The 144,179-nt window shown below is 39.9% G+C and overlaps 3 protein-coding genes across 6 annotated transcripts; 1 reads left to right on the top strand and 2 right to left on the bottom strand.

Moving 5' to 3' along the window:
* Nucleotides 1-26,158: 26,158 nt before the first annotated feature.
* On the bottom strand, nucleotides 26,159-87,659 carry RNF144A (ring finger protein 144A). Of its 4 annotated transcripts, none has more exons than XM_027455203.3 (9): nucleotides 87,433-87,659; nucleotides 72,114-72,203; nucleotides 51,480-51,625; nucleotides 37,891-37,995; nucleotides 37,630-37,690; nucleotides 36,430-36,637; nucleotides 34,596-34,743; nucleotides 33,280-33,369; nucleotides 26,159-30,770 (listed from the first exon to the last, which is right to left on the bottom strand). In XM_027455203.3, the coding sequence occupies exons 3-9, from the start codon at nucleotides 51,612-51,614 to the stop codon at nucleotides 30,639-30,641; spliced, it is 879 nt and encodes a 292-aa protein (XP_027311004.1). In that variant the 5' UTR covers nucleotides 51,615-51,625; nucleotides 72,114-72,203; nucleotides 87,433-87,659; the 3' UTR covers nucleotides 26,159-30,638. The 4 variants fall into 4 exon arrangements, with proteins under 4 accessions (XP_027311004.1, XP_038032697.1, XP_027311005.1 ...); XM_038176769.2 differs by lacking the exon at nucleotides 87,433-87,659 and adding an exon at nucleotides 74,277-74,389; XM_027455204.3 differs by lacking the exon at nucleotides 72,114-72,203.
* A 4,336-nt stretch (nucleotides 87,660-91,995) lies between these two features.
* Nucleotides 91,996-97,206, bottom strand: RSAD2 (radical S-adenosyl methionine domain containing 2). Its single transcript, NM_001310801.1, is given in 6 exon segments — nucleotides 91,996-92,160; nucleotides 92,673-92,705; nucleotides 94,696-94,845; nucleotides 95,821-96,050; nucleotides 96,495-96,656; nucleotides 96,849-97,206. Coding segments are annotated over 6 exon segments (1,098 nt in total).
* A 5,872-nt stretch (nucleotides 97,207-103,078) lies between these two features.
* Nucleotides 103,079-109,561, top strand: CMPK2 (cytidine/uridine monophosphate kinase 2). Its single transcript, XM_005018575.5, has 5 exons — nucleotides 103,079-103,288; nucleotides 103,424-103,538; nucleotides 104,313-104,514; nucleotides 106,186-106,419; nucleotides 108,188-109,561. The coding sequence occupies exons 1-5, from the start codon at nucleotides 103,100-103,102 to the stop codon at nucleotides 108,306-108,308; spliced, it is 861 nt and encodes a 286-aa protein (XP_005018632.2). The 5' UTR covers nucleotides 103,079-103,099; the 3' UTR covers nucleotides 108,309-109,561.
* Nucleotides 109,562-144,179: the final 34,618 nt, after the last annotated feature.

Raw genomic sequence — 144,179 nt, 5'->3', positions numbered from 1 at the left:
TTTGTAGAAGTTTTACCTTTGGTTTTAGTGGTTTGGATTACGTCCTTTAGACTCTTCCCTACATATTTGATTTTTCAGGAATGATACAGATAAAGATTAATCTTTTTTGTTGCTTCAGTTCCATTGTCAGCTGCTGGAAATATTATCCATTTTAAGAAAAACAAATGTAGAGAAAAGACTATGAGAAACAGTCATGACATTGGGAATACAGTCTGCTCTGGAATGGTGTAAGATCTGTGATGGATGTAACTACTTCTCTGAGAAACTTTCATGTCACTTGCAGGTGAGACTTAACTGTAAAGTGTGCAGTTATTCCAAAGGAACTGAGCTATCTCTGAGCCTAGAGTTAAAGAGTTATTTTTAGATATCCTCAGTTCAGTCTATAGCACATCTCAAAAGCTTTGAAACTAGAGTAGAGCTTGGAAGACAAGCTGGGTTGCTGACAGATTCATATTCTGGAATATGTTATGAATTTAGTCATTTCAGGAGAGAAAACAACATAAATAACTGTACCTTTTCCTTATCTGTCAGGTAGAGCATTCTTTCATCAGCAGGAGCTGACTGAAAGTATACCCACGAGCACTTCTGCTTGAAATCTTTGTGCATAAGTCAAAAATCCTTTTCATCTCTGTGAAGAAAAGTAGAGAGCTACATTCAGTTTTAAATACAAGTAAAATCAAAAAAAAAAAAAAAAAGGAGGGGGGCGCAGGAGAAAAATAGACACAACAGGAATGCACTTCCTTTAACCTCTGTTTACTTGATTTTATCTCATAAACTATAATGAAAAATGTATATTTTAGGCCCCTAAAAATGAAGTGTTTACGAACAATGTATGTGTGATAGACAAATGCATCCTTAAAGTTGCATCCTTAAAGCAACCTTTTAAAAAAAGGTTGTTTTAGGTGAAAAGCAAATAAATGCAGAAAGCATCCTTTTTGCATATTATCAAATAAGTATAAATTAAGTTTCAGTTCTAACTGTCGTGGAACTGTCTTACCTCTCTCCTTTTTTAATAAACACATTAATCCTGAAATTTTATCCTTGCTAAGGGTAATTTTCATCTTTCTGACACATGTTAGGAAGAATTAGTATTTCAGAAAGAGCTTCATTGATTTTATTTATGTACACCAAGAAAAAAAAAAAAAGTTAAAATAATTGTTAGAAAAAGCACGGAGGAAACATTTTTATGTGTTTATAGAATCTATTATTATATTAAAATTATTTCTGACACCTAACTGTCCTGTTCCCTTTACATTTATATACTATCTGAGGAGGGAAATCACAAATAAAAATAAGTCTTCATCAGTCCCTATATTTAGTTTCTTTTTAAATTTAATGTAAAGCATGGGAAAATACTATAGGTCTTTACATGTTTTTTATTGCTGAACAATTATTAATTCTATCTAATGACAAATTAACATTCAGGAACTAATAAAAAAAGGAAAACCTGTTAGATAAAATATAGAGGATAATTATTATATATCTTTAATTATTACTGTGTACATGTTTTGTTTTGTGTGTTGAAAGCTTAAAGAAACTGTTTTTAGGAGTCTTTCCAAGGGAAAGATTCTCATATGGCTTTCCTATGAATTTAGATAGGGCTTAGTCTAGGATTAATCAGGCAATGACTATAATCATCCAGCTTCTACCACGTCAGGTGAACAGTTATCCTTTTTTAATTCATTTTAACTGAGAAAGTCTTGTTTTTTGAGGGTGGGAAGTACTACAATGGGATGCTAGTTCAGTTAAATGTTTTCTTCCTTTGGAAAGGTAGAAAACAGACCCCTTGTTCTCCCTGGCAAGGCTTTTCAGTGCAAATAATCAACAGTATAAACAAAATAAGAGAGCTAATTATGCTTATAGGGAGCAATTTTTATTTTTTTGCTTGGTGGTTTTTGTTTGTTTGTTTGTTTTTTACTTATAGGGTCATCAAAATAGAAAAGACTACAGATTAGTTAATTTGAATGAATAAACTAATATCACTTTGCAATGTAAAAAAGATCTGGATATTTTACATTATTTTTGCTCTATTTCAGTGGCATTGCAGAGGAAAGTATGAAGATGATACAATCTCCATAATATAACTGCTTGATAAAATTCTGTATACCAAAAACTGAGCAAGATAGGTATTAGGGAGTATTTCAGCAACAGCATGGAGCAGCAAGGAAGCCAGTCCACACATCTCTCAGACAATGAATGGGAAAAATCAGTGGTTGTAGAAATCTGTTGAGTGTATTTAAGGCAGATATCTGCTTCCAGGTGTCTAGTGTGATGGACCCAAAATTAAGCCAAAATGCTGAGCAAATAAGAAGTGCTGGGAACCTTTATCCACAGAAACACGCACTCACATAATCATAGGATTGTTGAGGCTGGAAGGCACCTCAGGAGATCATCTAGTTCAAAACCCTGCTCAAAGCATTGTCATCTAGAGCAGGTTGCTCACGGCTGTGTCAGGGCTGTGCCCTGCCAGGTTTGAAATATCTCCAGGAATGGAGACACTACAATTTCTCTGAGCAATCTTACTGTGTTCAACTACCCTCACATAAATATATATATATATATAAATAAATAAAATAAATAAAATATATATATTTTTGGTTCCGATGTTTAAACAGAATTTCCTGTATTACAGTTTGTGACCATTGCTTCTTGCCCTGTCACTGAACACAACTGAGAAAAGTCTATCTCCAGTTTCTGATCATGTATTTATACACATTGACAAAATTTCCCCCAAGGGTTTTCTTCTCCAGGCTGAATCAGCCTTTCCTCATAAGTCAGGTGCTCCACTCTCTTCATCATCTTTGTGGTCCTTCACTGGATCTGCTCCAGTATATGCATGTCTCTCATATTGGAGAGCCCAGAACTGGACCCAGCAGTCCAGATGTGGCTCAGCAGGCCTGAACAGAGAGGAAGGATCACTTCCCTTGACCTGCTGGCAATGTGGCCCTAATGCAGACCAGGATGTTTTTGACCTTAGCTGTGAGGGCACGTTGCTGGCTTATGGTCAACTCAGTGCCTGACAGAACTCCCAGGGCTTTCTCTCCAAAGTTGCTTTGCAGCCAGCTGGCCTCCAGTGTGTTCTGGTGGATGGGGTCATTCCTCCCCAGGTGCAGGACTTGGCATTTCCCTTTGTTGAACTTTGTAAGCTGGAGCATTTCTACAGCCAGTTGAGGTTCCTCTGAACTTCAGCATAAGCATCTGGTATATTAGCTACTCCTCCCAATTTTGTAGCCACATGGATACAAGCTGACACTGCAGATTTATATGCAGTATTGGCAGTTCTCCTCAATGCACATGCAAACATGCATACTATTTACTAGATTATATAGAACAAATGCAAATATATATATATATATGTATATATATAAAATATGTATATAAGTTTGCAGACAGCTAGTCCTGTCCCCCCCCCCCCCCCCCCCCACAAAAATCATCAGCCTATGCTGAGCAAAGCCACAGGGACAGAACACACCAACACTCCTCTGGTCTTATCAGTTCTTCATGAAGCCTGTAGATTGCTGTATGTTGTGTCAAGGTTCAATGAAACAAGCACATACTGTTTGACAGCCAGATGATCCAAATACACCTATCTTGACAGTAAACTGTAGGAAAGATGGTATTAAGATTCTTCTTTGCCTCTACCCTGTGCAGTGGGAAGGCAAATCCCTTTTTAAAAAAATTTTGCACTTCAAATATTGTGCAAGTGATTAGGGTAAGATATAAACAAAATTCAGAAGAAAATCATACTTTGTGAAAATTGTATTTAAATGGTGATTAAAGGTGACATGGGTTTCTTGAATATACCCTAACTGAACATTCCACTGAACACTAAATCTTGAAAAATGTTGTATTTAATATCCTAAGTAAAAGGGTTTGAATGATTTAGCCATAGTAGACTGTTAAACCTGGGTTTATATAGATGCAAGTGGATGATTAGATTGAAATAGATTTAGAGATGATATTTAGACAAATTGGACAGAAAATGTGTAGATGGGTAGACACAGTGCAGAGATGGAGAGATGAAAAGATAGATACAGCAGATAGTTAGATTCTCATGAAATAGACTTTCCGTGTTTGGTGTGCAGCTGCATAGCACCTGCCTGACATTTACAGCAGATAGCTTTTATTCATTTCATGGGATATTCATCAAAATGTGGTTGAGAGATGGAGAAAATTCCAAGTATGTGTCATCACTTTACTGGCTTGCGCAGCTGTTTCCTAAAGCACACAATGATGTTGTGTTGTTAAGGAAATACACTGTCACCCTGCTGAACAAATAAAGCATTTAGTTTTATTGAGTAACATTACAATAATGATGGGAGATAATAGACTAAAAATACTGCTTATTCAGTGAGTATGGACAAGAACTTTACTGTCCATGAAAGAATTTCTTCATATACAGAAAATAAAAATTGTTTGATTTATTTAGCTAATATTAATAGTTAAGCTACCTTTTCAATAATATTGGTGTGAAATACTTACTGACATAAGCATTGATCAAGGATAAGAACCAGCAGCATCCTTAATAGAAGATCTCATCAGAAATACCAGAGTTCAAACTACTGGAACCAGGTAGAGGACTGTAGCTATAGATTCTAACAGATAGCAAACATTTATGCTGGGAAATGCATACACTAAGATAGAGTGTTTTGTTGTTTTTGCTGTTAGGACATTGAATTCATTAACTTCTGATCATGCCAAAGGGTCATGCCACCCTTTCACAGAGATAAACCTGGCCTGATTTTATATCTCTTTTTATAAGTTACTAAATATTTCTCAAAACCTGATACATTTAGAAAGCTTTATTTAACATATTTATGATTTTGATATTTCAGCTAAATAGTCTAAGCCACACCACCACGGGATTATACTGTTAATTTTATGGGACCATTTTGCACAAGAAAATCCAGCCCAATGCCACAATATTTTCTTCCTTTTTAATTTTATTTATTTGGATTTTTCAATTGTTGCTGAAGGAAAAGAACACTGTAGTATTTTACTCAGAGGGGCAGCTGGGACCCATTTGCTTGTAGTGGCTTCATTCCTAATAATTCATCATGTATTTCCTTATGCTTAAACACAGATTTAAGCATAAGCATAAAACCTCAAAAAATACTCAAGGAAAGGGTACAGAGTTTAAATGGCTTGTATGTGAAACTGTGTGTTGATCCAAAGTGGTTCAAAATCAGTTACTTAGCTAGCAACTTGAGGGAGGTGATTCTCCCCCTCTATTCCACTCTCATAAGGCTCACCTGGAGTAATGTGTTCAGCTCTGGTTCCCCAGCATAAGACATGTACCTGTTAGAGCAGGTACAGAGGAGCTCCACAAGGATGATGAGAGGGCACCTCTCCTATGAATACAGGCTGAGAAAGGTGTGTTTTTTTTTTGTTGTTTTGTTTTGTTTTGTTTTTGTTTTTGTTTTTCAGCCTAAGAAGAGAAGGCTCTGGGGAGACTTTATAGAATCCTTAAAGGGGGTGCCTAAAGGAATGATAGTGAGAGACTCTATCATGGAGTGTAGTCACAAGGAGAAATGGTTTTAAACTAAAAGAGGGGAGATTTAGATTAGGTATTAGGAAGAAATTCTTCACTTACAGGGTAGTGAGGCACTGAAACAGGTTGCCCAGAGAAGCTGTGGATGCCCCTTTTGGGAGAGTCACTGCTCTTTTGGGAGAGTCACTGGAGAATACTTTGTACCCTTCACTGCCCCGTGCTGGCTCAGTGACATTCTGCACAATATAATGACAAATCCTGTCCTTCAGAAAAGCACACCCATAAGGGCATTTTTGAAACACACACAGCCTACAACACAGCTGTGGGAGGAAAGCAAAGGTAACACCTTACCAGCCCAGGATTACTCAGCTAACCAATATGAGCTCCCCTTGCATGGCCAATGTGCAAAGGCAGAATACCAGAAACCTGTTATGTGCTGTACCTGCCCAACTGGAACAAAGGGCATTAACAGTGCTGGGAAGGAAGGAGAGAGAAAAAGAGAAAGGCTTCTACAAGAAAGAGATAAGGAAAAAGTAGTGTGCAATAGATTTACAATGTTTACTTATTTATTGTAAAATAAAATAAATGAAAAATAATCTCCAAAGCTGCTGCAGAGGGCTGAATGCTAAACTACTGATGTAAGTCCTTAAGACGATCTCTGCAATCACAGCCACGGTGACATGCAGTTGCTGAACCCGTCCAGGCCATCTGTGATGGCAGCTGAAGAAGGGAATTGAGATGCACTGTTGCAATTTATGGAGAAAGCTTCAGAGACCCCTGAGAGCCCTCACTGTTCTCAAGGCAGCCTTAACCACTGCAACCACAAGCTTTTCTAACTTGAGCACCCGGTAGCATCCTCTCAGTAAAAAGATAGCGGATTCAGTTCATAATGCAAACTGTCCATTGAAGCCTCCTGCAGCTAAGTGAGGAACTCACAAGGGCTGGAACATTTTAGGCTTTGTCCTTCAGAACAAAGTTGTTAAACTATGACCTCATGGTGCCTCTGTCATTACCGTGGCCTAGATCCAAAGGCAATTGAAGTCGACTCCTATTGACTTCAGTGGGCTTTGGAACAAGCCCTCTTCCACTTCAGCACAAGGCTATTTTTAATGAATCAAGACAGCCTCATCAGAATCCGTTTTGGCCTTTAAAAATGGAGTGTACTGTTGCACTGGAACTGAAAGTCTCATCATGATGCTTGGCTATGATATCAGGATGGAAGGGGAGATAAAAGCCCTTTTCTTGCATCAAGCTGCTCCTGCTGGAGCTGCCTTTTTCTCATTTCTTATTGCTGAAATAGCAGTACTATTGTTCCTTTTTATTGGTCTTATCTTTTGGGATTTGAAAATCGCTTCCAAGGGAGAGGAGTGCAACTTGCATGCGCACACGCACACAACACACCTGTCTTGTGTGCTCATTGCCATCTATATTTCTGCAGAGATATTTTATCTTCATTGTCTACAAGTCAGGGGTTCCCTAAGCAAAACAAATTTTTTACTTATTTATAACCCAAGATAGATTTCCCAGAAGTATCTACTATCATATTGCTCCTCACAAACACTATTTCCATCATATTGCTCTGCAAAAACACTTTTTCCATTCCTTAAACATTTAGCAGAACAACTTCCATACTAGATTTTGTGCTCAAGGGAGACCTCTTGACTTTATTGCTTTTATATTTCCTAGTGTGTTGTCCTGTCTGAAAAGATCAAATGATTTCATTGTAACATAAAGAGGAGATATTGATTGGAAAAAAAAAAAAAAAAAAAAAAAAAAGGAGATAGTTCAAAAACAAAATAACTTCATTTTTCAACTATTCTTCTGTTACATTTTGTGTTTGAGGCTATAATATGCTGCATTTCATCCAATAATTAATGATAGATATTGCAAAACTTCTTGATATTTCAAAACCTGTGTAACTTATTAGCTTGTTTTGTTTTATAATAGTCATTTGATAAGAAATGCATTGCTGCAAATCAGAATGAGAACACATTTCAACATATTGCAATTTCTTATTCAAAATTAATTACAATTTTCAGCTGGCTCTGAGCTGTGATAGGAGTAGAGGCTAAGAAGACCTGTATTTAAAGCAGAAAGGTCATTATCTTGGTTGATATTAATAGAACTCCTAGGAGGAAATATTCTGAACTTTCACTGAGCTCTTTGGATGGAAGTCCCTACAGAAGTGGAAAGTGTTGTTATTAAAAAGAACAACAGTGGTTTCAGGGCCTGAGCCAAAACGAGCCAGGATATGGAAAGAACCCAATCCAAAGCCCACTGGAGTCAATCAAAGCCTTTCCGTTGCTTGCTGTGGAGCTTGATTCAAATTGTGAATTTCTCATGGTGACATCTGTGCGTCCTTCATTGATGGATGTGGCGAAACAGCACTGGAGACGATCACAGATAGATGCCATTGCTGCAAAATGACAATTTCCTGGCTTTGTACAACATTTCTTCAGTTTTTCATGCCATTCTTTGAATGTCATCATTCATCTGTTTCCCATGGCTCCTTTCTGTTTCCTACTTTAATTTCTCTCTCTCTCTCTTTCTCTCTCAAGCAATAACATATACAATCAGATGTGAAACATTATTTTGGAATGTGACCACTCAGACTTTATACTCTGTTTTACTCTAGTGTTTTGTTGTTTCCTTGTAACCATTGAGATTGCTTTTTTTTTTTTTTTTCATTTTTATTTTTTTTTTCATTCTGCACAGTAAAATAAAGGTAAGAAGGGTGGAAACTGTAGTATTGTTTTTGTGACAGCTCAAGGAATAATGCCTCACCTCTTTTCTCATATGAAATTAAATTATGTGTCACCTCTTTTCCTGCCACTCCTCCATATTTAAATTCTGCTGCTATCTTATGTTAGAAATAGTCAGGGAAAATGAAAGTGCAGCTGCCTCTCTGCTTTTCACCTCACAGGAAAACACATTAATACAATTTTGTTCCATTGCTTTAGGAGCAGGGGAGAGTTAAGGTCCAGCTGGGGTCCTCCAAACATGTACAATAGAGTGTGAGATCAGTCTGTGCAAGGTTTTCATGAGTATTTCTGAGCCTGACTACTGGTCCTCAGTGCAAGTATTGTTCTGCATTATAATTGTCCAGCTCATAACTAGCCCGAAGGGACTAAGAAATAATACAGTACACACCTGGAAAAAAATAACTTGTCAATATGTCCCTGGGGGTGTTATCTGCCCTGGGAATGTTATCTGTGCTTTGATCTACACAAAGTAGGAGCAGGAAGAATGTATTTTTGGGTGGTGTGAATGTGTAGGCTTAGAAAGGGTCTCTAGAATCCAGAAACACCATGGTATGTTAGGCTTTTGAGAGATGGTTTTATTCCACTAAAACAATAAAAAGAGAAAGAAAGTAAAGCTTTAGTCTATGGACTTCCCGAGTAAGTCTGACTTGGCAAACAGCACTGACTGCTTTTTCTTTCCCTTCATAAAAAGCTTTTCTCGAGTACAGTAGCCACTATCTGCAAAGACAGCAAGTCTTGTTTCCAAGCATAGATGTATTTCATTCTGCCTCAAATCTAGTTGATCTGGCACAGCTGGAATCCAAAACTGTCCCACTGTTTGGTTATCAAAAAGGCAATAAGGTTATTGAATGTGTGTGCATCAGATCTTACTTTTTGAGCAAATAAACTTGTCCTCTGTTGCAGATTTGATGCAAGCCTTTGAAACAAAGTTTTTCCTTACCTGCCTTTTTAACTCAATAGCCTTTTCTCACTGTCTTTTTATTTCCTGAGTACTTTTCACTCCTAGGCATTTGCTGAGACTTTTTTTTTTTCCCAAATATTTTGTTCTCACTATCTTTTCTCAAAGCAGAGCCCCCGGCAAAGGCAATGAAACAGATCCTGCAAGCCTTGCCCAGAGAGGCCCTGCACATCTACCTTACTTCTGCAGTTCCTTAGGGCATCTAGCCAGGGTAGCTGTGGAGGAGAAGGGTGCAGATGGGCTCTCTATCCTTTTATTCTTGCTGCCTTTGCAGTGGGACATTAGAGGTGCAAGAAAATGCCTTTTCCATTTAAGTGAGACTCTATCTCCTTTGTTCACAAATAGCCACTTAACTATGTGAATACACACGCTGTTAATAATGTGAGACAGCTCTGTCACTGACTCAGACTGCTTGCTGCATATGCCACCTTGAGTATATGTCTCCAGGGTAGCCTTCCCGAGTTATAAAACAGCAGTGGGGCAATGATGACTCACCTAAGCGTCTGCAGCAGTTAGTTTGAACACATCTCCGAATTTTCCTGAAGTTTTTGGATGGGATGCTAATTGAATGGCTATCGATAACAGAAAGTCTCATTGCAGATTTAGAATTTATATCATCATGGAATCATAGAATAGCTTCAGCTGGAAGGGACCCACCAAGATCATTGAGTTCAGCTCCTCAGTCTGCACAGCACTACCCCAAAATCAGACCCTGTCTGACAGCATAGTCCAAACACTTTTTGAACTCTGGAAAGCTCGGTGCCATGACCATTGCCCTGATGAGCCTGTCCCAGTGCCTGACCACCCAGCCTGACCCTCCCCTGTCTCCCATGCTGTTCCCTCGGGTCCTGTTGCTGTCCCCAGAGAGCAGAGCTCAGCGCCTGCCCCTCAACTCCCCTCGTGAGAGAGCTGCAGGCTGCCATGAGGCCTCTCCTCAGTCTCCTGTGCTCTGGGCCGAACAATCCAAGTGATTTCAGCTGCTCCTCATACGTCTTGCCCTTCGGACCCTTCACCATCTTATAACCCTCCTTTGGACACTCTCTAGCAGCTTTATGTCCTTCCTATATTGTGGTGCCCCAAACTGCACACAACACTCAAGGTGACTGCAGCAGTGTAGAGCAGGGTGGGAAAAATCTCCTTCCCTCAACCAGCTAGCAATGCCATGCCTGATGCACTCCAGGGTACAGTTGACCCTTTTGGCTGTCAGGTCACATTGTTGACTCAGATTCAACTTGCTGTTAACCAGAACCCCCAGATCCTTTTCCACGAGGCTGCTTTCCAACCTCTTATTCCCCAGTGTGTACATATGTCCACAGTTACCCCATTCCAGGTGCAGAATCTGTCACTTGCTCTTGTTGAACTTCATGAGGTTTGTGATTGCCCAGCCCTCTAATTTGTCAAGATCTCTCTGCAAGGCCTCTCTACTCTCAGACAACAGAGTTCAGAAAGGGTTCATGAGATCCCAGTCCATCACCCTTGCTAAGTCCATCACCTTGCTTTTGTCATATAGCCAACATAGCACCCTGTGTAGCTGGGATTACAGGCCACAGCCCATCCAGCAGCCAGGAACTGGGGCATCCTCCAGAGATGTGTTCATTTATTGAACTCAGTTCTGGTGCAGAGGGTTGCAATAACCTTCCTCAACTGCAACATATACTTAAGCAGCCTGGTAGGCAGAAAATTGCAGAATCCCCAAATCACTCATGTGACTCAAAAATAAGCATTATTTATTTTCATTCTCAGAACTGTGTCACTTTGGGTTAGAGACGGATTTAAACTTCAAAATAGCAACAACAACAACAGAAAGAAAAAGGAATAGGTGTTTCAACCTAGGCCATGCTACTCCAGAATTTAGGCATTTTCAGGTTTAGGCATTTTCAAACAAAAGTGAATCTAAGTGAATCGAAGATGTGAGTATGAGCCTTGAATTTAGACAAAATATATTAGAGAGGTAAGGTTTGCCAAAAAATATGTTAATGAAAACAATAAGAGAATTTAGTTTGACTTGCATTTTTTTTTAAACTCCCTGTTCGTTAACAAAATGAAGGCTATTTAGGCCCATTAAGTTGCTCAGACACAGATAAATACTTGTGTTAAGCCAGTCCTAGAAAGTCATACCATATAAATAATTATTATTTAGCATTTTTTTGAATAAAAAAATATATCAAAGCATTCATCCTTCATGGGGATTTTTGATTGTAATACACCCATCTACTTTTTAAATTATGAGTTACTCTAAAAAGAAAGATTAATCGGAAACAATAAAACAAAGGGTACTATAGACCACTTATGAATACTCAATGTGAAAACATATGGGTTATGACATCAATGATGTGTGGTTACGCGGGAAAAGAAACAGCAACTAGAAGAGAATGGAAAGAAGGAGTATTGTGATATTCCTAAATGATATTAATTTAAGTTGTAAATGTCCTGAACTGGACCTTCTTACGTGCAGTCTACTTGTGGATATATGAAATGGTGAACTGGTAAAATCTACGCCTGTATACCTAATGGGTATAAACAACAATAAATAGGAGTTACAAAGATGGCAAAGATGAGTTAAGGCAAGTTTGCTGCACAGCGAGCTTCAGACTGCTTCTAATCAGAGTTGAGAATATAAGACACAAAGGCTCAAGCATTTGCCATTTTTACTCTTAATCAAACTCACTTTGTGTTTCAACTGTATGAACTCTGTTTCCACTTTCTCCAGTATTGGGTACTTCCCTCAGGAATTCAGCTGCTGAAATGCAGTGTGTGCCAGACTCCATTTTCATATTCACAGAAGTTTTCTAGACTTTTATTATTGTTGATTTTGTTGTTGTTGTTATTACTTTTATTATTATTATTTCACAGGAAAAAAAAAAAAAAAAAAAAAGATAAACACTTGAAAACAAGTTTATCCTGTCAGCTTAGAAACCAGAATGAGAACTAATCTCTATAATAAATTATCAGGAGCCCTCTAACTAGTCCCAACAGAAGCAAACAAGCAAATAAATATATAATCTCATCAACTTTAAGCATACGATATTTATTCATCTCAGACTACAATTTTACAGTAACGTCACTGTTCCATCCACTGGCTGCTGCGTTTCAGTCTTTGCATTTTTTTCTCCCACTTTCACTGGACCTGGGGACACATTGCACTAAATTACAGTTTTAACCACAATAATGTCCTGTTAAATCAGCATGCAGAAAAAGATCACAGAGGGGTTCCACAAGCGCTGTCATCAGTGTCAGGGAAGGGAAAAAGCAACTGACTTTTTGAGTAAACATCCATATCAGCCTGCAGTCCATCTGGCTTAGGCTACTGGGAAACCAGCCTGAAGCTCCTTCATAAGCAGTGGACTGAAGCAGTGAGAAGTACATCCCATCTCATGCCTTTTAGACACTTAATTTAGAGACAAGTCTAAATCTCACCTCACTTGTAAAGTAAGCCTGCTCTGGAGGTACTATTTCTTTCCATTGGATGTAATTGAATGTAACTTTACTGTCTATTTGTCTGATTAGTAGACATCCAGTTTGGATGAGATAAAATAGGAAGAAAATCAGGGGGGAGAAGATCAGTTTCAAGCTCCTCAGCACAGCTGTGCAAAAAGAACAAATGAATGACTTCTGAGCAGTGGAAATGAAATAAACCAAACATAAATGTTGTGAGTCTTTCTGTGTGTAAGAGGGAGAGAAAAAAAAAAATCAAGAAATAAGGCTCTCTTGAAAAACTCAGTTAGTTTTAGACACCTTTTTCATTGTCACTATATGCATCCCAGTGTCAAGACTGGTGTGGGTTGGGAACTTACTGTGTTACTGAAAGGTATTGTTATTTGACCAGTGTTAGAATCCTCACTGCTGTTTTGTGCATTATTTTTTTTCTGTCTCTGAAATTTCTCCAAGATATTTAAGGACTTGTCTGCTTGTCAAGTGATTTTGATGTCCTATGAGAAGACATTTTGTGATTGACTTTTTGGTCTATATCGCTAATTAGTTTTTGCTTCTAAAACTTAACATAACAAAATAGAAAACAAATAAGGGAAAGTCAGGGTTAGAGATTTCAGAAAAATGATATGCAGCCATACGTTATTGGAAAGACATCAAGACCATATCAGTGGGGACAGAAGTGGCTGGGACTGCCCAACCTCCTACAAGAGGCAGCAGTTCCTAGCCCTGTCTGCTGATGGCTTTGAACCTCCCATCAGTGGCACATTGTCTGACTGAGAAGCAGCACCTTTGGCTCCTGTTAACTTCATACCAGCATGCTTAACCTCTAATTTGGGGAAACAAAAATAGTGACTAGCATGACATCTTTGAAAGGACGCCAGTGCCTTATTTCAGAACACCTTCTGTCAAAGTTAGGCTCTTCTCTATTTCCAAATTCATGTAATTCAATTTTATCCCCTGTGGTTGAGAATAGTTTACCAAGGGCATCTTTGGAACTGCTTCATCATTCTTTACCACTTTATAACTCTTAATGAATGTTAAGCAATGATATATCAAAATTACAAGATCACACGGCCTGGTTCTTAAACTTGCCCTGTCTCCAAATGCAAAGTGCCCCATCTTCATAGACCCTGACTCCAGCACTGAATGAAGTCAGAACTATTTGGGTTCAGCTGAGCAGGAATACTGCTGTCACTGAGGGAAAATGTCCTGCTGTCAGTCCTTATTTCAGCAAGTTTGCACAGTGGGTGCAAAGTAACCTTGATATGCACTTTTCTACACAGACGGTTTATCAAACACATTAAGAATAGTATTTTACACAGGTGTATGAAATACCATATGTATGGCTTTTCACATAAACATTTTACACCTGTTTGATTTGCATTTGGTGCTTCTTTTTCCTTTCACTTGTATTTGCATGCATGCTTTTTTTTTTTTTAATTATACTGATGTTTGTGGATTTTTATTATTTTATTTTATTTTATATTTATTTTATTTTATTTTATTTTATTTTATTTTATTTTATTTTATTTTATTTTATTTTATTTTATTTATTTTATTTTATTTTATTTTATTTTATTTTATTTTATTTTATTTTATTTTATTTTATTATTTTATTTTTTAAATAAATACAATGTCCTCTTGTACTCTACAGGGTACCTCTCCCCTAGCTCTTTGTCTCACCTTTTGTCCTTGCTTCTTTTATGAATCCAACTTGTCAAGTTTTTAGCTGATATTGGATTGCTCATACCCAAGAAGATACAGGGTAACTACTGCTTTTCCTCTCTTGTTTGACTGTGAATTAAACATACAGACTCTCTTCAGCTGCCTGTGTAGTCTCACTATTTTTGCTAACTGTGACCAGGTTTTTCAGAATTGCAGATGTGGCAGTTTAGGAGCATGCTCCTGGCAGAGAGGGCTTATTGGTGCATGTCACTGCTCTCAATCACTGCTTGCTGGCCATTCCATATGGAAAAAAAATGGGTCTAATTGTTTTCATGCAATAAAAAAAAAAAAAAAAGTCACTGGAAACAGTATCCAAAATAAATGACAATACTCATTTGTGGAACTATCTGAAAACACTCTAGAGCAATTCAGATGCTAGAAACCTTCCTCTATCATCTGTGGCTATAAATAGTGCTGACTACGGGCAGTACGGGTAGAAAACATACTAGGTTGCTTCCTTGTCTTTTGCTTGCTCTCCTTTAGCATCCCAGGTTTCTTCAGAAAGCCAATGTTACAGAATCTATCCAGACTATGAAGGCAATTATGATTTTATTATTATTATTTTTTTTTTTTCCCCAGCATCCTTAGACTATCCACAAGGTCGGGTACAGAAAAAAATTCAGAATGGCTTCATTCTCCATCTTGGGGATGTATCTACACTTGTTAAATATTCCATTGAAGAGCTGGGTGAGTAACTTTCCTTCTTCAAAAACACATCTATCACAGTCTTTATTTGTCTCTTTTTGTTCCACAAGGAATTGGGAAAGGTGGACTTCTCCCATACATCTGGTAAGTAGACCAGCTCTCTAGCACTCTGCCTGGAGGACATGCACTAATATGCTTTTCAGTGCTTGTTGCTACTTTTCCCACATGTTCTTAGTCAATTGTTGCAAACGTAGCTGTTGTTCTAACGTACGACGTAGTCACATTGTCCAGAAAATAGTTGTGCAATACCACTGATCCCTAATGCCAGTTTAGTGTATCATGTCTTGCATGGCATTATCTTCTGGAAATTCTGCTGTCATCAGAACATCTTGTGCAATGTCTTCTAGAATTTCTGTTGAGACCAAATAAGAGTGGAGAGACTTAGGGTTAAAGTGCCCTTCACATAACACACACTACATGCAAAGGCTTGAATGATAGTGATGTTTACAAGTCTTCAGAACTGCCTGGTGACTAACTCGTGAAGTATTATCAATTTAGTACAGTCTTCTCTTGCTACCTTCATTTAGTCAATAAATAAATGTGAAGTAGCACCTGGATATAGCTGCCTTTTTTTTTTTTTTTTTTTTTTTTTCCCCTAAGTAGCTATGCATCTTGCCATTAAATAAGGTTCAGTTGCTAATTTTACTTATTAATAACCCTTAGCTCACAAATTATTAGAATACTTCATGGCTGATTTGAACATCTCACTGCAGTTTTGATTTATGTCAAAAATCTGGTACAAAACTATGGTACACAGTAGCTCAGGCTTTCCTGTCATGTCCATCAAAATGGAAGGTAGATCCCCCCAAAGCTGCTTATACACAGATAATAGAAACAGGTAGAGAATGGAATCTCATACAGATTATGTGTTTGAATTACTCAAGGACTTTCTTGATGTACTCTTTGGCCTCAGCAACACTGCTGAGTTATATACAGTGTTATGAAATCCCCTTTCTCTGTTGGGGCTCATTGTCTCCTGATTATTAAAACTGTCTGTAAAGCTCACGATTTAGGATATTTTTATCATCCTGTTAATTTGATGTCCCATTGTATCCAAATCTATAGATATTCTGACCTGGTTACATAAGTCAGGTCCTAAAAGGAGCTACTTCTCTTGGAAGATACTGAAGTAGGACTAGGTAATTAGTTAGGGTATAGACAAAGTGAATCCTGCCCAAATTTGCCTGTGTGAGCTTTTACCTCATTGGAATGAGAACACAATCTTAGTGTTCTGGGCCTAGCTCAAAATCAAAGCTAAAAGTGATATTTCAAACATATAATATAATGAATTTGAGTTCAAAAATTCAAAGTTTACAGAATTCAGATTAAAATGTGTGCCTACTTAACAAATAAATAAATAAACAAATAAATAAAACTCAGCAGACACCATGTCCAACAGTTTCAAAATCAAATTTGTGTAAACAAGACTGTGCAAGACTGTTTTTTTTCCATGTAGTGCTAATCTATCTTGAAACTAAGCTAGAACACACAAGCCACTTCCACCAACCCCCCCCAAAAAAAAACAAACAAACAAGCAAAAAAGAGAAAAGGAGAGAAAACTACCCAACAACGAGCTGTCTGTAGATTGTACTTTGCAGTGGGCACATTGAAGTAATTTTCATACAATACTTAAAAATCAAACAACAGGTTGACTGGCTACAAAATAATACTATCTAAAGCTTTCCAGAGAAAGCTTCATTGAATATTTAACAGAATCTTTATGGCTTGTCTGCAACAGAAAAGTCTACACAGAAGTCAGGTTGCTACTTTACTCCCAAACTTTGCTCATCCACTTCAGCTAGAGGTAAGAAAGACACTATAAGTAAGGCTTTCATGTCCAACATTTTAAAGCTAACCAGTTACAGTGACAATGTAGGTCAAAGAACTGCATCAAAATAACATGACCCCTGGAATTAAACCCTTATTGTATCCATATTTTAAAGTATTAGACATTCAGGGGGATTTTTTTGCTAAGTATTTCAACACCCAGGATCATTCCATGCCATCAATACACACAAGCCTGCATCCACAAACCACATGAACTGCAATCTGAGGACAATGTGGGGGGAAAATAAATAAATGCATAAATAAAAATGCTCTTGAAGTAAGTACACACAGATTAAATTTAGCTACATTGTGCAGCAAAACAGTTTGATTTTCTCCTTTGTTCCCAGTCCTGGAGAGAATAAAGAGGAGAGTGACACCCCTCCTTGCCTGGCTTCTGTCATGACGGTAGGTCATCCAGCCACCATGCTTTCAAGCTGAATCAAGACTCAGAGAGGCAGAAGCAAGGAGGTACCTGATTTTGAGCTTTGGCAAAATATTCAGAGAAACATCCTGGTGAATAACAAATGCTGAGTAAATTACATTAATGTATTTTGAAGGAATGCCACTTTAGTGTTTATACTCTATGTGTGTGTTCTCGTGCATGCTTCTTAGAGTATCACCCTAATAATTTTTTAAACTGCCACACCAAATCTAACCAAATTTGTCTATGGAATAGCAGTCTGAAAGAGATGAATGTCCTACAGGTGAAGGCTCTGAGGAAGAGAGATCTATTAATGCTTCTAAGGCAAGAGGGCTGTTAGTTCAGAGGATCTAGCCATGAGGCACAAGGACACTGAGTTGTGAGTTTCAATTGTTCTGCTGCTTACAGAGTACCTTATTAACTAATCACTATAACTCGATCTGTATTCCCATGGCAGGTCCGATGGAGGCAGGTTGTGCAGCAGCTCATCCAGTGAGTTTTGGATGTTCCCCATGACAGCAAGTTCACAGCCTGTCTGGGAAACCTGCTCCATGTGCTTGTACTCCACAGCATCACGCTTAGTATCTGAGGGGCTTGATTTAAGATTTATTTACAAAGTCTGCTTTTGGAGGTTGTGCTGAATCTCAGATCTTTCAGTTTTAGATTTTATTTATTTATTTATTTTTTTTATTCAAACACATCATTCTGCTCTTCATACGGAAGAAGATATAGATGCTCATGGTTCAAAAAAAAAATAGGTGGACATAAAAAAAAAATACACATTTCTCATGATTTTTGGGAAGCTATCTCATAAATGAGCCACTCATTCACTACATAAGGCTTATTTCTATGTTACGCAGAACAGAGGCTGTGAAATCTGCTTGAGGGAAATCTCAGCCTTTGCAAGCTCTCATGGCAGCTGTTGTCCCTTCACAAGATGCACGGTATGTCTGCAGATAAAAGTGCAAAATAGCCTTACTGGTACAGATCTGCAGAGCTGGCTTTCTAGGCGTAAGAATGCTACCTAATGGTTAAAAATCTAAATCTAGTCCTTTACATTGGAAAATGTATGCGATATATGACTCTTAGCAATGCAGAACAGAAGAGATAAGTTGGGACATTGTATATGAATGAGCAAGTGAAACACCTGTTAGGCTGGAAAACCTCATTGAATTTTCATTGAGTTCTTTGTGTACCATCAAAGTTTGTTTAAGGCTAAAGCATCACCATATCAAGGCAGGTACAGAATATTTCTCAGATGAAACAAATTCTCATATCTGATTACTAAGCCCATAAATCAAATATTTTTAGAGAAATTGTTAACATTCGTTGAGCTGTTCCTATTATCAAGAGCAAGCTTTGTTTTACCCACAGGGTTTGCTAAAGTTTAACAAGATCTGTTTCCCTTGATCATTTACTACATTTTTTCTGCTTTTCTTTTTGAATCTTGTTTTGTCTCATACCTTCATATTAAATCAAAGTCATAATTTTTATTTACAGCTTGCTACATGTTCAAGTTAGTGACCACAAGATTTATTCACCAGAGAAAGAAAAGTCCATAGTAGCGAAGAATGTCATTGATATTATTTTGGCAGAAATAAATCACAAGGCCAGGCTAAAACCAACATCTATTATGAGTAGAGACCATCTTGCCCGGATTATAATTAATTTTGAATTCTTCCTGTTGCCATGACACCAGGCATGAAAAGAAATAAGCCAGGCATTGTGCACCGCTCAAGAGCTTGTAAGAATTTTGTTTCTTCTTATGTTTAAAATAGCAAGAAAATTCCATGATAGTGAAACAAAAGTAAGCAGTAGCACCAGACAGGTTTTTCCTCCATACAGTGGGAGAGGAGAGGAGGAGGCCAGATATCTTTTGAAATCTTTCTCATTTAAGGAAATAATAATAATGACTCAGAGATGTTTGCTTAGCTTGCCTGATCCTCCTCCTGGCAAACCAAGTGATTATCACCTTTTCTAATTATTGTAGACTACCCTCGCTTAATATTCCTCTGCAGCCACCCACTCCCAGCCGCCTCAGGAGCAGCAATCAGCCAGAGTGCAGCATGCAACCCACACACCCAGCACACAAACCTTGTACTGAGTCTTCAGTAGCTCTTCAGAGATGCTAGGAGAGATTAAGTTCTTCAGGGTGAAAATGCTTGTTTTATATAAAGGACAAATAGGACACACTAAAGAGCAAGGGAGATTTTCTCGGACCTCATGTTTTATGGACTTGAAAGAGATTATGTTAATTTTATTGTAAATAGAAAACATTTTCCTCCTGCTAACAAGATGCTGATCACCCCTTGTTTCCAGGGGGTTTTATAGTTCACAGTGTTTCACACGTGGATGATGAAGTCTCAGAAACATAAAACCCTCTAAGACACTTCTACTGAAGCATCATTAGTGGTTTTATTGGAAAATCCTATGTAACACAGCCTCCCAACTGAGGCCGATAACAACTGTTACTTGAAGCAAGACACCAGCAACACCAAAGCTACCTCCAGGGGAGTGCTGCCAACCATGTATTTGGAGATTATCACCCATGAGCACAGATGACCACAGGCATTTCTACTGAGTGCTCCCCAGCGCTGGGATCTGCAGGGAAGGGGCAGGCAGGCAGCTTCCAGATGCTTTGCTAGCACTGGATAGCAGCTGCAGTTTCTCTGAATTCTGTATTCGAGCTGGAGTAAGGAAAGCCATAGTCCATCCAGCCAAAAGAAGTGTTATAATCTTATTGAATTGTGCTGACAAGTTGCGCATTTGAGGTTGCCATCAAAAGCTTTAAAGACCATAAGTACTAAGTGTCCTGAAGGGTTGTTAAGGTATCCTGTGATTTAAAGCAGACATAGCTGGAACCTCAGGAATTTCTCCATTTTCTTTGCCTCTCAGCCAGGGCCTCTGGCCAAGCCCTGTGGCTCAGAGGAGGTTTTTCAGGCCATAATGGTAGCAGCTAGCAAAGGGAGATGGTTGCACCCAAGAGCTGTTTGGGTTTAAAGGGAGCCCTGGGTTGTCTCTAGAAGGACCAAGGATACTGCTTGAAGGTACTGAAGGTTTTTGCATTCATTTTTGGTTTTTGCATTCATTTTGTTTCCACAGACGATTGGCAGAGGAAATGTCTGGGTTAACAGGTTTGGTTTTAGTCCAGAGGAGAAGCAGACTCAGAGGCTTGCCTCTCACATTTTAACCCAGTCGCAACAACCTCCCCCCCTCATCAACCCCCGCTTCCCTCATCAAGTCCTAGCTGTAAAGAGATGCAAGAGATGCCATTGTTTTCCAGCAGAGCCTGCAGTGCTGCACATGCTCAGATCATACAGGAAAGGACAAAAGCTGCTTGTAAGGGTAAGCTAAGTACCAAACTTTCTGTCACCTATTAGCTAGAGGTGACAGATGGAAAGGTGCCTTTTCCCAATGCCTCTCCCTTCCTCTGCTCAGGGTCTCTTAGCTTTCTGTTTCCTACTGTGGGAAGCAGTGAGACGGCCCCTGTAGACATGCATCTTCCAAGGGCTGTTTTTCAACACACAATGCTGCTCTGCACCCAGAAAGCACACCCTGCTTCCAGGAAGTCAGTGACAGCTGCAAGCAGCACCAAAAGGCTGGAGTTGTCCAGTGTTTGAGAAGGTCCTCAGCCTGTGATCACCCAACCAGTGCTGAAGGCTGTGGAAATCTGTTGAACCCCATGCAATGACATGGTGGGAGCAAAATGCTATCAGTCTGGTTAAACACTCTAAGCTACACCAATCCTCCAACTGAACTGCTTTCCATAAGATATCTGTGAGGTCTTGCAAAGGAAAAATGGATACAGCTGAAAACCATGCTCCAAACAGATCACAAACAGGCTAGAACTGGCATGAACTTCCCAGGAATACCTGTAAGTTTAGTAGGAAGATAATGGCAGCCAGGACACCACATTCATCTATTCTCTGTCAGGGTTTGTGATAGTGTTGGCAGGATCCCAAAGCACACCTCCAGGCCACAACAAATGCAAGAAACTAACTTTTCACTTCATTTTACTCAGATATTTGTTAGGTGGGGAAGAAGACACACAAACATTTGGCCATCTATAAATAAAGCAAGCTAAAGGCAGAAGGACTTGCAGCAAACACCCATTGTAGCTCGTCTCCTTTGCCAAACATGTTGACTGCTGAACGGATGGTTGGAGTTATTGTTTGGACAGTTGCATTGTTTCTGCTGAACATCTGTATTGAGGAACACAGATACGACAGCAGGCGTGGGTAGGAAGGGAGAAGAGAATAATTTGGCTCAGTTACAACATCCGTCAATTATAAAATATAAAGAAGATGCAATGTTACTAGCCAATGTATAACGTTTGGAACCAACTAATTTTTAGTGTTCCCCCCCCCCCCCCCTCGTTTTCTCAGTGTGACAAATTGTTACTCTCTGAACATGGCATTTTGAAAGAAACTTCTGGTTTACACCTCTTATTTTAGATTTATGGATTGAAACCTCCCTGTGCTTAGATCTGTTTCCTGAAAGTTCAAATACTTAGGCTTTTTAACTTTCAGAGAAGGTTTATATACGCTCAGAGAAGAGGAGCAATAACATATGTTAATATCTAGAGACTAGAGCAGCCCCAGCAGAGTGTGCAGGCCCAACACAACATTGTTATTTTTAGCCATGATATCATCACAATTAACTCTGTGCAGGTTTTGAAACATAGACTTTAAAGTCGTGAGATAAAAATCTTGTTCATATGGATTTCTGTGCAGTACTCTCAGACTGCAATTCCTTCTTGCCTGCAATGGTGTTCAGAGACTGCACCCTGCTGGCTCGCAGCAGCGCGAGGGCTTGAAATACTCTTTTGGTGTGCTTTTCAAAATGTACTAAAGAGAAGCCTATTCGTATTCCAGATCAGGTATCCCTCATTCCCACAACAGAAGTTACACAATACACCAGTGAAATGAGTACGCTAATTATTACTGAGGCATGAATATGAGGAAATAAATGCTGCATCATCATTTTCTAGCATGCCAATTTTAAGATGAAATTTTGCACAATCTTTATGTATTTCTTCTGCAGGTAATTCCACAGAATATGAGACCTAAGGCTTTTTGAGGCAGCATTTCTGCCACCCACCAAACCCAAAACACCATCTCAAGAGAGTGAAAATGAAAAATAAGATGTGTGCTTGTTTTTAATCATTCTCAAGAATAAAACAGAGCAGTGCAGATTTCAGGAACATCTGAGCCCACTGACTCTAATTTAGTCTGTTATGAGTAGGTCAGTCCCCCATAATCTGCCAAATTAATGTGTTATGTTCACTCTCTTTTAACGATGTGCAACTTTTTTCCTTTAGTCCACAGCTGAGATCAGTCTCATATCCTGTCACACAAAACACATTGTGACAATTGAAGCAAGTCACTGACAGAGAAAACCCTGCCAGATAAACACAGCTCCCTCTTGCACATGCTCTCTCTCACAGGAAGGTGAATAAGAATACGAAGAAGTGCCCATTGCTCACCTCAAATGAAAATGCAAATGCACTAAAGGTAACAGGAAGAATAATCCGTTTTAATGTGCTTTGAGAATCCAATTCATATCACGCATGGAGTACCACTTGTAGGTATTTATTTTTATTTTTCCAACTACTCGAGGGGAAAAAGACAGTGTTTTGAAGGAGGAAATGATTAAATTCTGTTTCTAATACACTTTCTTCCACTTAAAAGTGCCAAAAATATCCCAGAGCCTTTATCAGTCTATTTAATATGGGTAACCTGCATTGCTCCAGGAACAGATTTCTTGTTTTACAAATTTATGCAGGAGAATTTCTCCTTCCTGGAGACGTAGATATGCTACACTAACTAGAAGACACATTTGACATTTAAGAACATGCTGTGCATAAAAATAAAGTACCACACATTGTCTAGACACACATATTTACATTCAGAATTTAGAAAACAGCACCGAGTTAGGACATCTAAAGTTTACTCCCAGAGGCTCACTTCTTCGGGAATGAGGTTTAAATTTAGCGTTCATGTACTGACTATAGCAATCATTTCAATTTTCCCTTAAAAAAAAAAAAAAAAAAAAAAAAGACATCCGCCATCTATTCACCGTCTATTCAGTCTCTCTAGTGCATTTCTGTTGTTTGCATGTGTGACTTGGTCTGTATGATTTCTACCATCTAAACATTTTGTATATATGCCATATCTGAATTACAGCCATCACGCACACATTCATCTGGGAATGCCATATGGGAGCACAATGACCTGGTTCTAATTTGTAAGAGTAAATTCTGCCCAGATACCTGAAATGAGCACTTGCAGTAAGGCTCTCTAAGAGTGAAAGGTGCTTCACTCAGTTTTAACCACATGAATTTTATGTGCAATTCCTACAGTTACATCTCTACATGTACCATTTTAACCGTGACAAGTTTTAGTGCTGTGGCATTCAATTGTCTAAATCATTCAGTTCCTAGAAGGCAGCTATTGGTATGATTTTGACCGAAACTCTCCTACCCAAGCCCAGGTACTGCTCAGGAGTTTCTGTGGGGCTGAAGCCATTCCTAACAGAGATTCTTACTATGGATGTGGGTTACCGCAAGCCAGCTGGCTTCAGGGTGATAGCACAAACATGGAAACTCTATTTACTAAAACACGTGGAGGTTAGAAGTTTGCCATTTAAAAATCCAATCTAAATGCTCTAATTTTAGACAGCTGAGGCCCTGACATCTCTAACACCACATACAGTTTCTACAGTGCTTGTTTCTCTGATTATGGACCTTTTGTACAGAAACCCATTCACATAGCTGAAGGCATGGGTCAGAAAATCCTGATATGGCAAGGTAAGCTGAACCTTGCAGAGAGACTGAGGAAATGCCCGAGAGGCTGAACATTACCAAATTGAAAGAAAATTGCAAGTGACTGAAAACTAACTCTCCCCTCTACAAGAAAATTGCAAAGCAAAACAAACTCTAATTGGAAGCAAGGCTGTGGGAACAGAGGAAGAAAGTAGAAAGCCTGCTTTGTTAATAATACGTGCTCCTAGAATAGATCAAAAAGCCCTGGCATCTACAGACTGCTTTCTGCCCAGTTAATTGAACAAAATATCTCAACTGAAAAATCATTACACTCAATAAAAAGGGAAGAACGGAGTAAGTGAGTAGCAGCTATTAAGTGCCCTTGGTTTTCCTTAAATTATCAGGGCACACATGTATAGTAGCTATGCACACCATTATTATTATTTTGTAAGAAATTGTAACTTAAAAAAAATAAAATACAAAATAAAAATATAAAAAATAAAAAATGGGACAAGGTGTTTCTTAGCAAGTGAGAAAGAAACTAGGGGGACCAAAGTAATGACTCCATCCTAAACTGCAGTTCAGGCAGAACATGAAGTGCCTGACAATGGAACCAAGAACACAAGGACAAATTCCCACTGTTACAGGGTTAAGTACGCTCTGTTGTTCATGGATCTGATGGATGGACGACTTGGTGGGTAAGGGATTGCCTGGATGGTTGCATTCAAAGACTTGCATCAATAGCTCCAAGCCCAAGTGGAGAACAGTAACAAGTGGTGATCCTCAGGGGTCAGTACTGGGACAAGCACTTCTTAACATCTTTGTCAATGACGTGGACAGTGGGATCGAGCACACCCTCAGCAAGTTTGCCAGTGACACCAAGCTGTGTGATCAACATGCTAAAGGGAAGGGATGGCATCCAGAGGGACGTGGATGGGCTTGAGAGGTGGGCCTGTGTGAACCTCTTAAAGTTCTACAAGGCCAAGTGCAAGGTGGTTTGGTCCAGAACATCTGGGCCAGAATCCTAAGCACAAATACAGGCTGGACAGAGAATGGATTGAGAGCAGCCCTGATGAGAAGGCCCTGGGGATGCTGGTTGATGAGAAGCTCAATATGAGCAGTCAATGTGCACCTGCAATCCAGAAAGCCAACCATATTCAGGGCTGTGTCAAAAGCAGCATGGCCAACAGGTCAAGGGAGGTAGGTGATTCTTCCCCTCGTGAGACTCCACCTGGAATACTGCCTTCAGCTCTGGGGCCCCCAGCACAAGAAGGATGTTGACTTATTAGAATGACTCCAGAGGAGGGCCACAAAGATGATTAAGGGGATACAGCACCTCTCTTATGAAGACAGGCTGAGGGAGTTGGGATTGCTCAGCCTGGAGAACAGAAGGCTCCAGGGAAACCTAAGGTGCTTCTAGCACCTTATAGAGGCTTTCCAGTACCTAAAGGGGGTCTACAGGAAAGCTGTGGAGGGACACTTTGTCAGGGAGTGTAGTGATAGGACAAGGAGTAATGGCTTTAAACTTAAAGAGGGTATAAAAGAGGGTAGATTTAGATTAGGTATAAGGAAGAAACTCTTTACTCTGAGGGTGGTAAGGCACTGCCACGGGTTGCCCAGAGAAGCTGTGGATTCCCCATCCCTGTAAGTTTTGAAGGCCAAGCTGGTTGGGGCTTTGAACAACCTGGTCTAGTGGCCTAGTCCCTGCCCATGGCAGGGGAGTTGGAATTAGATGACCTTTAAGGTCCCTTCCAACCCGAACTATTTTGTGATTCTATGAAATCCACTCAGGTATAGCCTATACCAACTCCCTGCAACAGGAGCTGGACCAAAGAAAGACCTGGCTGTTGGTTAAGTTAGCTCGAGAGATATCCAGATTCATTCTCTTGGCTAATGTGTGCAACTATGTGTCAGAAACCTCAGTTTTCCCAGAGGTGAGGTAGGAGGTCTCCCAGGCTGTGCTTGCTCTGAAGGAAGGAGAGGCAGATAAGCATAAACAGTCCTACCATAATAAAAACACTTTTCTTTAGGGGACATCAGTGAAAAGTCACTATGAAGAATCACAGGAGACACATTCATTTAAAATATCTATTCAAATTACAAATTAAACTCTTCAATATGATTCAAAGTACAAAACACAACATTAAAAGGCATTCAACAGCTCTTTTATACATCACAGTGTTAGTGGCACAAAATGTACTTACATTTCAATACATCAACAGAACTATTTTTACACTGGTCGAATACATTATTTATACATATGCATGACTCCTTCATGCTTACCCTATGTGTGTTTAAAATACATCCATGATAAAATGATCAAGAAAGGTTCAGTTTTGTACCACGTACCTGTACCTAATGTTCCTGGAATTCTTATAAGAGAGATACACAAATCAAAGCAATAATGAAGACCACAGGGCTCTAAACACAAACAGCATGCCTTACTTAGTATAAGTGCATTAGCAATTAAGCACTGATGCAGGCTTTTTTTGATGTTCTTAATATTACTATCATCAACAACCACCATATTCTACCTGTTTCCTTCAGGACTGCAGATTATATGTGAAATGTCCAAAATAAACCTGCACAAAGCTTTATGCATGCTGCACCTTACTGGGATGAAAACTGCCTGTATTAAATATATTTATCCCTCTACAGTAAAAGGACTACAGATGAAATTCATAAAACTTCATTTCTATTTTCCTGTCCATAACAATGTTAAATTGAAAGCTCTTCATCTTTTTCTGATTTATGAATATTTTTGTTTTTTCCATAAACAAAGGAGCTTTTCTCTAGTTTTGATTGTGTTTCCTGCATGTCAGGACATCAATTGTAAGTTGAGAGCTATACCATTCAGTACTTATTTGGGATTTTGTCTAATTCATAAGCCAGAGTATTTGAGGAAAGATCACGCTGCTTGGTATGTGGAGGAAAAGCATCCCAAATTCTTGGCATGCTAAGGTCAGTAGTAGGAGGTTTTAGAATGAAAGCCAAGGTGAATAAAATTGAAATATTAACATAAAGCTGCTGTAAGCATTTAAATATAGTCTTTCATCAGAGAATCTTGAAGGGTCTCAAAACCAATGAATTAGTCCTCACAACCCTCCTGTGAGGTAGGTGAACATTGGTCCATCCATTTAAAGGATGACTACACCGAGAGAAAAAGAGATAAATGACCTGCCCAATGTCACGTAGGGAAGACCCAATGCTACTGCTATTGAAGTCAGTGAGGGCTGTGCTGCTGATCCCTCTTCTGAACTGACTTCAGCTCAACTAATGGCAAGTCTGGGAGATTAAAAGTTTCTGGAGTCTGGACCCCACACCCAGTCCCATGCTCACTAGACAAGACGCTATTTCACCCCAACGGAACGTGCAAATGATGTACTGTCACAAACTACATTAAAAACAGCATTTAAGACAATGCAAACAAACTAAACAATAGCATATAGCTATAAAAATGCAACAAAAATCATGCAGTAAATCTTATTTTTCAGGTGTAAATCTAAAAAGACAAAGCTGTTGTAACAGTTTCAGCTGAAAAGCAAACAAACATTCACTTCTCCATGTCAGGGGGTTTAAATGTCAGAGTTTATAATAATGTATTTACAATTCAACTTCAGGGTATTAAATGTCACACTGTCAACAAAAGCTGTAACATAAAAACACCCCAAACTCAATGCATCACTGACAGAAGTATGCTACTTTGGAAACAAAACAATAAAAAAAAAAAATCCCCGAGAACACAGACGGAATGATATTTAGCATACCTGAAAAGTCTAGGTATTTGGTAAATATATGTAGGCATATAGTCTATCCCAACAGACAGGATATGATGAATCAAAAGATAGATCATAAAAATCTCCAGCAATTCAAGTATGTTGAGATCAGAGACAGAGAGATGCTAACAGAAATACAGTTTTCTGATTACACATTATGTTAACTGCAAGCATCAATTGTATACAACTTTAAATGTCCACATTTTTGTCTTTCCCTTTTTAAAATCTGGAAATGCATTATTTCTGACATTGATTATCAACTGGCCACACAATACCGTGGAAATCTTCAGCCTTGCTATATTGCCACAGAGAGGCTGTCTCTAAGAAAGGCACAGTAGAAAACAAACCTCAAAACAGGACACTCCAGGTACTGCTAGCAGCCTGCTGCACCTCAGCTATCATCCCAGTAAACCTGGTCATTAGAGCCACTGCCACATACAAGGAAATTCCTTCCTGCTCCCAACTAGAGAACATTAACAACCTAGGAAATCTTATGTCCCTTTGCCCCTTTCTTTTTCTGCATTTAAACAGAATTACAGGACCAAGGATGAAAGACTGTAACTCAAGTTTTCCCACCCTGTCACACTAGCTTACTTGCAGGAAGCTGTCCTTCACAGAAAGGCATTTGTTTCATTGCTTTTGCAACGGATGGAAGCTGGGACTCAGGGCAGCCCACGCTTACACAATACTTTGCAACCAATAACCAAATGCATTACCAAGACTTTCCTACAGATATTTTGGAACAGCTATGCGATTTTTAATAACGAAGACATACTCAAAATACTATGATAACAAAAAGTAGATGTTACAAGTAAAGATTTGAACCACTGCCATAAACAATCTGAACACATCCCAAGGAGTTCAGACTTGCTGATAACATGCTATCCTTTTTCCTTCACAATATAATGGCTGAACTCATTAAAATCGAGCCAAATAAGTGCATTGCAGGTGATGTCCAGCTCCTGCAGCTACGATCTGTGCTTAGATATACTTCAAATTTGGATACCATTAAACTTGGAAGAAAGGGAGAAGAAATTCAAGTGTAGTTTCATAAAAAGACAGTGGCCTGTTTCAGAATTACACCCTACAGTCTTTTTATTTAACAGATGGACAGTGTAAAATAAAAGATAATGAAAAAAAAGTAGTAATTTCCTTATGCTTAAGATATGAAAACAAATTCCCAGCCTGTAACAGCAGCCAGAAACAGTTGCATTTAAAGGTCTTAATGCATTTTCAGTGCAAAGTTATCCTGGCTTCAATGTATTCATCAACCTCAGTACCTTGATAACGCACAGAAATAAATGGTGATAAAAATGCAGTCAAACTTCCGTCTACATGCCATTCAGAAGGTTTTCCTCCGGTATTAAACACAGACATACACATTGATTCAGGTGCTTCGTATTTTGTGGAGAGATGTTACTAGTCAAATTTCTGCCAGCTTTAAAATCAGAGCAAAATGACTTCCAACAAAATATTACTAAAGAGAAACTACAATGATTAACAGTATGTTGACTAGCACACTTTACTACCCTGGAGAAACACAGCACTGAATTCTGCAAAACTATCATATCAAGTCTGATTACTTGTCAAATGAAAACTTGTTTCATCACAGTATTGTTATTAACAGCATACACCATATATTAACTCTGAAAATGGCCTAAGTAGTTTAAATGTTAAGTACAATGTCCACAAATATTCCAGGCATTTTTTATTATTAACTACAATGATGATCTTGATGTATTTTTATACTTAGAAGGAAAGAATCACTGATAACCCAAGCATCTTCTAAATAGTAAAATTAATCCTGTATTTTTAAATAAGTGCCCTAAAGACATAAGCAAGCTATTCTGAACTTCCAAAATATTTCAATAGCGCAGCTATTTACACATTTGGTTTAAATAGGGTTATATATATATATATATAAAAAGATTAAGATACCTGGATTAGAAGTTATGTAGCCCTGTAAGTGTAGCAGAACCCTAAACAACAGCAAAAAACAACAATTCAGAGAAACTAGTGGTCCAGCAGTAATCAATACCATCAATGCATTTTTAAAAGAACCTTGATTAGATAGCAGGTTTGTGTCACCACTTAACCTAACAGATTCTTCAATTTGTTTTAAAAATGTACTTTCAATCAAATTTCTAGTAAGACTTCAAAAAATTCCTGGAAGGCAACAGGACCAACTTTGTCCCTCTGTCCCTCCTTAAACTTCAAGAAAGGCATAGGATGGCCTATATGCACCTTATTGACTTTGTTATACTTGGAAAAATATGCATTAAAAAACATGGTGTGATGGCATTAACAAAAACATGAGTAATAAACATGGTAAAGTCAAACAAAACTGACTAACTGATTTAAAAGACAGGCAACTTAAAATACATACAGGAATAAGACACTGAATTTTGAAGCAAACAAATATGCAGAAAGTTTAGATTGGTGTGCATTTTTAGCTTGTGTTGCTGATGTCATTCAGCACAGTTCCCAGTCCACCAAGAGGGCTAGAGAAACCTTTTGTATTACTTTTAGCAGTATCACTTTTTCATTTCAGATAGCTATCTGGGTCCATGGTCTCCCTGAAGCACCAAACTTGCCTTCCATTACCCTCCTTGTCTATTATCATTTGATCTATGCAACAGTTCCTGGAACCAAGACTGTGAGTCAACAAAAAGCAGAACGGGGCAAGTAAGGCTACAGCAACATAAGTGCAAGAGGGAAACATCAACAGCAATAATAAAATCAAAACGTCTGTTGTGATGAGTCCAGTCTTCTCTCGGTCTAGGTAGGTAGAGGGTCATCATCTCCTTTATTACATTTGCACTTGCAGCACAGAACAAATGGTGTAGCAAGTAGAAGGAAAGGGGAGGCCACCAAAAGCAGAAGACCAAATCCTGCAAAAATTCCTACCACCTGAAAGAGAAAGGAATAGAACTGTTAGAGAAAACACTTGTCTAGATCCTGCTGAAATCAGCACATCATCAGTGTCCTTCAAAAGGATCTCAGCAACTGCCACTGGCCTCACCAGAGCCAGGACTTCCCTCTGTGCACATGCTACAGTCAACTGCCAAAATCAGCAAGCATGAGTGAGATTGGTGTGGAGATGTTCCTGTTTCATTGCTCTAATCAGAACCGTGCTGTACAACTCAGTTCCATCATAAAACATAAGGCAGATAGCTATTGCCATTTTGAGTTTTGTTGTATCTGGAACAACTAATGAAAACAGTTTACTAGGTACTTCTTTCTTGATCAAACCTAAATATTAAATATCAGGATCAAGACTACAAGACAGACTCTCACTTCAAGTGCTTTCCTTTCTGCTGGAGAAAGCTCCAAAAAGCAGCTGCCCATGTTCTGGCATTGTTCACAGAGAACCCACGAAGATTCCCACAATCTTCTTCCCACCAACAAAAACAGAAGCTTGGGAATCTCAGCCAGAGATTAAAAAAACCTATGGACTAAAGGAAAACTTTGCATATAGCATTTTTATTTTATTTTATTTATTTTATTTTACATTCAGCCTTGAGCTAATCCTGCTGTTTAAGGGGATATGACTAACTCTATCTAAAAGCATTTGTTTTTTCACCTACATTTATTGATCACCTTCCTCCCAGGAGGGGCAGAGGACCTCAGATCTACCCATCCTGATAATGTGCCAAACTGTTAGTTTCTACAGGGTTTACTTTGGAAAATTGTTCACAAAAATTCAAGTTGAGTGTCATTGCCTGAAGAAGTTTTCCCGTTTGCCATAGACAGCTGTAATAGTAATTTCATAATAATATGTCTGCAAATTATTTGAAAAAATCACTTAGATTTATTCACATAAGAGTGTCTGTGAATAATTTTTAATAATGGATGCAGGAGTGGAATGCTAATCTGCCAGCAAAACCTCACAACAGAAGGCAAAATGAAATTAGAGCACAGCACTCATTAAGAATTCTTCTAGCCAGTGCTAGATATACCGCTTCAACTAGCTGGCAAATGTGTAATTTGCCTTGGAATAGAAGGAATGATTTACGAGTACTTTTGTCCGCCACGGACCATTTCTCTTTATGATTACCACGTATTTCTTCTTTTGCAATTCCACTAGGCGAGGATTTTTGGAGCGAGGACCTGACATGAAGCGCTGGCTGCAGGAGATGGCGCTGTGGGACAGCAGTCACAGCGAAGAGGGGAGCTCTTGCATTTAGACTGCCTCAGTTACGCCAAATTTTTGCTTTTAGCTTTTCTCTGTCTAGGGATAAAGAGGTCAAACTTCCTTGCCCTAACAATTTTATCTCTTGCCAAGAACAATTTCTTTTCCAGCTTCAGTGGCATGCATTACTCATTCTTCTTTTGGAGGTGCTGACAATCTGATGCAACTTCCACTTACTAATCTCTGCATTCATTTGCTATAGACATAAAATGAAGCTGAATTCTCATCTCCTTTACAAACTGAGAGCTGTAACTGTCCTCATGCTACTTTCTGGAGACAGTACGCTCTTATATACCAATTCAGTGGGCTGGACTGGCAACTGCTAACATTTATAAAATGCCTATTTACACCTTCAATTTCAACTTCAAAACGGCACTAAAGACTTAACTAGGTTTCACTTTACTTTTTTGTTTGTTTGTTTTGTGGTTTTCTTGTTGTTTGTTTGCTTTAACAGTAGGTTATTTGCTGAGTGTTACTCATTTTCCACTTGGTTTAGTTGTTTCTAAAGAAGCTGCAGCTCTGTGCAGCATCAAGCCACTCCTTCTGGCCCAAACAAATATAAATAATACGTATCTATTATATAAAATAATATTGTACATATGTTTTTAATCCACAAACAACAAACCAAAGGCTAATCTCAACTTGCCTTGCATAAGTACTCAAAAATTTAACTTAGGAAAATGAATGTAATGTTGAATTGGCTTTAGTAGGTTTAGCAGAATTACACCCTTGTTGGAAGAGAATTATCACTTTCTTTCTCAACAATGACCAGAATATCATGCATTCTGTCTTTCAAACATATTTGTATCAACTACTGTGGCCAAGAACTGATTCCAAAATCAGATGAATCCCTTCATATTACAGGTACTTTGTAATTCATATTACAAAGAAAGCTTACGTACCCATACACTTTCTACCACACTATTGCCTAAGCCAAGCAACACCCAGCCCACAGCAGAGGCATCCAGGGGTGTATGTAGAGAGACAGGGCTACGATCCTTCTAATTTCATTTCATTTTACCTGTTTGTCCAGACCCACATGAGTGAGTCTTCTCACTCCAAAACTTTTTGTCCAAGCTACGGTCCTCTTTAAACCTGCTATAGACATTAGCTACCATTCAGCACAAAACTTTACTCATTGTTAAAATGAGTAAGGCAAAGGAAGGCATTATCACAGTATTGTTTCTCTGTCAACTCACACAGAGCTTTTAGAGATCTGAGCTTTACCTGTGTTCTGTGCCAGATAACAGACGCCCTGGAGTGTCCCAGCTTATTTCGACAAGGTCCTTTGTCATAATGTATGAGGAGAAAGTCATCCTACAAAATATTAAATGGAAAGGTAGACAATAAAGAGAAGTAAAAACAACCAGGAGAACAAAACATTGGTAAAGTGGATATGGCCAGATCCAACCTTCCCAAGTGCTTTGTTTACAGTTAAGTGTCTTCACAAACAGGTTTGTTTAGGAAGTGTTATATGTCTGTAAGGAATCTCTTCTCTCAAAGGCTCTGAACGTGAATATTTAAATGGTAGCACGGAGGTGAGCAAGAGGGTCCAAGAAGATAAACTGCCCACAGCATATACTACAGACACAAATAGAAAGAGCAAAGGATAATATTTCTATCACAGGCTTTCCAAACTTGGTTCGTTTTATTAGTTGAAAAATATAAGTATGGTTAATATAGATTTTTGAGAAATCATTCCCCAATCTGTCCTGCCATCCTCCAGAAAAAAAAAAAAAAAACAGCCAACATAGCAGGCCATGTACCAAGGGAACACTACCTTTTAGCTGAGCACGTGAGAAGATTGTAACTTTAGGATTGTTAAGCATTGTTTAGGATTGTAAAGCATTCAAATGGGACAACCACAGGAGTTGAATACTCTGAGCAGCTTTGGGGAACCTAAAACATTTCCTTTGTTATTGTTAACAATGCTACAAAATAAAACGGATGACATGGAAACAGATGTTATATATTGTATATACTCTGATTCTCGAGCACAATAACTGGCAGATTTAAAAAATTATAAACACATGACAATTGTGGCTTATACACTGACAAATTTCTGGTGTTAGGAAAACATTGCATTCTTTTTGATACGTAAGATCTATTTCTTGTCCCGTAGAAACGAGTAGTAAAAAATCTGACTGTTAGCCCCTTGCATGGTGATGCACCAAATCTAGTTTTTGTCTCAAATTTCCATGGAACTAAGAACATTGATACTCATCCTGTAACTCCTTCAAGAAGGGAAACACTGAAAAGTCAGTACTTAGTAGGTATTATTTAAAAAAAAAAAAAAAAAAAAAAAAAAAAGCAAAATAAAATAAAATATCGTGATAGATGCTATGTAAAAACTGAAAACAAAACGTTTTCAAAAAATTTTGCTTTATAACAATTATTTTCTGGCTCATGTAGGTAAAAATGCTAAGATCACACAGGCCAAATAAAATGGAATATACAAATCCTAGGATTAATTGATGAGACAGTTGGATAGCAAAACCACAAAATTCTAAACTTCTGAAACCCAGTGTACTGCATTTACTCACATCGAGAGATTCCAGACAGTACCAGCAAAAGGCATGCTTGCAGTTCTTACACATCATTTGGGCACAGCCTTCATCTCGTTCAATGTAAACTTTACACTTTGGACAGCGCTTGATTGGAGCATCGTCTTCTTCCATTTTAAAAACTGAACTGTGGGAGAGAGTGGAGAACTCACAGGATGTGCAGCCATGTCAGTTTAGAGAAGAACTTCTAAGGACTGCGCTGACAATATGCCTACTTTTTCATTCGTATCATAGAATGGTTTCAGTTGGAAGTGACCTTAATGATAACCCTGCCATGCACGGGCAGGGACACCTTCCACTAGATGAGGTTGATCAAAGCCCCATCCAGCCTGGCTTTGAACACCTCCAGGGGTGGGACATCACCACCCTCTGGGTAAAGAATTTCCTCCTAACATTTAATCTAAATCTAACCTCTTTTAGTTTAAAAACACCACCCCTTGTCCTATCACTACCTGCCCATATACAAAGTCACTCTCCATAGTTTTTATAACCCCTCTTTAAGTACTAAAAGGTGTTTCAAAAAAACTTGGTATCTCATGTCTCTGCTGTCTTGAGAAAGAAACATGAAGTTTTTGAGACATCATGTTGTTTCAAAGCTTATCTCTTCATCTTTAAAACTGCCCTAATGAATCACAGTTCATGAGTTAGGGTCAGCACCACCTCTTGTTGTCTTGTAGCACTATGCAAAACTGTAGGATGTCCCTTCAAATAGTGGAAAAAACACAGAGGAAACAGTGGAAAAATATTTATTTCCCTTCAGTGTCTTTCTAACCTGCAGAGCCTTTATGTATGGCAACAACTAAAATGTGCTGCTTCCTGCAGCCACTGCCAGCGGGAGATACAAGAGTGACTGGTAGGGTATCGACAATTTGCTGAAAAACAGGACTGACCCTCCACTGATTACCATGTTGGCTGGATAAAAGGACATACTCTTGTTAGTCACACTAGGGGAAAACATATCACAGAAAAATGCTTTGAATACATAAACCATAGATGAAACTCCAAATGCATGCAGCACAAACAGCTACTGGAACATTTTGCTCCAGAATACTAGGAAAAACCCTCAAAGTAAAAACCGAAGCATGAACTAAAAGCAAAGAACCACTAACGAAAATAGATCAAGTCTTCTATCTTTCAATGTAGTTCAGTTAGATTCAGTTCCGATCAAGCACACACAAAAATTAAAATATTTAAGTGGGAACTTATAGCATCCTAGCTAGTCATCTGTTACAGCAAAAGTTGAAATGAACTGCTAAGTCCAAGGTTGACCAGGGCTTTAATGATACTTTGAACTGCTATACAATCTTTGATGAAGACCACACATTAGGTGGAAAATCTGCACAATGGCCTTTCTGCAGTATGCTGGTGGAAATGGCTCACAGTTCTTTCATTGTGGCCTTAAAAAGAACTTAAGATCACTGTTCTGATGTACACCAATTCAGATGATCGACAGGGTATCCTAAAAATCACTGTCTGTCATGATGCTACCAACACTCATTACTGTTCAGAACAGCAGCAACAATGAGAACTGTGAAGATCATGAGCTGGGTAGATATCAAATTTTTCCCACTAGGGCAAAAGGACTGCTGATAGAGCAGCTATTTTGTGCTTTGCTGGGAATGGTGACAAGGGGGTGAGGCTGCTGAGGGCTATCCATTTTTGGAATACAGCATTAAAGGAAGGAGAATGATTAAGTGAAGAAAACTGCTTAAAAACAAAGTGTCTGGAAAGTGCTTCTTTACTATTCATATTCATGTTTGTTCAAATATTCAGTGTTTTGTTTCTAAATACCTGATGTATTGAAATACTCTACCTTGTTTCTCCTGGAAGAAAAGAGATTGGCATGTTCTCCTGACAGCCTTGACCTGGATGCCAATTAGATTTGCAAGCAGAGCAGAACTCAATGTCGCAGGCTTTGCACTGGACCAGCTGGGGGTCCTGTGGGCTTGATTCCTGGAGCTGGCAAACTGCCTGGCAAGTAGAGGATGGACACCAAGTCCGACATGGATCCAAAAGCACTTCTGTAAAGGGATATAAAAGAACAGCACTCAAAGACAGTTACAAGACCAACCTTCCATAACAATGTATTCTAGCTGAGGTTGACTGGCAGGGCATTTGAAGATGCACATTTCCAAAGGAACCCTTTTAATTTATGCTACCCACTTAGACATAAACCTAGCCTGCTTTGCAAACAGGAACCAAAGTAAAGTGACTTTATAGCATCTGGATTCATTATTCACTTCCATTCACTGAGCTAAAGAATGTTGTTCTGAGAATGAGACATGGCATTTTTTTGCAGTGCCTTGCCCAGTATTTCAAGGTGTTCTCTGCACTACTGCAACCACATGATTACCAACAGTGTTAAACTGTTACCCAGTTTCATCCCTCTCTTGGAGACCGCTTATTGGTATGTCAATTCATATTTCAAAGTCCACCAAAGTCAAGAGAAACCTACCACTGACTTTAGTGGTCTCTTGGCTAGGTCCTTCCTTCAGCAAAAGCCTTACTCTAAGTTCTCTATGGCCACACATACTGTGCCTTCTTTACAGAACTCCATGCAGTTTCATATAACCCGAGGCACCCAGTCAGCTTACATGCTCATAAAAAATAAGGTTCATGCTATTGTTGCATACACAACTGCCTAATAATTCTGCACTAGATTCTAGCACGAGAGATATTGGTGGCTCAATAAAAAAGGCCACTTTACCTTGCCAGCCCCTACAGTACTGAGACTCAACGCAGACAGTAATGCCCTAAATAGAAGTCACTCCCTCCCTTAGTTATAGAGCAATATAATACATAGTAATTTTCTTTCCTTAGTTTATTCCCAGAATGTTGCAACAGGTATCGTGCCAACAAAAGCAAAAACTATTTATTTATTTATGTTTTCTGATGACCAATTAATGCACAATACTACTGCATGAACTTGTACAGAACCAGATTCTGATTCTGGGATCACTGAAGAGTGATACCATTCCCACAGCCTTGTAGTGGATAGCGTTACATACATCACCTCTTTCAAACTGTAGCTTCTTATACCTCTGCATTATTTCTGAGGCAACCATACACTCAATCTGTTGAAGAAAGGAAAAAACAAATTTCCAATTAAGAACAGCAAGGGTATTTTCAGCAAATGGAGACAAAATGTTTGACCTTTATAGAACTATTAAAAAGGCATGCTGGCAACAATGACATTTGTAACATACAGAGCAAGACACGTTTAAACGTTATGGAAAGGAAAATAAAAAATGAACAATTTAAAGTAAAAACATACCTCATTTTCTTGCAGATGACCTCGCTTTGGGCAAGCGGCATCAGGGCAGCTGATTGCTGTTTCTAGACCTTCTTTGATCAGAAGTTCCACATACTGTTTTAGGCACTGTAGGAGAGCCAAAGACTGACTTAACTATTCCATCAAGAATAAACCACTCAATGTTTTAACACTTTTCCTCTGGAAATCTGAGGAATTCAAACTTCTTTGCAAAACATACTGCTGTGCCCCTTTTACTACCATGGTCTGTGCACACAGACTGTGCTGTGGTTATACTCTCAAATAGAAAATAACAAGTTCACTTCCTCATCAAATAACACTTTCTCAATTTAAAATATGCAGTATATAAAAGAAAAATAGCAATAATGGTGAGAAGGACAAATAAAAGAGGGATCTAAGAAAAAAAAGGAAAAAAAAAAAAAGGAAAAACCACATTCTGAAAATCTTCATATGTGACTGGAAACCACAACACAGCTTAGTAAGCAGAAACTACCCAGAGACAGACATCTGTCAAGCATACAGAGAGCAAAATGGAGTGTATCTTGCTTTCTATTTCTAGAAAATAACTATCCAAACTTCATGGTTAAAGATGTATCTTTTCCATAGGAAGCAGGGATGTGAGAATTAGGACTCCCAGAAGAACTACAGTTTCCATGGGGACTGAATAATAACTATTGGTAATACTAATACTTCTCTCTCCTAGCAACCATGGTATTTCACCTAATAAGTGAAAACGTGGCATCTTGACACAGTGGCACACAGCATGAACGTTGACAAGAGAGAGGGCAAGTGGATATTTTAGAAAAATAGTCCTGAAGATTTAACACCACCCCTCTCCACCTCCATACTTCCCACATCAAGTTGAGAGTTACCACGCAGGTGTCTGCTGGGGAGGAAAGGGGAAAGATGTACAGAGAGAAACGCTTTCCTCTGCAGATGCCCCACAGCTTCGACCAGCCTGACATTACACAGAAAGAGCAAATGAGGGTCTGCTCCCATCAGGTGGGCTGCCCTATGTTGATGACCTCACGAGCTCAGTTGGCAATGGCAAACTACGGACAAATACAGAAAGCAGATCCCCAACTCCCTGTTACCAGATTTGTGGGATATGCACTGAAGATAGACCAACAGCAAAGCAAAATGAAGAAACAAAACAAGCTCAGCATACAGATGGGTGGGAGGCGAGAGGAATTGCACATTTGCAGCAAGCAGGAAGAACGGGGACTTCAAATAGCGTCTCCAGACTACTCTTTTAAAAGAAATGCAGCCAGCAGCCTGCTATCAGCCTGGGAAGTCAAAGGACTGCTTCATCCTCACTGAGTCCAGTGTGCCTCATGAGAGTCCAGAGCACAGTCACCTCTTTCTCCAACCATGCCACCAACCAGGCCTGCAAACAAGCACACTTCCAGCCTAACCCTTGCAGGTGGCTTGCAGTTGCCACGGTCCAGACTTTCACTCTGCTCACTCATTCTCTTTATCTTCACTTCTGCCTCTCACTACATCTTTTCTGCTTCTTTCAGAGAACCTGTAATGTACCTTGATGCTTTATTTTGGATGTTACTTCTTACAGCTTGATTGCAGCAAAAACTTCACTTTCTACCTGCATAATTTCTGCTGCTGTGGTACACAGCTTTGCTGGTGACAACCTGCCACTGCCTTGATAGCCTCCAAATCATTTCTGTCAGATTCCCCTTCCCAGCATCTCCCTCTCATGAGAGATGACAAGACTATTTCTTGGAAAAGAAAAATAGACTGGATAATCAGTACCTTTAAATGTTTTGTATGCATAAAGAAATCCCTATGTGATGGATTATGGGATACATCTTTATCAGCAAGAATTTAACGAAGATAACAGTTCATTTAGCAGATGCTTATCTTGCAGAAGGTTTCCAACCTGTCCCTTAGAGCCCCGCAGGGTGGGTGGTGGAGCGGCTCAAGAGGACGAGTAGCAGCAACGACAGCCGGCTGAGCTCTGTAAGAACTAGGCCGGAGGTTGCGTGCCTTGGCAGGCTGTGATTTCAGCTGTAGCAAGGTTATTAGCACTGCCATAATGACACTGCTGGCTCTTCCCTTTCCCCTCCATTTTCAAGCCAAGTGTAGATTAAAGTGAAAGTGCATACATTTTTAATGCCAGCACTTAGCACTTATAGAAAGTACTTTTCAAGCTGAATGAGCTTTGCTATCATTAATCATTAATGTGGTTAATTCTCTTCCTCGGCCTGTTTGGGAGCATTGCCAAAGCCCATTCGATTTGTTTCTTTTTCCTCAAGTCTTCCAAGGAATGATACAGTTCATCCCTGCCACAAGCAGTGCTCAATACCTTCCCTTTCCACTGACGTGGCACTGGCCCTTGTATGCTTAAAATAAACCCAGCTGAAGTGCACTTCTGATGCTATGCTTTCTGGGAATACAGATGCTGTCTTGAGGCCATGAAACAACATTGTAAATTAGGTAGAGGATTAAGTATTCTGTCCACTCTAGCCTTCCCCACTACAGAGATTTTTGTGTGTGTGTTGAAAAGCAGTAATCCAGGATGCTTGCAAGGGAGTTTGAAGGCTACCCATGGCTTGAGAGTAGACACAAGATGTTCCAGTATGCAAGCAAAACACCACAGTAAGATTAGGTGCCCAGTTACACAATGCAAAATTTTTTAAAAGACAAATATTTTACATAAAAAGGTGACAAACTGTTGTTCATTTTCTACCCTGCTTTTAGTGGTCCCATATTAGGGGAAGATATCCTAATAGAAAACAAGAGCTCAAATTAGAAATGCAGTGGGTGAAGTAGGAAAAAGAGAGCAAGATATCTTCATTTTGCACATTGACTCTTATAAACCTAATACACATCTTTAGCCTTTCTTTAATGGACACGCTAGCAATGCTGTGCCTGATGTACACCAGGGTACAGCAGGCTCTCCTGGCTGCCACGGCACACTGTTGACTCATGTTCAACTTGCTGTCAAACAAAACCCCCAAATCCCTTTCTGTGGGGGTGATCTCCAGCCTCTCATCCCCCATTCTGTACTTACAGCCAGGGTTGCCCCTTCCCAGGTGCAGAATCCAGCACTTGCTCCCGTTATACTTCAAATTGTTGCTGATTGCCCAGCTCCCTAATTTGTCTTGATCTCTCTGCAAGGCCTCTCCATCCTTGATGGAGTCAACAGCTCCTCTCAATTTAGTATCATCTGCAAACTTACTCAAAACACCTTCTAGTCCTACACTCAAGTCGTTTATGGAAACACTGAGGATGTTTTCTCACTCTAGAATTACCTTAAAGGAGGTTGTAGCAAGGTGGGGATGAGTCTCTTCTCCCAAGCCTCAAGTGCTTGGGAGACAACACAAGAGGAAATAGCCTTAAATTGCACCAGGGGACGTTTAGGAAAAAAATTATTCACTGAAAGGGGTTGTCAAGTACTGCAACAGGCTGCCCAGGGAAGTAGTTGAGTCTACCTATCTTTTGAGGTCTTCAAAAATGTGTAGATGTAGTGCTTAGGTTTAATGGTGCAACTTTGTGTGGCAGTGCTAGGTTAAAAGGCTGGACCAAATGATCTTAGAGCTCTTTTCCAACCTAAATGATTCTATGGTTCTAAGAGAATTCGCCCTAAAATGGAGCCCTGGGAAACCGTGCTATAATACAGTAATAAACTATCATGAAAATATTACCATTACATTACCATATAGTTTTTGCAACATCCCTCAGGCAAAAGAAAGCAAGCCATTGCACGACATATTGCACATCAAGACCTGTCTCATGCCCCAGTTGCTGCCAAACAGTTCAAGATCAGTCAAAAGCAGCCTGGTTAGCTCCCCTCAGCATTACACCTGTATTTTTCGCTATGCTTGCACACTCCTTTTGTGTTCCTTATTTTTATTTGCCTCAGCAATAAATGGTTAATTGAACAACTTCCCTTCTAAAGTTGTCAATATAGCCTGATATTTAAAGCTGTGCACAATGAATTGTCCTTACAACCTTTGTACATCAAGGACTGCACTGCTCAGAAAGAAACAATCATAATTGATGTGCTGTTGCTTTAGAGCTGAACGTCTTTTTGTCTAATGCTAAAAGATCAAAGCACCCTACAAGAATCAAAACCATTACTTTTTGCCTAACTTCCAAACCTCAACAAATGATCTTACTCTGCTGTATTTAACTCTAACAAACCTGTGCAGAAGATAACAAAATCTCAACGTAAAGAATTAAAATGTCTCGACTTTCTTTTAGAAGAATTGCTAAACAGTTGTGTCTATTTCTGATGAAGATGCTTTAACTTATTTTTTTTTTGACACCCGAAAAACCAAACTCAAGACACCATAATTCATTATAAGGAATCTTACTTCCATTTTTTTCCACATGGGGCACCATTTGTGCACCATCTACTTCGGCAGAAAAAACACGTTCACTGAGAAGGCCTTGGTTTGCAATACAGAATGCATGAAATTAGAAAGAATTGAAGATATTTTTGGTGAACAATTTCATTTTTTTGAAATAGAAGAGTATATTTTTTTTTGGATAAGTTGTAACAAGTTTGCTGTCAAGAACATGTTATTGCTAATATCGTAGGAAACAAAAAATGTCTTTTCGAGATGTCATTTTTTATTTGAGAGTTAGGCAGGCAAAAAGATTATCCTGTATTATTTTCTTAACAGCTGCTAGGTGGATTTTCTCAAAATGCATATTTCTGACTATGCTAATGCTGCAGATGCAAGTGCCAAGTCATATGGGAAATTTTATAAATAAGTCAATGGATTTGGAAAGGCCAAAAAGCATGACAGGACTGCAGAGCCAAATATATTATCACCATATCATTTGATTTATTTCTTAAAGCTTTAAATGTATTTTAGTGCTGGCACTAAGACAGCCCATCCCAAAATGAAACATGCACTTCACAAAAAATGCTGTATGCTGATATTGGTAACACATTTAAAAGAAACAAAAACAACAACAACAAAAATCAAGATCTACTGATAAAATTGAAGGGAAATAAAAATAAAATAAAATAATAAAATAAAATAAAAGGAAAGAAACCTAGTGTACACTATGTCCTTAAAAAAATCTTGCAAAACACTTGGTAAAAGTTTAATATTAAAGTTGGATAAAAGCACTTACTATTTTTCACAGATATTAGCCAGGAAAATAATCCTTCATCTTGGGCTGACAATCACTAGTTTTGCAATCCCACTTCAGAGACACAAGTAAGGGCTGACATGCTTTCTCTAACACTGGAGGTTACTATTTTTTAAAGCAGAAATTCTGATTCTAAGATTAGTTGTCCTAAATTTCAATGCAAGTACGGGAAATGGAAAATAATACGGGGAAGAAAGTTTATTCTGAATAAGAAAATGTTTCCAAGTAAGATGATTATTAACATGTAGAGTTAGTAATTACTAAAATTACTAAGAGTTCAGCAAATTGTTTATCATCTCTAAAACAGGATTAGATGAACTTCTCTAAATATATGTACATATATGCACACATATTTATATATTTATGTAAACTTGCATTCAACCACAGGAAGAGACAGGAAACGCTGGCTGGTATTTTATGGTTTACATTACAAATGACATCAGGCTAGATGAATGTGATCATTCCTTTTTGTCTAACATTCTAGGAAAGAAGGAAATGTGAAAGAATACTGAGTGAAAAGCCCTGTTTTGTAGCTACAAATGTTTTTGTGCTCAAAATCTACTAAACCAAAATTAAAAATCCACATGATGAACGTATAACAATGCATAAGAAATGTGAGAAAATACACTGCAACAACTACTTTTGTAAGTATTTAAAAATGTTTTTATGTTCTGCATTCCAGGATTTCTTCTTTACGTTGATGATAAATGAATACAGAGAAGGCTGTCTCTTTTCTTGTTGGAAGACAGCACAATACCAAGGTTATTTCACTGCTCTGTGCTAATTCCACTAAGCTAATTCTGCAGTCTGTCTGGTGAACAGGTATTTATACTGGCAGACACAGAGCAAGTCTTCAGGGGTAATGTGATGCAATACTAGTTTAGTCCAAAGCTAAAAACTAGTAAATAGAGATGCAATGTGCAAATAACCTCTACTGGGGACAGGAAGGGGTAGCATGCATATGAGTGAATGAGTATCTCTTGCTACAAAAAAAAAAAAAAGAAATTAAGAAGAATTTGGGTATCTATATCTCAGATGGCAGCCAATACCCTTGGAGTATCAGTACCATTCCCTTTATCTCAACAGCAAGTGCACTCTGGACAGGAGAGCTTTACCCCAAAGAAAACTGTCTAAGTGGAAAGTCTTTCTAGAAAGCAAAACTGAATGGTTTCAAGAAGAAAAACTCCTCTAAAATAAACAGCCTACAGCTGGGATAGTCTCTGAAGAGGAAGAAAGGATGATAGCTTAGGGTTTTTGAGCCTGAGGCTTTCATATTCCTGAAGAGTAGGAATTCCTGTAGCCATCTATTACTGCTATATGCTACTTTCCTTGGTATTTGTATACATCCTTCTAAAAGGAACAGGAATGGTTATCTGGTGCTTTCAATCAGTGTTTTATGGAAAGAGAAAAACACTTCACCAAATTTCAGTAGTATACTTAGAAAAGAAAACATGTGAGGGAAGAAAAAGTGGTAGGTTTCTTGGAGAGCTTTTAAGCTTCTTCCCAACCTACTATGAAGTCTTTTTTTTTTTTTGTTCCTCCTGTAAAGCAGTAGTTATAATCCTGCTCAGCTCTATTCCTATTTAATCACAGGCTCAGCTTCAAAATACTCTTGCACTGTTGTTCCCCTGTGCACAATTCTCCACTGCAAATCTACAATCTGGCTTTTTAGTACCACCTTAATCCCATTTGGTTGATAAGTGATTTACTGAAAGACATCTACACACACTAAATCACAAAGATCTGAGGCATACACTCAATGGTTGGAGTCTTTTTTTTTCCTATTTATTAGATATACTGTCAGCTATTACTGACCAAATCCAAGAACACAATCTATACACAACCTCACAAACCATCTAGATCTGAGACAGATGTACACTAGACAGATGTCTGATGTTTGAGATTCTACTTTGAACTTCAGTAGATCATTACCACTTCCCTAGACATTTTCTAAGAGCCAAGAATTTACTTTCAAAGAAATCCTGACTATCAAAACCCAATTTTTTATTAATCCTGTAGCTGACTCATCATCCTTAATAAATCAGATGAGAAAACAGTCACTTATCTTGATACTTCAAATCTACTATCTGAAAGCAATAACAGTATTCTTACACGGGGCTATTCTTTATATCCTTTGTTTTTCTTCTGCGGCAAAAATCACACTACACAGGCACACAAAAATTCACTCAGGAGACTACAAGGCCCTCCAGAGCTCTGCAACAGGGAAATACCTAGTGCCCAATATTGTCCTTCTATGCAGCAAGTAAGAAAACATGCACTGAGAAAAGGACTTTGGCCAGGGCCAGAGGTGGGTAACATCACAGGCACCAAATGTTTATCTCCAAAGTAAAAAGTAATTTGAAAAAACTGTTTAGGATAGGGTTCCTGCCTCTCTACGTGCTGCACATTTGGCCTCTTTTTAAACACATTTTTTTTGTTCAGATTGCAAAAGGTACACACCTGTTCCTCCCTCAGCATTCTCAGCTTTCAAAGACTAACCCAGCTGCTCTGCAGCCCTGCTACAGCCTATATTCTAAGCGTAAATCCAGTCACATTTTCTTGCCCATGGATGATGGCCAAGCAGCACTTAGCTGTAGAAGATGCATACAACCTGGATGCTTCCACATCTCTGGACAAACCATCTGAGCATCCTTCCCTCAGCTATAAAAGTCTTTGTGCTCCCATCAGCTGGCAGAATCTCAGGCTGTGAAACAGCCAGCCCAGAGCAGAGACTCCCTTGGTACAGATGTCACCGTAGTTAGTGCTGCTGATTTTTCCTGTGGAGAGCAGGGCAGACTTTGCTGCTTTGGCTCTGCCTCTATCCAAGTACATTGACAGTTCACTCTAATATCACAGCAGTCACTGAACACCCTTCTCAACTGATGCAAGCAACTGTAACGGGTGCACCACCCCTCTGCATCAGCGTACAACTGTGCCAGTCTGAGTACAGGAATGTGCCACCATATGGCCATCAGTCAACAAATGAAGGGGAGGCAAGAAAAAAAAAATATATGTATGCATCATTAAGATATAGGTATTTCCAGTGAGAAATATCCATTAAAGAGAAGCCCTACTGACTTCTTCAGCACAAGAAATGTTAGAATAAGGCTAATATTATCTGAGGCATAGAAATTGAGGCCTGAAATTCATAGAAATAGCAGGACCAAGCAGCAGTAACAAAATAAACCAAAAATACAAGCGTGTGTTTCCAGTTGAATTTCTTAATTGAGAATGGGAATGAAATGAAGACTTACAGCTGGTCTATGCTTTGAACTGCTTTTTTGAATGTGCTTACTTACATAGACACACATATAACATATAAACACAACAAAAAAGTCTTCCCCTATATAGTTGTATGAGGAAAGCTGTGGTTTTGTTTGTTATTTTTTAATTTAAGAACAGAATGGATATCTTTGAGTGGGAGCACAAAGAACCTTTGACTTTCACATGCAAAACATTAACCAAACAATAAAGAAATAATTCTCACATCTCAATGAAGACAACTAACGCTTCTCTCATTTAGTAACAACACATGAGAGAGTAGAGAACTAAAGGCTCTGGATCAAGCCCAGCTTTCACTCAGGGTTCTTCAGTTCCCAACTGTATGTTAATTACTCTGCAAATGGGCCAGTTTCTTATTGAAGCAGGGAGTTTTGACACTATAACACCTGTGAGTCAGAACCTGGACTGCCATGTGAATCATTATGCAAAGACCAGTGACCTCTGACACCATCATGCCCAGACTGGTAGCAGTTCTCTGCTAAGGTCTGGGGGAAGTGAGAACAAGCAGCAAGCTCTAAGCTTTGCCAAAAGCTGTTGGGAAACAGGAAAACATTACAGCTGCTAGAAAACTACTCGGATTTCTACAGAAAACTCACAAGCCATTTGTTTTTCCCCTCCCTCCTGTATCAAAGTGAGTAGTGCAGCTCTTGGTGGCTGGAAAGGGAAGGCAGCCAAGCTCCCATCCACTCTGCTCCTGGTCTGTCTTGCCCTGGGGAAAGCAGAAGCTGCTTCGTTTGGAGTGAGGGAAAGCATTAAGTAAACCTTACTTTTTATTATCTTTCTAGCAAAGCTCTATATACTTCCAGTCAATTGCAGCAAGAAAAAAAAAAAGCCTACTACCAGTTACAGACAGGTTAATAACATTTGCCTTGTTTATTGTACAATCTTCCCTTCCATTCAGGTCTTCATCCTACGTGGAAGCTTAGTTTGAGAAATGACTAGAATTAAGCAGATGTGTAGAGTCAAGATTAGGCAGACACAGTAATCCTGGTTAAAGGGGACCAGTGACAACAGGACAGTCTGTCACTATCCCACTGACACACTCCTTGAGATAGAATACACGTAGAAAAGACTCAAATCAGTTAAACCAAATGACGGGAGTCACCTAAAGTATGAGGGAAGATGAGCCAGCTGCCTCAATGGCTTCAGGCAGAGCCTGTGGATAAGAATCAGAGTATCTACTAACAGATAAAATTGGCATAGCAGTGCTAACTCCTAATACAGCAAAGCTAATACACGTATCTACAGCTGGCCAAAAAGAAGTAATTAACAGGCAGCAGAAGGTAGGTCTTAATATAAGACTTGCTGGTTTATTTTCTAATTGTAGGACTTTATCTCACATCTGAATAACACTCCTTTCTATTGGTAGCAAGGTGAATTGCATGAGTGACCAAAATAGATTTTTCTATCAACAAAGGTAAGTTCTCTCAAAGACTTCATATTTATTTTAGCTCGTTGTTTCCCTGGACTGTCTACTTGACTCATTTTTATTTATTTATTAATGTAAGAAAGGAAAACAATGAAACCATTGGTACTGGAATGATCAGCACAGTATAAAGTCTCGAGTGAATCTGAACAGTCTGACATCAAGTCAAGAAGCGCTTAGCCAGGCTTGAGAAAGTAGTAGCAACACTGTACTTGCAACACATTTAGCATTATCTGTATGCTTTATTTTTAAATTGTATACAATATATGCACACACACACAATCTGGAAACTGAACAGATCTCAAGTAGCTAATTGATTAAATGGAACAAAAACCTGTTGTAACATTAGCACATATACAATCTGTAACACACCAAGGGAACATCCTGTCCTTTAGGACATGAGAATGTCATCAGATTATAAAATGGTCACAACCTCAGGCAGCAAATGAACTAAACTTGTTGTCTTCTTGCTTCCCCCGAGAAAGCAGGCAAAGGGCTAATAACTCAAGGATTTTGATGCAGGAACTAATACAAGTCTAACAAAAAGAAAGAAGTGATTCTGTTAGCTTTACTCTCCATTTCCTTACATAAAGAGATGAGTGTCATTATAAAAGCTTTCTGAGCAAAACTTGCAACAATCTATTACTTCTCCTGGGGCAAGCAACTACCAAGACACACACTGTATTGAAATTTAAGGCTACGTAATGTGTGCAAACTCTTAGTAAGAAAAAGTGACTTAATAGAAAGCAAGACACTGAAGCATTTTGGACCAAAATTTTAAAAGCATGCTTAAGATTCCCCTTTTTGTTGATGTGAATCCAAGAGGACAGAGATATTAGTTTATCCCTTGATAATACTCAGAAAACAATCAAACCGAAGCCAACTGCATATAGCTTGTTTTCCTTTCTGTTCTCTAGACTTTTGTTCTTCTGGTACACTGAGCAGTCCAACAAGAGGTATATTTCTAATGGATGAGATGGACAAAACCTGAGAGAGCTCACAGCATTGTGTATGCATTAACAATCATAACAATAAAAACCATAATGGAGTATTGTACTAATAGCCACAACTGGCAAAATAATACGATGGGAAATTGTAGCTTCTATGCCTTATCAGCAGAGGAGTGGCAGTCAGCTCTATTCAATCCATGCACAGCTCCGCCAGGCAGCAGAAGGAAACAGTGCCCCCATTCTATCTTTCTGAATAGCAATTTTGTGTTATTGTATAAATGTTGGGAAGAGACAATCCTTCATGAGATCTTTACCACAGTACTTCTATGGTTATAAAGGAGCAAAGGATTGCAGACAGAAATATTATAGGATTGAGAAATCTGCAAGGTGATCTAAATTCTGTCTGCATACCAGTAGCACTGCACTTGAAAGATCTCTTTGTAATACATACTAACACTGTCTCAGCTTGCTGAGATTTAGACTGAAGGACTAGAGCCAGGAGCAAGAGCTGTAGCAAAAATAGTTTTCATACTTTTAACTGACATCCATTTTTCTTTTTTCCCTCTCTCACATCATTGCAGAGGTCACCATTTATCTCCAATCTTTTACAGCAAGAAGTTAGAATAAAGTTTTATATATTTACATAAAATAAGTTGATCCATCAAAATCAAAACCCTGCAAATTTCTCTCTAAGTGTATTTCCACTTGAATTAGTATAACGTATTGAATCCACTGTATGTAGATTCCATCCAAAGTCTCAAGTCAAAAGGATTTTTTTCATGTTTGGTAACTGATTTGGCTGTTTACAAAACAGCAATTCATACTGAAGACTGCAATGATGACTTCCAGAAACATCAAGTTTCCAAAAACATGGAATATCACCATTGGAGGAATCCATGCACAGCCAGCAAACTCATCCTTCACCATGGGTTAAACAATCTTTAGCCTCACTCATTTCGGGAGTATTTCCTTAGGCAATTTATTAACCTGTTCACAAGGTAGAGATTGAGGACTTAAGGTTCAGTCATGCTGAATTCCTGGGCTACCACAGATTTATAGTCTACCCCTTCAAATGATTAAGATAGATTCTCATTTCCTTCCCTACCTCCAGTCAGTGAAAGCAAAGGTAATTTTACTTTCATGTTACTTCACGAGAAAATTTCAGGGCAAGTAAGCTTTTGAGGGCACTCTAACATAGATGTCATACAAATCCTGAGACAAGAGAGATGTGTTGGTTCTCTTAAGGAGGTCAAAGCTAAATGAATTATTCAATACAATCAAATATGGGTGTTAAAAAATGGACTCATGATGCCAGCTGAACAGAAGGTGGAGACAAGAAACTACTGTCACCATGATAAGCTTACTTATAACAGGTTATCAGTGAAGGCTACAACATCGTTTTTAGTATCTGTAACAGGTTACTCTTACTGCCATTTTGAAAGATGTAAGCATGGTTCCACCAAGAAGAAATGGAAGGTAAGGGATGGCAGGGAGCATTAGAAGGAACAAAGTGGGGAGGAAGAGGCATCTGGTAATGCAGTCTTGCTGCTATTGCTTAAGGGTTATTGCTGCTATCGCTTAAGGGTTACTAAAAGAGTGAAATTAAGATATTGTCTAGATCCAGGTAACATGGAGAGATGCAGAAAACCCAGCTGTAAGTATGAGAACTTACATTGTGCAGTAAAGAGGATGAAGCCTGCTATTCTGTTTTGTTTTTTTTTTCGTGAAGCCTATTATTTTATATGCTTTTGCATGCTTGAGTAAACACTCCTTTCAAAGTGCATAATGAAGCAATGTTTACTATTTAATTGGACAGATAGCATTTGCAACAAGACTATTTGTTTACCTGCCTGTGTATTCACTGTATCTTTTCCCATGGAACATTAAAGTTGTTTGTGACAAGTTGAACTTCTTGGAATATTGCATGTATAAGAAACTAAGCTGTTTGAATTGTATCTTTTTTGTTATTTTCACACAGCAACAAAAAGGAGCTCTCCATTTAGTTGGTAATCCCCTATACCTTCGTTCTCAATAACCATCAGAAATAAATGCATTTTAAAAAAAGGTAATATTTCTAGAAGAAAAAAAGAAAAAAGAGATCACTTAGAAATCCTTACATCAACATTAGAAAAAAGGTGTTAGAAGTTACTTTCCACTGCTGAATCATTACAAGGTTTTTGGTGTACTTGTAGCCATTGCAAAATTAAAGGATCTACCATTTTCATTCAAACAAGTGGAAATAAAACTACTTATTACTTTTGTTTCTCTGTCCATTAACTAGCAATACCAATTTACCATAAGGGTGACCCTTACTGTACACTACACTTGTGTTTATATTTTTTTTCTACTCAAAAGCCAAGGTTCGTGCTATTCCAGGCATGTACTTGTGCAACATAGTAGTAAAAAAAATAATGTTATGAAATTAAAACATTATGCAATGAATTTAAAATCATTAATATATTATTTTTCTAGTAACAAGCAAGTTCATGGCTTGAAAAAATCCAAGTTGCAGACAGATAAACAGGCAAAGGAAATGTGAGTAACACATAAGCACATAGCTGTAAACAGCGGTATACTAAATCGCTGAGTCTTTTTTTTGTTTTAAACAAAAGCAAAAAAACAGGAAAACAGAAAAGTCGATTCGCTGGTATTTATGTCAAGCACGTAGCAACAGTATTCATGCCCAGTGCCGCATCAACACTTTGGGTGAAACCGACTCAGCAGAAACGCATATAATTTCTGCAGTTAAGAATTGTGCATTGTTTGCTAGCTATGCCTAATAAATAAATAAATAAAATTAGCAAACTCACCAGGGTACAGAAGATGCATTGGCATTGTGCTATTGTTGTCATCTGCTCCACGGGATATTCACCAAGGCAGAGCTTGCAGGACACTAGTGGGTCAAGTACCAAGTCCCAGGTAGGCCTATATCTTGCTGTAGTCATTGCAGAGCAGTCTGAAAAACAGAGCAAAAGTCAAGATACTTCACCAGTTCCTTATGTTGATACTTTGCACTTTTCTGCCACTGCAAACCCCATCATCAGTTACTGCCTGCTAGCTATTTGGTAAAAATAAAAAAAATATAGAGTAGCAATGGTTAATTGGGCAGTGTTGGCACTTAAAATAGGCTATACATCTCCTGCCTACCAGAGCACACATGCAGCAAGCAGAAGGAAAAAGCCGTGCTATGCACTGACAAAATATCAGGAGACATCAGGACACATCCTTAGGTCACAGACTTGTCTCTGACATTACGTACATAAAATTTCATACCCAATTCTTGTTATTTTCAGCTCTAGCTTGCTTTCACTGACACTGATTACCCATTGCTTAAAATACATTCCTTAATCTCCCCCATTCTAGCTACCCAGGCAAGATTTGTTAGGTGTCTTCCATAAGCCAAGCATCCATTATGACCCTTTTCCAGTCTGATGGTATTGCACCTCACAGAGCCAGATATTTTTGCTCCTAAGAGCATGACAGATTGATCAGTTTGCTAAGTTAATTTTAGAAAGAACGATGGATATTCTGAGCATCCTCAGCATTTCTTTGCCTGCATTCCTCTCTCAATGCTTGCTCTATGCCGAATGCACAGCTTTGTTGCAGCAGCAAACAACTGGGACAAATAACACAAAAATGTGCTATAAAAAAAGGCTATAATACTTTTATATCACCCTCAAGACAGCAATAGGATAGGACTAAGCAGAGCATCTTTATCCTAGGCTTCAGGGTCCAGATGGAGAGTTGTCAAATGACTAAGGAGAAGGAAAATAACCTCACACATACCAAATGTATTATCACAAAGAAGATAGCTAATTTATAAGTTACACATATGGGGGAGAAAAAGCAAACAAAACAAAAAATACTCCCACAAACAACTAGGGTAACATGTAGCATACCCAATCTTAATGTGATATTTACTAGTATTGTAATTGTCACAGTGACATTGACCTTCCAGAAGTGGGAAATTCACATCCAAAGACTGCTAGGAGGTCCACATTACGTCACCACCTCCTTTCCCCAAATTGGCTGTTTTCTTACCTTTCCCCACACAGGAGGTTACTGCAGCCCAACTGTGATCACACCTTTGCTCCTTCCCCCACCTTTGCTTTCCCTTCCCCCACCACAGCTCCCACTCCCATCTTTGGCACTGACATGAGCTGCAATATCTAAGCCTTATTATCTGTGAACTTCCTAAGTCTTCCAGAATTGCAGCAAATATGACTTGTCTTGTAGATGAGGTTTAGGTAGATATTCAGGAGAAGATGGCTGCTTGTCCCCAAACAAATCACATGGAGAGTTCAAAGAAGCATTGTGAAGTCTGAGTCTTTGCTATTTAATTCATTGTGGACATGACTCCACCAAGATCTCTAAACTCTCTGAAACAAAGGGGAGATTTTACAATAGCCCTCCATTCAGTCTAACGCACTGGAAGATGCCCCTTAAAGTACATCAAGGACACCGGAAAATCAGAGCCTAACTGCACTTCTTTTTAGTGCAGCCATCGGGGGAGAAAGGGAAATAGATGAAAAATTAAACAACTCTATATCCAGGGATGCTCTGGATCCCTTTCTCTGAAAACACCCGTAAAATCCCCAGTTTTGAAGGAAACAGATGAAATAGTCCTGCAGAACAGCACACGAATAATGGCTCCAGGTCACAAAATAAGAATAGCGCTGTGCAGTCTTTTCTGAGACTTTAACATGAAAGTCCAACATGATACAAATTAAAGCCTAAGCTTTTGGAGGCTATTAGACTGCTGCTTTATTGTCAATTCCCACTACTTTTTAATTTAACACAAAATACCAGCTAATTTTTTTATTCTTCCCAGCTCTGGTATATCTGACATTTACAGAAAGACTTATGAAGTATTTGAGAAGCAATGATCAAACACACCCAACCCGACTGTTTTCTATTAGCTCGAGTGTCCTTTGCTCATCCTGCCCAGTTTATTGCACATCTGTTGCTTATTGCAGCAAGCAGATGAAACCAGCAGATGAACAATGAAGAGAGATAAATGTAAGTTACAGGTGCACTTAGAAGTGTCAGGCAGACCAAACTACTAGCAAGCATTATGGCAAAGACGTAAAATCTAACACAATTCAGACTAAATGCTTGCCAAATATACAATGAAATCCATCCAAAAGAAGTTTTATGCTTATTTAATATCTGTAATTAAGTGATGATATAGGGGAAAGCATTAACCTTTTGGTTCCAAGTCTTACACTTGTTCCCTGTTCCCTAGGACTTTTGACAGAAGCTTACTGGTATCACTGTGGTAATTCATTTTTTTGCAGCACATCTACAGTGCAATTACATCCCAATGGGAAACATTTATTTTTTTTGTCTTCCCTGGCAAGGCAAGAATGAAGCAAAGTGCAACTTCTTTCAAGGTGGCATCCTGTGGGCCAGCAGAAATTGGCTACCCAATAAAGTTGGCATGTAATCCATGACTTTAATCCATGACTTCAACTCAGCCATGGTGATAAAGCAAAATATGACCACAGCATCAAATGGAAGCAGAGCACAGGCTTTTAGATCTGCTAAATCTACATTAAAAATAGTCTTTGCTTTTAATAATGAAATCTTACATTCATTTGCAAGGCTGGGGGGGAGAGGGAAGTTACTGTCACTGGTAACATTAGAGTGAGGGTCAAGAGATCTGCCACTTAGCGTTGGAAAAGACATGCAAAGCTATCATGTTCCAGCAGAGCATCTTTGTTGGACATCCCTGTAAAGGAACACTAAGACTTTCCAAACACTAAGTTTTCCAAAGCAGGAGATTTTATCTTGCTTCATGATCATCTAGCTTACTGTCATAACTCAGTAACAAGCTTCTGTGTTTACATCATGATGACTAATATAGATGTGTCTATATTAGGGATAATTCATATATTTTAGGTAAAAAAAATCACAGAAAAGAAATTATCTTCAGTCAAAATAGATGATTTTGATAAAAGATAAAGACTCCTAATGTTCCATAGCCATGTTTTTTATAGCTTTAGATTGTATTCTCATACTTTCTAGTGATGTGCAGTGTTTCAGGGAGAATGATGTAAAGTAACAGCAAGGAGAAAGAGAGAGCAACTGCAAGGAGCTATAGAGGAACAAGACGTTGAAAAATATACACTGGAGTGCCTTCATGCTTAAGAACACCAGTTCCCCAGCACCAACCATTAGAAAGTTTTGAGCACCTGCTAGTAGGCCCTTGAAAATATAGCTAATAAAGGTATAGCTACAGTCCAATTCCACTCCTGAATGAGTGGGATTTTCTATAACAGCATCCCAAAAAGCAGGGAACAGTAGTCACAGGAAACAGCTGATGTAATCTTTTGTTCAGAGCTTTCTTTTCATAAATAGACAGCAACCTGAATAATGACAATTTTATTCTGCAGCCATGCGTTATGTCCACAGGAAAGGGGAATCATTGCATAAAAATATAGAAACAACTTAAATCTTGTTGCTGTAACACATTAGCTTATTTGAAGTGTGTCTGTTGTTCCATCTGGAAGATGTTTATAGAAGGGAAACAATTGTTTAATTATTGTGCAGAAAAATAATGAATGACTTAAGTGAAGATAAACTGGATTCCTGACCTGTAATTCCCTAGGTTTTGGCCGCCTACAGACTACACTGTTAACTGAGAACAAATGAAAGATTTGATCTTTGATAAGCCAAGAGCAGAAAAATTTATTCTTTCCAAGAGTAAAAAAAAAAAAAAAAAAAAATTAATGAACACTGTGAAACAGAAAAAATGTATAAATTTCTGTGAAAAATTTTGTGAAAGCAAAGACAATGCAACATTTTCTTCCGTGCAAGTCATTTGACAAGTTATAAAACCATATGGATTTTTATTGCACTGTTGAGTCAAATATTTCATGGCACTGTAGAGTTAAGTTGCAATTGCATCAAGTTAACACTTCACAGATACATGACCGGCTAGGTGAGAAAAAAAATGACTAGAGAATACAGATGAATAAAATAGTCATCCACTGTGTGCTTCAGTTGGTGGGTCTTTTTCACCTAGCAAGACTCAAAATAGAGCTTTCAACAGAATTTAAGTTTAAGCTTTAGATCAGGGATGGGTTTAATTTCTAAATTAAGACAGTTAGTCATGTACACTTAAAGTCACCTGCTTTTAGTTTTTTTCTTAATCTTAACTGAATTTACTGGCAGCATGATGAAAAACAGCTCTTTCAGAAGTCAAAGGAAAGGATTTAAATAGGATTTAAAAAAAATGGATCTCATTCCTATTGCCCTTCTTTGTCAAAATAACTCCAGTTAACATAATCCAGGCTATACTTCTTGCTAGGAAGAATCAAACATCTGCTATAGTACAGTTTCTCTGAATATTTTACTTCGGTGGAAAAAAACCACTCATTTCTGATGTGAAATCATCTGTAGCAAGGCAGTCTGGAACCAGCACTGAAGCCACATCTGTTAAGTGAATATTTTGACTCTGGGACCTAAACAATTCTGAGCCTCCCTAGGTAGCCACAACTATACCTCACTGCCCATGAATGCCTACAAGGGAGCAGAAACTAGTTGACATGAGAGACATTGGTGGCTGAGGGTGTTGACAAAGGGTCCTGCAAGTTGGAGTTGTTTCTTCCTCACAAGGTTTGAGCTTGTTATTTTCTGTTCCTTTGCTTTTCCAAGGATACTCAGTAGGATTATATAACTAGGAAAATATGGAGGAAACCCTCATGACAGAATCAACTAATTACTAAATATTTTTTGTTAATGTCGACAGTTGTTAATGTTGACATAAATTAATTTTTTTGTTAATGTTGACACAAAGAAACTGAATAATGGCTTTCTGATAAGGCCAAATTCACCCACTATGATTTTATGATAATAAAAGTAAACAGGACGAATTAGTGGCCCTCTTATCAATTCCAGTTACTTACTGGTGTCTACCACTGCATTAACTGTCTGCATCTAAATCTTAATCCTAATAAAGAGCACAGGAGGTAGAGAATAATTCTCTCCACATGATGCCAGGCAAACCAACACACAGAAGACTTGCACAGATGTTTAGAGGTGACCAGCTTCCAGAGGTTTGTTGCCTACATTCCTTGAACTCTTAGGTCCTGCCAAATGCCTTCTTAACTCGTAAGGTTCACTCTTAAATCTGATCCACAATTTACTGGGCACATCCCATGGATATTGTTTGTCCTTTTACTGATGCACTATGACATAACTTTTCAACACATAAGAAGCCCCAGCTTGTACAGAACATCTTGTCAATGCATAGTGTATTGTGAAATCCTCAAACCTGACCTTTGGACACTCTTAACAGTTTTATCTCAATATAAGAAAGAAAACTATTAGAGCGTTCAAAGAAGAGCTACAAAGACGATGAAGGGTCCAGAGGGCAAGACACATGAGGGGCAGCTGAAATCACTTGGTTTGCTCAGCCCAGAGCAGAGCAGGCCAAGGGGAGGCCTCATGGCGGCCTGCAGCTCCCTCACAAGGGGAGTGGAGGGGCAGGCGCTGAGCTCTGCCCTCTGGGGACAGCGACAGGACCCAGGGAAATGGCATAGAGCTGTGATGGAAGGTTCAAGTTGGATGTTAGGAAAGGTTTCTTCACTGAGAGAGTGGTCATGCACTGCAACATGCTCCCCAGAGCAGTGGTCACAGCAGCAAGCCTGCTGGAGTTCGAGAAGTATTTGCACAAAGTCTAATTTTGGGGTGGTCCTCTGTGTAGTCAGGAATTGGACTCGATGATCCTTGTAGGTCCCTTCCAATTCAGGATATTCTATGATTTTATGGCCTCTATTCCTTACACTGGCTACCTATCAACTTTAAGCTTACCATCTCTATTCTTATCTTCAAGCTACACTATGGCCTGAGCCCAGAAAAAACAGACTATGTAAAAACTTAGAGCACTGTAGGCAATTTCAGTTTCCCAGCCAACAGAGCATGTGGGAAACCTGGGTCAAGTTGTAACTGAAGTGATCTTTTCTAGGGACTGAGGTCCACCGCACAAATAGCAACTGAGTGTGTTTGTTTTACCTTTCTGACAAACATAAAACATATTTTACATACTTATGTATATGCATACTACAGTATATACATAAAATATAAAAATAAATATTCCAGACACGCCAATGTCCAAGAAAAATGATAAAGACCAGGATGGTTGTCACTAGTGAAAAATACTATTGAACAATAGCACCAAGAATGCAAAAATATACTGAACTACTCCTGGAAAATGTCACTGAGTTAGCGGGCAATTCAAAAAAAAACATAATCTTTGCTAAACCGGCTGACTGACTTGTTTTTTTTTTTTTTCCCCCTGCTTTTACTGACTAATTAGATATCATATTGTAAGGCATAAAACAATGAAAAATTTAACAACCGGGTTTGATTATGCCACAGACCGTAAAAAGTTTTAAGTATTATAAAGGTATCAGACAACTTGTAGATCTACGGATGTATATCAAGTGTTGCCTATCAAATGCATGTGTGGGTGTAGAGAAATAGACATTATAAAGACAAACACAGAAAACAAATTTTTATAAGCTTTGACTTCTAAAGAATACTACAAATAGACATCCCAGAAATTCATCTTCTGTCTAAAAGATAGTCACATGCAAGCTGAGACAGAAGTGCCTCAGAGTGCAAGAGCCTAACATCTATTTTGAAAAATACAGCTTCTACATGTGATAGAGGCAAAGAATTTTCTGACCTTGCATCTTCCTCTGTTTGTCACCAGCTCTGGTGTTGCTGTGGCTTCTCAAAGCACTGCCAAGCAGCAACAACCTGAAATAAACTGGGTGTGTCTGTTATTCAGACCCCATACACAGTGGTGAAAATTTTTCAAAGGAAAAAAAATCACTGGATTCCATCTGAAAGAAATTGTGGTCAGGGAAAAGAAGGGGATGAGCTGGAAAATTCAAAGGTGTGGGGAAAAAAAAAAAAATGTATTTTATGAAAAGAAAAAAGGGGTGAGAAGAAAGACAGCAGAAACAGAGATAAAAGGATTTTTTCCCTCCCTGTTCCCAGAAGTGTACTTTGTCATACAGAGTACAATAACAACTGAAGTGTAATATGCCCCCAACACTGAATATCCCAAATGTCTTTTATAAAAAGATGACATAAACAAAAGGACAGAGAGGTCATAATATTAAGGAACATTGCTCAGAATTCATTTATCTTGTTGATGTTTGCTATCCAAAAGCTTATAGGAGTCCTGGGGCAGTAGAGCACCTCAGGACAGAGCTTGCATGTCCTTGCACCATCTCATCTCCCAGGAGGGAAGTCACAGACCCTCTGCTCTGGGCACTATCTCAGCAGAGACAATGCCTCAAGACCATTTGAAACAGCTAAGAAAAGACAATGTGTATTTTAAGTGTCTTCCTCCACCATGAGGAGGAAAATCTCCCCCTAATAGTAAGGGAAAGCCTTGACACAGTAGCATAGGTACATCACCTGGATCTGAAACTGGCAACAAACATGTTGCTCTGGAGAAAATGAGCATGGCCATCTCATTTGTTTGCTTTAAGTCATGGACCCATTAGGCCCTCACTAAGAACTCCCATCTGTTTTCTAATACCACTTTAATGCCATGAGCCACTGCCTTTGAATACTACAGCCAAGATCAAGTTACAACCTATAAATTGTTGTGGCAACAACCAAGTCTTATGTCAAAGGCATGGAAGACCAGTCATTAAATCATTAACAGTTGAAGTGCTTAAATTCTTTGAGTATTTACCTAAATTTAGTATTTGGTATTTAAATTGGCAATTAGGAGAAACTGCTCAGAAAGCATAGTTAGGCACTGGAAGGTGTTGCCCAGGGATGTTGTGGAGTCATTGTGCCTGGGGCTGTTTAAGGAAAGGTTGGATGTGGTGCTTAGGGACATGGTTTAGTAGGTGACATTGGTGGTAGGGGGATGGTTGGACCAGATGTTCTTGGAGGTCTTTTCCAACCTTAATGATTCTAGGGTTAGAAAAATCACTGCACAGGGAATCTAGGAAATAAGAAAGATTTTCTCCATATTAATAGTCGTGCTATACACGCTGTTGTTCACCTTCTCCCCAGGTTTCAACAAACCTGAACAAAGGCTACATGATTGAGATAGTCTGACTGAGATCAAACAGATTGGAACAATTTATAAGCATCGTGACCAGAGAAAGATGGGAATTCAGAATAAAAACTCCCTCCCCACTGACAGTTGACAAGAACTAAAGCGGTATCATTGTTTAAAGGAATTGCGATATATATAATCATTTCAACAGATGCTGGCAACAACCAGGAGACATTCAGAGTGTAAGACCAACATCCTGTTGACTTTTTTGCTTATCAGAAGACAAAATCAGAAACAGTTCAACTCATTTTCCTGACTGAATACTTACAGATCTTGCTTATACTGAAAGAAAGCAGATGGTTACTAAGTTTAGATTTACAGAGTATTCTGCATCTTGTAGCCTCCACCTTTGTTAACATAATTCATGCATGGGTACATGGAGGTATACGAAGCTAGCACTCAGCCACAAAAGGCAGCTCTGCATGCAGTTAAGACCTGTTCCATATTAACATAGTGAAGTGAAAATATCAGTATGTTTTCCAGCTATCTAAGCTCCCATTATAGGCACGGGCTGTGGGTGCCTACTTCTGTCTGTGCTGACTTATGTTAGCAGTGCTGCTGGCTGTACTGGCTACAACTATACTACTAGCTGAAGGCAACCCAGTAGACACCTGCATTTAAAATACTTCAAATCTTAGGACAATTCTCACCCACAGGCTGAAATCACCCTGTTGCTGGGCTGAAATCACCCAAAATGAAAGGAGTCTGGGGCAAACCAATGAGACTTCACCTCCAAGAGGTCTAGAAGTGAGGTAAGATGAAAAAAAGACTAGTTCTAACCAAAAGCAATTGCAACCTAGGCATGCAACTCACAATTGCAAAATCCTTAGGACACTAACTGGCAGTGAGAAATCTGAATTATTTTATAGCTTGTGAAGGCAACAGTAATAACAAGAGTACAGACTATTCTACTGCTTTCTAGGGTTACATCTCATTTTATTATTTTCCAGAAACTCATAAACCACCCAGTCAAAGCCATCCGCTTCTCTTTGCCTTCCCTCCCACCCCTAGCATTTTCCCATGTTTTCATTTTTCTGTTCCCCCCAACTCTTTCCCCCTCCACCTCTTTTTTCACTTCCTCCTATTCTTTCCCTCCTCTGCTTACAAGGAACTGATGAATTAGTGCTTTCTTTGAGCTGTCTCCACAATAACAATAAATCAGCAAGAAGTAGTTTGAAACTTTAACATACCACAAGGATTTTCTTCTCCACAGTTGACTCCCCTAGAAAAGTAACAGCTATGTTTACACAAAGCCCAAATCAAACCAAGCTTGAGCTCTGTGGGTTTTTTCCTCAGTTGGCGGGGGATGGAAGGGAAGGGAAGAGAAAAGCCTTGGAAACTTCAAGCTAGAAACCACATTTAAAGATGTGTGAAATTACTGGGAAAATGCAAATATGAGCAAGGGGAGTGGAGCCCTAGTTGAGACACTCAGTGAGACTGGCTGAGCAATTCTCTTGTCTCCACCAAAAACAGAAAATCAGAATTGTCTTCTTTCTTGTAACTATGACAAAATGCATGCTTGGTGCACTGCCCAGTGCTGCACAAGTCTCAGATGAAGAAACAAATTACTTGGGAATGAAAAAAAGAACACTGAAAACACTCTTATTGTCTGTCACTTGTATATTAACAGTGGAACTTGGGTTTTAACAACTGCTCACATCCTTGCTGTAAGATAACACATACAAAGTACCATCCCCACATACGCTACAACTGTGCTTTAAAGCAGATAAGCCTGTAGCTGAAAACCGCATTCAGAGTGGAACGGAGTCTGGTTAACTTACCTACAGCTATCTTTTTTTTTTCCCCCCTGACTGAATAATAACCAAGTTCCAGTTAGATATTTATAAGATACAGCATTTCCAGAGCTCCCAGTGCTGACAGCAAGTTCCCAGACTCATGACTCAGTTCTGCCCCTTAGAGATTAGCGGGGAGTTTTCCCAGATTGTGAAGAGCTCACTTCTACTAATAGTAAGTGGCAGAAGACCCAACAGAGCACGTACGGTCAATGGAGCTAATATGAAAACATGGCTGAAATACAAGAAAAGAGAATGATTCTTTATAGAAAGAGGAAATCTTCATGGAAACATTCCATGCAATAATTACTTAATGCTATCTGGAAAATTACTTTTTTCAAAACCACATCTAAAAGCACCAACCATAGCTAGAAGTTGGACAGCTTCTTTGTAGATCTAACAGCTTCCACTGTACCATATCACATTGTCCCAGAACTGTACTTTCAGTCATCAGATAATACAGAATGCAGTGGATTTGAACTGGATGTTATGGCATACGTGACTTTTACCATGTCAGTGTAACATACCAGGCTTAAGCGTGAGGAGGATGAGACTCAGTCTAAGACAGTCACTTCATTGTTGGCACCTGAGGAAGGAGGTTTTCAAAAATAATTGCCTACACAGCTTGCCTTTCATTGTTTAAGTAGGCAATTTTGAAGGCCTTCAGAGAGAGATTGTGTCCGCTTAATATCACATTTGCACATTACAGAACTGCATCTTCAACTCATTTCTCCTAATCACGTCCCGACGTAACACTCAGCCTGCACACGGGTGGACACAGACCTGTCACTCACATTGCCCCTGACAGCACAGCTATAGAACCTATAGATAGATCCTTATTATGCAATAACACTGATTAAGGGCAGATATTTAATGTGGTAATCTCTTACCTTCTTACTGATAGTCAAGTCATTTAGTACAGGCTGTGGAAGATCTTCAACACACACAATCAAGATGAAATTCCTATAACCAGTGTGAGCTACACACACACAAAAAAACATGAACTAGTGATTACTAGAACATTACTTGAATACAAAGCTATCGGTAACCCCTTCTGCCCCAAACTTGCTGCAGAACTGAGCAGCTCAGTTTACTTATATTGCAGGCACATGTGTCAGCTAGTACCTATCACATCATGTAGGCTTGTGGGTTGGATGAGCAGTTCACTAGCCGCCTATAAGACATTTTCCATTCTCTACTCCCTCTGCAGAATTAGAACCGGCATTTGCTGGCTTTTCAGAGGAGCAATGCATCAACCTCACAACACCAGCCCCAGATCTACTCCTACACAGTAATATTGCTGTTATGTAGTAATTCTTCCTGCTTTGCTGCTTGGTTGAGTTCTCCCCCACCCCACCCATTTCCCTCTTCCCCACATTTAACAATTTTTACAGCATAACACATGCACCTGTTTGCTGCAGACATCAGAAGCACTATAGCACCCCATTTGCATGGAGCAGAAACTACGTATAACATCTGCTACAGCAGAAGCAGAAAGGCCAGGAGATCAAACTAGTGACATACTGGGACAGCCAAAAACATACAGAAAGAAATGAAAGACTGCAGTTTCACCACAGCAGAAGTGTTCTCTTCAGGGCCCCCCAAGCTAGATTTGTCTAGACAAGAAGCACTGATGAATTACAACAAACCTTTGAGTTATAGAACATGTGTAGAGGAATGCTATTGTGTTTTTTTCCATGTTTTTGTAAGGTTGAGCACAGCTCTTAAAAAAATAGGTGTTGGACTTTTCTGATATGTCAGCATAACCAATCTGAATCACATAATTAATTTGAATTGCAGTTAAAGAAAAAAGAAAAAAGGTACGTTGCCTTACACGTGACTGCATTGTTGGAAAAGGAAAGCTGAAGGGACTGCAGCCAGTCCCTTCCAGTATCCACATACCATGTAATTCATCTGCTCACATGGGAACATCTCAGGTTACAATTAATACATATGAAAACACCTAATGTGAGCAGAGTACTCACTATACTGTAGGCTTGATATTTAGTGAAGATTACAGCCTACTCAAAAGATGGAAATTACCTGCAAGTGTTTTGTGATGTCTGTTAGCTCTTCTAGAACGTATCAGCCCCTTCTCCAAATTCACACACACTCTGAAACATATACTTTCAACCTAACCCACCCTGTGATACTCAGTTCTGGTGTGTTACGTGTATCACACACTGCATATTCACAACAGCAGTGTTGGGTTGTGGCTCTGTGCATGCCAGGTGCATTTTACTGGATCCATGACCTCTACCAGCTCATGGTTCTGGGCAAGAAGAGCACCAAAATGTCACCCTTGCTGCAGCCTTCTTATAAGTTGCAGTGCTTACCTGCTTACTACTAGAGTGTACTCAGGGTGCAGTGATACAAAACGTACTTATTCTTAGAGAGATCTGGCATGCAGCATAAAGCAAGGGAAATTTCATAAGATTTATTCTGACAAGAAGGAAAAAATATTTCTAGGGCAGCTTTTTTTTTGTTTGTTTGTTTTTGTTTATCATTCTACGGGGTTATAAACAAGAGCTTTAAAACCAGCCAAACAGATGAAGAGCTTTTTTTAGGAGACTTTTGATATTGTGTTGTTTTTTTAATGACTTAATTCTGTTAACTTCTTTAATTCAGATAAAGAAGAAACATTGATATTTAAAGCATTGATATCCATAAGAAAATACATTCCCTAAGCCACTTTATAAAAAATGAGCTCCTCCTACACATCCAAGCGATCAGTTCATTATCTGAAAGGTCACAGAATTTTGTTGCATGAAAACACCACCCAGTAACAGCTAATAGCTCTTTAGATATTCCTTTCCCTACATAAAACATCCACCTCAAGCCTCTTACCCTGAACGTAAGTTATGCCTGAAAGATACCCTTCTAAAAAGGATTTTAACTGATAGATGGTTGCTCTGCACTCTGACAAACAGTTTACTAACAGGAATCAAGCTACCTTAACATTAGGTCGGCTCTCTCCACACTGCAGGATAGCCAGAATAGTCATTATCATGCTCAAACTGTACACTCCTCTGTGGGAAAAAATATTTTATTTTTTATTGTGTTTGCACAGTGCATGCTACGATGGACCACAGGTTTCCAAAGTTAAAAACAATCTAAAGTTATGAAACAATTCAATTAATTAATACCCTTGATACTGTATTCCCCACCTCAAAAAATGGATGAGTAGTTGAATTTAAATCACAAGTGTTTTTTTCTAGATCCATTTGGGTATCAGAAAACATCTTTGAAACCGGAGTTGTCTGAGCAGTTTTACTCTTGTAGTTTTTCCTTTTGTATGCAGCATAAAAAAGGTAAGTGATCATGTCAAACACAGTATCTTAATATTAAAAATACAGTAAAAAACTTAGTACAGCGAAGTTTCACTGGAAAAAAAAAAGCTGAATTCAAAAGTGGTATTTAAAGATATTCTACGCTTTCCAGATGCCACGTGTTGAGCATTTTAGATAGTAGGAAGCTTTCCAAGTTCAACTCATGCTTTCCCAAACCAAACAGGAGAAAAAACCCAGAAGCCTGCCCTCTTTTCAGATTCTGGGAAGATCACAGATGAGGTCGTTCACTATGGTCCAAGCTGAGTACCATGGTATGCACACAGTCACACGCCACCCACCCAGCTCAAGACATAATCCCCTATTTAAAGTAAATCCACTGTACTAAGAAACAAATCTTTTTTGGTAAGTTCTGTAATTGTTGCTTTTTCCTATTTACTTTAATGGTCACCATCGCGTTTTATGTTAAGGAGATGGTGAAAGAGCAGCCACATTTGTCTGACATACCAAGTTTAAAATAGAAGCATTTGGAGAGGAATTGCTCCAGAGGTTCTAAACCAAACAACACGAGTTGCAACCCACTGTTTAAAATTAGCTTTTGTGGTTTGTTTTTAGATATTCCTAGTAGCAAATTCAATCTGATTGCTAGGTACAATAAAGTCAACCAAGAGAGAGCAATCTAGGAGGCCAATAATAGAAATTTCATTTAAAAATATGGTTATTAATGTTCCTAAAGATAGCTTATTAAATGAGTAAGCTTTGTCACAGGCTTGAAATTATTCTCTAGGTTTTTGTCTTCTTCCCACCCACCCCCTCCTACAAAGGACAATAAGTACTTGGCTAGAAGTTAAAAGCTCTACATGATTTTAGGATTAAATTGTTTGTCCATATTAAAACTAGAGAGGAAGGAAAAAAGCTGTTAGAAGCAAGGAACTGAACACTAAAATGTCTTTGAATTCCTATTTTTATATTTTGTGAAAAGAACAACTGTCTCAAAGGTATCATATATTTATTTTTATGAAATTCCTGGTTGACCTTCATTGACTACTAATGCAGTATTTTGCCCCCATTTAACTGGGGAAGATAGCCCTTTAGCTTCTTTCCAGCAGGAAATCAATTAAACAGATTCAAGAGCAACACAGTGCTATTTTAAAAACAAGTTATGAGGGAGGAATAGAGTACCTGGCCTGGCTGCTGCTTCTCCAAAAGAGCTGGAACAATTATTTGTCTCAAAAGTGAAGGGAGAGAAAGGCAGTGTATCTCCCTTACAGCAGTCAGCACAAATGGGAGCAAGAGCATCATATCTCAGAGAGGTGCTCGGAGGGTTTCAGAACTCCTTCAAGCATGAAGACCTGAGCAGACCAACATAGGAAGACCACAGCACTAGAGAAGATGGGAAACCTAGAGAAGATGGGAAACTCCTTTCATCCATATCAAGCACTGCTCTAAATAGAGAGCATACAGGTGTTTGCAACAAACTTACTACTACAGCTGTAAGCCAAGGGAATGCTACATAAGCTTTAAACACCTGAAGTCTAATAGCTAATGTCATGCAGTTGAATTAATGGGTTGTCTGAGAATGTGACTGTCAAAGCAACTAGGTCAGAACTGATTAACTACAGGCATATTTGTAGTCTAATCTGTACTCTACAAGAACAACAATAAAAAAAATTCTAAACCCTGCTAGCAAAACCTTACAGAAGATAACAATGAAGAGAGGAGGATATGCAGACCAGGAGACTTCCAAAAAACAAGATATAAAAGGCATTTAAAGCATAAACTGACCACGTGCAGTTTCTGAATGAGTGGCAGTTATCAAATGAATGGAATTAACTAGCCATTTATAAAATGCTAGATAACGATGACATAATTTAAAAAAAAAAAATATATATATATATCATAATACATTAAAAATATGGATGCAAAATAAGGGTACTAGAGTGTGGTGAAACCAGAATTCAGGTTGAAGGGCAGAGACCTTTCCCCCCAGTCACTGGTCACAACATTTGGCCACAGAAACAAATTGGACTTGATTCAAATCTATGGTTAGAAGAGCTGTGTTGATGGAGACTGCACCAATACCTGCTAATGACATGAAATAAGCAGAAGGCGTGGGATGCTGGAACACCAGCAGCATTTAGAGGCTTAGCAGATGGAGAAAGCAGGCAAAGTGGTATGTAGTACCTAAGGGAATATAATCATCCTGTATCACAGACAATTTGTACTCTCCTGCCTTCTCTACTAATACTCAAAATGAAATTTTTGTTTTGGGGAGATTGGCTTTGTGTTTTGTTTCAAGCAAGTATGGTTGAAAAGTGAGTACTCTGTTTGGAACAGCAAGTGTTGAGGTTTGAGAGGGCTCCAAGTTCATGGACAAGTTACTTCCACAGACCCAGAGAAAGCTCCTTCTCTTGCACAGCTCAGCTTGCTCCTGTGACAGACCCAGACACCAACCTCCTGCTTCCTCTGCCTTCGATTCCAGCCTTTATAGAACTGGAAACCAACACCTCAATTAGATAGAGACATTAAAAGGACCACTGAATAATATAAAAGTTATTCGGCAAGCTGTAAATCAGCCTTTTACCTTAGTGGCAAAGGAAAGGGATGAAGCTGACAGATCCTTTCTCTCTGAGATGCAGAAGCCCTTTGGCAGGTTCTTTCCTACTGGGCAGTTCTTACCCTGTGGGACTGTTTCAACCCAACCTTCAAATTCTGTAGCAAAGTGAAACTGGATGGAGTTATGCAAAAAGCAAACCACAACTGAACATAAAGGAAGGAAGAAAATTTCTAGCTATTCAGGATGGGAGGAAAATTCAATAACGCTGAGAGAAAACACAGAGGGCTTTTGAACTGGTTTTACTTGGAAAAAGATGGTATCAATACATTAGCAGTGAACAAAAAAATGGTAAGAGAAAGTTAGATGACCTAGAGTAACCCCCGAATCTAGGAAGAGGCAAAAAAGTTTCCCAAGCACAGCTGTAGTGAATCTCATTTAAAAGGAGAAAAAAAATGGTAGTTCTGCTTATGAAAGCTCAGGAACTGACTTTGTTATGAGCAACAAGACCCTTCTGCATAAGGCAGTCAATTGCTACAAGGACTGGTATGCAGTGGTTGCTTAACTCTTCCCTATGAAGGTCAAAATACACAACAACAGACAAGTGTCTTGACTTGTGCCTCTTTCTCCACTTCATGCACTGCCAGTACATTCCAGCACATTTAAGTATTGGAATCCTACTGCTTTCCTGATTGCTTTATGTGTCTGTAGCAGTCAGTGCCCCCTACTCCCTTCTCATTCACTACTAGGGGAAAAAAGTGGTCAATTCCCGACTCCACCAACTCTTCCAATCCAATCTTAATAGAGAAGTGGCCATTTACACGTACCTGGAACAAACTATTCAGAGAGACAATTTCACACATACACAGCATCTGTTCAAAAGCAAGCATTTCAGCCAGATTTCAGTTCTACAAAATGCAAAAGGAGAAAAAACCCTCCAATTTAGTTATAAGCATGCAGTAGAATCCCCAAAACAACTTACTCAATCTGCATCATCTATAAACCAATGCTGTATTTTCAAAAAACAGCAACAAAAAAAGGGGAAAAACCTCCAGTATTTGAAAGAAAATCTCAGAGATGCAACCTACAGCTACTGATTTCAAGAGGATGCTAAGTTCTTCTGTGGCAATAGTGACAATAAGAACTAAGAGTGTGTTTGTTTGTTTGTTTGTTTGTTTTTAAATTTTGAAGAGTAAGCTCCTGGCCTGGTTAGGACTATTCCTTGTCACTTTGCACGAACCGCAAACCTGTACATATAAACAACCAGGCAAACAAAGAAACACAGATAGCTCTAAAATGATCTGATATAAGATACTTTCTAAAATTTTGCATACCAAAATAAGTCATTTCTCACTTTCAAACCTTTCTTTGCTATCAGAAGAGATTTTCTGTGGACTAAGGCCAAAAAAAAAAAAAAAAAGATTTTCTTTTACATCCTGTTTCATGAACTGTAATTCAGACACCCTTGTGGCTGTTGCCACAGAATGGGTTTGTCACCTCTGCAGTGCAGTTCTTTCTTCCTGTCACAGGCTGAAAAGCCAATACTTAGCTTCTGTGGACATTTTACAGTCACATCTTCACTAACTTTTGTTTTACCTATCAACATTTCCAAGCTGGATTCAGCAGTACCCAAATACACCGCTTGGCTACAAGATGCAAATAATAATAATAATAATGCAAATTATGCATGTGTCACTGGAGCTGAGTCATCCACACTTTGCACCCACCAATAAATGATGGTACACTCAGCACAGAGATCTCAGATACCACAAGGGGTGCAGACAACTAGTGAGGAAATCTTATCTTTGCTGTGACGTCACATGGTCTGAACTTGTGGGTAGACCTGTGCGGTGTCAAGAGTTGGACTTGATGATCTTTAAGGGTCCCTTCCAACTCAGGATATTCTATGATTCTATGATCTGAGGCAAAGGCAAAAATATTGCGATTGCTTCCTTCCACAGTAAAATGAAACAACTATTTTAAGGCTATAGACAATGAGACAGAAATAAACAACTGCATAAGAAAGCTCCACAATTTCAAGCCAACACCAGATCATTAGGGAAGACTTTTGCCTTTTACTGGCAAACTAATTTTCCCCATCTGTTCCCTTCTCAACCCCCCCACTAATGAGCAGAAGCAAGCTACAAAGCTCCATCTATGAAAGCATCTCCAAAGACAAAATACACAGCTTTTCTCTAGATGTCTAGGGAGGAAGATCAATACTTAGAGAAGATCAGTGGGTTCTGTCGATACATTTACTATCATACTGACAGAGCAGTGAGCTTTTGCCTGCTAGACAAGAAAAATCAGATGGCAGCACTCCTCTGCTTCATATTAATAGCTTGAACTATGTATGGTATGTTCTTGTTCATTACACAAATACCTCATGATCATCCGTATGCCACAAATATTTTCCAATACAGACTTCTGCCAGAATATGCTCCATTTCAGTAATCCTTCAGAGCCATTTCCGTGCAAACAGGGTTGGCAGGGAGCAGAAAGATGCAAAATCAAATCACACTTCAGCTATGGAAAAACACAATGGATCTGAGCTGCTCAGAACGATCACAGAAGCCCAAAGGAGATTGCTGAAGTTCAGTTGTTTCACATTTGGTAGAACAATGACACGAAAATGTAGTTTCTACTCCTTTAAAATATTAGTAATAGCCCTTTTCTGCATGCTTTTTCCAAGAGATTGGACACAGATCTTGAGAGTACTTCAAGAAAATTTGCCCCTTATATTTCAGAAAAGGCAGTAAGATGCCTGGAGAGCTGTAAGGGTCTTTAGAAAGACCTCAGCTGAAAATTAAATAAACAGAACAAACTGAACTGCTTATAAGAATGTGATGTGGAATGAATGCATAGGCAGACCAGCATGTATGAAATATTGGAACTCTCACAGGAGAAGGATGGAGAGCTGATCTCAAGGAAGGAGACACGGGAGTTTAGCTTATTTAGCTTAGCATGCGGGGATCAAGAAGAGACATGGTCTACCTGCATAACAAAGTAGGAAAGGAATTATCCAACCTAAAACTCATCATTGACCACAAGAACTTACACGTATAAACTTGTTATTATACATTTATTATAAAAATATGAAGAAAGTTTCTAGAGTGGTAGAGATGCACCAGATGCTTCTATTACTGCCTTCCAAAAGAAGCAGGGGGAACAGAAATAGTGATTACTTGTGAGATGAAAGTTTATGAAGTTACATGATCTACAGTCCAAACTTCAGGGGAAAACAAGAAATTAATCCCAATTCTCTGCATTTAAGTTTTAAATCTTTAAAATACCAAGCAATGAAGTAGTAGAATTGTTTGATTTCAACTTTTTTTTTCCCCCTTTTTAAGCAAGAGGTACAGAAAACAATAATACATTCTAGTTTCAAATTAATTTTTTTTCCTGTTTTGTTTTTCTGCTAGTAAAAAGGTAAACAAAAAAAGCTTTTTTTTCAGTTAGTACTAAAAAAGTGAGCTGGAAAAAACACCAGGTGAAATATTTCAGCAAGCTTTACATTTAAACAGCATTTCTTCAAACTAAAACATGTTACTCAAGCTGAACACTCAGCTTGTTATATAAAAACTCAATAGCTAAACTCAAGCCAATGAGGAAATGGTTATGTTTTCTTCACACTAGGTTCTTCTTGTGCTCAGAAAAAGTCATGCAAGAACATTATTACAGTTTGAGGATTAAGCCAAGAACATGAGTTTCAAAGGAAAAAAAGAAGAAAGTCTGCCAGTCTGTAAGTATATGGCTGTTAAATACTATTTTCAAAAGATACATGCAAGCAAAAGTGGCATTGCTAAGGAAAATGGAAAGTTACTAATAGCTAACTACCAGTTCAGGGAAAAGAAGAATCTAAAAGTGTCATTAATTTCCACATATAGCAACATACTAGGGTAAGCATAATGCAGCACTTATGGCACTGGTGATATTTACAAGATGATTTTTTTCCAATCCACTATCAGAAAAAAAATGGACACTCATTATTGAAATAGAATTTTTATTGCCTTCTAGTAGGCAAGATAAGCATGTGTGCTACATCTTTTTTTCATTGATTGGAAATGCATTTATCAAATAAATCAACAGTTTGCCATGATATCAGTACATATAGATTTGTAGCCATCTCTAAAAGAGAATCACTTTTTTATTACCCCGTTTCCTTATTTAGAGTATTACTGTTCATTAAAATTGAAAGGGTATTATTGTGGAACACTAAGCTAATAAATCAAGGAACACATATGAAAGCAAATAAGGCTCTGCTATAGAGCTCAATATAAAAATAAAAACCTAATGAGACTATTTAAAGTAGTACGGTAAAACTATACTATGAGGACAACTGTAGAACTGCACCAAAACAAGTTTCTCTTTATGCCATGCATTTCTCTAGAAGGTAAATAGGAATGAAGCTTTTTGTTTGTTTGTTTTTCCTACATTTAATTTTGTAAACAAACAAGGTCATTTTATTCTAGAGCTCTATAACTAAAAACTAACTTTGACAAATTCTGTCCTCTGTAGAAGTTTGGGCTACATGGTTTTGATATTTTATGGGGGAACACATCAGTAATTCCAGAGACTCCAAAAACCCCTCTCTCAGGAGCTTTTTTCCAGCTCTTGTTGGCTTAAGAGGCCTATGAAAGAGTGGCTGCATTGGAAACTGCATCTGTCTGTGCCCAGGCCAAGTGTTGTCAAGACAGTTAAATGCAAACGCCTACCACAACAAGCTCTCCTTTGTCAGTCACAGGGATCCCATGAGAAAGCACCAACCAGTCTAGGAATTTGGCTCAAGGTAGAGTTAGACAAGCCTGAAAAACAAAAATAAGGGTCAGACTTTATTTAGATTGACTGTATAAAACCGGAACTAACAGCTCTGTTCTGTCAATGAGCTTTTAAAAGCGTGCGGTGGCACAAGTGGTCTTAGAGAAGGCAGAAATTCACCTCTTAACTCTTTCTGGCTCAATAAGTATATGGGATGGGATTAGTTTCAAACTGGTATGAGACAAATGCTTAATACAATGCACTTTTAAACCTGAAGGTAGAAAATACATGTTATGACCCCTCACATAGCTTAAGTCCTCATGATCAGAACTTCATGAAAACGTACTCTGAAGTATCACAGACTGCATCCAGCAACAGATTCACAGGCTTCATAGTGTACGAAATAAGTCACATTTTCACACATTTAGCAAAGCATTCCAAGAAACAGTACCAGGACAACATACACATACACAGACAAGCCTACTACTTTGAGCAAAAATGGACCGTAGGCAGAGCATTTTAATAAAGATGATGAGATGCAAGAGAAGAGGAGGAATTCAGAATTCAGTTCTAGTTCCACTTCAAGCTATTTCCCATTTTCAGATTTACCCAAATGTTACTCTATATGCTCAGAGTAAGTAAATTTTAAACTTAAAAAAAAAAAAAGATAATAAAGGATGATTTTAAAGCAGCTTTGGGGAATTAATTTATAGTCAAACACATGATTGTGATATTCTTAATTTCATAATCAAAACAGTATTAAACAATATGTTGTTTAAAAATAGTTGCAATTATCAAGATGTAGGTTAACATTTGGAATTTCTGAAAAATGAGCATTTAATTTCTGCAATATTCTTATCTTCCACACTGTTTTCCACTTAGAGACAGATGTGATATGGAAAAACTTTCTACCATACTTCTGGAAAAAAGGAAAAAAAACATCAGTAGCTAAAGGAACAACCTGAGAGCTCAGGCAACAAGAAGCTTATTTCAACGAGCTTTTATATATTCATCTGTGTGTATATACGCATTATAGCATTCTAGAGCCATCCAGCATGCTGTTCAAATAACCATTATGCCACCAAAAGGAGGTTCCCTCCTCCGTTCCTGCACATTCTCCACACTTTTTTTAACCTTCCCCTCCTACTTGCTGCTTTGCCTCAAGTTTTGCTTGAAAATTAGCAAATATGACAAAAACACATTATTGCCCTCTTCCCACGTTCTCCTGACATTTTAGGAGGAAAAAAAAAGTTTCAAAAATATCTATTTTTATTGTGGTATGTCTGCATATAAAATAGGAAAGTGGCTTCCTGGATTTGAAGGTCAGAAGGCCCATTGGATGCATTAGCTTGTTGACCCGAATTTTGCAGGTTACACATTTCCCAGCTAGACCAAAAACAAGACAGTAACTTGTATATGGTTAACAAATATTACCAGGGCACATGATCTGCCTAGGTCTGGACACTTTAAGAGATCCGCTGCTTTCTCTAATGGTGAGAAGAGCAATTTACTGGTTTGGGGAACCATAGTTTCTTCTCATTTAGAGTTACTTCAGCTTCAGTCAGTGAGTCAAGTTATATTTCTCTCTAAGTGGGAAGAAAGAGAAATAATGAAAGAGGAAAAAAAGAAGGTAGGAAAGAAAAGTTAGTACAAGATTTCTTGGTCAAGGCAGCAGCAATATGGTGCTCCATCTCTTCTGATAGTTGGGTGAGGGATGCCTGTGAGCTCCTCTCCTACAGCTCCAAACCACATGCTTTCCAGCTCCTCTGCCAGCCCTTGTTTTTCCTTCTCACAAAACCTGTCCGAGCCAGCACTCAGCCATTGCATCAGTCAGCTTCGTGTGACTCAGGTGTCTCCTGACTCTCTCTCTTCTTAAAACCTTCCTCTTGCCAGCACCTTATTTACCACTTACCACTATTACTGTGAACCAGTATTCACCAGCTCCACCAGTATTGCCTCCCTCGGACATGCTTCACTTCTGTCTTTCAAAGGGAGGAGCAACCCGAGGAAACAATTTCCTTTTTGTCAGTGCTCTGCTGTTTCTTACAGCCTCCTGGGTTTGTTTCTTACAGCCCCAAAAATTCAGCCAGCCTCTCTACAGAGGGATCTCATGGATTTACCTCCTATTGCAGGCCTTTCTCTCTGTATCCACGGAGAAATTTCAGTCTTCCTCTCTGGCATTTTCCTGGAGATACCCAGCTACTAGGTTAATCTCTACACAGAGAAAGACAAAGCTCTTATCTCCCCTCCCACACAAGGCTTTCCCAAGAGGCTCTTCCTTGATTAGCCAGCATCCTGCCAGTCACCCAGCCTGTGGGCTGAGCATTGTATGTAATGAGATCCAGCCTCCCTAAATCGTGCAGAAAGAACATGGATAAATATACATAAAACAGTCTTTTCTTTCTGATCAGTCAGACAGACAAAATACTTACTCAGACACTCAAAATCTTCCTCCTTTTCTTGGGCTTCAACCAATGAAATACGATTTTAAGAAGTATTTCTAAAGAAATTATATTCCTTGCATGCCACCTTACCCCTTTAATTCCTTTTTTTTTTTGAGTGTGTTTTAATTTGCTCAAAAACAATAAAAACTCCTTTCAATCATCTTCTCAGACCATTTTCTTCTGATCATTTTTCACTACAGTTTGAAGAACCATCTGCCTATTTCCGATCAGCCCTCCCCATGACATTGCTCTGTTGGTGCTGGAGGACACCCTATTGCACAGAGATGCACCTGACACAGCAACCCATCTGACCTATTTTAGGCATCTGTCTTCGGATGACACGAAGCCTGTCAAAAACTACCTGGACATGGATCCATAAAATACAAATGCAGGAGTAAATAAAAGATGTTAATAATTCATCCTTTCCCCATTAAATCACTAACAGGAGTTGTTTTGGCGCTAGTAATTCTTGTGGCTCTTTTTCTATACCTCCTATGAGTTTTAAAAAGACCTTTTAAAGATGTGAATACTAGGACCAGATGCAGAATTTGTGTATTACTGTCATTGCTGTGCAAAGAGAAAAATACTTGTTTTACAAATCCCAGCCAAAGATAATTTAATCCCTGGCCCTCTCTCCACTCCTTCTAACAATGCAGTGGTAACTTAAATGGAGTTCCATGTCCACTGTGTTCCCTTGAATCTTTGCAGAGCTCCTGCCTTCCAAGTGTCTGTCTCCTGTGCTATGGATGTCCAGAAAACTTTACGCTAAGAAATTTGACTGCATTCAGCAACATCCTGCGTACCTACATTTAGTTTCACTCATTAAAAATAAATCTGTTTCTGTGGCTGCTTAGTTATCTTTGAAATCTGGGAACAACAGACTGGTAATCAGCATAATTGGCTTCTTCTTAAAAAAAAATGAAATTGTGAAATGCTGTCTGGTCTAGGCCCAGTCCTTCTGGAGCATCTTCATTCCCAGTTTATTTCCCGCAGACATCTACTTGTTAATATTTCCCAGTCAGCTGCTGCTCCATTCACCCAGTGTGTTTTCGCTGACATGCTGTAATGCCTCTCTTAACAAGAAAGCTCCATTGTACAAAGCCACAAGCTGACAGGCAGAATTAGAAAACCTGTGTCAGGCTCAGCACAGGACCAGTGACAGATGCGGAAAGAAAGGCTGTGGGATCTGCTCTATATTTGTGTGACAGCCCATGGTTCATCTGTTTTTTGTGTCAGCCAAGAGTAGCCAGGAGGCATGAACGGCCGTGAAACTCATCTCCCTCCACTCCACTCTGTCAGAATTGATGATACAGCTCATGGCCCGGTAGCCGCAGGGTCCAAGGACAAAAGCTTAGGGACACGTGGGAAAGAGTATGAAATGTGACAGTTTATATGCACAATTTCAGCTTTCAATTCTCACTTTTACTTATGGTGGGGACAATGTGTGATTATGCAAAACGTAATAACCTCACTGGCTTCCTTAATGTTGTCAGGAGGCTGCATTTGTGCACCCGTATACTGTCAATAAGGTAAGAATTGCAGGGTGAAGATGAGACCCCCTTGGCAGCAATCACCCCCTTAGGCAGCGGAGGAGCCGGGGAACAATGCATTGGTCACAGGGTGTGACCATGGCTGTGCACAGTGCCACAACCAAACCCAAATCCTGTGATCCCTGTGCTAGAGGAGTTACATCTTGCAACATGTAAACAGGATGCAACTGTACAATTTAATAAACAGAAAAAAATATAGGAGTTTTCAGTGTCAGTGTGTCCTTCAAGTCAAGAAGTGAAATTCCCATGGCCTCCCAAGAGCAGCGTCTGAAGCCACCCACCTACTACAATCCTCCCTTTCTTCCCTTCTGTTTTACCCCATACAAATTCCACATCATTCTCTCTTGTAAAATATCACTCAGACTACCGCAGCTGAACAGTTATTCATCTAGCTGATTCATGACAATAAGATGCTTTCTTATCAGAGCCCACGTGGGAAGCTTTTAGCAAGCTTCTTCCAGAAAGCAGCTATGTAATTTCACAAAGATAGAAGTGCTCAAAGTAGTGAGAGAAGCTGTTTTAATAGATCTATTCACACCAATACATGAGATATTGTGTGCTGAAAACAGGGAAGAGTAATAAATTTCCAACATGATAGACCAGAAGATTTAATTACCAGGTCTGCTTTGAATGTGACAGCTATTAGTACTCACCTAACTCCTGGATGCACTTACAAAAGAAGCCTTGTCATTTTAGACTCATAAGAAGAGGTGGTCTTAACTTGTTTTTAACTACCAGGTTTACCATATGTGCAAGAGGAAAGCACACACAATTAAGCCTTCATGAGAAGACAACTCCCCCTGCACACCTGCTCATTAAGAAGTTGGAACGGAAGATGTCTCCCCTATATTTATTTTTCCCTCCAGTGAAGAACAAACATTTAAAAGCTACTGTTAACATAATGAAATCAGCATTGCATATTTATTGTACCGTAGAAGGTTTTGTAATCCCTCCAAATGCTCTTTAAATTAGTTAAGTTGAAGAGATATTGTATAGATTCTTATAAAAAGGAAGATGCAGGCATGTCACTTTAAACATTTGCAATACAATGCGGTGAAAAAACTTGCATTTCCCATATGGCTTGGTAGTCTAGCTTTTTAAGAAGAAATATTAAAATAATTTGACTACGATCTGGATGGAAGTACCAAGTGGTATTAAGCAGAAAAAGGCTGAATTTTGGAAAATTTCTAACCATCCTTCAGACATGTATGAGAACATAAAGCAATGTTTTTCTTCCTCCATTTGCAAATACTCCTCAAAGCTATTATTCACTTAAACCACTGTTTAAGGGCAGCCTCAAGCTGACCTAAAATTCTGCACAGATTTAACCTAACCTAATTTCGACAACCAGTCACTGAGGGACTGCTACTCATCTCAGACACTTTGAAATATATAACACAATACTACTGTTATTCAGTAGGATACTTTATGAAGGAAAATTTTAAGTACCATAGATTCATATTTCTGCAGCCCTGAAGCACTTACATTCTGTCTCAAAACTTGAGCACACGAAACTGACTAGGCGAACAGAAGTAATTTCTCTTGGATCTCAAACTGTTCACATACTATGGGATCTTACCAGGAGTACAACTGCATTCCACGTAGCCTACAGCTATATGGACAGAACTGGACTGGCAGTGAAGCTGCACTGCCAAAACAGAAGTTGGTGGCACAGTGTTATCCCAAAATACACATTCCCTATAGCAGTGGCATTTTGTTGGGGGTACTCCCCCCACAGCTATAGGATGAAAACTGTACAGTGACTGTCATTGCTCTTCCCATGTCTGTGTTGTATCAGTACATTTACCAGAGGCACTGTATCAGTTGAGAGAACAATGGTCCTTTGATGGTAAAAGGAGTTAGACATAGAATTAATCTTCTAATTTTCTGTCTCAAATTTAATATTTAGCCTCAAAACCAAGCAAACAAAAGCTAACCCCCCCTACACAGACAAAGACTCAAGAGAACACAGGGAAAGGGAGAGAGTGTAAAAGAAGATGGCAATGATCTGAACAAGAACCACTGGTAAGGAAAATACAGCTCTGTATACAGAGTACACAGCCCCTTCTCTGTGTATGCTGTTACTCATTTTGAGCATGGTATGCAATGCTGTAATTCATAACTCCATGGCAATAAAGGCCCTCATTCAGGCCGACTGCTCCATTGCTAACACCAGACGATCCAAGAAGGCTCTGAACTAACTTCAGTCTTGCCTGCTGTACAGCACTGCTCACTCATTTACATCTACTCAAGTCTTTACATCTTCAAGTACACGAACTTTTAATGCGTACCACCAGATGCCCAACACTCGTTTGTTTTGAGACAGACTGCCCTGAAGCCACTTTTTGTATTTATGTGCTTTGCATATGTGGTACATACCCAGAATAGATTACACCTGCCTAAGCATACTGCATTCAGAGAACAACCACTTTATTTAACTGTATTTGCATTCTTCTTTTCTGAGCAGCTCACATCTTGTTTTCTTTTACAGTTCCATTAAATTAGTTAACTGTTAACATCCATAGGAAAGAGCAACATTAAAAACCAACAAGTACTTCTTTTAGGAAATAATTCATGCAAACCATCCTTATTTAAAATATATCCTCTTTTCATTTGTTTCAATGTACTGAATGAGTGCTGATTAGAAGAAAATAAATTGAAGTGGTTTATTATTACTATTATTAAAAGCAAACTTCTGGAGAGTTTTAGAGAAATATGAGAACATGGTATTTTGAAAAAAAATCTCAGGCAAATCACAAAACATTCTCTGATCCCTGCTGAGTTCTCAACACCATAGGTCTATATTAATTATAAATGGCATAAGCCACCTAAATTAAAGAAAAAGTCAATTTGACACACTTAAAATCCCTAAGCATATCATGATGCACCACAGAAGACAGAGCTATTGAAACCCTCTTAAGCATTTGTACATGCATTAAAATATGATGTGCCTATATCTCATGTCCTCATTTAAGATCGCACAGGCAGGACTGCGCTTCATTTTTCTAAGCCTACTTCCCCTAAGTTACTTTCACTGCAAAGAATTTGAGACAGAACAAGAATTTCCTCTTTCACATCAAACCCTGAATATTCCAAGTTCTTCAAAACCATCAAACAATAGCAGTGGATAATTCCCATGTCACACGTTAAAGAAGTCGCATATGAAAGCTCCCTAAATATTTAGAAGTGGATTTTCATGTTAATTAAGGTGACTTTGATAGAACATACAGATGTGCACATCCACATACTGGTTTACACTGGCCCTCTCCGAGGGATAGTTCTAGTTAACACGGTCTAGGGCAGCACAAAAGCTGTTACTCAGAAGAGAGAAGAGCACCATCTTTGTCCTTCTTTCGCACTTGAAGATTAGAATTTTATGGTATCACACTGAAAAATACGCAGTTATTTCAATCAAAAGAGCAGGTCAGCCTCGAGGGGTGAGAACTGAAGCTGTATGAGGAAAGGTGAGAGGAAAAAGCAGGAATCCCAAGTGCCCCTGCTCTGCCTTCCAGTGATCCCTCCTGAAGCTGCAGGTTTGCTTGCCAGAAAAAGTATAATGCTTTTATTTGCACGATGAGTGGACGTGATGGCTCAACCCTTCCTCAGCCTCAACTCTCCCACTCTGCGCTGCTGAGCCCTCACCTCAAGCACTGCGTGCAGTTTCGGACACCACAGTATCAGAGGGACATGAAGCCATTAGAGAGTATCCAAAGAAAGGCTACAAAGATGGTGAAGGGTCTAGAGAGGAAGACACATGAGCGGCTGAGGTCCCTGGGTTTGTTCATCCCAGAGCAGAGCAGGCTGAGGGGAGGCCTCATGGCGGCCTGCAGCTCCCTCATGAGGGGAGCAGAGGGGCAGGCGCTGAGCTCTGCTCTCTGGGGACAGCGACAGGACCCGAGGGAATGGCATGGAGCTGGGACAGGGGAAGGTCAGGCTGGGTGTAAGGGAAAGGTTCTGCACCCAGAGGGTGGTTGGGCACTGGGACAGGCTCCCTAGGGCAGTGGTCACAGCACTGAGCCTGACAGAGTTCACGGAGCATTTGGACAATGCTCTCAGACACGTGGTTTGATTTTGGGTGGTCCTGAGCAGACCCAGGAGTTGGACTCGATGATCCTTAGGGTCTCTTCCAACTCCGGATACTCCATGATTCTTTGATTTCTGTTCCTTTGATATTTACAGCTACACCAACCCATCCCATTCAAATGGGATGATTTCTACCAATGAAAGATAACAAACAGGCCAGTGTTGGTCTGGAGACCAGTATAGTAGAATTATGGAGGGGGACGAGGGAAAAAAACAAGCCATGCAGATCTTTCAGACAACAGAAATCAAACACATGATCAACTTTCTGAAAACACTTCCACCTCAAACTACAATAAAGCTTCAAAGCAGTAGTCTAAATTGAAAGGCAGTGAACACAGCCATAAACATTATATTCCATTCAAATCTGTGAACCTCAGCTGTTTAAGGAGCTAATGGAAATGTGAAATGACTGGTGAAAATATTTAGCGCTAACTGACAGTTTGCTAAAAAGACTATCACACTTTTCAGATTTATGAGTCGTCTAAGGATTTGTCATAACCTGATTTTAAACTAAATATCCAACGTGAACTGAAGCTAGAACTAGATTGCCGCTCCCTCTCAAGTCAGATTTTTCAAACAATGTCAACCTGAAACAAAAGATGAAAGAAAAGTGGGTTATCATCCTACTAACGTGCCTCTTCACAGATGCAGAGGGCACGGGAAAACAAGCAAGAATTACATACTTCACCCCAAATAACAGCCACTGAAGTACTTGGGAATGGATTTTCAGACACAAATCTATACAAAGCCCATGTCTAAGACTGCTGTTCCAGCAGGATACCACATCATGGAAGAAAGGAGGTAAGTTTGGAGCACTGCATACTCAGAATACCACCAAGTCTGATAAGTAAGGGCAGCCATTTGATGCCAGCCAAGTCCTGGTGCCTTTTGCTCAGGCAAGCAGCAGAGATGAGGAACTGCAGCAGAGACAAGGATGAAATCACACGGTGGAGATGGGCTCCCTCACAGCCATATAGCTCCAAAGTACAGGGTAGGACCAAACAAACATACTGGATCCAACAACAGCATGGACAGTTGCCAGGCTCAGCAGCACTGCTTAGTGCAAGAAACACAGCACAAACACGCCCAGCATAACATTCCCCAAGGCCACCAATTGTCATGTCACTTAGAAGATAAACAAGCTAGCTTGAAACCCTGAGATAAACTTACATCTTACAGGTGAACATGAGCGGATGAAGAGCATGAACTTCTAGGCTTGTAACTGTTTACAATCTGAGCTGGAGATGAGATAACGCATGCCGCACCCTTAGGAAGTGGTTGGTGTCGGTACGCAGTAACTACAAAGGTCACCATCATACTGTGCTTAATGCCTTTCAGAGGTTTCACCTCTCAGCAGTCAGCAAGAAGAGTTGCCTGCTCTATTCCACCTGCAGCCTACCCGTGGCATGAAGGCTCTGACCCCAGCAGCGGCCTCAGGAGCAAGCTGGAGCCCAGCAGGCTCCTGACCCGCTTACCCCAGTGGCTAAGCTGCTTGGTGTCACCCTGATCCATCAGGAGCCCTCCCATACCTTCCCAGGCAGCCCTGCATGCATGCCTGCACAGACGGCGAGTCTGGCCTGAGGATCAGCCCAGGCCAGACCTCAGGATGCTGTGAGTGCAAACACCTCATAGGAGATGGCACAAGCATCCTGCAGCAGTGACCATGGCCACCCTACCACTCCCAGCTTTCCTGCTGCTGTGAGTGAAACCTAGTGAACATTCCCACTACATCTTTGCTAGAAAGCTACAAATTCAGAACAATCACTGACGTAAACATGACCTACTAATTTACAGAAGAGAGAAACATCACCTGCAAACTTCAAGATCTGAGATGTCAACATACAGCAGAAATGCAAAGAGCATAAGGAATAAAAAAAATGAAGAGGTTTATTAAAAGAAAGGTTGCATTTTTTGCGTGTATGCATGTTTGTTTTCTCCTCTCTCCAAAAACTGAATATGGATTGGCTCTTGACAAATCATACACGTCTTAAACATATCCTCAATGTGTATTTTGGTCAGCACTTTTCCCCACAAAGTTAAGAAAGGACAACACACAAATGTAAAAGTAATGCATTATTAATCTGAAAAAAGTATGTGTAGATGTTTTCTCCTCTAGGTTCCAAACACATGGCAATAAATACATTGTATGTGAAGGAAGATGATGACATAACATTAATCAAGCTACTATGAAGAAAGAAACAGAAGACAAGAAAAAGTATTTAACAGGTACCAGTGAGCAAAAGAGACCAGCATAAACAGACCATATATACACAAAACAAATACAAATGAGAAATAAGGAAATAAAGCTGAACTATATCAGTTTGTGTCCTATCACAAAACATGCTCCATTCTGGGAACAGTCCTTATACAAAACAGCTACAAAAATCCTTGAAGCTTCTGGGTCTCTAATGAATCATTACTGCAAGAAAAAACTAACAAAAGGAGGAAGCAAGTTAAAATAGCTATTTTAACAAAAAGGAATTAACATTATGAGAAGCACAATATCTGAAGTACATTATAATACAATTAAGAAAAAGGTGGGGTTGTAGTCCCGTCCCCTCCATCACGCACTTTCTGCAGTATTATGAAGTAATCTGGGGCTAAACACTGAAATTAAATTCCTGCTCTTCTTCCATATTTAAAATATCCAAAGAGGAAGTAATAGTTTGATTTGAGATAAGGTAAAAATAAAACAGCAGTATAACGTAAGTTATTTTCTAAGGAACTGAGCCAGCAAAATCCAGTTTCCTAGGCATGTGTGTCAAGGTGATGGGAAGAGTTCAGGCTGCAGCCTCTCCTTCTGCAGGGATCTCTCCATCTGCCCAGGCTGCCTACTGTCAGACAACTGGTGGCTTCACTGGAGATACGCTTCTACCTGTCTTGCAAATGTAACTGGAATTAGTAAAAAGGTTTAAAAAGTTATTAAGAGCTACAGTGAAAGACAGACATTCACAGAGGGAGTTATACATAATCTCTGTTTTCTTAGAAAGCCAGGCTAATATATTGTAGTCAATGCATAAAAGCTTGGTCTTGAATTTTCATTGCTCTTACTGAAGATGTAAGCCTAGCCACCCAAATCACAGGGCATTGCTCCGATTCTGTCTGGATGCATGAATTTCTCAACATCAGTGTAGAGAAATTAAGAGAAAACTCCTTCTTTAAGTAGCAGTAGGAAAAAAAAAAAAGATTTAAATAACATTTATTTTCCTCCCAAGAGGACATGAACATTACTTAAGACATCAGGCCCATATTTCTTAAGGCAATTGTGATGTGAACACCTTCATAGCAGTGTAATCAAGTTCAGAGTGCTGTATTGAATTTGTTTCATCAGTTCCTAGAAACTATACACAAACAAGCTCAAAGGTGTGTTGGCTCAGGTACAGTTCAGTTTCCTGCCCTGGCAGCTACATTGGGGTGGCTATGAAGGAGACTATGACATCTCCACTCACCACCCTGAGGCAGCCACTCTCCTCACAACCCTGTCACCCCAACAAAAGGGGACATTTGGGCAAGGAGAGGTACTCTGCACAGCCTCGCTGACCTCGCCACAACTGCCACCCCACCAGGACCAGGGGGCTGTCATGGTTTGCACATACCAACAACAGCCACAGGAGGAGACTGCTCCCAGCCTGCACTGGTCAGCAAAACTAAAGCTTTGTGATCAGCATATCCAAATCTAGAGGGGACGTACCTCAAGGGCAAAGTGCTGCGCAAGAGAAAGGCACCAGAGATCAGGATAAGCAGTGCTTTGGGAAAGCTAGCAGGGGTGGGACAGTGTTCAGTTGCCATTGACAGCTCTGCCAGATCAGCCCCCTTCCAGACACTGTTTAGAGAAATTCAAGGGGAAAAGTTTATATATATACACACACTCCAGAAACTGGATCATCAGCAGAATTTCTCAAGTGAAATTCAAAAGCAAATGCAAAGACTCCAAACCCAGGTGCTCAGCAGCAAAGCTGTGATCAGTGCAAACAAAACTGAGCACTTGTGTACAGCAAAAGAGAACTCATGCCTGAGTATACAGAGTCAGAATCTTATTTTCCAGACAACCTGAAAGGCCCATCTTCACCCCCAAGTATTTTGGATGATCCCTTGGATATTACATGTACATGGTGGGAAAAGGTAGTATGAGGTAAGCTTTACTCCACCTCTTCCACCTTGAATTGTTTCCATTCGGCATGAACAGGACGTAGCTTCATTAAACTCACATATTGGTACTTGGAAGATAAAATAGCCAAGTCTTGCAACGTAATAAGCCGCTGCCCACTTGCTATTTTTCGAAACATTGGAAGTGATCCTACAGAAAAGAAATACCATTGTCTTGGCAAGACTAGAACCATCTGATTAAGACTTGCTTTCTCACAGTAAATAGGAAGTACCAGGCATTGTTTCACTTTCTCTGTTCCTCATTTTCTTCATTTTTTTGAGGAAGTCCACTTGCAGTGCCACCCCAAAATATCACCATCAGCACACAATCAAGCTATTTGAAAACCAACTTTTAAGAGCAGCCAGCTCGAGTATCCACTGACTGCACATGCAGAAGAACTGTAAGCATTTCTGATACGATGCGAAGCATGTAGATCATAAAACAGAAAATCATTCCCACTAGAAGCAAAAAAAAAAAAAAAAGAAAATCATTCCCACAGAGAAGCAAGAGTATTTCCAACAGCTCTGCACAGGCATCAGAACTAGGAGAAAATACGTATCTTTATGATCTTATTGTCTCATATCCTTCAAAAGGAAAATGAAAGATGAACGTTATGAGCTCCTTTCCTCAGGGGCAAATAGGAAAGGATCTTGTCTTCTTTTTAGAAGAGCTGACCACAGCCTAAGCTGTGCATAGCAAAATTACCAAACCAAACTGAGTGGTGAGTTGCTTTGTAACAGTTTTGCATTTCCTTTTTGTACCTCAAGATATAAGAAAAGACATGCAGTTAAAGGCAAATCTCGTAATCAAACCACAGACTACATACAGCTGCCTATCAATACAACTCCACAGGAAACATAACAAGAAACTAACACGTTCTGACTCCCCTGCTACACCAGCTCTCTGGGGCAGAAAGGGTCTACACACACAGACCAAGCTACAGGATGACTGGAGTTGTTATTTTACCCTGAATCAGCACAGGAAGGGCAAACAACAGTTTTCTGCCAGCCTATGAGAGCATTCTTGTAAATACAGCAGATACACTGAAGCCATTCATACCCTCAGTATGGCACTGCAGCCAAAACTCATGGTTAAGTCAGCAGTCTTGTCCTTTGGCTTAACTGAAAGGAAAGTTGTCAGAAGTTATTTGAAAAATAAAATTTAAAAATATACAAAATGTAACAAAGACATGGAATATATTTCTTGAAAAAAAGTGTTAAAAACAAAAACAGTTAAACAGACACCTCTTCCTCTCCCCTTGCCCCCCTCCCCCCAGTTATCACTTTAAAATGCCAAAATATGTGAAGTCCAGACTGTAATGAAGACTACTCTAAACTAGACTACGCTTCAAGGGCAAAAGTCTACAATAGCTTGTACACAATAAACACATGATTTGCTCTAGCAGCTCCTAGAATAGGAATCGAGGTGATTCAGAAAGGACAAAAATCAACTCTATTCTACCTAAAGGACATCTCAATCAAAGAAGTTAAATCAGATTGAAACATCGTACTCTTATTTCAAGCACAGATGGTTTCTTCCCATCATGACCAGTACTCCAATTGCACAAGAGGATAATGAGACATGATGGCCAGGGAAAAGAGGAGTGAAAGAACAGAACTTCATCCCGAGGGGAAAAAAATAATATCTTATTCAAGTTCCTCCTAAGCAAAAGGAGTTTTTCCCCTCCCTACCCTTTTCATTTAAACTTGCTTCTGTTCTGTATGTAACAAACTTCAAGTCAGTCCAGTTTGACTGACTGCCTAACATTATCACGAGACAGTCATCCAAATTCTCCTATGCTGTAAAGATCCTTCGAGGTACGAACAAAGCACTTTCTTTAAAGGCACAAATCTGCCCTGAGAATCCCCACACTCCCTCCTTCTCCCCACCACACCCTTCACTAGAAGTCAGATCCACAAAGAAAATACACAAAGGCAAAGAAAAGGGCAGCAACCACAAGTTTTATCACCAGACAACTGGAACTGATGTAATTTCCAGTAGCACTGGACAAGAACATTGCAACTTCAGCTGCAGCCACTTCTGGGTCAGCACTGATAAACTAATGTGCAATGAAGCAATCCCATTTCACAACATAAACAGTTGTTTGGCTACACCACGAACAATACAAACAAACGGATCTATTTATAAATCACCCTTATTGTAGAACACAGAATAATTTGTTCTAGGGGAGGAATGAGCATTTCCAAGAACACGGGGGGAAAACGCAAGCAGCTTGCATCTTCTCCCACCAGCCTGCCCTCCCTGTTCCACTTCTTTAGAAGATATAAAAAGAAAGTGATACAGGGCCTGATATTTCACGAAAATAATGCTGGTTTCAAGGGACACTGGGAACTGGCTGAAGGGACAGCACCCTTATCATGCATATTGTTTCTCCTGACACCTCAAAAATACGCATTTATATCAACAGCATCTCTTAATCGCAGTGAACGAAGGAAAAGCCAGAGAAGACACCTCCAACTCCTACTTCTTCACCCCGGAGACCCAAACACCACAATTTCCCCCCAAATGGCACACTTCGTCTCCTGAGAACATAGGCTGTGGATGTCAATTCACGTGCCGCTTTGCTTGGCTGGTTTTGGGGTGTGTTTGTTTTTTTTTTTTAAACCCTCTCCCAGAGTGGCTGTCGCGTCCCAAGGGCACGGGCTGCCCCACGGAGGTTTAGCTCATTTCTGTAAATCGCAGCACAGAAAATAGGCAAGTGCAAGGAACTCCCTTCGTTACCTGGAAGCCGCACCGCTGCCGGCAGCCCTCCCTCTGTCGCAGCCCGCGATTTATCGCGACTACCCAGCGGGCGGCTGCCGCCTCCGGATCGCAGCGCTCGTCCCGCAGCCAGCCCCCGGCGACACCGGGGCACCCGGGCAGGGCCGCGACGCCGTGTCCCCGTCGCCCCCTCGGAGGAGGCCTCGGAGGAGGATCGAGCAGATCCCTTTATATAAAGGGATCTGAGGGACGTGGGGAGAGCGGGGACCCCACACGCCGACCCCACACACCCACGCGGGGCACCCCGCAGCACCCCCAGCCTCGCCCTTACCGCGCCGCTCCAGCCTCGGCCGGGAAGGGTGGCGAGGTGCGCGGCGCTATCCCGTGGAGCCGCGGCCGGGCACCGCCACCAGAGCCGCCACCACCTCCTCCACCGCCGCCACCCCAGGCATGGTCTCCCCCTCGGTGCGTGAGGCGAGCGCCGCTCCCGGGCTTTTCTCCGGCGTGAGGTGGAGCGGGGTGGGGCGGGGGCGGGCGCCATTTGCTGCCGCCCGCCCGCTTTGAAGCGGCCGCCCCGCTGCGGCGACCCCTGGCGGCCCCGGCAGGCGCCTCCGGGCCCGGAGGCCGCGGGGATACCGGGGATTTCCCCGCTTGGCAGCCGGGAGAGAGTTCCCGGAGGTGTTGGGAGCCGTGCCGGGCCGTGCCGGGCCGCTGTCCTTCCCTCCTGCCCTTCCCTCATGGCCCCTTTGGTCGCGGCTCAGGTTGTCCCAGCTCGCGTCAAGGAGAGATGTACAAACCTTCTCGGGGTTTACAAAGGAAAGGTTTCAGCCTTGCTTGCGAGGAAAGGAAGGAAACCATGATGGTCACGGCTGGTTGGCAAGCTGCTGTTTTTGCAAGCATTATTTACCAAAATAAATAAATAAATAAAGGAACATCTGCTTTCCTGTTGTTCGTTTATGCACTTAGCACGGCTTTCTTCTGTAAAGCATGGAGGCACAAAGGAGAAGCACTGAGCTGAAGAGATGGTCTGCAGGTGTCTGGCTGACTTAGTGCCACACAGACTTTACCCTCCCCTGAGCGAGGGGTGAGGGCAGCAGCACGGCACCCCTGGGGTTAGGGATTGGGGTGGGGAACAGCATCTGGCTGTGGCTCTACGCCCAGGCACCTGCCCAACACTAGAATGTGGAGAAAAAAGGCAAAAGCAAGATGGAAAAAATGCTAAACTTCCAACACACACACAATAAATTACTGCTGAAAGTGCCTTTTTGGGTTGCCTGGTACAACAGTTCATAGCACAACCCAAAGACAGGGAGATGAGCCTGAGAAGCCTCTTGTCTTTACTCCTCTAACCTGACAAGGTTTTCTCTCTTATTTACCATGAGAGAAGACAATCTGTTTCTCCCAGGATATTTATGGACAGTTGTGGCTTTTGTAATGACTGTCGTCTGAACAGCACAATGTATTTTAATTCTCTTCCCCCAACACAGCACAGTCCACTCAGGCACATAACGAATGCTTTTCATCACGAGGAGAATCACCACCATTGTTCTCCACTGCGGCCTAGACGCTGCCATTGGCGCTGCGCAAGCAGACCCCAGTGCTAAATACAGGCTTCATCCTGAATTACAGCTCTCGTGTGAATGCAGTCATACATTCAGCTATTGTGGCTCTGGGTTGTATTTTTTTTTTCTTTTTAAGAAAGAAATTATAGACAAACTTAAGCAAACAGAAACATTTATTGCAATGTGCAACATAGTCATATAAAATACTTAGTACAAGTTATGTGGCAGTATAATTCAAAAATTCATATCAGCATTCAAATACATTAAGCTTCTTTCACATTGAAAAGGTGGGCATTGTAAAATGCATCTTAAATGACAGTTTTATTCATTACTCAAGATATATTCACTTCTTTACTGAATCAATTCATTCTCCCAAATTTTCATCTCTAAGAATTTTAAAAATATAAACAGCTCCATAACGCTAGTAAACAGTAATGTAAGTTACTGCCTGATCCAGCATTTTTAGCATGTGCTCAGATGCAGTACTATGGGATTACACATGAAAATACAATCAAGCATATCTGTGTTTACAGGACTTAACTTTAAATCCTGACTCTTCAGGGTCACACTGTGCATGTAATCTTTTAGTCTGGGAGTAGCCCTATTGAATTCAGTATTATTCCTCTAGTCCTGTGCTGAAAGTTAGGCCCAAGTACAGAATAAAAGCCTCAAATCAATTTTTAGTCCAACATGAACTATGTTTACAGATTAAAATATATACATATGGGTTAATCAAGCTGCAGCCATTTTTTTTATTTTTATTTTCACACAAAAACAAATTTTGCATATTAAAATACCAATAGCTATCTATTAAGTTCAATGTGTTGTCAAATTGTTTTAGTCAAATTCTTCATTTGCAATGTACACAACTGGCATTTTCTTTGGAAAACAGTATCATACAGAGCAGAAACATTTCCTTAATTACACATGGTAGCAAGAGGCAATGTAAAATCCTTAAAATTTTAAGAAATAAGAAATAGGAGCCTTATGATAAAAGTCATCTTCAATGTCTTAACATTTAAACTATTCACTGCATTTTCACGTTTTCAGCTCCTTTCTGTTTATCTTGCAGCTTCCTCCTCAGGCACAGAGGATCTCTTGCAGCACAACAATAGCCATTTACAGAGAAAAATGCACAGGGAAGAATGGCAGGATTTCTGGCTCTGAATGGGAGTTTGTGCGCCTCGCATCTGTGTGCTGCGATACAGCTGGCATTTTCTGCAGAAGCAGCAAGCTGGTAGATTTAGTGCTACATTGATGCACTAAATCTTTCCTTGGGCTGGAACTGAGCCAGCAGCAAAGGAAAATACTTCTTTTCTATCATGCAGCGTTAGTGCTGAGGAAGATGCTAGACTTAACGTTTGAGCAATGGGAACACAGAGGAAGTCAACCACCACAGTTACACAAATTTGCGCTGCCTGTAGTTGCTACTCAGGCAAAACTCCAACTGAGGTCAGCGAAACAGCTGCCAAAAGACTGTGGGGTTAATGTGTGTGGGCCACATTTAAAATGTCACTTAGTATTAATTCAAGAAAAAAAATACTGAAACGTATTGGAAGTGTCGTGATTATTTTGTGAAATGCAAAAAAGACAAAAGAGCACCATTGAGATAGTAAATTTACAGTCAGGACAGTAAAAATAGAAACTGAAGGAATAATAAATTGAAATATTTTCATTGCATTTTCAGAGATTGCACCATTTTCTACTCAGAAGTAGCAGCTCCTATTTTAAGTGCTTTCCCTTTCAACTTTGAAGGTGTATTAGGTGAATACAAAACATTTATCTTGAAAAAACACTTTAAAAATACCAACACAATCAGGAAAAGAAAAGAAAGTGTAATTTTCTCTACACTGTACATTAAATGTGTGCTGAACTGCAAATATTTAAACACGTGAGTCTAGGTATCAAGTTCAGCAGACAGTAAGAATGAGTAGTGCCAGCTCACTTCTCTTTTGTGCAATGTTCATTCCTGTGCCCTTCATACAGAACTCTAGAGGGGTGGGACAAGATACATTTGAAAAACTGTAATTATAATACTATAAAATCGTCAGAAGACCAAGAAATCAGGCAGCATATTTAATTATTGCCTGTGTAGGTTTTTAAAACTATTTTCTATTTTATGTTGGTGCTGCCATCTCTTCAAATCACAGATAGCTATCAGAAAGCCCAGTTAGGTTCACTTAATATCTGTGTGTTGGCAATCAAGCCAACAGTGAAAACCAAGTAACCTTTAAAAGAAAGGTACATGATATATGTTGCTTGCAACACCATGCCTTAAAAAAATAAAAAGCATGAGAGTAACAGTGCCAGTATTCAAGAGAAGATACATCTGAAGTATCTTACATATTATTCATTCGTTTCAGAGGAGGTCTTCAACAGAACTGTATGTATGAGGCTGATAAAGAATAATAAATCAATATTTGCAGATAAAGGGAAAATGGAGGAAGTTATGAATAAAATGCAAACATTCTTTCCCCTGTAAATATTTGTTAGAAGTAAGGTCATTGCCAATGTGAAATAAAAAGTTGCTCGTTATCGAGTGAAATTCACTTTCAAGTTTTAGGAAAAATGTAATAATCTCTCGTGACTAAATAAAAATGTTTTCAGAGAAAATTACATCTCCCAACATTTTTGCAAAAAACATATGTGTATATGGAGGAGAGGGAGAAAAACAACAGATGCTTTTACAGTTCAGTCTTTAAGCATGAAAACTGTCATTTTTTTAATCTTGATTTCCTTCTAAATATATTGTTTATTATAGAAAATGGTAACTAGATTCTGACCTTCTATTACTTCTGAAAAAGGGCTGCTTCCAAAGGCCTACCAGTTAGCCCTCTTGTGAGGTAGTGAGGAACTGCAACAACCTGTCCATAACGACCTATGCAGAAAACATTTCCAGATAGGGGTTTCCACTTGCCAGTCATTATAGCTGTTTATAATGAACTGCAGATTTTTATACGTTTTTGTACGTTTTAATTGTGGTTTGTTTTCCTGCCAGCACACCTTATCTATTATCTTAACACTGTTTCCTGTGTGTCAGTATCTTAACAGTTTGCCCTTAAGTCCTTCATACAACGGAACAGTAAGTAGATTTCAGAGATCTATTTATATGAAAACACTGTAGGTAGTTGATAATGTTCAACCCAACAATAGATAAGAACAAAATCTACATCCTAAAAACATTTAACACTTTCAAATATAGGATTGCACTGAACATCAGTCTGTATAATATACCATATTGTACTTAATAACATTATATACATATACACATATACACATATACACACATATTTTCATTACAGAATGCACCTGTAACAACTCAGTGTATTGAGTTACCAGTCCAGTTTCATGTCTGCTTTACTCCACACATATTTTCCTCCTCGTTTTAGGAACATCTTTTCATCAAATCCACTGAATTTTATAGCTGCTTCTACACCAACATCCAGGATAGAGTTGGAAGGCTCTTTCCGTCCATTTCTACAGTTTAGAAAACGCATCTGTAAAATCAATAGGTAAGATGTTAGAAAGTTAATTTGTACAAGCTTAATGTTTCTACGGAATTAAACAACTTGCATTGCAATCCCTCAAAAGCCAATGAGAATGTATTAACAGCTCTTAGATGGCTTGGAGGCTCATGGTTAGATGCACTGACACATCTTAGTGGGAACAAAGCCATACCAAACACCCTGAAGATTAAATGCTTGTTCTTCAGTTACGTGTAAAATAAGTAGGCTCTATGAAACTTAACTTTCAGGACAAGTTTTATGTTTTAAATTACAGGAAAGCAGCAATGACACATCTATACTTTAAGATTCACAAGATTATGCATGCAACCTGATGGCAACTCCTCCTTAGGACAGTCTTATATTCAGTACTCAATATGTTTGTGGGAAGAAATGACATGTATTCCTTGTACTACATGGTAAACATGTAAATTAAATTGGTTATAACTGTAGTACACATGGGCATGTGTCAGCATGCAAATATCAAGTATCAAACAAAGACTTACGTATTCGTCCAAAATGAGGTATGAATCCCTCATCTGTAATATATCAAAATAAGAACAAATTAATATACAAATGAAAATTCTACTCTTGAGAAAGTCAAGGACAAGACAAACAATTACTCTTTCAAAGCCTGATCCAAATCTTTGAACCAGGTAGTGTCTTCCTACTTATTTCAGTGAGCCTGGATCAAATTTACAAGAATAAGTGACAGGATTACTAGCATGTCTCAACACAGGAACTAAACAGCAATTATTTGAATATGACGTCTTAAACATCAAATTTAAATGTGGGTGCCCAACTAGATAAAGGTGTTCTAAATAACGTTCAAGTTTGCTCTTAACTTCAACACCAGCAGTAATTACATTATTTTGCATACTGGAATGATTAAGTTATTTGCCAAACAAATGACATGACTATTTTAGTGAGGGTATTTATTTATCGACCATGCAGACAAATGTGTATTAGTAGTAATCTCCCAAATCAAAAAGCTCTCAGATTTGCACCAGGAAATAGACCAAGAGCAGAAATAAGACATATTTGCTCAGCTAACTGGGCATCTCCTACTTTCTCCCCCTACCACCCCAAGAAAAAATATTCTCTGAGTTAGTGGAGTTTGTTGTTGTGCAACGCAAGAAATCTGTTTGATCAATTTGGTGTCTATCTTCTACACAGAATTGATGGAAATGAGAAGCACAGAATCTTCTACTACATGAAAAGAGAACCAAACTTATTGAAGGATGTCTACTTTTTCTTTGTAGGACTTCTTAAATGGAAAATACATTTTAAAAAGCAGAAAGTTCTAGGTTATGTCTGAACAGCTTCTCCTTCCTCAGTTCTCTCTTACTTTTACCTTCTATGACTAATCAGGTAATCTAGAACTTTTTGCAGCTGAGTGTCACAACTTCACCAGGAAGACTGGAGAAGTATCCCATGACAGCCTAGTCTTACAGTTCAGACATTTTCTTACTGCTCAAGTTATTCACTGAGGCTAAGGTCAGCAGAGATGTCTTTCCTCTGAAAGGAAAGCCACAAGGGTATTATGTACTAAGACAACCCAAACTGTTCGCTTGAGCTCTCTATACATGAGGAAGTAAGATATGTATGAAGAGTCTTAATCTTTGGAGAGGAAAAGGAAAGAGATCGGAGACTCAAGGCATTCCCTAAGTTGGCTAAACTTACTATTTATTCAGTTCATAAACCTTTGGAACAGTGAATTTTTAACTTTCCTCCAGCCTTGTATAGGGTCTGTAGACATCTAAAAGGTTCTGGAATCCACCCTTGGGCACTGAAGTCTTTTAGTGCAGCTAATTTAACCTAGATGGCAGCTCAGCAAGCTGAATGCTGAGCAATGCAGTAGTGCAAGGAGTTTCCTTGTGAATAAGGAGTCTGAAAATGCAATCCAAAGGAATTCAGATAGACAATGTTATAAATGCAGCTTTATTGTGGAAAGAATTACTAGTAAGATGTGTCAGGCAAAAATACCAGTTCTCATTCCTCAATACCCAATATAGCATTGAATGGGATGATCTCTTTACTTCATGTGGGTCAATGACACTGCATAACGTCATGATGAAACTCTATTAGGAAAATGTGCACACGGTACAAAGTGTGTTTACATTGTCATTCAACCTTATCAGACTCACGTGCCATGGTGGGGAAGATTCCAGAGGTTTTAGATATTGCTTAGAGTTCACAACTCAGTTGTGGAAAATAAAGTTTCTACTGTTTTTGTGCTGATACTTTCTACATCCACCTAACTCAGAGGGCCACAAGACATTGTGACAGAATTTTCATTGGCTTCCACATGACTGGGATCAAAGAATTTTTACTCTTCTATTAGTAACATCGTGCTCAATAAAAAATCTTAAAGGAAATAAAAAATCTTGGCTTCCACTGTAACAAAACCAGGTGCTACATTGTATTGTACCTCTTCTAACCCAATACTAATAGGAAAAGTGTTAATTTCCATGAAATCTTTCTAGCTAACCACAAAATAAAGTTATGACAGGACAGTCTCAATTTTACCTTCTGATTAGATTCTGGTACCAAACAGGAGATATCTCTGTGGCGATCCAGAAATTGCTCAAATTCTTCATCACTGATAACAAATTTCTCTGCTTCTCTCAGGGCATCATCACCACTGTTCTCCCCTTCAATGAGCAGGCACTGGAACACCTGAGGGCAAAGAGTACCTTGGTAAGATTCTAGGACTTTACTTGCCTTGAGAATAACAGACTGACATCATTACAAATACCATCAGTATCAATGTCTTTCTTTTTTCTGTAACTGCAGCCACACTGATAGAAACTGTGATTAAGTGAATCCTATGCAAAGGATACAGCACAGATTTATTTTTAGCAAATTACCATCTCATAGTTCTAAATGTAATTACACAGTCATGGCTTCTAACCAGATTTCCACAGAAATCTTAACAGCTTTGCTCTTAATAAGGGCACTGATAATCAAAGCCCAAACAAACTTCTGATTGAACCTAAATTAGTATGGCTATATTATAAATGTCATAAGTACTATGTGCCTTGCAGACTATCAAGTCAATCTGTATCCTTTATGACTTTAACTTGATTGAGTGCTGTAAATTCAGCTATCTTCAGATAATTGCAGAAAATATAGAACTCCCCAGAAATGAAACAGTTTGTCTACTGAATGGCTTCCTTCTACATGACAAGTCATACAGATGAGACTTTGAAGAAAAAGGTGCCTTAGCCATCAACACACTCTGAAACCCCAGGGGAAAAAAAAAAATGTAGGACAGAAGCTTGATAAAATATTAAAATATTTTCTTTACAGTCCTTTAGTAGGACCACAATTTCACTTATTACGTTTTTCTTTGTTTGTTTGTTTTCCTGGAAAATCATGTGTGTACACCTGTTTCCCTGAAGCAAATAGTGAGAAACTAAGTGTAAATGTCATAGCAGAAGATATTCTTGACATATCGGGCCCCATTTAAGTGCAGAAAGAGTGATAACCCATTTCAACACCATGCAATACTGAGAAAAAGTGCACTAATACCACCCCAAGCTGGAGCTGGAGATCTGCCTGAGGTTATAAGAGGTGCAGAGAACTCCAGAAATTCATTTCTTCCTTATCTTTCTCTGAACACAAAACCTACACTACACGCCACTTTCTTACCTTCCAGCGCACAGGGTTGAGAGCTGTGATCTGCTCATTCATATCTTCCTCAACATTAAATCTGTTGATCACAGAATTTATTTTGAAAGCAACAGCATACTCTCGGCACCACTGTCTCAGTTTATGCAGATTTTCCACGTGGTTCTTCTTTCCTTGACCACGCCCGATTAAAACATTGACCTCCTCATTAAAACTATCACATGAAATTGCCAGAATGTCCAAATATTTACCTGAAAACAAGTTTTAAAAATGGATTAATAGTCAGTTCTTTAGCTGAAAGTTGTCAGGAGTCTACCCATTTTCACTTCCTTGTAATCTGTCACCAAGTGCCACCCAAGTACAGTTCTGTTGAATCATCACATGAACCACAAAAGCCACAGCAGTGGCATCTTCAAAATGCATGCCCTCTCTTTTCCAGCCCTATGGCGATGTTCTGAGCTATTATTTTATTACAGTATTATACCAGAGAGGCAATATAGCAGACTGAATCTGTTCAGATCATGTAATTGACAATATTTCACGGGTAGTTACTCTAGGTTTGCAGGTACTGCCAATGAACTACAAACAAACCATCTCCTGCTTGCACTGACAGCAAGACTCCCATCTTTCCATGAGGCTGCCCCAACAAGGATCCCAAACCACACCAGCACTCCTGTGCATTGATTTTCTCTTACCGTACTTCTTGAACCACCGCTCTCTAATCAGGCTGCCGTTGCTAACGATGCTGACACTCGGCAGCTTCAGCTCCTCCTTGCAGAACTGGACCAGCTGGCCTACAAATTCACCTCTGTCCTGAAGAAACGGTTCTCCTCCTGAGAAATTGATTTTCTCCATTCCTAGAAAAGGACCAAAGAAAGTTGCTGTGAGCCTGACTGCCTGTTGAGTGCTCCCTTCCAACACGGTGCCCGATATTAAGAGGGACCCTGAGCATGACAGTTACAGGGATAACTTCTTGGACACCACTTGGTCCTGATTACGGTGACTGTGCATCCCTCCCCAGCTGTCCCAGTTGTCCCCCCAAGGCTCACCCGCCTCCTTGAGCATCTCCAGCCCCCGCTTGGCCTCCTCCAGGGGCAGCACGAAGGAGGTCTTGGCGGTGTGGAAGCAGAAGCCGCACTTATAGTTGCACTGCCGGGTGAAGTGGTAATTGACGCTGGTGGGCGTCGGGGCCGCCTCGTCCCGCTGCTCCCGCTGCCGGTGGGGGGCCGGTGGGGCTGAGGGGCTGGGGACCGGTCCCCGTCGCCAGCCTGGAAGGGATAGGGGCAGGGGCAGGTGCAGGGACAGAGGCGCCAGGCTCCAGCACAGGGCGCCCAGTCGTCCTCGGAGCGCCGCCAGCACCGCCCGTGACAGCGCCAGCGGCAGGTGGAGCAGCGCGCCCAGATGCATGGCTCGGCTTGGCTCGGCTCGGCTCGGCTGGGGTAGGTTCAGCACGGCTCAGCTCGGCTCGATCAGGCTCGGTTCGACCCGGTTTGCCTCGGCTCGCAACCTGCAGCGAGGAGCCCGGAGCTCCTCTCTTAAAAGCCCCATCCTGTCCCGCCCCGCAGTGCCGTGCCGTACCGTGCCGTGTCGCGGGGAAGCGCTGGGTTTCGCTTTCCTTTCCCACTGAACGGAAACTTGGCACCGAGCCACTTCTCGTGCTCTCTTGCTTTGCTTCTCCCAGCCCATGAACCCTCAGCCCAGAGCCGCTTCACCGAAACCACCTCCTGCCCTGGTGTGGCAGCTGCCCCCCCGTTGGAGGTTGGGGCACTTCCAGTGCCCAAGGACCCCCTGATGTGAGTGGTCTCAGTAGCACTGTGCACTTCAGCGGGTCAGGATGTGAGGCTTGGGAAGCAGGGTGAAAGCTGTGCTTGCCAAACTGGGTCGCGTCCTTCTCAGCCCAGGGCCGTGAGCTCTGGGAGGCTTAAAGAGGTTTGCAGTGCAGAGCAGTCAAGGTTAGGGAGCCCGATGACTTCTGCAGAGTTGTGAAAAGAAAATACTGGAATGTGACTTAATTCTTGGTCTCCTATACTGCCTAAAGCACCTCCAGGAAAGCTACTACACCATGTTGAATATAGGGTTGGCTTTAATAGCAGAAAACATGGCAGCTGCCTGGGGTAGCACAGTCTAGGGGCAAATAAGTGCCCCAAATTAATAGGATCAGGAGAGAGCAGGGCCAAGCAGCCAGTTCCCACCTTCTTTGAGTCCTTGGTGGCACAACAGCTAATTACCAAAAGAGAAGCAACCTACATCACATCACCTGTATGTAACAGCATCCTACAGCACAGCCCCTACACAGCACTCCCTGTGTCTCCCTCAGTCAGGCTGTCCTTGTTTTTGCATCACCAGTTTAGTGTCACCAGTTCTGCCAAGGTACACTTGAATTCCACTCGATTGACACTTGAATCCCAGCATTTACCAGCTGCATGATGGGTCTAGCAAACTTAAATTAGAGCTTCAATCCCCTGTCCATTTACCAGCCAGAACAAGTAACACAGCACAACAGTCTTGTATTTATATTGACTTATTTTTTTTCCTCTTGAGAAAAGGGTTGAAGAACTAGCTTAATCTTGTTTCCCATTTCTAATGGGAAACAATACCTACTTGTGAATAAAAATGTTTCCTGTATGTTAATGAGTACTGTTACACACTATCCATAATTTTTCATCACCTTTCCTTTGCTTTCCTAGAGCTAATCTACAAGCCCATTAATGTCCAGACCATAACATGGCTTCAGGTTTTCCCCTTCAGCCAGTATTCAGTTTCTCTATCAGCTGATCTTTGCTTGAACCAACCCATGCCGCTAAGGGAGGCTTCTTGCTGCATCTAGCCTCAGTAACGCCACCTCACAAATGGATGGTTGCAGCATGATGGGAAACATCTCAACTCCTGAGACATTCCAAAATTGTCTCAGAGTTTATCAGCAGAGACTAATTCCATGAGTTACCCACAGGAGGAATGATCTATGTGCACTCCAGGGTCCTTCAGGTTTGTGTAAGGCACAAGCTTAAGGATGAAAGCAGGCTTTTCTGGTACCTTCTGGTCCCCTATCACTTACATATCCATTCAGCTTCATGTTAGGAACTTTCTCCCATTTTGTATCTTCTCTGTCCCCAATTCAAATTCCTCTCTCAGCTCATTTCTAACTTTTGTTCATGTTGTGTTGGGCCAATGCAGCTAAAAGGAGTATAACTTTCTCCCTCCTTTGAGTTGAAAATCTTACTGAGAATACTTCTGGTAGGTATAAGATCTCAAAGACAAGACTTCCAGTTGTGCATCTCAGAAAATATTCTGTGTGTTGTGTCTGTGTGTATACATGTATTTGTGTATCTGTACATTACGCCACCAAATTCATATTCTATGTGTTTAGCTTCACATAGAGATCTCATTGCAGGTGGAAAATGATCACTGGTCTCAGAAACTTCCTTGGCATTCTGCACATTTGAATATGGACTTGGCCTTCTGCACAGAATATTGACTGGATAGCCATGAAGCTGGCAGAGTGACTTAGACCTACTGCAGACTTTCTCCTGGGTTTGTTGCCTACTGCCTCAGCTGGATAGACAATTAAACTTATAACCTTCAAGATATTTAATTTCCAAAATCAGTTAAAAACCTTGCTGATTACCAGTTTGGCTCAACCCAAGACTTACACCTGATACAAAATGACTCCAAGAGTATGTCAGAGTATTGCTCATTGAACCAGTACACTTACATGTGGTCGTCTTTGAACAGTGTGTTTTTTTGAAAGAGAGGATCTCTGTTTCAAGGAACACTCAAACATACTTAAGACTTCCTGTTCTTCATAATTTTCTCTATGCTTTCTTAATCAATGGCAATTATAAAAGCTCTCTCTATTTTTGCCTCAGCTGAGTATGTTTTCAGATTACACTCTCTGCACTACCTGTAAAGCCCATGTGTAATTGTGACTGCAAACTAAGCCCAGACCTGGACATGCCTCCTGGGGGGCATGGGAGATTGCAATCCCAGTACTGTAATGTTTCAATTCATTGAATTTGCATCAAAAATATGTTTTCAACATACATATGATTTTGCAGAAATGATCGAATACTGGTATTAGTGGCTTTTCCATCTGGATAAACATGAATAATGCAACAGTAGTCCCCACTTGCTAGAAAAGAAAATTTTAAAATAATATTCTATTATTTATCTTTTTTTATTTGTTTGTTTATTTTTTATTTAATCAAACACAGTGATTTCTTTCTCCAGTGTGGCTAGTTCACATTTCTAGCAAAAGAGTATCTTTTTAGGGAAAGCAAATTGCCAACATGCAGCAGCAATATAAATAATATTTTAATATGTGGCTTCTCCACCTGATGTAAGGAGGAGCGATTACTACGTCACCTGTGAGGCACGACGTGACAAGAAATAATCCAAGGACAAGCAGGCAAGTCATGTAATGGCATCTGGAGTTTTTAGCACTTGGTAACTGTTTTGCTTGCTGCTCCACTCCCAGCTGGAAATGATCTCTACGTTATATCTGCCATACCATAAATGGGATTTGGTCAAGGACTTGTACTTAGAGTGACTCATCCTTCCCTGGGGTGCATGAAGCTGAGGGGTTCCCACTGAAATTACCAAGTAGAAGTTATAACCCACATGCAATCAAGTTATGAAACACACCATATAATTATAGATACAGAGCAGGAACATTTGTAAGAGGTCCACCACAGGCCCTTAATACAATATGGTGTGTACATGATCTACAGCTCAGAAAGTACAAGAACAGATGGCTTCTAACAGCGGCAAAGGAAGCTAGGAGAAGGATCATTCTGTGTCCTTTCCACACTCTTCTCTGAACATCTGGGCTTGTCCATTGTGATGGGCAGGAGAGCAGGGTCTCTGGCCTGACACTTTACTAACTTCTGTACTCTTAAGATCTTATGCCCGGACTTTTAGCTTTACTGAAGAGCCCTTTATAGGCTTTATTTGCCCTAATGCCCTTTATTTGCCCTCTTTATTAGCCCTTTAAAGGTTGCTCTACATGAAAACAGCTGTAGCTACAAGTAAGCATTCTGGGCCCTCAAAGATGTGAAGAGATTCCAGAAGAACAGTGCTTTTCACAAATATTTAGCACATTTGCTTTTCAGCAACATCATTTCCTATTATACAGAAGACAAAAATGATAAATTCCTCTTGAAGAAACCAAAAAGTACTTAATATATTTTAATTTCAGAACAGATTTATACTCTCTACACTGATTTTTAATACAAAGATCTGTCTTGCAGATGAAAGGCAACTCAGCTCACCTCTATTTTTACCTGAACTGTTTCTGCATAATTTGGAGGGAAATGCCTAGAATCTTTCATGAAGTAAAGTTTTAAGTAAATAGCCAGTAGGGCAGAAGTCACACCTATTACAGGTGATCTCATAAGCACGCTATAAATAAGAAAAGAAATTCCAGCTACTTGGCTCAGGAATGCCTGTAAGCAGGACCAGAGCAAGGCAGTGGGAGGGGAAAACAGAAAATGATAGTAAACGTTTCCCATTTAGTCCTCAGAGAAAGGCAACAGTGGCATCAGGAAACCAGGAAAACATAAGAATAAGAAACCTGATAGGTCAGTGAGTAATAAGGTCAGCTTTTCAACCGAAACTTGGCTGCAAGCCAACTAGCCCTCATAAAACTGAATTAACAAAACTGGGGCAGATAATCTTCTGTGTAGAGAAACGTAACACAGTGCATGCAAGAAAAACTAATCAAAATCATATTTACATAGTGCTGTGCTCAGTAGTGGCACTTAGATTTCCAGAGAGAGATCTCAAGAGTTGCTGCAGTTAGCCTTCTGAAATCATTGGCTCTGTGGAAGGCAGCAGCTCAAAAAGTCAACAAAAACTTAGTACTATCTGGAAAAGTACTGAGAACAAGAGAGATGGCCTTACTTCACTGTTCGGTGAAAACTTTGCACATATATCAGCTATAACTTGAGCAATGGTACAGGTCAGGTCTCCACATCTCAGCAGGACCTCATGGTGTTAAAGAAGTTATCCTTGTAACCAAAATGATCAGGGGGATGGAGCAGCTGAGGGGGCTCTCACTTCAGACATGCTAAAGCTGAAGGGGACATCTGAGTGAGCCTTACAAAATCATGAAGGTGATTGAACTGTTGACCAGAGTGTTGAACTGTTATTTACCAAAGCCAGCAATTTCATCAGAAGGGGGCACTTGCTGACACAAGTGGGATATGAGTTTTAAACAGATAAGAGAAAGTTGGTTTTTTTTTGTTTGTTTGTTTGTTTTTTGTTTGTTTTTTTTTTTTTTTTTCACCATGGGATGTACACTGCTGAAATTGGAGACCATAGGGTTTTGTGGAGGTGGACTCCGTTGTGGTGTCACAAATGTATTTAGACAGATTTATAGAGTGAGGGTTCATAAATTGGTGCTAAAAGGAAGAAGTAAAGATTTGCTGTCTAACATTCCTTATCTGGTGACTGTGGATACTAGAGGAGCATGAGACAGACCACAGAGAAGCCAGGGTTATGTGCAGCATGTCATTCTACCAATGCTGGAGACAAAATATTGGTCTAGAACAAGCACTAATCTGACTCAGTAGTTTGTACTGTTATGTTATTAAAATTACCATCTATTGGTTTATTGCATTGCCCTGTGTCTTTTGGCATCTGTGCCCAGCAGCTTCCGTGTATCTAAGTGACGTGGAACAACACAGGAGTTTGCTTATGTGAAAAAGGGCACGTTTCACCTTGACAAGAGCCAGTTCAGGCACCTACTGCTACAGTTGAAGAGCCTCCAGAGCTGTATTCCCAGTTCCTCCGCTGGCCCAGCCTTCCCCCTGCAGAGCTGTTCTAAACAAATATTTGTGCAATGTGCTTTGAGCTGACCAGAGGAAGACGTTTCTGAGGAATCTCTTGCAGAGTGAGTGTCTCCTCTGTATTCTTTCAGGAGATGCATGAGAAGCTTAAGGTCATATCACATATGCTTATCACATAGGTGGCGCTTTTCCAGTTATTGAAAGGGAGAAGTGGGATTCTGCAGAGCTGCAACTTTTCCTGCTTTTCAAGTTACACATTTGCAAAATGTGAAATCCACATTTTGGACTGCATCACTCACAGCAGCTGTCACAAAGTGCATAAACAACTATTTGTCGCCATCTTATTTATTTATTTATTTGTTTGTTTGTTTATTTTTCCTTTCACTTTCACCCCGTCCACGGCCAGCCTGCACAGAGCGATTTCCCATGGGGAGTGCTCCGGTGACTCTCCGACTTCTGGGGGAGGGAGCAGCGGAGGAACAGCCTCCCTGAGCCTCAGTGTTTGCTTTTGCCCAATGACACGTGCCTTCCCGGTTGGTGGAGTAAGTTTCGTTTCTCGTTTCTCTCTGCCTTCCCTCAAACACATTGGCTTTGCTCCCAGGCTGCGAGCAGTGATGCTGCGGAGCTGCGCCCGGGGACCACAGGATGCCCTCCGCTGTGCCCTGCCTGCCGCTCTCCCTGCTGTCTGTGACCGCCTGCGGGAGGTGAGCACCCACTGGGGGGGCTGCGGTATTGTGCCCCCCCCCCCCCCCCCCCCCCGAGACTTCACAGGGACCAGCTAGAGCAGCCGGCACGGTGTATGGGTGTATGGGTGCCAAGGTTTTGTTCTCTCCTTGCAGTGTGCTGCGCGGATCCCAGAGGCCAGAGAGGTGCTCGCCATCCTGGAGAAGTGCACCAAGCAGCAGTGCAAGGGAGATTTCCCCATCGTGGTTTTTGAAGGGCTGGATGCCACAGGTAGGAGAGCAGTGGGAGTGAAGAGACATAGCTGAGAAGTTGTTAGGAAGAGCAACTGCTGTGACTCTCACCCCCCCTAATGCTTAAAATGTCAAAAAGTCCTGGAAACTCGTGACATATGTACTTAGTTGTTATAGATACCAGACTTTTCTTACTTGTGAATTATTTAGCAATATGCACTAATTTTCATTTGATGGTTGAATTCCTTGTATATATAATGAAAGAACACAAAGTGTGTCATACCGGAAATTAGATTTATTTCTCATGCAGATTATAAAGCATGTTTTTACTGGTGAGTAAACTAAATTGGTGGAACTAAAATAATGGCAGTCGGGGAAAGTGTCAGCAGTTTGTCTCTGGGAGAAATGCGAGTTGTCTCTGAATAACTTTGTTTTCTTCATTTTCAGTTAAAGAGAACAGAAAATACCTTTTGAAAAGCAAGTATTGGCAATATCCACATTGACTGTCTCCTAGAAAAATACTGTAAAAGTATATATAGAGAGATTGCTATTCATAACTCATTTAAAGGAGTGAAGATAGAGAACTGGCAAGAGGGAGGGGAGGAACACCCAGGTGTAGGAAGTGGAGTCATAATCTTTGAACCAGCCTTGTAATCATTTTTCACTGAAAACCTTATCACAAGATATCAGGTTTCATGGCTGGGGGTCAGAACATATACTCCAAGTGAAAAAATCAGATCACTTTTCAGTTTTAAAAGCCATTTGTATCTAATGTGTAATATAACAAATGTTTCCTTCTGTAAATGAAATGCAGGCAAAACCACTGTAACCCAGGCTGTTAAGGATGCCCTGGATGCCGTTCTGTTAAGGTCTCCACCAGCTTGCATCAGCCAGTGGAGGACGATATTTGATGATGAGCCAACACCCATTAGAAGGGCATTTTATGCTGCAGGCAACTACATCCTTGCTTCAGAAATAGCAAAAGCATCGACTCAGGCACCTGTGGTAGTAGACAGGTTTGTATATATAAGAAGACCTCTTATATCTTCTTTGTTGTTGTTGTTTTTTAAAGTTAGTTGTATAAATATTAAGTCTTCTGAAGAATAATATGTATACTAAGTCAGGTGAGGAATTTAAGTCAGTGGAATGGAATGGAATGGAATGGAATGGAATGGAATGGAATGGAATGGAATGGAATAGAATAGAATAGAATAGAATAGAATAGAATAGAATAGAATAGAATAGAATAGAATAGAATAGAATAGAATAGAATAGAATAGAATAGAATGCCATGGCATGGCATAAGAATACAATACAATACAATACAATAGTTCAGTTGGAAGGAACCTTCAAAAAACATCAAGTCCAACTGCCTGAGCACTTCAGGGCTACACAAAAGTTAAAGCATATTAATGAGGACATAGTCCAAATGCCTTGTGAAAACTGATGAGCATGGGATATCAACCACCTCTCTAGGAAGCTTGTTCCAGTGTTTGACCACCCTCATTGTAAAGAAATTTTTCTTAATACCTTTTCTGACCCTTTCCAGGCACAGCTCTGTGCCATTTCCATGCATCCTGTCATCAGTTCCCAGAGAACCTGCACCTCCCTCTGAGCTTCCCCTACTCAGGTAGTTGCAGATAGCAGTGAGGCCACCTCTCAGCCTCCTCTTCTCCAGACTCTTCAAGTGTCCTCAGCCTCACCTCACAGGACATGCCTTCCAGCCCAGTTACCAGCTTTGTTGTCCTCCTCTGGACACTTCTGGGTATCTTTACAAACTTTTTATATTGTGGACCCCAATCTTCATAACTGTTTTTGGCACGCATGACAAGTGTATATTCAGTCAGGAATGGAGGCATGGTCTGTACAACCTGCACCACAGCTGGGCTTTGAGGGCTGCTGATCTTGTCTGAGTGGTTCAGAGTAACCAAATTTTAAGTTGACTTACTTTTTGTGGATGTAAAGCCAGAAGTCTACTTCCCCCTTTTTTGTTTTATTTGTGTCTTTTCTTGTGTTCACTGTGTACACAGCTTTCAGTGTTACTCTTAATAAGGAATATCTAGATGTACTTTGAAACTCCAGGCTTGTTTCAGTAGATGTACTATAACCTCCCTGCCCCATGCACACACAGAGAATTTGTTTATCTGTGAATGCTATTTTTAGCCCACTTCAAAACCACTACAGTATATATAATACAGTGCCTTGTAGTGGCGGGAATGTTAATTACATGTGAAATATGTAACGATTAATAAAACGTCTTCATTCACGTTTGTTTAAAGACTGCATGCTCTCTGCTAAATATGTGGCATAAAGTAGGATGGGAACCACAAAAAAAGTGGACTCTGAGTACTGGATTTGGACATATAATGCAACTGTCCTTTTGGTCTCTCTCATTATACAAGAACACTTTCTTTTGATGGGAGTATCTGGAGCACTTTGCCTAATGTGTAAGTCCTGTCATACCTTTTAAATCTTAATTCACAGTAAGACTGACTATTATTAGTAGTATTGCTATTTTAAGAAGTAATGGCTGGCACAGAATTGGTCCTTACAATAGCCTTCAACTCATAGTTCTACCTACATAGTCACTTTTACACTTGTGATTATATTGCTACCTGCCTTCTGTATTATTGAAGAATTAGTGTCCTTTCTAAAATGTCTCTTTCCATTCTGTATTTTCTTGGCAGATACTGGCACAGCACAGCTGCATATACAATAGCCACTGAAATAAATGGGAATGTCCAAAATCTTCCACCAGTTCAAGATGGGGTGTATCAGTGGCCTGAAGATCTGCTTAAACCTGATCTTGTTCTTCTGCTGACTGTCAGCCCTGAGGAGCGAGCCCGGAGACTTGAGCATCGAGGGCTGGAGAGAACAAAGGAGGAGGCTGAGATGGAAGCTAACAGCTTGTTTCGCCAAAGGTATACATTAACGAGGAATAAGAGGATGGAGGCAACCTTGGTTCCTGTAGAATCTGCAGCAATATGTTCTGCTTACATTACTGTGACAAAGATTCCCCTATGTTTAACTTTTTTTTTTTTTTTTTTTTTTTTAAAAAAAAAAGATTCATAGCTGACAAGGAGGGTAAATTTTGTCATTTCTGATTGAAAGTATTTGACAGCTACATGTGAATGATTTCATTTTACAAAGGAGATTAGAGTCAAATACTTGTATTTTGCTACTTGCTTGTGTTGTAGCACCTTTCTCACCCATGAAGGGTGAAGGATGGAGACGTAGAAGTTCTAGAACTGAGAAACAAGAAATCAATATACTCCAGAAAAGCCCAGAATTCAGGTCTAGGCTAAATGAACAAAATCTAGATCTCCTATTGTAGATATCCTTAGTCGTGCTAAGTTTCTCAGGTCCCAGTATAGCCAACACAGTCCATGCAACTGTCAGAGTGATTCAGCTGCGCACCTGTTAGACACCTGGTGATCTAAGCATAAATAACTAGAGCCATTTGATACTCTGAGGCATTTTCATGAGGCTAACAGGTATGACACACCACCTGTGGACCCTTTATGGACCAGCAACTGGAAGCTAAATGACATAGTACAGGTCATCTCAAGCAGTATTCAATACATGTTTTTAGGCATCTGAATTATGCCCTAGGTATCCGACTTCAGTGAGCTGAATTGCTATCTAGGCACCACCAAATGTATCAATGAGGTCACCATTATCTACAGTGGGAGCTTGAATACCTAGTGCTCAAGTAAAAACCTCCATATAAACACCTGAATGTAGGTGTCCATATCTACAAATCTTAAAGCTGAGACCTACCTGTAGGGCTTCAACATTTCTGGTGTTGATATATTTAATAAAAATCTATGGCTTCATTTTGACAGAAGCTCTGTTCAGATATTCAGTTCACACAGTAGGACCTGCATAAGGATGGATGAACTAAGTGAACACGTTGACATTTAAGGATCTTTCACATTTTAATTCTATTGCTTATTCCCTCCAGAAAGCCTTTGGTTATTTCTTTTTGTTAATTATGTCAACCTGGATGTGAGAACATTCAGAGTCTTGCTTGATTTGTCTTACGACTTACAGCCTGAATGTTTGACATTATTAATTCTTGTGGGAACAGAGAAAATGATATTCATACCCCCATTCACATCCTCAGACTAAAAGTGGAAGAGTGCTGCATTATGAGAAGGCCTCTAGTCTAAGCAAGGAGGATTTCATCCTGTATTTCATCCCAGTATTCATCTGGTTAGCAAAGTTAATCAGACTAAAGTGTTAAATGATGTGTGAACCCTGTAATCTGTCTCTTGTTCTCTGGTGACTCAAAGCTGAGATCAGTCAGTGAGCATGTGTACACAGTGCAATGCCATATAGTACAGAGACACCTTAGCGAGCTCCAAATAAATTAACTCAGGGGTTAGAAGCAGGCTGCCCACTGTACTGTGATAGTGGACAGTTTCCAGTGCTAAGTCATAAAAAAAGAAATACTTTAATGTCATGTCATACGAATATCAATAAGGGTCTGGTCACTGTCAAAGAAACTTCACACTTTGGGGTTCTCATTGTTACAGTTGCTAATGGTTTATTGCTCTTTGCAGTAGATTTCATTCTTAGCTTCACTTTTTTTTTTTTTTTTTCCTATGTCTCTGCAGTGCTGACACTTCTGAGACTGATGACTAATCCCTGCAATTTGTAGTTTTATTTCTCCTGTTTTGTTTTTAGAATTGAAGAGTCGTACAGAAGGATGATGAATCCTGCGTGCCAAGAGGTCGATGCCAACCCCTCAAAGGAAGAGGTTCTCAAGACAGTGCTGCAACTAATTAAAAAACACTGTGCCTTTTGAAAGTAACTTTTCTCTCCTAGCACCTAAAAGATATTTTTTATTACCTCTCTGCATCTGCTAGCTGAAAATGCACTGTGATATGTTTTGTTCCACAGAAGGACCTCTTATTTCTTCCATCTTTACTTCTTCACAGAACCTTTTATTTCTTCTGTCTACAATAATCTGGGGAGATTATCTGTTTCACTGATATCTACTGTACTTTTCTGCATAAAGCAAAGTAGCACTCACACATTGTTAAACATTCTCAGTGAAGCCACAAAAAATATCATGGTCTTGTAGGAAGTACATGAGAGGGCTTTCTGACACTGGCTTTTCAAGGTGCTATTGGGTTGCATCATCATCACGATGAGAACCTGCTCCTGCCTTCGCTGCATACCAGGATTCATTGGTTTGCAGCAGGAGCACTAGATGCTCAAGTAGAGGCTGAAAGGTAATCCAGCAGTAAAGCCATAAAATGATCACAACTTCTAGGATCATTCCAGTGTTATTTACTGGACTAGTAGATGAGCACCTGCTGCTGTAGTCATCCTGAAAAAATTGTCTCATAAATAAGGGCTTCTAAGCATCTTGGACTCAAAGGAATAAAGTCCAAGCTTTTCAATATATGCTAAGGATATATCAATTCATTTTGAAAGGAAAAAACATTCTGACATGTTAGAAACAGATTAAAAGCAGTTTATAAATGATTGTTCAAATATTTTTTTCAACAAAACAGTTTCTCTATCCTATTAAGAGGTTTATTAAGGTGAGTTTTTGTTCTTTTGAGGGAATGTTAAATGAAAATATGCAGAGAATTGGAGCTATGAGAACAATTGTGCCTTTTCACTCCATTTTTTCCCCCACATGTTGAATATGAAAACAAGATACCAGCAAGTCTTCAGCTCTGCAAAGGCTTATTTGTATATACATTTGTTTCACTATTGCTCCTAAGTATAAAACAAAACATATGGATAAGCCTTTGGGAGGTCAGAAATGAACTGCAGTTCCAGAAAGAACACAACAAAAATGCAATTTGATTTAAAACACTGTTTATGCTTACTTTCTTCCGCTGAGCAAGTGCAATTATCAATGAATCCATCTTGTAAATAAAAATGAACTCAGTATTTCATTCACTATATCCAGTCTCTATATGGAAGGTGGTACAAAGAAAATCTTAAAAAAACAATGTTCTTAATTTAAATACATTTTATTCATGCAGTGTTTGATATTTGTGAGTATATGCTGCTAATATAAATTTATACATACTGGTAATATATGCTGCTGTATTTGGTGTGTTATTTGTATGGCTTTGGGATTTTATGTGCTTACACAGAAATACATAGTTTAGATTTAGAGCTTGGTGATATGGTTTAGTGGAGAACTTGTTAGTGTTAGGTCAGAGGTTGGACTTGGTGATCTTGGAGGTCTCTTCCAACCTAGATGATTCTGTGATTCTGTGATAATTGTAGGTGATACACTTATTTTAGAAATATTATGAAGCATACAGTTATTCAGTTCTGTATAAAGGAAATCTACATCTAAAGGAAATCCACATCTAGAGGGCATCACTACACATGGATGACTAGCGTACCAATAAGATGCCTGCCCAAAACATTTTGTAGCCCTAGCTTTTCCAGGTAAGAGATCATTTGGCCTGAGGTATGCCAAGCATAATGTTATGGAGAGGAGCTGGGTTTCTTAGCCTCACTGATAACCTCCAGGCTTGGGCAAAGGGGAGCTGAGCAGATTGTTTATGTTTATCTCTGACACAAAGTTTGTGGATGGAAGTCTGCAGGCTTGGTGTGAGAGGCTGCAGAAGGAGGGAGTCTTGTGTTGGCTGGATGACCATGTTTTGGTGGCAAAACTTCTGTTCTCAAGGGCCACTCTGCTCGAGTAAAACCTTTTGCTTCATTAAGTGTAAAATGAATATTAAAATTAACTTATCTGAATATGATAATGAGCTTAATGTTTAGCATACATGCTAAACATATATGACTATAGTACTTGACTCTTCACCCTATCATGCTAAACATCACCCCAGGAAGGGAATAGATACGGTTAGGATATAAAAGAGTGTTAAGAGTTAGTGTAAAAAAGAAAAAGGAAAAAAAAGTTAGTGTTAGCAAAAAAAAAAAAAAAATAGTGTGAGGAAAATAGAAGACTGGGGGGAAGAAAAAAAATAATTTGAAACCTAGAGGAGGCAATCGACAGGCTGTGCTCCTTCTCCTTCACCAAGACAGAGACACCTTCTTGGTAAGCTCCGTGCCTTCACCCTTTGGTGAGGAATACCCGGGACAGCATTTTGCTAGCACTGTTATCATATATTGGTGCTATTGCAGTAAGTGTACTTATCAACAACAGTTCCGAATCTGTTATGTCTATCGCCTTATTAAATACGTTCGACTTTGTGAAACCATCTCAGTGAAAGTCTTTAGCAGGGCTCTGAAACAAGTGTTGGACTGCACATGTTTTCAATTTTGTGAAACTGTCTTGGTGATAGCCCTTAGCAGGGCTCTGAAACAGGCAGGTGTTTGACCCTAAGTCTCCTTTAACGTGACAATCATGCCAAGCAAGAGTTTCATCTGCTTCATGAGTAACAAACTGCTTTGCTAGGAAATTTAATGGCCATGAGAGATCAGGAGTTTGGTTTCAGTGCTTAAAGATCTGAGGCTCCAAATAATTCCATGAAGAACAAGGAATTTAGGCTAAGTCTTCATAGATAAAATTGTTTTTCTGCATCTTTGGAGTGTGATATGAATAAGACTGGGAGATCAGCCCATGACATAGCCCTGGCCCCTGTTCTGTCACCCTTGAGCATCCCCACTTACCTGTGGCCAAACTGTTCTGGAGCCCAGGCATTTCTGAGTACAGAAGGCTGTGATTCCTAGGGCTAGGGAGGCATGTTTGTTTTATTACTAGTAAATTAAAAATTTGTTAAATTTAACAATTTGTTAATTTACTAGTATAAACCTAGATTTAAGACATGATACTGAAAAATATCTCAATACTACAGACCTCAGAGCATCTGGGGTGTTGGACTTGTAAAGCACACATGTACAAACTTAATTTCAGGCTACTCAGTAATGCTTTAAAGTCAGTGAATCCTGCTCTTACTGAAAAATAAACTCTATTTGCAAAGTGCAGGTGTTTCCTGAAGTACAAAACAATACTTTCATTGACCCAACTTAAACTTTTTGTGTTTCTTAGTTACTAAAAAAATCTCCAAGAGTGTTATATGAGAGATTTCTGCAAGACATTGTATTGTGCTGTGTAGAACTCACTGTAGTATTTCAAGTACTTTTTTTTTAATTTTTAATCTCATTTACTTTTTTTTTTTTTTTTTTTTTTTTTTTTTTTTTTTTTCTTTCTGTCTAGGAACAATCAAATATATAGATAAAGTGATACTCAGTTACCTAACCACAGACATCCGGGGCCAGTTTAGTCTCCCTAGGGAATCTGAGATGTCTGTGGAGGGCTGCCAGATAAGACACAAGACACTAGGGTGAGCTGTTCATCTGTAGAGTGACAGCTGGAGGCCTGCAGGGATACCATATGGTGCCTAAAATGGCACTATTCACCCTTTTAAGCAGTGTGAGGGTTAGAAAGCGGTGATGCAGCCTGTTTGGGCTGCGCAGGTGGCATGGAACAAGTAGGAGAGGAGCTGGTGCAGAAAATCTAGTGTGTGCCCTACAAGCATTTCAGGGATTTGTTTCAGAACAGCTCTAATCTGGTCATATCTCACATTAGAAAGTGTTGTAAGTATACTCCTGTACCAGATCTTTTGGTTTAGCTTTGTCTGGATGGAGCCCAGTTCACAGACACAAGGACTCTTACATGGCATGAAGCAAAGTGTGGTGAGAAGGGGTGGTCAGGAAAAACACTTAAAATGCAAGTTCCCGATCCAAGCTGAAATGCTAACATAGAGGCATTATATAAAGCAATGTCGTTGCAACATGCATCTTTGCATGTTGCAAGTGGAGCGGACAGGTTTCCTAGGAGCCAAAGCAGAGTTTGGGTCCTGTTCTTCAGTCTCCAGACTGAGGGCTACCTTTGAACATGCTATAGCATGTTCAAAGCATATTCTTCTGTTTCTGCAGGTGGTAACAGTGAGATGTAAGGCCAATTTTTCACTATGTTTTCTTCTCTGTTCCGTATCTTGTGTGTTCTCTCCATTTCGTTCCCAGCTTCTAGAAATTTGCCTAAAAATGTGCATGCCACCTCCACTATCAATTCCTGGAGGCAGGAGAGTAAGCATGCTCCAGGGGACTTTGATGGAAGGAAAAATGTCTCTCTTCAAGTCCAAGATATACAAAAGCCTCAAAGACAGTATTTATTTATTTTTGTTATTATTATTATAATTTAAGAAATGAAACATCACTAGCTGTCTGTTAAAATTCATTAGCTTTTCCAGTCCCAGTTCCCCTATTTTCTTAATCTGAGTATTTGAAAAAGCGCACAAGATGGAGTTGTTGCTGCAGGGGGCTGTGCTGACTTTGATCTTTTAAATGGAAAACTATGTTCAATAAAATTAAATCAGCTCTTTTGTAAAGACAAAGATCATCACCCTCTGGCTTAATTTAACTAAACAGATGTAGGGTTTATGTAAATATGCAGTCATTGTAATGTGAAACAAAAGCTAGAATACCCTGTCATTAGTGTAAACCAGCATTCGGTATTACCAGCTGGTCAGTCGTGACCTTCCATTCAGCTACAGAGACAGTGCATGTCATGTACTCCGAAGCAGGGGAAATATGAAGAAAAATGTTCCCGTGTCCGCAAACTCATTGCTTATGAAAAGTGACAGCTAGATAAAGCCCTTATTTGAGCACACGGCAGGTACAGGATGAACTCTAGCAGTGGCACTTAGTCCTCCTGCAGCCTGGCCCCTGCTCAGGGCCAGCTGTGCTGTGCAAGTTAGTGCAGCCTGCACATCTGCTTCATCTTTGAGGGTGGTTTTTATTTTTTAAATTTTTATTATTTTTATTTGTTTATTTATTTATTTATTTATTGTGAAAGATGCTGTGATCAAGTGAGCATATCTTTTCTTAAGAGGAAAAAAAGGTAGAACTTCTGCAGAGGACCTAGACCTCCTCCCACAGCTGGAATTCTTCTGGGCCAGCAACTCTGAGGCATTTGTTAGTGATACAATACTCTCCTAGAGGAGCAGTTCCAAATACAAAGCTTTCTTAACTCTAATGGTATTTGTCAGGCTGGCGTTAGGTTGGAGTGCTGAGTAACCACGCACAACATTAATGAACCTCACCTCAAAGAGATCTTGATGTATTGATACACAGAAAATACTGTGCTGCTGTTATTTGTGCAGCTTGGTCTGTATTTAGGTGCATGTATCCCTCATTCCCAGGTTGTGAGCTTTCAGAGTAAATGCTTCAGTCCCTGACTACAGCTTCCAGAAATCTCCCATTCCTTCACACAATCCAAAGTGCTGGCATAAGACACACAACATAGGCTTCAGACACCCTTGCCTCATCTTGCCCCTCCAAAAAAAAAAAAAAAAAAAAAAGAAATGCTCAAGCTCCTTAAGGCTATTTTCAGTTTTCACTCTAGAATCATAGAATTGTACAATTGCAGAATGATTTGTGTTGTAAAGGACCTTAAAGATCATCTAATTCCAACCCCCTGCCATGGACAGGGACACCTCCCACCAGACCAGGTTGCCCAAAGCCCCATCCAGCCTGGCTTCAAGCACTTCCAGGGATGGGGCATCCACAGCTTCTCTGGGCAACCTATTCCAGGGCCTCACTGCCTTCCAAATAAAGAAACGGTATGAAATGCTTTTGTGCCAAGTTGGTGAAAATGTCTCTGTGCTAATATTTTCATCTGAGCTTTCTCCCTCTACAATAATATTTAGTGGAGCTGATTATGTAAGTGTGTCTGTTCTCATAAGAGCAATATAGACATGCCTTAATAACATAGTTCATATATTATTTTTCTGTATATTGTCCAAACAATAGGTATTTTTCTCTGCTTTTACATTATCCACATGAGATTTGTTTGGTAAGTGGAATACAAGCTCTTTTAGGGAAGAGAAAGCACTTTTGCAGTTAGCTCTAATTTGCAGTTCTCAGCTTCTACAGTGCCATTGGGTTTAACTGTGGTGTTTGGGATCAGAGTCCTTTAGCTGGGTCTGACTCAGCCTCCCTGTAGCAGCACAGCTCCTCAGCTCCCAGCAGCATTCCCACATGATGCCTGTAACACAGCAAGGAGTTCAGCCCCAGAGTTCATCTGCTTTGCAGTCACAGCTGCCTCCCTTGGAGGATGTATCATCTGGGCAACAAACTGCTCTCAAGGTGCTGTAAACAGCCTCTCCTTTTTATGTGCGTGAGTTTCACTGAGCAGGCAGCTAGGAAATGATCTGAATGTGGGCTCTGCATAGGAAATTAAAACTTGTTTATCTGCAGCTGCAATACAGAGGAAGCACCTATATGTTGTACTGCCAGCAATCATCCAAAATAGACTCGCTTTCCCAAAGTGTTTGATCTTAAAAAGAAATTGCTTGGCGTTTGACAAAGTTTTTCCTATAAATCTGAGTCTGCTGGGTTAAAACGTGTCATTCACATAAGCCTCCAGAGGCATTGCCTGGGTGTCAGTGGGGTATTTTTTCAGGATGACTTCACAACATTCAGAAGGGACCATGTGTGGGACAACGTCTGCTACCCTCATCTGTTCCAAAGAACTTCTTCAGGCAGTTCTTTTCAGGGAAAAATAAAAGAGCAGCTGAAGTACTGTCCTGGAGAAGGGGAGCAGAATGATGTGCAGCTGCTTGAATCTTCAGATTCACCAGCTGCAACAGTCCCTGGTTCACCCTGAGCACAGCCCTGGGATGCTGCACATGCCTCAGAAGTCTGATCAAACACAAACCCAGGAGGCTGCAGAAAGCCTCTGGGGTAGGGTAGAGGACAACAGCAGAAGTCTTCCAATGCAAACCAAACCCGGGAGCTGCTCTGGATTTGCAACTCACCAGGAAGCAGGGAAGCATGAGTCAGGGAGGAATCAGTGAGGGCTGTGATCAGCCCATGCTATAATAAAGAATGCGACAGGAAAAATGAGGGATATTCAGACAAAAGGCAGGCATACACATTTCCCTCCTGAAAAGTCATACCATCAGAAGCACAAAAAGCACAGTAAATACTATATAAATACATAAATAAATAAATACAAAGAGTAGAGGCATTTATGTTTCAAAAACTGATCTATAATAGAGTGACAGAGATGTAAGATTGCAGTGGTGCAAGGATGCAAGGATTTGGGGCTGGATGCACACGATCCTGAAGTGTACCTGTGTGTGTCTGTGTGCACACCCATGCTGGGGGATGGTGAAGGGAATTAAATCTGTCTCTGAATCCATGGATTATTTCAATGACAGGAATGTTTTTTCAAATGCCTCCTGCATGGAAATTTCATATGCATCCCTAAGGGACAGCACCTGTGGTTTAGCATATCCCAGAAGCTCCCCCAAGCTGCCTGTGTAGCTCACCAGTGTGTTAAGTGAATGAACAACCCTAACCTGATCTGTGCAAGGGAAACTTCAGCAGGTGTAATGCTCCACACGTGTGTTACTTCCCTAGATCTGAGTGCTATTTAACATGCTTCTAAAACCACTGCATATGTTACTCAGTATGCACTGTGATTCCTTAGCAGAACGTGATTTCTCTCACACAGGAAAGAGAAACATACTGATTTCTTAATCTTTTCCCCACAGGGCTACAACAGCAAGAGCACTCTTATTCCCAAAGCAATTTTAGTCTGACTCTTTCCTGGGAAAAGAGAAAAGGGGTTGAATCTTCTAAGATAGAATAAAGACCTGAACCCTAGTTATGCCTTCTTGAATTGCATTTATCAGTCTGTTGTATGAAGGAAGAGCATTTCTGTCCTGTGCAATCAAGGTCAGCGCATGAGCCCTGGCCAGTCTTTTCAGCAGAAGGGTACCACTGAGACAAAGTGCTCCTGGGCAGACGCGAGTAATGCATCTGGTATGACGCATGATTTGACATGGGCCTTCTGCTCAGTCTTTCCTTTTTGGTGCTTTTGGAAATTCTAATGCTGTGCATAACTGCTGTAATGTGTTCCTTGATCAAAGTTTATGCTATGCATGCAAAATGCAAGAACCTCATTCAGAGTTCTGACTCCATCTGTGGCAAACAGATAGCAAAACACGCTGCAATGATCAATTTTTAGAAAACATCAGCAGTAGGGATGGGAGAGTGTTTAGACCAAGCTTTCTAGAAGCCCAAGAAACTGTCCAAGAAGCTTCTGAAGCTCAACTTGTCATGCATATATGCTTCACCCTGCATTCACCCAGGACTATAAAGGGTGAAGTTCTGAGGGGGTCAGAAAGGGTCTGTATCCATAAAACCACAGAAGTCTTGAAATCTTTGTGGGGGACTTGTTCTCACCATTGTTTCACCTCTCTGTTTGAGAGTTTGTTTTTGTTTTGTTCTCTTCCTCAGCAGCTGTATTTATCAAGAGAGAAAGGAGTATATTGCAGATGGTGTTGGTTCATATCCTGCAGGGAAAATTGAAGGGGTGAGTGATTTCAGCATTTCCCACTGCCAGGTTAAGGAGCAGAAAATATCAGCAGAACTGGAGGTATTGACATAAAAGGGACTAAAGAAATGGCCAAAGTGAAGGTTTGACTGAAGGTTTTCTGTCATCAAACCCTGAGTTCTAGTTCCCACCCCACACAGAAACACCTTCTTAGAAAATATCAACCCTTACTTTGCTTTGGTTTACAGGATCAGGGAGGAAATAGTCAGGAACTTGCACTTAGTGGGAGAAAATCAAATAATGCCTGTTGCATCTAACCATGCCATTGTTATGGCCTACTATGATAGGGAATGCCTTGAATCCAGCCTCAGTAAATCCAGCACAGCTGGTGCATCAGCAACTTTGTGGTTTGCTTTCATCCTCTGGGGTGCAGATGGCATCAGTGCTGCATGCTCAATATCCAGCACTGGGGTAAGTCACAGAAGCCTGGAAATGGGTCTGAACTCCTTCAGAGCTCGTGGCAGCCTCAGCTGGGGATTTTGGTTTAGGCCCACTACAGATTACCACTCTGAGCTTTGCTATTCTTTCTCAGCATGGGATTAATGGGATCCACATGGTGGATTTGGAATCTAAAACTCAGATGTGGAGAGCCTGTGCACTGAGCCCCTGCTCTTTCACAGGAGCTGCACGCACCCTGAGGCACAGAGCAGTGGGGCCTGTACATTGGTCAGAGGTGAAAAAGTAGCTCACCCTGCTTCAGGAGGTGAAAGAGGTTTACAGCCTCCAGATATAATTATTTTCATGCACTTCTGTAAGAAGAATCAAATATCTAAAGCAACATTGTCGTATGTGAATTATTTGGAGGAACTTCAAAAGACCTCTCTGTCCTTATAATCTGTGTCGGAGCATAAAAGGTCATTGAAGGAGCAGCATTTACTTTAGACAGATCTCATTTATTTTGTGAAGCATTTTCTTTTGTAGGGGCTGCTTGCCCATCCCAGACAGAAGCAGAGATCTCAAGTTGCACGTTTTTTTCCACCAAGTGCTGTCTGTCCGTGCACATGACCTATTGACGTCCCTGGTGCTCTGTGCAGAGTCTTGTACAGAAAAGAGTTATGCCTCTTGACATTAAGATCCTCTTTTTTTTTTTTTTTTGGCCTCTGGAAAAAATATTTTTAGTGTAAATTTTTGAAATGAATTTCACCCAAGATAGCCCGCTGTACCATGAAATCTCTTTTGGGGGTCCAAAGGGAGATGAAGGAGCAGGGTGCCCCCAGTGCAGCTCGGGATGGGAAGGCAAAGCAGAGTCCCAGCGACTCAGGGGAGGTGACTCTGTTTTTTTGGCAGCCTCCCTTAGAGATCTGGAGGCCCTGGGGCCTTATCTGCAGGGTGGCCAACATCTGACAAAACAATCTGCTGGAAGCTGCCTTGAGGGAACCTCGCAGAACTTCCTGATGCTTGCCCAGATTTTCCCACATAGGGAGCAGATCTAGCATGCGGGGTGCAGGCGGGCTGATTTCACAATGAACTGTGCCAGAAATTCTATCAAAAGGAGAAGTGCTGCAGATCAGGAGGCTGGCTCTGACCCACCCACTCTACTCTGTTTGTATGCCTAAAGCTGCTGAGATGCCAGCTCCTTTTCTTTTAAGTTTCTTTTCTTTTACTTCTTCTATTATTCCAGTGTATCAGATGCTCACGTATAAAGGGAAATCTGCAGCGCATTAGAGGAATGCTGTCTCTTGATGTCTTTTGCAGTTGTCCCGCAACCCATCCTTGAGAGGCGGTGTATAGATAACAAACAGCCACGAGAGGGAGCGAGAGCACTAAATAAAGAGATTTGGGATGTAAGGGGAGGTTACACCTCCGGGTAAGCAGAGTCAGCATTCAGGTGACATAAACACAGAAGAACAGGGGGATTTAGCTCAGAAGGTATGAGGTTGTGTTAAAATGTGGAAAACAAAAAGACAGCTTAAAGCCATTTTGATACGCGTGGTTATATATATATTCAGTTCTTGATTTCTTTTTATACAGAACACTGGCTAAACTGCCTAAGCTGCCAAATGACACAAAGATGTGGCTTATATATGTACCTTTCTGCTACCCCTCTAAGAAAAAAGTAAAAAGGGAATATGAAATAAGGTTATTAAGATGACTGTCAGTTCATCTTACAGGATATAAACACAATACTTTACCCTTACAACTGCTGAAGCAGTTTGACTTTTCTATCACTATTCTCTTGTGCAGCTGTGGGCACCAAAACCAGAGATAATTATGTAACTAATACTCACAAAAACTGCAGAAGTGAAACATCTAAATAATACCATTGTCTTACTTCCCATATTCCCCAATCGCCCTGTACATCGGAAATAAATGCATTGCAACTTCTTTCCCTCACAGAGAAACTGAAGATGTTCAATCCACTAAAGAGGGTAAGAAGCTTCTGTGTTGAAAGTACCTGGAGTTCACTGTCTTTGTTACAACGAGCATAAAATAACTATTATTATTATTATTATTATTATTATTATTATTATTATTATTATTTTAAATTATGCTATTTTTTTGATCAAATAAATCCCAGGCTGGTTTCCCATGCAGCTGTACAGAAGGGGTGCCACCAAGGTTACAAGCCAAGGATTCTGATTAAAAAGTCAAGATTTCCAGAGCTCTGCAGCAATGCAGACACCACATTGATCCAGCTTCCTATTACAGAAGTGTCTTCTGTGCCTCCTGAATTTTATCAGTTTGCTTTATTGTAATGGGTCTGTTCAGGCTGCAATAATTAAGGGCGTGCCAGATTTTTCCATAATACAATCTTATTTTTCAATGGGCTATAAAATTTCACTCCTGGCTGCAACTTGACATATGTAGTTGAGAACCTGCTGCTTTTAAAGCATTTTTAAATGCCTTGAAGCATTCTTTGAACCAAATTGAGCCATTAAGAAAAAGGGGACTGCACTCCTTAATATGCTGGTCCTAAAAATCTCTTTCAAGTCAGTAGGAATTCCTCCCCCTTCTTCTCCTGATATATTTCAGGCCACAAGTAATGGAAGGAATCATATGAACTAATAGTGCTAAAGAAATTACAGAAAAATGCATTGTGGACATAACATGTTAGTGCCGCATGTTGCTATATTGAATTTTGATTTGAGGGGAAAAATCAGAGGGGAAAAATTTACTGTTGAAAAATTGGTTGCGATGCCTCAAAAATTGTACCTACTCTGTAGGTCCATGCCTCTTCTAAACAGTATAATTATCAATACTTATAGCAAAAGCTGCCTGAATTCTGTCAAGACTCTATTTTTAGTTTCTCATAACCTTGCCAATGTTCCTGACTTAAGTATCTTCTGCAGAGTGCTTGCTTCAGGGTGAATGGTTTCAGAAATTCGTTAGCAAAGCATCCAGGTAAACCACTGCTTCACTGCATATAGTGTGCTGATACCCTATCATGGCAAGCAGGAAAAGGCAGGCTGCTTCCCCCTTATAAATTTTCAGCCACCATTTCTTTAAAGGACTGCAGCATCTCCAGGATTTGCAACACAGTGGAAACCCGAGCCATTGGCCACTCTTGACCAGATGTCAGAAACATGCCATATCTTTCACTAATCAAAAGCTATCAACATCTGGACAGATCATAAGCCTTTCTCCTTCTTTCTAAGTCAATGGAGCCTTTCAATTCACTGCAGATCAGGAGAAGTGTGCTAAAAGTCCCCAGTGCTTATCCAAAGAAGGGCAACAAAGCTGGTTAAGAGTCTAGAGAACAAGCCTTATGAGAAGCTTCTGAGGGAGCTGGAGTTGTTTAGCCTAGAGAAAAGGAGGCTTGGGGAGACCTTATCGCTCTCTACAACTACCTCAAAGCCTCCTTTAGAGGTAGTAGAGATAGAGAGGTGGGGACTGGTCTCTTCTTCCAAGCAACAAATGATGGGACAAGAGATATATACAGATTTTTTATTTTTTTTTTTTTCTAAAAACTGAAAAAATGGTTTAAATTTAATCAAAATGGGCATCTTGGCTTGATCTAATAAGGTGTTGGTTTTTTGTTTGTTTATTTGTTTTTCTCCTTCAGATTCAACTCTCAAAAATAGAAATCAGTTTCAGTTGGAGTAGAAGCAGTTTGAAATACTACAAACTTTGATGGGTTGGGAAAAAAAATCAATTATTTGTCTAAGAGATCACTTAGTTTGAGGAAGATCTGGGAGCTGTTGTCAATGGCTGCCTCCAAATGACTTCAGTGGGGCTAGAATTTTGTTCTTTGATCTTGAAAATTCATCTGTCTTATCAAAGTGTGTGTGGTCCTTAGTAACAGCAGTTCTGCTTTCAGATTTGCATAAGTCTTGAGATGAGCGTAGCAAGAGAGCTCAGTGTAACAGATTACCAAGGTACCACGTTTAAGCAAAGTGTGATTATTGCTGACCAAACTGGATAGCAGACTACATACAAATAAATCAAAGGAATACAAATATTAATATTGATAAAAGTAATAATAAAGCATAATCTGACAGCTTCTTTGGAGTGCTGATCTGTGATTCTGCTTGAGTTGAAAATCAGGATTAATTCAAAGAAATTAAAATGGTACAGACAACAAACACATCAGACACTGCTTTTTCCTCAGGCAAGCAGCAGCTTGGAGCAGGTTTTATTTGAATCAGTACATTAAAATGGTGCAATATATTTAAGTAAATTCCCATAGGAAACCTAAGCCTGAACTTAGGCAATGTGAATGAAAACACAGTTTTGAATGGACAGTAGTTTGGACAGGGTGATTTTCTTCAGATATCTTGCTCTGGCATATGTTGTTTTTACTCCAAAGAATACATATGGTTTGAAATCATTATATCTTTCATTGAAGACAGATCAGGCAGAATTCCTTATAAAAATATTTCATATATTTTCTAAAAGCTTTTTGCTGCCAGAATCGGCAAGGGTGCATTATCTCGAGTGCAATCAAATGTCATGCTAGAAAAGCACTAAAGCCTTTTTAATTAAAAACGTCATAAAAGCTTAAGTAAAATTATAACTGCTGGTTACTGTAATCTTCTTAGAGGAGTCCTTGTGTGTGTAGATGTATGCTTGTGCATGTGTGAGCAGGGGTATGAGTGCAGTGGAAAATGAGCCCTGTGCAAACAGTGGAATACAATGTCTGCAAGGGTTCGTTTGAACCTGCAACTGTGCATACCCCTGGTCAGGCTGTTAACCCTTCCTTGTTCCTGCTGGAATGCCGCATGCCTTTGCAGGCTCACACACAGAGCAAATGCTGTGCTGAGGTAAGCACAACCATTAAGCAAGATGGAAATTTTGCAACAAACACATGGGTTGAAACCTCCTAAGTGGCCATTCCCATTGGCACTTTGTTGCATATGAAATGTGCCTTTGCCCCTGTTGCTCCTGGGGCTGGCAGAGGAAAGGGATGAGGTGGTACTCCAAGCTCAAGCTGTTTGGGACAGCTAGAAATATGAGGCAGAGCATATTAAAATTGCCTCAAGCCCAGACTTCATGCAGAAGGATATGGGATGGTTTCTACTTCAAGGCATGTGCTGCTCCCATCCAGAGAGAATTACTGCCCCCAGTCCCATCTCAGCAGTAGCAGAAAAATAAAGCATTTCCATCTCTAGCTCTTTTCTGTCTTCCCTTTTCTTGCACCCTTTTTCCTTCAACACTCTCTTAGCTAATCTTCATGAGAACTTCTCCCACTTCAAACTTTCTGGCCTCTTTTCCACTTCTCCTCTCCCCCACCCCACCCCAGGCTCTGCCACCACTCTGCCACCACCAGCAACACTGAATTTTGCCCATATGGCTGAGAAGCCTTGAAAGACTATGTTAAATTATAAATATCCTGCTGCAGTATGCTGAATTCCCACTTTACCCATGCTTGGCCATTATACTAACCAGCAACACAACGTAACTTCTAAAACTAACCATCGGCATGTCAATGCTGACAGTTCAGGCAAAATATAACGATGGAGATTTATTCTTTGAAGGATAAACTGTGGCTTTGCTGTGAGACCCATGCAAAGGGCTGGATAATGTTACATTGCCCCAGCAGCAGACTGCAAGGCAAGCTGAGTCACCAAATGCCCTGCTCTAGCAGCTACTCACAGTGTAATTTTTATGGGGTGTCTGACTCCCGTTGTTCCCTTATGTGGCTGTGGAAGTTGCACCACAATTTAGCCCCAAGGAAATTCACTTTTGAGAAACATGGAGTGGCCTGAGAACTGAAATGTCCCTTTGTTACAAACTCACTGAAACAAGCAGTTTGATGTGTCAATGCACAATTAATCACAAAGTGTTCCCAGTACTCTCTGGTGTGAGTGTATTCTGGAAGCTCTAAGAGAGAAAAAGTGCACATTCTCATCCTGCTGCTCTTGCGCTTGTATATTCTTTCACTTGTCTCACTTAAAACCAAAAAAAAAAAAAAAAAAAGTTGGATTGGCCAGGTTGACTTCATCTGAATGCTCAACGGTGTGCTCCCTTCATGCACTCTCTGACTGCATGATCAAATATTCTAAATAAAAGATTTACATCTTTCTGTTTGTTTGTTTGCTTTTAAAATGCCCTTTTCTCAATTGGGCAGTCTTCTGCTCCACCACAGAAAAAAATGATGGCCAATACAAGTGAATGAGACAGAGTTCATAGAATCATGGAATCATAGAATGACTTGGGTTGGGAAGGACCTTAGAGATCACGTATTTCCACACACATACACCCTTCACCCCCCAACCCCGCCACCCACTAGATCAGATTGCCCAGGGCTTCATCCAATCTGACCTTGAACACCTCCAGGGATGGGGCATCCACAGCTTCTCTGGGCAACCTGTCCCAGTGCCTCACTACTCTTACTGTGAAGAATTTCTTCCTAATGTCTAATCTAAACCTATTCATTTAGTTTAAGATCATTCCCCCTTGTCCTATCATTATCTACCCAAGTAAAGAGCTCTTCTTCTTTATAAGACCCCTTTAAGCATTGAAAAGCTGCAGTGAGGTCTCCCTGGAGCCTTCCCTTCTCCAGGCTGAATATCCCCAGCTCTCTCAGCCTTTCTTCATAGGAGAAGTACTCCAGCCCTCTGATCATTTTTGTGGCCCTCCTCTGGACTTGCTTTAAAAGGTCCACATCTTTCTTGTTCTGGGGTCCCAGACTTGGATGCAGCACTCCAGGTGGGGCCTCACAAGGGCAGAGTAGAGGGGGACAATGACCTCCCTCAATCTACTGGCCACTCCTCTGTTGATGCATCCCAGGATGCAGTTGGCTTTCTGGATTACAAGCACACACTGCTGGCTCATGTTGAGCCTTTCCTTCACCAGAACCCCCACGTCCTTCACTGCTGTTCTCAATGTGTTCTCTCAGTTTATACTCATGGCTGGGATTGCCCCGACCCAGGTGCAACACCTTGCACTTGGACTTGTTGAACTTCATGCGGTTCACGTGGGCTCACTTCTCCAGCCTATCCAGGTCCCTTTGAATAGCATCTCTTCCTTCTTTGGTATCAACTGCATCACTCAGCTTGGTGTCATCTGCAAATTTGCTGAGGGTACACTCAATCCCACTTTCTATATCATTGATGAAGATATTAAAAAAGCACTGGTCCCAAGACAGACCCCTGAGCACATGCAACTACTGAAGGAGCTGAGGCAGTGACTTCATCCAGATGTTGCTGTCGTTTAAATGAGAGCTGTCTATGCCTTTTGATATCTCAAGCAAACAGATATGGTTTAGGAACCTTTGCAAAGCCTGTGAGTTGCTGGTTGTAAATGACAAATATTGGTTTCTGGAAAGGTACACTGGGACTCACAGCTTCTTGAGTCATCCATTCTCATTGTGGAAACTGAGTACACACCTAAACTCAGAGACATCAGTATTAGTTCTTTCAACATTGCCAGGACAGTGCATAGGTTGTCTGGTACCAGCTGAACATGCAGGTATAGCTGAGACCTGTAGCATATTCTGTGGTAGTACTCTCTGCCCCAAGGTTTAATCCCAAAAGGCCTATGAAAGAGATCTGAATTCAACACTTTGGGACACAAAGGGTGGGTGTCCACAAATCCTGTGCCAGTCGGACTAAGAATGTATTTCGTATTATCCCAGGCAAGCTAATTTGTCTAATTTAAAATCCAGATTTATAAATCTGACATCACTGTCAAGTCTTTCAATTACGGAAAGCACACTTGAATTTCATAAGAAATGGAGAGGGGGAAGATTTAAAACATGTAGAAGATTCTCTACGTGATTAAATTGAAACACCTATGCACTTTCTGTCATCAGAGAGATCTGACTACTTTCTAGTCATTACAGCATTGAGATTTAGCCCCGTTTCAAAGACTGGAAGAGAATGTCTTGGAAAGATTCAGTTACCTTCGTTAAGAACTATTTTAAGGAATTAGCAATACTTTAAGCCTTTATCTTAATAGGTGAAGATAGCTTCTGTTCTCTGCTCCAGTGAATCTACAGCCCATATTGTGCCATTTCATGACAGTAAGGCATTACAGCATCATAAATAAAACAACAAATCTTCAGCATGGAAAATACTTCTCAGTTTGACAGGACTAAAACAATGTCACTGCTACATGTAGTTAGCTGTCCCAAGACAGGGACCAGCTTCAGGGTGCTCTGGCTGATGTGCACAGAAGGGCAGCATCAACATATCCAAAGCTCTGCAGGCTGTTGGATTTCCTCACTCACCAGCTGTCTCCTTGGAAATACAGCGGGTGAGGCTCACATACTGGTTGTAGGCTAGATGTTGCCGAGCATCTGAACTGTTTCCAAAACAGTTTACCTAGGCCTTGGTTTTCTGCTGACAGCAGCCAGTCTGAGGCCGACCTCTACTTTGGTACAACATTTTTGCATTTTTTAAGTCCTTTCTCGTGAAAGATTAGGTTTCATGGTACAAAGGCTTTTGAGAAGCTGCCTCAGCAGAACTGTGCAGTAGTAAATACAAATATGTCATTTCGTACCTGCTGTTGAAATGGAGGCACAAACATATGATAAAGGGGCTGGCTGATAGATGGGGACATGTTGGGTGCACTATAGTGATAAATTGTTTCCCTGTTATGCCTTGGAGACAGAAGTGATGCACATATGGCATACTGGCATACTGTCACTTCTGTATTTCCAACGTCATAGAAAGCTGTGAATCTAACAACTCTTCCTAATTGATTAAGCCAGCTCTGGTCATTATTAAAATAACAAAAAGAAATATGCCTTTGCTCTACATTATTAGTGATTTTTAGACAGTGGCTGATTCCCTGTTATGACAAGGAATCTTTGTGTACCAGCTCCAAACATTACAGTCATCATAGATAACTCAGAATGATTTTCTAGGCATCATAGGTACTAAAAATACATATCTGATTAGAATTTGGTATTGTGGGGACTCTGCAGGCAAATGCAATAGCTGTTCTACAAGAAGAATCTGTACATTTGAGGTTTACTTCTGCTGAAAAATTAAAAGGCCCCTTCCATCCTATATCAAGCAAGTTTCAACTGCCATGGTTTTGAGGTGGGTAGGATTGCCTTTAACTGCCTCTGACTTCACCTCCTGAATCACAATGCAGCATGAGATTAGTCTTTAATGTGAGGATCGGGATATACTATTTCACTATCACCCTGCTCTCTGTGCTATTACAGAATATTAATAATATTCCTTTTTATATGATAATTTAGCAGAGAGCATGGATGATTTTCTGTAAAAGTAATTATATGTTCAGAAGCTGTCTTCCAGCTCCATGATTAGACCATAACTAGTATTGCTACCTATACTTCATCAATATCCCAGATACTGTCTGACTGTGGAACAAACACTGGTGATGCTCAGAATAAAAAGCAGCATAGATGCCCCCCTGCTCGGTGCTGACTCAACAGCTAAGATGCATTATTACTCCTGTCCCATAAGTCACCTTTATGCTTCACTGTACTAATCAAAAAGCTCTGATTCTCTGTATACTTCCTAAATGAAATAATAATGTTTTTTTCTCCCTTCTCCCTCATACTCATTCCTGTGCAGTATCAACGAGGCAGAAATATTTAGCATATTTCTGGTGCTAGGCTGTAATTTTAATTTTTGTGCAGCGTGCATGACACCAGACAGGTGTTTTGAAGTGTAAATAAAAGGCGGCGGCGTGTGGGACACAGCAGACAGACTGCTGCAGAAGACCCCAGCGCAGTGCAAAATGCAGCATCTATCTGTTTAATAGGGTGGCAGGCCTGTGTAATGAGCAGAAACCGCTTGTGTAAAACCTTTGCTACAGCCCTCCAACTAAAACATACAGCACATTCCAAGCAGGCAGGAGGTGGAATAGCACAGCTCCAGCGTAATGTGGAGGGTAGCGCACAACAGCTCTGTAAAAAGACCTCTATAATATATATAGGAAGGGTATGACAGGCCTCTTAAGCAAGGCAGGAGCCAGCAAATAGTAGCAGGCAGTGTTTGCTCTGACAGGCGTGAAGCTGAGCAGCCAAAAGGCCGTGTATGTGCCTTAAATGTGTGTGCTCAGAGCAGGTTTCTAAGCAAGTTATCCATTTCCAACATTATGTGCCTGTGGTTAAAGGGATTAGCCAGTGGTAATCCAGTTCTGGAGGAGATTAACTTTCAAAAATAAGGGAAAGGTTCTGCAGTGGACACATTTTTGGCTCTGCTGGCTTGGGTGGAGTATAGCGCTGGGCAGAGGAGGAGGGGTTGGACAACCTCCACCCTCTGTTTATCTCCCCACTAGAGGCCTCTACACAACTGTCAAAAAAAGCTTTTATTGTCAGCATATTTTTAGGCCACTTAAGATGACAAAGTGCAGAAACCAGTTAGGCAGCCTTCTGTGGAAGGCGAAGCTGTGTGCAAACACAGCTCCAAGCACAGAGCCTCCCCTTGGGTAACGGTGACTTCCACCATTGTCTGGTAGCTGCCCTATGAATAGTAATATCTTTAAACTATATATTAAATAATTTAAATAATATATTTAAAGGTGGATCTTGACTTCACATCAGCTGGGTTTATACAATGTCATTCCACTGCCTTCAGTGAGGTTCCTTTAGTTATTGGTGCAAGCAAGGTGAAAAGCAGGGAGGTTGCAAGTTGTAACATACAAAGTAAACAACAGAACAGATTTCTTGGCATATTGTTATATCTTTCAGCTACTGCTGTTTTGAAAGCTACGGCTCAGCTATGTTACAAAGCTCCTTGGCTTCCTATTAAAACATTATTTCATATAGCTCTTAGTTTTAGAAGCTGCTTTTCAGTGCTTCAGCCTTTTCAGGCAGAACCAGAGCTGATGCTAATGACATCAGCATTGATGTCTATCCCACAGACCATAGCAGGTCTCTAATTCCATCATGGGGAAGACTTGAGGGGTTGGCTAATGTCACCAGAAACCCTCAATGGAATTACAGCCTCAATTGTGAGGGTCTGGAGTATTTCACTTGCTGCAGTACAGGACAGGAGTATTATCATCCTGCCGCCTCTCTGCTGCCCTCTGAGGCATGGCATTATTGAATTGTCCTGAGTAGGGTGGAGAGATTAGGGAGAAGATGTGTCTGTAACCCCTTGGCACGGTGGAGGTGTCTTCTAGTGTTTTGTAAACCCAGGCAAGTTAGGGGATCCCCACCCCACCAACCTGCAGGTTGCTCTCCTACAAAGGACTGGTTTCCAGCTACAGAGGAAGTGACGCTTAGAGACCCTTTGTTTTAGGAACAGGATGTTAAATTCATTATATAGCTCTGGGTGTTGGGTTTAACTCTACATGTGCCCACATTGATATCATCCATATACTGCCAATATATTTTAAAGATATCTTGAAGCTGAGGTTGTGTTTTGCATGTTTCAGCCTCTCCCTCTGTGAATGAATTTTCCTCTCCCCATCTTGTAGCATGAAGCTTTTGGTGTACTACTGTTCAGATGACTAAAGACTTTCCTGTGTGAAGTTCCCCCCTGCTCCTGAATCTTTCACCCAGGAGGCTGGTAAACTTACTTCATTTGCAACCAGAATACATGAGTGTGTTCGTATGCTCTGCTGGGTAACATCTGCAGCTGTACACACCTGTGCAAGCCCTTGCAAAAATATAACAAAGCAAACCAATCAACCAAAAATCAACAAAAAAAATGGTAACAAGAACAAAACAACCAAGCAAAACACAGGGGGTTAAAAAAGGCATCAGTGTTATATAGTTTCACTAAAATCAGAATACTAAGACATATGGGCAGCACCTGGATCTGTAGCTGTGACCCCTCTCCCTTCCCCCAGGAGCACAGCTCTCTCTGGCTTTTGTAGGCAGAGGTCAGTGATAATATTCTGTTTACATTTTTCTGAAGGTCGCCTTCATATAAAACTTGCTTTCTTTCTCCAGATTATCAGGACACATTCCCCGAAACCTTCTTAGCAACGTTGAGGTGGTAATACCTCTTCTAGCCCCCTCCCATCCCCCAGCACCCAGCTCCGGTTAGACTGGCAGAGAAGCTATCACACACTCTCCTCTTCTGGCATTGTATGCTCCTGCAGAAATTGCTCTCTAAGCTGAGTTATGCTTCCAGGCTACTTAAAATATCATAGATTTTCAGCACAAACTGAAACCTAGTAACACTAATGAATGGGGAGCTTTTATATTGCTTTTTTGCCAAGTTCAAGTATTATGGCTCAAACTTTCATAATTACCCTATCATTTTTATCTGTGATTGCTTAGCGTGATGATTTCATGAGTTTTGCTGGGGAAGAGGTAATCTAGCCAAGGAACATTTTCAGGCTATCTGGCAGCCTTTCTTTTCAAAAGATGTATTGTTCATATTGGAGTTTACTCTACTATTTCATCCAATTCGTCTTGACATTTTGCTGCTTGCATGGTGAGCTCTTAAGGAAAAAGATAGTTTAGTCTTTGTCCTCTTTATCTCTCCCCTCATCTTGTTTGTTGTTAGCCTTGAAAGCAAAAGCAATGGCTATCCATAAGCCAAAAGAAAAGACAACTGACTTCCTTCTAGGTTTGTCTGGCCTGCTTCAAGCTAATTTAAAGAAGTAGTCCTGGCAGGCCATATAAATGAGGATATAAATGATCATAACCTGTCTGGGAGACTTCTAAATGCACCTAGCAGATTTAAGAGCACATATCTAATTGTGCCTAAATCACTTATGTTCTTTTATAAAATTTCTTATCTCCAGTGCCCTCCTGCAGTAAAACACAAAAGGAGAGAGAGGGGTCTTAGACCCTGAGACTGTTGAATTTCTTTTAAAGACTCCATTCAACTGAAAGGGAAATTAAGCCCTGAAAAAGGATGGTATCTCTCACAAAGAAAAAAGAAAAATTCTTTAGTCATAAGGGTGGCTTCTTGTAGGTTGTTCTTTAGGTTTTATTTTTGCCTGGCAGTATCTTTTTTCTTGCAAACAAAGCATAAGTCTTTAGATTAACGTATCGTTTAGATTAATGTTCTCCTTTAAGAAAATACATGGAAAGCATTATATTCCTATGAGAAACTGCATCATTTCCTATCTTGTAACTAGCCTTGAGAAGATAGAACTGTTTTCCTTTTTTTTTTTTTTTTTTTTTTTAAAACATCTTATGCCAAGCTAAAATGGAAATTTTGAATTTTATGAAAGACGAGATCCTTTTTTGTTTGTTTGTTTGTTTTGTTTTTATTTTTGTCACTAAATTTGGAAATGTCAGAACATTTCTTCCATTTTGTTTTTAGAATGTCAGAAAGTTTCAGTTCAGCAATATTAAAAAAATTCATTCAGGCCATGGCAAATCACACTATAAAATATTAAATACTCTAGATATGTTATATAGAGAGTAACATTAATATTTAATCCTTAGGTCAGAGGAAAATGCATGAAAACAATAAAGCCAAATCAATTTATTTTAATACTAGTAAAGATCTTTATGTTGTTTAAACAAACAAAGCTGTGTTATTAATTTGATGTGCTTTTATTGAAAGTGAAAGTTCCAGCTTTGCCAAAAATGCCATCTTTAATTTTGAATATTGTCTGCAGTCATACCTTTCTGTCTCCAAAAGGATATTGTACAACTGGTTACGGCACAGAGGAGGTCAATAAAGCTCAAAGGTTTGGTGTAGTTCCTGGGATCAAACACAAGTCTGGCAGCTGGGAAAAGGTGGATGAGGGCAGATCTGGCACCATGATGAGCTAGGAAGTGCATAGAACAGATGATTCATTTCCTTGTTCAGAGTAAGAAGGACCTGTGATGGAGTCAAAACAGATGAGAAGGGCTGGTTCTGCACATAAGCACATACAAGCCATGAGGCTCCTTGCAGCAGAAGGCATGTGAATCAAAGTGTTATTGTAGAATCATAGAACAATTTGGGTTGGAAAGGACCTTAAAGAGCATATACATGTAGTTCAAACCCTCCTGCCATAAACAGGGATGACACCCACTACATCAGGCTGCCCAAAGCCCCATCCAACCTGGCCTTGAACACTTCCAAAGATGGGTCATCTGCAAATTTGGGCAGCTCTCCCAGTGTCTCACCACTTATGTTGTGAAAGATTTCTTCGTTATATCTAAACTAAATCAGCCTTTCAGTTTAAAACCATTGTTCCTTTTATCTTGACTTTCTGAGTAACTGGACAAACTGCACGGTGAATGAAGATCAGTGAATGGGCTGCTGAACACAGATGTGCTGTGCTCTGGGTTAGGAAGCTCATGAGGTGCAAATGCCGGAGGCTGGTGAGGGGTTAGCAAAGTGTAGCAGCATGACAGCCTCCTTTTCTGTACCTTCCTTGGGCTAGCCAGACTTCTGCTATGGCCCAGCACAGCTGCTGTATATTCTTACATTACCAGGCACAAAGTTTTCTGGGAGTCCTTTATAGCTCCTGGTTGAGCAGCACATCAGCAGCCCAAGGAGAGCTGGGAGCTGTGTCTGGGTGGTACCTGCTCAGTCCTGGGTTGTTCTCATCACCTGTACAGTGAAGACTAGAGCATCCTATGCCCTCACTGACTCTCCAGCCCAGCTCCCCTGCACTCTTTCTCCCCTCAGGGGAAGATACAGGACCCCCAACCTGTGATGAGGGCAGAAGAACCTGATGGTTTTGTGGGACACACTCTGGGTCTCTCTGGCCAGTCTTCTTAAAGTGCTTTCCAGAGTCAAATCTTAAAACTATCCACTGAAATGGCCTTGAGCTCTTTGAGAACCAACTTTTTAAGAACTGCATATTCTCCTTGTTTGTATTAGCCAGAAGCAAAATAGTTGCTTGTGTACCTCGTCCCCAAAAGGCAAAGAACCAGCAAGCTCCACATGGAGTCCATTCTCAGTCCCTCAGCACTGAATCTGCAGAACACAACTCTCCTATGTGAAATATTGCTTAAAGATGTGATGAAGAGGGCAAGTTGTTCATGCCAGCTCATTTTCAGGCTGTCATCTCTCAAGCAATGCAGCAAGCTTGTGATGCACTTTGGAAAATCTAGAGGGAATAAAAGTATGTGGTTAGCCAACTAACCACTGGATGACACTGTTGTTCCACACAGCTACAGCTGAAAGGCTTCATCTGGCAGTGAAAATGTGCCTTGTAAAAGAAAAGTGCAGATGTGGGGTTTTAAGTGTTTAGTGTATTTTGTGTCTTAGTGCAAGGGGCAAATTCATTGCATTTGCCTTTGTGTATGTCCTCACAATTAAATGCTGGCTTTCATTCCTTGGCGTTTAGGTTAAACAGCCTGATTCAATCTGGGTTTAGCCACTACTGCCTGGGTTCTCCAGATTCACAGCAATGAAGAAAATAGTAACTTCATATGTCACACAGGGCGGCTTTACTTACAACATCACTTAGAAGATTAAAAATAAATTGAAGCATATGTCACTTCAAAGGGGGCAAAAAAAGGACATCTGCATTATTTGATGCATTAATGAGAAAGTTCTGCCGAGTCTTGATTTGAACTGTATGGGAAATGATGCGATTGGTAAGCTTGCAAGTTAAATGTATTTCAAATGAAATTGTTTCTGAAATTTGTATTTAAGCTAGGTTAAGGGATGCTTGCATTTTATACTTCGCCTTCTGACATCTTGTTCATAAATTGAGCTTTACCCTTTTAACTTGAGGAGTTTACAATAAAAAAAAATCAAAGCAATTTAGCTACAGATATCTAAGGCTGCATTTCAGTAGAATAAGCAAGAACAGCTCTCCTGCCTGAGGCAAATCTTATCATCCATGACCATCTGTGCAGCTACAAACTAACTACCTCCGGCACTGCATGATTCTGTAGACATTGGGCTATAGACTAGCAAACTAACATACATCCATCCTGATTCCCACCCCCAGATCCAAATACTCCTTGTGATATCCTTGTCTCATTTTAAACAGAAAACAAGTATCTCTGTTTTCCTTGTATATCAAATATCCCCCAAAATATAGAGGGCTTGATCCTTTTTATCTTTCTCATCCCTACTGTGGGGATAAGGATAAGTAAAGGTCAGTAAAGCATGGCTGGATGCTAGAGATGCATAGGAAGAAACACTCATGAAATATTCACGAGAAATGATATGAGTTTCTCCATGCCATCTTGGTGCTTCTGGATTGTATGGCTCGACTGAGGAAGGTTTTGTTCGTTCTGAAGGAAATACGACTTCCAGGAGGCTAATGTTCTGTGTTTAATGCATTAGCTTTTCCCCTTGAGGCTCGGTTACAAATGCAGCTCAGGCCAAATTGATGAAATATCAGTTAATATGCAAGTCTGACAGCTTGGAGAGGACACAGCTGCAGTGAGCTAGGACAGTCTTAGGGTGATAGAGGAAAATCTAAATATATGAAGGCCAGTATTTGCATATGTGGATGTTTTAGAGGGATACACCAAGAGCTTATTGATGCAGCTAAGTAAATCAGCCTGTTTTTCCAGAGATAATTTCTCTGGTGTTCATCCTACAGGGGAATTTGGCATGGTACAAAGAACCCAGGCCTAAACCATAGCCCATTTATTTTATTATTGCTATGACATTTGTGCTGCGTAAAGACTTCAGATACGTCAACTTTTTCAGCATATGTATATCATGACTTTGTGAAAAATTGGAGTGTGGAGACATGCCAAAGCTTAAATAAAATGCCTTCCATTTGGTTTACCCTGAAGCCATAGGGATTGTTCCAGCAGAATGGAGGAAGGTCCAGTTTCAAATAATTTCCCACATAGCTACATTCACAACAATATTTTAAACTCATTTCAAAGAGCCAAGAAAAACTTTTCTTTTAATATGGAATAGCCAACGCAGGTGGCTATTAAATAAATAATAAATAACATACATGATCAGATTTAAATATATTTCCTATTGTTGTTAAAAATGTCTTTGTGTAAAGGTTTTTCACCTATAATCAGCTGATATGGTGAACTAGGCAGCTCTGTGAGATCCTAGGCTGAGTCCTCCCACCAGTCCATAAAACGGTGGCAGGAGCACAGACCAGTACTGTGTGTTACATTTTCCCCTTTCTGCTGCAATTCGTTAGCATGGTTTTTGGCCACAGGCTCCAGGTACCTTTGGTGCTGCAGCATGACCTGGAACTAGGACTCAGGGCCCCTGGGAGAGGCAGGAACTGTGGGGATATCCCAACGGTGAGATGAGCCTCACGATGAAAAGAGCCCTGCTAAAAGTCTCTTTGCCAGGGACTGATACATCTATGTAGTCCATAGGAGCTAATGTACGGATGCACATTCCTCTCTGATAATCCTGCATGCTCACATATGTCTCTATCAAGCTATGTGTTGGCCCAGAAAACAGCTGAGAGGTATATAACATATCTTGAGGTTACACCCCACAGATGGAAGCAGTTAGCTCTTTGTAGCCTGAATATGCACCACAGGGACTAAGAGAAGCCAGGAAGAGAAAATCCCTCAAACTGGAAACTGCTTGCACTCGTGTAGAAAAATAGTAAAATCAGAAATGTCCTCTTTCCTAACCATATTTTGTAGATATTATATAATGGTGTATGAATTAATTAATGAATTATCCACAATAATTTGAGTGCATTCAAATTCCAGATAAGATCTTCTGTTAGCTTTTTTTTTTTTTCCTAAGTGGATTTGATGGCATTAATACAATGAAAAAAACAAAACAAAACAAAACAAAGTTTTAAATGTATCTCTTCATTGAGGTAAATGGAGGAAGTGGAAAAAATGGAAAAAATCCATAGATAAACATGTAAAACAAACTTCATACTTACAAATACCTATACATTTCAGTCATTGATTTACGTCCAAAATGAATTACACGATTTACACTGCTTACCATTTTCAAATTCAAACCTCTTGCTAAACAGCTTTTCCTCCTGATTTTCCTGAAGTTTACAGATACTTTGAAATGTCTGGATAAGTTTTCAGCACTAAGGAACCCCAGCTCTGTAGCTCTGTATAAACCATCCCAAACAACTATCAGAAATCGCAAGAAAACGGCAGTGCTGAGATGAAAGAAAAGCAAGTATTTATGGAACAAATCATTTGATGAGAAGAAAATTAAAACATGAGCCCAAACAATAGGATTTATAAAGTCAGACTAATTGTGTTTAACTTTTCCAAAGCCCTATTTAGAGAAGCTAGCAATTATTTGTTATTTGATGAAAAAAAAAAAAGACTTCTCTGACTGTCTCTGTCTTTCAAAAATAAATGTTTTTAAGGCAAGGTTTCCATAAAATGTCTTAAAACAAAGGGATTTCTAAGGTCAGAGTTGCTAGAAAACATAGGCCAGACCTTCAGTCAATGTAAACTGGTATCATTTGAAGCCAGCTGGAAGGAGTGCAATTTATACCAGCTGAGGAGCTCACCCTCCATGTCTGAGGTAAAGCACAAACAGCACTGTTACTCTTTCCAATACAGTGACATGGTTTTCTTTCTCATCTGAATGGTTTGATTGCATGTTTCCCTTTTAAAAGTTTAAGCTTCTGAGTGAAAGGTGTCTGATTAGAGTATGAATAGCAAAGAAAATAGTTGCTTGAGATTGGTAATGTAATTTATGCTTTCACAATAAGTAGAAAATGTACAAGAATTTATTGTCACTGTAGTCCTGTAAAGTATATTTCATTTTCCCACTGCGCATATGGAGACACTGCAAACCTGAGTCCATGGCCAGAGAACAAATCACTGTCAGTCACCTCTTTCCACAGGAGACAGTTTGTGTTTGCCTTGGTTGGTGGTTTCAGGTAAGATGAAAGCAGAAGCCTACACTTAAGAAATTTGAGTTTGCTTTTCAATCCCCTTCTGCAAAGGCATAAATCATTGTTGTATATTACATATTCTCTTCCACTGGTGTTGAAATAGAAGCAGTTAGTTTCTGCCATTACAGTACAAAAACAAATTTGAGCAGTGGGTATGTGTTTCCCAATGAACCTTAAAGTACTTTTTCACCTGTTTCAAAAAAGAGGCCCAGGGTGTTCGAAAGTATGCCAATATTTTGAATTCTCTCCCAGTTTGGTTATTGCAAGTCCCTGTTTTAGACTGTACTCAGAAACGAATGGAATGAGAGTTGCCTTGTGTTTTTGCTAGGTGGTGCCAGAGTACACTTACATTTCCCCCATCTGACAGAAGTAGCTGGAGCAGAAATCTTGCTTTTTATTAGAAAATCCTGCACTAAATTGTAAGCTGTACAGTGCTGCTGATCTGCACTGGTACACAGTGAAAGGCAAAAGGCTAGTTGCACATAGAGGAGAGGCTGGATTCTGTTAGCAAGCTGAACAAGGAAATAGAAATACCTTTCCATGTTTGAAATCTTTCAAAATAATAATAATAATAATAATAAAAGTATACCAAATAATTTTGATCCATTAGCTAATGTTATGAAACCAGCAATCTAACTATGCAAATATTTGTAAAAGAGATTTAAGGAACATCTACGTATCTACAAACTGATAAACATATAACACACTACTAATGTTGAATCATTTCCATCAGGGACTCATAACTTGACAGGGTTGTTTTGCACCCCTCCTCCCTAACCCCTCCTTTTTTTTTTTCCTTTTTTTTTCTTTTTCTTTTTTTTTTTTTTTTTGTTTGTTTTCCTTCTATCTTCTTTGCCATGGCTCTGCAAGCAATTAACATGGGTGAAGAATTGCCAGAATAGAGTTTTTCCTTGATGTGCATATGTCACTGCTGTAATGTTACTGGAAATGTAATAATTTAAATGGTGAAACTAATTGCCTAGAAAGTGACAGCATTGAATGTGCTCTTTCATGGACGGCTCATTGTTGACAGTGGCCCATTAGATATGATATTATGTCGGTTATAGTAGCTCTACCTGGGAAACAGCATTGTTATTACTGCTCTGTATTATGAAAAATCATTCCTTGCAGCTGTGAGTGCTGAATCTATGTTTGAAAGGTAAGCACAGCAGACAAAATGTGGATCTCAGTTAGAGGGCGGTAAGTATAGTATTCTATTGACACATATTCGTATTGGTGGAATGGAATAAAGCTTTTTTTTTTGTCTTTTTATTTTTAAGTTCATATTAAAGTAATTGGGAGAGGGGAAAAAAAGAATAAATAAATAAATAAAAGCCTGTTCTGAAAATACTATTGAAGATACTATTCTTTTTTTTTTTTTTTTTACTCTGTGAAGGTGTACCCAAGATTTTCAAAGCAATTGGAGAAAGTGCCTTCTTTCTCACGGCCTTATCAGCCTCAGAGGGAGAGCATACAGGTGGAACCATTAAGTTCTCCTTAATCTCATGACAAAATCCAAAACAGGAAGATGACCCCTATATTCTCAAATACTCACTGTATGATTTACATGAGGAGATGGATGAAGAGTGGACACAGCTCACCTTGCAACTGGAGCCTGTATTAAAACAGTTAATGAACTGCACAAAGAGAAGCAAACCAAGCAAGCTCTGTGTAAAGGGCTAATACATTCTTTCTGCATTATAAATATTTGTGTTTATGAAGATTAATGGACTGAAACATTTTAGAGTGAAGTCCGTTGTTTATCCACGAGCTGCAAACACCAGAGATAGCTACAGTGTGAGTTTCCCCACACTGTCCTGTTAATGACCTCAACTCTAACCTTGGAAGTCCTCTCGAGGGAAAAGGGGAAATTTAGTCCAGATCATTTATGGCCATTTCCTGTGCAGAGCCATGCAAGACACTTATTGCTGACTTTGTAATGTGAGCTACTGGCAACTGCATGATCACAAAATTCTTAGCGCTTGAGGCCTTAAACCTACTAGATGTTGTAAAGTTAAAAGTTCAGAAGTCTTCACAATAAAAGGTTTGCACCAGTGCAAAAGCACTCTCTAATCCTTAATGATTTGAGAAAGATGCTATGTAGCTTAACTGGAGCTAAATGAACATTTGACTGTACCTGCATGTGTAACTGTGCTGCAGTGATTTCCTTCCTTTTCTTAAACATTTTGTCAATAATTTCCTATTCAGGTGTAGTCCAAAGTAATACATATAGTTTAGGGAGAGAAAGAACACAAGGAGAAGGTTCGGTCTGGTCTACCACAAGCGGATATCAAAGAAGGGGATTGGTTGTAATTTCACAGAATCACAGAATCACAGAATTTCTAGGTTGGAAGAGACCTCAAGATCATCGAGTCCAACCTCTGACCTAACACTAACAGTCCTCCACTAAACCATATGCCTAAGCTCTACATCTAAACGTCTTTTAAAGACTTCCAGAGATGGTGACTCCACCACTTCCCTGGGCAGCCTGTTCCAATGTCTAACAACCCTTTTGGTAAAGAAGTTCTTCCTAACATCCAACCTAAAACTTCCCTGGCACAACTTCAGGCCATTCCCCCTTGTCCTGTCACCAGGCACGTGGGAGACTAGACCAACCCCCACCTCACTACAGCCTCCTTTAAGGTACCTGTAGAGAGCAATAAGGTCACCCCTGAGCCTCGTTTTCTCCAGGCTGAACAAGCCCAGCTCCCTCAGCCGCTCCTCGTAGGACTTGTTCTCCAGGCCCCTCACCAGCTTTGTCACCCTTCTCTGGACTTGCTCAAGCACCTCGATGTCCTCGTTGTAGCGAGGGGCCCAAAACTGAACACAGTACTCGAGGTGCGGCCTCACCAGAGCCGAGTACCGGGGGACAATCACTTCCCTAGCCCTGCTGGCCACACTGCTTCTGATACAAGCCAAGATGCTGTTGGCCTTCTTGGCCACCTGAGCACACTGCTGGCTCATATCCACCAATACTCCCAGGTCCTTCTCTGCCTGTCAGCTCTCCAACCACTCATCTCCCAGCCTGTAGCTCTGCTTGGGGTTATTGCGCCCCAGGTGCAGGACACAGCACTTGGCCTTGTTGAACTTCATGCAGTTGACCTCAGCCCATTGGTCCAGCCTGTGACTGGATCGTGACTACTATTTGTGGCTACCAGTTTGGTTGTAGTTTGTGACCTCCAGTTTGTCCAGAGGGGAAGATTGAATTCAAGCAAAAGCAATCAATGCTCTTCACTGCTATTTGAATATGTGTGGAATCCCAGCCTGCCTCACTCAGAAGTGAAACTCATCTGCTTAATCCCCTTTATGCCATGGTTTTGAATCATGATAAACATAGTCAGGTACCCTGACTAAGTTGACAAGCAATATCTCATTAAGTGGTGGTAATTTAATTGATTTTCCTCACTAATGCATATCTTAAGATAGACTGCCATTAAAGGAAGGGTTCAGGAGGTGGTTGATCCCCATTAAAACCATGTGATAATGCTCCCAGTTTCATAGTTTTACAGCCTGACCCCAGCCCATGCCATGGCTGATTCCAGCTCTGCCCAGAAAGTCACAGTGAACCAGAGTATTCATGCAAGCAAAGAGGCAAGATGAGATGCAGGAGTATTTCAGGAGTACTTTGTTTGTAGGAATTCCAAGAGGGTGCTGGGACTAAGGAATATTGAGAAAAAGGAAAAAAAAACAAACAAACAAACAAAAAAAAAAAAACAAAAAACAAACAAACAAACAAACAAAAAAAAAACAAAGAAAGGAAGGGAGGAAGGGGAGGAAGGAGGGAAGAAGGAAGTCAAGAAACTGTAATGATACAAAGAGCTCTTACTCTTACTGTCTTCCTTATCACTGTAATATCCAAGTTTACACAACCAAAATTTGTACTTCCTGTACATTTTTGGGACAGGCAATATTTTTTTCATGTTTTTGGCACTATTTTTTTTTAAATTCATGTTTCTAGTGCTTCCTCTGATTGATCCAGGAATTCATCCTACCTGTATGCAAACTGTCTAAAGTGCTTTAATGGCAAGGTAAGTCCATTTTTTATCCTATCTGGATAAAATCTGTGTCAGAACCAGGGATTCTGTAGCTGTAGTGTGTATACTATACACTCTATTGCTCTGCTGTGACTTTATTTTTGTGATTTATATAGTGAAAAACACTAATGAAAGAAGACTGTATATTTGTATAAGTCAATTTAAATAATATCCAAATTTGCAGTTTGTTTAGTAACTTTCAAGACAATTGGATATTTCAGCACAGAGAAGTTTCCAAGAAGTTCATATGTAACTAAGTTTTACTCTCCAAATAAATGGAAGTAGGGAAAAAGTGCACACAGATAATTGTCTGATAATGGTGACTGATACTGTCTTGGTGGACAGAGTTGCAAAGGTATGTCCATTGTAGCCTTCCTGTTTACTATCATTAACCAGTTAACCATTTTTCATTTGTTTGTTTGTTTGTTTTTGGTGGGGGTGGTATTTTTTTTGAGATTTTTTTTCCCCATTATGACTACAAAGACTGGTCCTGGTGCATCATGATTTGCCTGATCTTATTTGACGTGATAGGGGAAAACTACATTACCTTCAGTATTTGGCATCTGCAGTTACCTTTCTTGAAATGTCAAGACATGAAATAAATTTTATAAAGAAGCAGTTCCTCTGGTTTTCTTCTTCTCACTTTAGAAGATGAGGAATGGTTACAGAGATTGTTGCATCAATAAAAGAGGGCTTTTGTGTCAGGACCAATAAATGAATGCAACACAGTTTTTAATTTCACAATGAGTTGTAGGGCACATTCAAATATAACAATAAAGATAGAATATTTTATTATTAAAATAATAACATAAAACAGCAAAACAAATATTTTCTCATCAATCTTCTAGTCATGAGCTTACTGAGTGAAGTGCTGAATACATTGGTAGGACTGCAATGAAAGCTGATCATGTCATTTTGCCATGATCATATCAAGGCAAAAAGACTGAAAGTATCTAATGGTTTTTAATTTCAATACTTAGGGAGTATGTGAAGCTAATTATTTCTGTCTTGGTATATGAATGAAACAAAAGATAAAATAACAATAATAAAAAAAAAAGGATTCTTTCCTCCTCTTGCCACGAAACATCCTTTCTGACCCTGAAAAATAAGTATTTATAGAGCTAGAAAAAAAGAAGAGGAGGAAGAAAGGAAATGAGGGAAGAAAAAGGAATAAGAAATGGAAAACATCAGTGAAAAATTCAGGGCAGGTCTGATAGAGCGTTTTAATACTTAGTTCTAGCTCCTTGTTTTCCTGAATAAAAGGATGAATTTATTAGATACATGCCTGGGTCTTTGAAAAATGTGTTTTTATGTTAAGTTAGAACAGGTTTTCAGTTTTTTAATATTTACATATGTAGTAAATAACCTACCTCCCATTTCAGTGCCATAAAATTGTTCTGCACTGTGGATTTTACAATACCAGATTTCCTAACCTATTCAATAAAGCATGGCCTTTTATATAAAAAGAAGAAGAATCCCATGGTATTTAAAATATCTTTCTTCTGACCTTTCTTAAGGGTACATCCGATTTGCAGCACTGTATAATGTGTTAGCAGCCAGCAAGACTGCATCTTGAAAATTGTTCAGAATTGATAACATGTCCCTATGCACATGATCCTCATACACAATTTCCCTTTTCAAAGGAACCTGCTAGGAATATGAGTTTGTTATTTTAAAACTGACAATAGTGGTGCTGTTTGGGCTCTTCATTTTATTCTGGTCTTTTTAAGGGTTTCAGTGCTCAAAGTATTTATACAATAACAAATTAAGAAGATAATACTGCTCTGGGCTATGCAAACAATGCAAGGGCCAATGCTGTCCAGGCATAAAAGATTTCCTAATCTGTGTATCTGAGCCTACTGCCTCCATGACTGTATCTGATAGGCAACACACTCTGTCTCTCCTTTGGCTTTCTTTTTTAAAGAATTTCAATACTCTCTTAAGCTTTCATATGAAAAATGCAGAAGCAGGGCATATATCAAGATGAAAGGATATGGCAGAAAAAAAACACCTTTCCATTTTTATTGCTAGCATTTCTTTTTTCCTTTGTAAACTTTCTCTGTCACAGGCAGTTACATGAATATACTAGCAGTCCAGTTCTTTTCAACACTGTTCATTTGAACCGATCCATGATAGATTTATATGGTCACAGATTCTTCATGCTGAATTTATTCTTTATATTTCTATAAATTAATGCCATTGCTATTCGAGATGGCTCCTGACAATGGGCTTCCCTGTTCAGGAGCAGCATTTAATGTTTTGTGTGTTCTGGTGAATTCCCCATAAAATATCTCTACTCTATACAATGTAAGTGCTCAAACCAATACAGTGTTTTCTTCTTCTTGAAAAAAAAAAAAAATCCCTAGAAGGAACAATTCATGATAGAAAAATGACTAGCTCGACAGCACATAAGATTGTTTTATGAAAACATTTTAGCACTGATAACCACATCTTAGATGCAATCCACAGCTGATGGCAAGCCATCCTTGTATCTGTTCCCACTGCATGTAATTAGCTTCTAACACATATCCACATCATGCGTTTTAAATCTTCCTTTCATCTTTATACTGGAGTACTGATGTCTCCAACAACAGATTCTTAAGCAAGCATTTTATGACAGATGCTCTACATAGTCATTTTATATCTGCGGCATCAATAAAGCAATAAAACTTAATTGGTTACTTCAGCATGAAGAAGCTCATTTCTGACACCTTGAAGCTGCAGACTGACAGGCAGGTTCACTGAAGGGGAGAGGAAGGAGAAGAGGGTGGGTCAAAGCCAATATTGCTTTATGAATTACTTCTTATGGTGCTGGCCTGGTAATCACCCTTAATGCTAATCCTCTATTTAGCTCATCTGCAGTGGCATACCTGTGTGTACTCAGTCAGACCATCAGAGCTGAGCACAGCTGGGGCAGAGGTTTAGAGGCCATTTCTCTTTAGCCAGTCCCAGAATTCCAGCAAAATAACTGAGCACTTAAGCAAACTGAAATCTTTAGTATGGACGTATAGCTAGTGGGACTTCTATCTGGAAACAAATAATTCTGTAGGTGATGGTAAGCAACAGATAAATTTAATGATCCTAAAGCCCTGAAATCTCTTGGTTCTGGTTTATGATGAAGCAGAGAGCTTCCACCACTCTCTGAAAAGGGCCTGCCTTCCTTTACATGTTGCTTAAGTTGTTTGGGAAGAGCCAGCCTGGCTGCTCAAACAAATATGAGAAAGATGCTTGTATGCAAAAATAGCTTTCAAAGGGAAGCTCTGAAATCCAGAGTACAAAGTACAACATTTCTCTGTTTATACTTCTGTAATACTAGAAAAATAAATCTTTCCTCATTCTTTAAAGGCTAGTACAGGTGTCTTCTATTTGAAATTGAAGTGAGATTCTTGTCTTAATTTTGCAGATATCCATAATACAGTCTCTGATTGAAACCAAACCAAAGGAAACCAAACACAAGAAATGTAATTTCTGAACCATTGAAGGAAATGAGAGTCTGTCCATGAGTGTATCAGGTTTTGTTCATATGTTAATAAATAACTGGGATTTTATTATTTCCTGTTGAACAGTCCCATGTATTCATTTCTTGATAAAGAAGATGGAAAAGAAAATTCAGACAGAACAAAACTGATTTAGAGATTGTGATTAGAAAGTACAGTATGCACTGACTTATGACTAGAGTTTATGGTTACTTCTTGTCTTCATTAACACGTTAATTTAGGTCATGTATGAACCCAACAGTGTTGCTTGGGTTATGATAGGGCTTCTGCAAATGTTGTGGTTGAAGTTAGGATTTTCACACTAACTAAGCACACACCACATTGCTGCTGAACACAGACTTTTTTTTTTTTTTTTGGTAAATTGTTCAACAAGGAAAAATGCTCAAATAGTCCCGAACTTCTATGACACTCAATCCTACTCTGACAATCGTACTCTGACCTCAAGTGTAATCTGTTTTCAAGACCCTGCCACCACTTTTGTTTACTGAGGTGTGCACTTAGTGTACCTGAGAAAAGCCAGAATGATTGAGGTCTGGACAAGGAGACATCTCTCCTCTCTAACCTGGCAGCTAAGCACAAGCTTCAATTGCAGTAACTCACTTTCCTGCTGCTTGCATGGTATGTGGGAACTACAAGGGGAGACTGAACATTAGGAGTCCAACCACCGTTATCAACCTAGTGGTCTTCCTTATCCATCTCCCATGCATCTTTCCTTCCAGGCGATCAGCAGTTCTACAATAGGAAGCTGG

The sequence above is a fragment of the Anas platyrhynchos genome, chromosome 3 (genome assembly GCF_047663525.1).
Source record: "Anas platyrhynchos isolate ZD024472 breed Pekin duck chromosome 3, IASCAAS_PekinDuck_T2T, whole genome shotgun sequence".
Lineage (NCBI taxonomy): Eukaryota > Metazoa > Chordata > Aves > Anseriformes > Anatidae > Anas > Anas platyrhynchos.
The sequence above is the reverse complement of the archived record's forward strand: the minus strand, read 5'-3'. Positions and strand labels throughout refer to the sequence as shown.

Excerpts from the sequence above, each read along its gene's own strand:
- RNF144A (XM_027455203.3), bottom strand. The coding sequence starts at position 51,614 with ATGACTACAGCAAGATATAGGCCTACCTGGGACTTGGTACTTGACCCA. Across the intron at positions 34,744-36,429 it reads TTTCTTCCAGGAGAAACAAG|TTCAGTTTTTAAAATGGAAG; the intron begins GTAGAGTATTTC and ends TCTCTCCCACAG. Across the intron at positions 33,370-34,595 it reads ACTGTCTGGAATCTCTCGAT|GATGACTTTCTCCTCATACA; the intron begins GTGAGTAAATGC and ends AATATTTTGTAG.
- CMPK2 (XM_005018575.5), top strand. The coding sequence starts at position 103,100 with ATGACACGTGCCTTCCCGGTTGGTGGAGTAAGTTTCGTTTCTCGTTTC. Across the intron at positions 103,289-103,423 it reads TCTGTGACCGCCTGCGGGAG|TGTGCTGCGCGGATCCCAGA; the intron begins GTGAGCACCCAC and ends CTCTCCTTGCAG. Across the intron at positions 104,515-106,185 it reads GCACCTGTGGTAGTAGACAG|ATACTGGCACAGCACAGCTG; the intron begins GTTTGTATATAT and ends TTTTCTTGGCAG.